The 144179-nt window shown below is 41.6% G+C and overlaps 1 protein-coding gene and 1 long non-coding RNA gene across 3 annotated transcripts; one reads left to right on the forward strand and one right to left on the reverse strand.

Moving 5' to 3' along the window:
- Positions 1 to 21932: 21932 nt before the first annotated feature.
- KLF3 (KLF transcription factor 3) lies at positions 21933 to 58398 on the reverse strand. The gene is made up of 6 exons (XM_025997590.2): positions 58259 to 58398; positions 43043 to 43138; positions 34410 to 34896; positions 33313 to 33463; positions 28166 to 28326; positions 21933 to 25899 (listed from the first exon to the last, which is right to left on the reverse strand). The coding sequence occupies exons 2-6, from the start codon at positions 43097 to 43099 to the stop codon at positions 25718 to 25720; spliced, it is 1038 nt and encodes a 345-aa protein (XP_025853375.2). The 5' UTR covers positions 43100 to 43138; positions 58259 to 58398; the 3' UTR covers positions 21933 to 25717.
- A 10249-nt stretch (positions 58399 to 68647) lies between these two features.
- On the forward strand, positions 68648 to 85513 carry LOC112919240 (uncharacterized). 2 transcript variants are annotated; one of them, XR_011997204.1, is made up of 4 exons: positions 68648 to 69879; positions 70696 to 70914; positions 71248 to 71697; positions 81119 to 85513. It is a non-coding gene; the product is annotated as an uncharacterized lncRNA (long non-coding RNA). The 2 variants fall into 2 exon arrangements; XR_003234849.2 differs by having other exon boundaries at positions 68648 to 70914.
- The last annotated feature ends 58666 nt before the right edge of the window (positions 85514 to 144179 follow it).

Genomic DNA, 144179 nt, shown 5'->3' on the forward strand with positions numbered 1-144179 from the left:
GTGACCTTATTTAATTGGTTGAAACATTCCAATTTGATTTGCTCAGCTCATAAGCGCTTGCAGAGCTCTTCTCATAGGGCACTGAGCTGGGTCCTGGACTCATCTCCATGAGGCAGATGTTGGTCTTGCCACAAGGAGCTCACTGGCCAGTGTGCAAACAGAAAAGCCCATGTTGTGATCAAAGAGCTTGACAAATCTAAAGACTCTTTTGGCTTGCAATTGCATTTGGACAGCTTCTTGGACTTCCTTACCTCTTTTGAGGGCCTTAACTAACTAACTGTGTTAACTAACTAACTAACTATCCTGTGTTGCCTGAAATCCCCACATCTAGGTTGAGGTTTAAAGTAGACTGTTACATGGGACATCTGGGTGGCTCAGTTGGTTAAGAGTTGGTGTCCAACTCTTATTTCAGCTCTGGTCATAATCTCAGGGTCGTGGGATCGAGCTGCGCTTTGGGCTCTGCACTGGGCATGGAGCCTGCTTAAGATTCTCCTTCTCCTTCTGCAACCCCCCCTCTCCCCCTGTGTGCTCTCTCTCTCTCTCTCTCTCTAAAATAAATGAATAAAACTTTGAAATAAAAAAAAATTTCTAAAAAAACTTTTTTCTCATCGTAAGATGAAAGAAAGGAATAAACTGGGGGAGACATTGACCATCCACTTATCAGTTATCAATTAATCCTTGAAGGACTAGAAAGATCTGGTAAGGGTTTGAGGAAAGGAAAGACACCCCTCTGGGCACAGGCCTCGTCTAAGTAGTGGCTTTGGAAAATTGCAACCAGCTTCCAGAAGAGAGGTTGGGTAAATTTTACCAACGAGAAATTAGGGAGAAAGTAGTAGATGAGATTTGCTATCTGCAGGGGTAACTCCCCCCAAGGTGTGTTGTAGATGGCTGCCTAGGGAGACTTGAGACACTATGCAAAACTGTGGGGATTTCACATGAAACTAACCCCAGTCCCTGCCTCACCAGGTGCCTTGGAGTATAACCTGCAACTAAATGTAAACAAAGAGAGGTGTAACCCAATCAATTGAATTAATCTGAGTGTCCAAAGCCTTGAATGTGACAATACAAAGTGTGTGGCCAGCATAGAGTCCTAGGAAGGGAGCATTTGAGCCCATTCCTTTAGGGTTTATCCAGCCCCCAGGAGGTCCCGAGTTCCAATCAGGAGAGGTGTGAGCTAGTCACCTAGGCCAGGGAAAGCTTTCTCGGGCTCTCCACACACAGGTAAATTTGTCACTTACAGACCTGATGTGTTAGTACTGTGCCCAGGGCTATTCTAAGCACCTGACACCTGATGGTCCATTTAATCCTCACAATAACCCTATGGAGTAAGCGTACTGTGCCCCTCAAAACTCCAAAACGTGTGGCTTTGAGAGGTGGGGTGGTTTATTCAAGATGTCTCCTATGGCTAGGTAGATGGCAGAGAAGGGCAGTCTGGCACCGGGGCTAGAATGAATAGCACTAGCAGACCTTCCAGAAGGCACCAAACAGCCTTCTCATGAGGGGCTTGGGGTCCTCGGTCACGTGGTTGTGGGTGGGTAGGGCACAACACAGAAACGCTTCTCCCTGCAACTTAATTATAGGGCATCGGGTCTGTACCACAGTCCTTCTGTAAATGTGGGTCCCATGCCTCAGTTTCCCTGAGCCTGACCTCCTCACGGTGCTCAGGAGAAAATCTAATCCCCCACTAGGATCGAACCCCAGAGCGAATGAATCAGAGTTCCATCAGAAAACAGAAGGTCCAAGATCTTACAGGAGAATCAGGACCAGAAACCTGGTGTTTTGGCCTCGGCAATGGTACTTTATACTTGGAAAGAGTGAGGGGAACCTGGGTGGCTCAGTGGCTGAGCATCTGCCTTTGGCTCAGGTCATGATCCTGGGGTCCTGGGAACCAGTCCTGCATCCGGCTCCCTGCGGGGAGCCTGCTTCTCCCTCTGCCTATGTCTCTGCCCCTCTCTGTGCCTCTCATGTATACTTGGAAAGAGAAAGGAAGGACCTCTTACTGGAATGAAGCTGAGGACATGGAGCCAGCCGCACTCACAAGACACACACGTTCGACGTGAATCCCACAATTGAGTTCAGTGGGTACCACGGGGTGTGTTTTCTATCGACCACCTTCACTCACAGGGCAGGGGCTCCCCGAAGTGCCCACCTCGAGGGGGGGGTGGTGGGCCCAGAGGCCTGGCAGTGGAAAGGAGGTGAGCCAGCCCAGTTTCAGAAACTCGAGGTAAGCACCTGAGAGCCCAGGTAGACCTGAGGAACTCACAGGGCTTGGGAGAGGTTGTGAAATGCTGCTGAGTTAAAGTGAAACTGGATGCTTCACAGGCTCTGAGAGTGGAAGTTCTTAGACTTTTTGGGTTAGAGCCTCAGGACTTTCTGTGGTTAGGCAGAGGAGGGCCCTGGGGCCCTAGGGGTGTGGCCTGGGAGTGGGGGAGAGGAGGGGGTGGGAAGGATCCCAACCCCACCCACTTCCAAGCCCTGGAGCCACTAGAGCAGGACCCAGAGGATGCAGTTCTGGTCCGAAAGGGCTCGGGTTTGACCCTTACTGACGCAGTTTCGGGAGAGTAGGCCCTCCAGGGGGAAAGGGGGCCTCTGGAACCCAGGAAATCCGCCCTTGATCTTAGCCGAAAGGCCGAGAAGTGATGGAGCCCAGGAAATCCGAAAGGGCCCTGAAGCTCTGGCTGCTTCAGTTCAGTTCAGCTTGACCCAACTGAATGCCCCCCACACCCGTTCAGCTGCGTCCACCTGCTGGGGGGCGAGGACACAGCCGTGAGTGACCCAGGCGGAGGGGCCCTTCTGCCTGCCAGAAGTGCAGGGCCCAAAGGTGGACGCAGCTCAAAGCACCATGCATCGGCCCGGGGTTGCGTCCCAATGGCAGGGCTGCCCCCAGACGCTGGGTCAGAGGATGGAGGGGGCCAGCTGCTTTCCACAGACCGGGTCCCCCCCGGGAAGTGGCTTCTCCTCGGCGGCCTGCAGGGCGAGGCCGGGGAGCCCCCAGGGGACAAGTGGCTTCCAGGCAGCAGCTGCCTCCCAGAAGTTGTTCTCTCTCCAGAATCAGCCCTGCCCCATCCCGAGCCCGGTGGCTCCAGCCAGCCCTCCACTGCTTTTGCAAGATTTTTTTCCTGTGGCATCTAGATTTTCCAGTTTTTTCTGGCAGAAGCTTTGGTTTGCTGTAGGCTCCTTTATCCCCTGTAGAAGTGGAGTTCACATCACTTACTTTCACACATTTCTTTCTTTTTTAATCACACAAGTTGTACATACATGCAATATCCTTCTACAAATGAATTTAAAATTATTAACAAGGCCACAGTAAATGGTTGGCAGTTCTCTTTGCCCTTTTTTGGGATTTTCTGCCCATAGGTAACGGATAAAGATAATGGCCTCTTAAACCTGTTGGTGTCTCCTCTCCAAGTGAAGTTGTGTCCTGTCCTCTCTCTTCCCCTCACTTTCTGGCGTGTCTCAGGGAGAAAAGAGGTGGCTGAACTGAGTTGGTGAGTGGGGAGCAGTACGGGAGGTGCTCAGCTCAGGGTTTTGCCCTCCTTGCACCTGGGAGTGAGCTGTCCCTATGAAAGGCAAGTTCTCCTCTGCCCTGAGTGTTATCAGTGATTGCTGCCACCTCAGCTCCCCCAGGAGGGAAGGCCACCACCAGTCTTACCCAGGCAGTGTGTTGGCCTGGTCCTGGGCTTCGATTAACAGGCCATCTGGACCTCACATGAAGTGTGCCCTCCAGCTTAGCCTTTTTCTGTGAAAAAAAAAGGGGGGGGGGAATATTTTAAACCACACCTGACATGCCTTTGGCGGAACCTAATTTTCACCCCCGATCTCAGCTGCAAGACAGTGCAGGAAATGTTATTTTTAGCTTTCCAAGCTCTGTAGTCCAAGAAGGCATGTTGGGAAAAGGTTGCATAAATGCAGAGAGCCAATTCTCTCTTCCCATCATGAGTGTGAGCGGTGCGTGTCACAGTATTTCTCGCAGCTACACTAGGGCAGCTAGTTGGTCTTGGAAGCGCCCTAATCAGATGTCTGGTTCAGGAGATGGTTCAGTATTAACACTGTATCATCTACTTCTACTCACTGGAGTCAACTGACTTTACCAAGAGCAGCTGAAGGATACCACCAAGGATAGTCTTAGTTTAGATGGGTTTGCAACACATTCCTAGAAAATACTTAATTTTGATAAACACTACCAAGTTACCTTCTATTTTTTTAAAAAGATTTTATTTATTTATTCATGAGAGAAAAAGAGGCAGAGACACAGGCAGAGGGAGAAGCAGGCGGGTCCACACAGGAGCCCGATGGGGGATTTGATCTCGGGACTTCAGGATCATGCCCTGGGCCCAAGGCAGGCACCAAACCGCTGAGCCACCCAGGGATCCCCCCGAATTATTTTCTTAAAAAAAAATCTTTATCTTTTACCCAGAGGCACCTGGGTGGCTCAGTCGGTTAAGCATCTGCCTTTGGCTCAGGTCATGATCCTGGGGTCCTGGGATTGAGTCCCACATCGGGCTCCCTGCTCAGCAGGGAGTCTGCTCTTCCCTCTCTCTCTGCGGCTCCCCCTGCTTGTGCTCGCTCTCTCTCAAAGAAATAGATAAAATCTTAAAAAAAAAAAAAAAAAAAAACTTTGTCAATCCTCCCATTAACAGTGGTTGAGAACGTCCTTTTCCTGTCACCTTAGCAGCTCTGGGGTCTCTTTCCTCTTTTTATTAGCATGACTGCCTTATTCATTCTGAGAGCACAAATAGTAATGTAGTGAGTACAATAGCTATGGTTTATGAAGCAAAACTCGACATTGCACTAAGTTAGGACTTTACAAACACAGTTTCATTCCATTCTGACAACCTCATCACATCAATATGAACCACCCTTGCTTTACAGACCAGGCAAGTGAAGTCCTGAGAGGCTAAAGAACTTGCCGGGTGTTCAGAATGGCAGAGAATGCAGCAGGCATGTGAACACAGGCAATCCCCTCTGAAGCCTGTGTGCTTAGGAGAAGTGTAAAAAAAAAAAAAAAGAGAGAGAGAGAGAGAGAGAAGAACTTAATGGCAAGGGTTCTTATCTTTTTCATATTTTTCATACTAGTATTTGGTTGGTATTTATTATTCAAATGGCTTCTCAAAGTCAGAGTTGTGTCTACCTCCAGCAGTGAAGAAATAGTCTTATTTTTTAGAAGGAAGATCATCCTCAGGTTTTAAGCAGCTTTCTATGAACTCTGGTGGTGGGGGTGGGGATCATGTTGATTTAATCGCTCACCTGGACTTGAGATGAGCACAAGTACAATGGCCTCCATTTTAGAACACACAAAGGAATCCAAGGCTTTCCAGTTTGCAAGTGGCCAGTCCAAGATTCCAGTTGATAGATTCAGTCGTTGACTGCATGTTTGCCCTGTGGTGGTAACTTAGAGGAAGCTGCACAGGGTGTGGGTGTGTGCACGTGCGTGTGTGCCTTCTTTAAAAAGGGTCAGAACAAGGAGAAGTGGGATGTGTGTGTTGGTGGCGGAAGGGCAGTGCTAGCAATTTGGAGAAGCTGACCTTGGCCATCACTCCTTGGAATACTGGGAGACTTTAAAGGCTGACCGTAGGTCATAGGTTGGCAGGATGAGCCCTGGAGAGAATGATTTCTTCATTTGTTTAAGATAAGATAATGAGGTCTCAGTAGGTCTCCTCTGTCCTCTCCTCCCTCCCAGGGCCACACCCAGCTTGCCTCACCCCACTGGGCTCCAAAGCACCACTTCCACCACTGAGTCAGTCTCCAGAGGTGAGACCTGAGAGCGTGCATCCTCTGACTGGGTCTGCAGATGAATTTATCAGCCAAGTTTGCAGCCCAACAGTGTCAGACGTGGATTTACTACGAAGCTAATAAAGCTTCCAGGGATTCACTTGCATGAGTCCTTCTAAGTTCTGGGAGGGCACCGGTGTCCTGCTGCTCTCTTGCCATTTCTCTGTCTGAGATTTGCAATAGTACAATATTTTAACTGCATTTGGCCAAGATTCCTGTCTAACTTTTGTTCGTGTCGATGGGACTGAAGCTGCTGCAGGCACTTTTGGGATTCACTTGAAGGAATATCACCTAAGGGATTTCATTTCGTTGGGGGTTAGTAGAATGTATTCAAGTTTTCACATTACTTCCATGCTGAGTTATTGTCAGCGCATCCCAGTGTGGGACTAATATCCAGGAATACTTTTATCACCCACTGGGCTCGCTCAGCGGGCATGCAAACATGCAGCTGCAGCAGCAGAGGTCGTATCACAATAAGAATGTGTCCTGTGGCATCTGGCCAGGTATCCCAGTACAAGAACAACTGGGTCAGAAGCTAATCCATGGAAAATTCTTCCAGCCATCAAGGCACGTAACATCGTAAGCAGGGGACCCATTCTCATCAATACCTGGTCCAAATGGAAGTTCTTTCCTCTCAAGAATCTACCCTTTTGTTTGTTCATTTGTTTTGTTTCTTAAATTCCACATGTAAGTGAAATCACATGGTACAGACAAACAAAACCAGACTGTTTAATACAGAGAGCTGGTGGTTGCCAGAGGGGAGGTAGGTAGGCGATGAGTGAAATAGATAAAAGGGATTAAGAATACACTTATCATGATGAAGCATTGAGTAATGTATAGAATTGCTGGATCGTGATATTTGTACACTGAAACTAATACAGTACTGTGTTAATTACACTTCAATTAAAAAAAGGAATCTACTCAATAATGCAACAAATTACAAGTGAAGCATATATATATGTCTTTCCTTTTTGAAGGAATTGCATGAAATCGATTTTGTTCCCCAGCATTTCTGTATTTATAGGATCCAAATCTGTAGCAGTTCTACAAAGGTGAGCGCTTCGGTGTGTGAAGTCACCAGGTTTATACATCCAATTATTAAAATTAAAAGACAAATTTTAATCAACCACACTAGAGGAAAGAGTGGCTTGTCTTTTTAGTCTCTCTATAAAAAAAATAATGAAATTGTTGCCATAGAAAGAAGCTATTAAAGACTCTGCATCTAAAAAATGCAGAAAATGAGCATTGTGGAGATGGCCAGCCAGTTTGCTAAGAGATACTATGATATTTTTAGAGATTTTATAATGTTTAACATATCTATTGGCTTTTCAATTTTATAGTTCATTTAAATTTCTTTTCTCCTTTGAAATAAATATTCACATTTTCACATAATCATAGTTGATTTTGTGTTTGTATTTTTATAATCACTTTTTAGAGAGTCTTTCCCTTTCCCAAATATATAAGCTTCAGGTTTCATAAAACCTGGATTTAATCCTGACTGAATTATACTGCTTTTTTTTTTTTTTTTTTTTGAGAGAGAGAAAGAGGGAGAGAACTACTGGGTGCCAGGGGTGGGGGTGGGGGTTGGGGGGAGAAAGAGAGAGAGAGAGAGAGAGAGAGAGAGAGAGTCTTAAGCAGGCTTCACACCCAGCATGGAGCCTGCCACAGGGCTTGATCTCACAACCCTGAAATCATGACCAGAGCCCAAATCAAGAGTCAGACGCTTAACCAACTGAGCCACCCAACAGCCCCTACACTGCATTTCTGAGACTCACTTCCCACATGGCTGCCTGCCCATCCTTCTTGTCCTGCCTCCCCTTCCAAAAAGGTTGTATTTCTCCTCGATTTCTTTTGTCATTCTCACTTACCAGGATAATCTCCTATTTAATCCCGGCCAACTTGTCTGCCCATGTATTAAATTCTTGTAAAATCAGCAGCAGAGATTTTTGCAATGCCTGGCAGGCAAAATACTTGTAGGCATATTAAATTTGGTCCAATTAAAAGCTCAAATGAAACCAATTGTTTCACTCCATTCTTTATGAGGGAAGAGAGGCCTTTAAAAGAAGTTAGCCAGAAGACTCTTTCACTTCAAACATTCAGGTCAGCCATTTTCTCACATTTTACTTTTAGTAAAAAGAAAGTTCTGATCAGTAAGGTTGAAAGCTTCTGCTTATTAAAAAAAAAAAAAAAAAAAAAAAAAAAGTACATACAACAAACCCAGGCTGGGTTGCACAGACTTACATGAGTTTTTAAGGAAGTGGTGGAGGAAGGCATCTAACAGCTCTGCAGCAAGTATACGAGGTACTAGGCTAGTCTACTTGTTTTCTGCATACAGTTGAGTTACTCTTGTGTAGACTCATGATGCCCTGAGGCTCTGGGCTGAGGTCTTTTTCTTTCTTTCTTTCTTTCTTTCTTTCTTTCTTTCTTTCTTTCTTTCTTTCTTTCTTTCTTTTTCTTTCCTTCTTTCTTCTTTCTTTTCCTTTCTTTTTTCTTCTTCCTTAGTTCTTTTTTATTTTCCTACCTCCATTGAAACACAAAGTTGTGACTTTAAATATACATGTATTCATTTTTTAAAAAAGCTTTTATTTATTTATATACTTAGAGGTGGGAGGGGCAGAGGGAGATAGAATCTCAAGTAGACTCTGCAGGGAGCACAGAACCCTAAGTAGGACTTGATCTCAGACCCTAAGATCATGACCTGAGCCAAAATCAAGAGTCAGAGGCTTAACTCCTGAGCAACCAGGTGCTCCAAATAGGCATGTACTCTTATAAAACATGTAGTTTTGTTTTGTATGTATGTATGTATGTGTACCTACTTTATATGAATGGCATTTGATATTGTTTCTTACTTTTCTCACTCTGCACTGTTTTTGAGACTATCAGTATTTATTTACATGTGTTCTTTGTATGGTCCTTATAAAGATATTGAAAATATCTCCTTTCATTCTGTTAATTACTGCTAACTTTGCTGGAAAAAACTTTTTTTTTTTTTTTTTTTTTTGTGCAATCCAATCCATCAAAACCTTGCCACATAGTTTATATATTTTCAGTCTTATTGAAGAAATCTCTCCCTACCCAGAGGTCACAGGGATGGTCTCCTACATGTCCTTCAGTTAGCTTTTAGTTTTTTTCTTTATACCAGGTATCTGTCTTTGTAAATGATAAAAGATAGAAAATCCAGCTTATTTTTCTCCAAAGAGTGATTCAGTTCTCTTCAAGCCATTTCCTGAGTGGCTTTTCATCCATTTATTATGGCATGGCCTTTCTTACATCACATGAGGCCATATGTGCAAGGATGCATTTCTGACTTGTCTATTAAGTTTCATTGGTCTGTTTTCCTTTGCTTCTCTAGCATATTACTAAAATGAAATCACAGATATCTAGAAACTGAATAAGACACCACTAAATAACTCTTTGGTTAAAAAAATAAAAATGATACGAACTTCTAGGGCATGCAGGAACCAATGGCGAACTCTGGTAGGAACTTAAAGGCAGCCTTCACTACAAGAGGACTCCAGGAATCCTTCTGCAGTATTCGGTTTGTCCTCTCTTTAAAGGAGACTTTCCACTACGGAAAACATAAACCTTCACCAAGAATGGTAAGTGCAGATCTCTTGATTCTTTGTGTTTACACCTGTTGAGTCCCCAGGTGCCCTCCCATATTTTCTGCATTTTCTTCAAAGGAAGACATAATATCAGTAGCACTTCTTCTACTTTTAAAGATTAAAATTACTGAGTGGCAGAATGTAGAAAAAAAAAAAAAGGTGGGACTTTGGAATACATGTGGATTTATTTATATATAAAACAAGGACTTAAATTTTTAAGGACTTATTTATAATCCTATATGTGTAGTTCTTCCTTAGTTTATTCATTCATATGATATTTTTCATTGAGCCCTTCCCAAAAAGATCACTAGTGAATTTAAGCTAATTCTCTTGGAAGCATTTTTGGAAGATCCTGTACTTTTTCCATAAATAATTTTAAATACTTGCCTTTTTCAACTCTTCCCTATAAATCATTTACTAATGAATAAAAAAAGTGACATTCAGGAAAAAAAAATAAGACAAATAACAAAACACTTGGGGCTGAGCAAGCAACAGGCCCATCTCAGGATTCCCACCACCCTATGTGGCATCTCTGTTTGAATCAGAAAGAGGCATGTGTTTCCAGCAATTCCATTCCTGAGGGGCTATGAGAAGTGAGCTAAAGGTCCCTTTGGGCAAAGAAACAGCATTCCTTCATTTATGCAGGGCCTCTGTACACCCCTTTCCAGGCCTGATGGTAAAGTAGATACACATACATACATACATGCACTGAGCAGAATGCATTACACTATGGGGCTACTTCTCCTGTGTGCCAAAATTTATGGGACCCAATTAAAGCAGAACTTAGAAAGAAATTTGTAAGTTTAAACACATTTTAAAAACAAGCAAATAAGGGAGTTGGAAAACAAATGAGTTAGGCAGTTTTCTCAAGCAGTTAAAAAATAGCAACAATGCAAACCTAGCAAGAAAGAAGGAAATAATAAAGATAAGGAAATTAATAGAATCAGGTACTAATAGAACTAACACAAAACACTCCAGAAGATAAATTAACAGAATATATTTAGCTGTTTTGGAAAAATTGAGATGATAGACTTCTGGGAAAACTGATCGAGAAAAGGAAAGAGAAGATAGAAATATGTAAAAGGTAGACTAAAAAGGAAAATAGCTATAGGCACAGAGATTAAAAGAGTTTTGAAATGCTATTATGACTATTTTCAAATAAATGTTGACTTAGAAGAACCAGATACATTTCTGGAAAAATGTGAAAGGTAAAAATTGGTGAAGAAAGAAATAGAAAGTTTAAATAAAATGATTATTTAAAACCCTAATTACTTGATAGTTATTAAAAACATAGACCTCCACTGTCCAAGATTTAGCCCAAGCAATTATTAGAAGAATTTTACCAAGCTTTCAAGAATTTCTATCTAAGTAATTTCAGAAATTTGAAGGAAAGGGGTTCAATTCCACTGAGAGGCTGAATATATAAACAGATAATGGCCATATCACTGGCAAAAATAGAACTCTGGCCCACAATATGCAATGAGAAGCCCAGGAAATGAAGTCATTATTTATAGTAACCATCCCAGGAAGCCAACATACTAGCTGCAAGTGAGATTTGTAGGAAGTCAGACCACTATCTCTAATAAACAGTCCAGGCAGCCAAACAATACCTTCTATAACAATTGGCCTCAAATAGCCTGGACTTGATTAATAATTGACAGCTTCCCTGATTTTTGCCCTCACTTTCAACTTAGGGCCAACTGGAAAAAGCCAATGTGTAGCCCTAAACAATCACATAGAATGCCCTGCTTGTACTTGGCCTTCCCCTGTCTTCCACATGTCAACAGCCTCCAATCAAGGCATACTTGAAGTCATTTTTTTTTTTAAATCCACCATAAAGCTTTCCCACTTTTCTGCCTGCCTTCAAGTCTCCGCCAAAACCCAAGTGATGGTGATTGACTCTTTTGCTATATTAAGCTCTAAGTAATAGCCTTTGCTTGTTCTCATCTAGTTGGTCTTCATTTGTTTCCACACGGTTTAGGAAGCTAGTGAAACTGTGATCAGGAAACTGTAAGTTCATTTCACTTATTGTCACAAATACAAAATCCTTAATAAAACATCAGCTACACAAATTTTATATTTTATTAAAGTATGCATATTTATATATCCCATGTATAAGCAGACTTTATGTAACAAAAGCAAAACTGGCTTCACATTTAAAAAAATCTATCACTGTAACTTACCATATTAATGATTTGCCCAGATAAAAAAGTCCTATAACAGAAGTCATGCTTATTGGAGGCATTTTGGATACATTTCCATAAAGATCACAATAAGACAAGAATGCCACCAATGCTCAATACAGTGTTTCAGAAATAACCCAACAGCATAAGATAGGAGGAGAGCATAGCAGGTATGAGGATTTTGAAGGGGGGGAAAGTAAATAGTTATTATTGCAGGTATTTTAATTATCCTTACAAAAAAAAAAGACCACATAGCATCAGCAGACTAAGTAATAGAGCTAATAAGATAGTTCAGCCTGTTTGCCAGATACAAGATCATCTTATAAAACCAATAGTATTCGTTTATAACAGAAACTAGAAAATATAACAGAAATAAGAAGGGATGAGTAAGCTCACTCCAAACATTTGTGATACCTGGGGCAGGAATACAAATGAAAACCATATTGTATATTTAAATATCAAAAATTTAAAAATCAAAGCTATTTAAATCAAGCTATAAAATGGGAGTGGATTTAACAATATCTATCAGCAAGCTCACCATTTCCTTATCTCACCACACCACCATGTGAAAGAAGAGACAGAAGGCCAACATTTCTTTCTGCCACTAGGCCAATTGGCACATGGCCAGGCCAGGATCCCTGGAAATAGGCTCCCAGACAGAGATTTGCATGCAGGTGGTTTAATGAGGAGTGACGCCTATGGTATAGAGTGCTCCTTGCATGAGACTGTGGGAAATAGGATTAGGCAGGGGGAGAAGCTGAGACACTTTATTTTTGGAAAAGTTCATGAAATATTATTAAATGTGTTTATAAAAATAAAGCCATCACAATTCTAGTATTTCATATCCATCTAGTTGCCAAGGTAAAAATTCAATATCATGCTTCATGCATGTTATGTCTAACCCTACACTGTTTTGCTTTGTTTTTCATTTTCAGCAGTTTGATTATGATGGGTATGGGGATGGGATTTCTTTGGGTTTATCTCAAGACATTGTTTTGGGATCGAGCCAGTTACTTGAATCTGATGGGTTTTTGCTGTGGTGGTTATTGTTTATTTGTTTGTTTTGGCTTTCAATTATCTGGGGGCGGGGGTTCAGACACTATTTTTTCAAAGATTTCTTCGGGTCTGCACTTTCTTCTCTCTGTTGGCATTCCAGGGATATGAATGTTAGATTTTTTATAATCCTGCTGTGGGTCCCTAAGGATGTGTTCATTTTTTTTTTTTTTTTGATCCATTTTCTCTATGTTGTTCAGATAATTTGTATTGATGGTGAAGTCATTGACTCTGTCTTCTGTGATCTCTGCTATTGAGCTCATCCTCTGAAATTTTTTTTTAAATACCTAAATGCACAGCATGGAACCCAACATAGGCAGGGCTTGAACTCACAGCCCCGAGATTAAGATCTAAACTGAGATCAAGACTCAGATGCTTAACTGACTGAGCCACCCAGGTGCCCTATCCAGTGAATACTTTTTATTTTGGATATTGTATTTTTTATTTTAAAATTTTTCATTTGATTCTTTTTTTGAAAAATATCTTTTATTTCTTTGCTGAGATTTTCTAGTTTTCCATTTGTTTCAAGAGTATTCATAATTGCTTTTGGAGAATTTTTATGATCGTTCCTTTAAAATCTTTGTCAGATAATCCCAACACTCTTTAGGCATAAGTATCTGTTGATTTTTTTTTCTCATGCAAGATGAGATTTTTCCTGATTCTTGATATGCCAAGTAATTTTGGATTGTAGCTTAGAAATTCTGTGTGTTATGTTTGAGACTTTGGTTCCTCTTTAAATCTTCTATTTTAGCAGGCAGTCAACACATTTAGATTTAGGACACACATCCTGGCCCACTTTTGTGGGCTGTGGTTTAAATGTTAATTTAACTTTTGAACCTTTGCAATGCTATTCTGGTCTGCCCCACTGTGCACTGCTGAGAGGCCAGTCTGCAGGCTCGGTGGTACTCTACATGGTACTTAATTCTCCAAGCTTTTGCTGTGTTGATTATGGTCCGTGTAATGCTGGGCTCACTCAGAGAGGAGTGATATATTCTGCTCTTTTCTCTTCTCTTCTCTTCTCTTCTCTTCTCTTCTCTTCTCTTCTCTTCTCTTCTCTTTCTTCTCTTCTCTTCTTTCTCTTCCCTTCTCTTCTCTTCTCTTCTCTTCTCTTCTCTTCTCTTCTCTTCTCTTCTTTCTCTTCTCTTCTCTTCTCTTCTCTTCTCTTCTCTTCTCTTCTCTTCTCTTCTCTTCTCTTCTTCTCTTCTCTTCTCTCTCTTCTTTCTCTCCTCTTCTCTCCTCTCCTCTCCTCTTCTCTTCTTTCTCTTCTCTTCTCTTCTCTCTTCTCTTCTCTTTTCTTCTTTCTCTTCTCTCCTCTTCTCTCCTCTCCTCTTCTCTTCTTTCTCTTCTCTTCTCTTCTCTTCTCTTCTCTTCTCTTCTCTTCTCTTTTCTTCTTTCTCTTCTCTTCTCTTCTCTTCTCTTCTCTTCTCTTCTCTTCTCTTCTCTTCTCTTCTCTTCTCTTCTCTTCTCTTCTCCTCTTCTCTTCTCTCCTCTCCTCTCCTCTCCTCTCCTCTCCTCTCCTCTCCTCTCCTCTTCTCTTCTCTTCTCTTCTCTTCTCTTCTCTTCTCATAATCCTCTCCCAACTCTCTAGTTGAAAGCGGAGGATATGCTGCCTCTTTGCTGCTTAGTCCTGGGTAAGCATTGTGGACAACGCTCCTGCCCACTGTCCCCGCTGCCACTGCACCAGTACACAGAGAAAGGGGAGCCACTTAGTGCAGACTATAGGATGGTGATTTGGCTCCATCCTGTAGACTCTACAGCATGGTGGGCAGTGGGGGAGTGTTGCATCTTTTATGGTTACGGTCATAAAGACTAGGGCAGTTATGATCATAAAGGCTCCATCAGTTACGGTTGCACAGTTATGGTTATAAAGGCTCGATCCTGTAGAGCCATCCTCTTCCTGGTTATTTGTTGAAAGAGAGTGGATTTTACTTGGGTATTTTTTTTTCTCTCTCTCTCTACCTCGCAGTGGTTCTAGGTTGTGAACTGTTCTAGTTCCCACACCAGTCTATATGGCAGAGAACAAACAAACAGAAAACTACCCCAAGGAATTTGCTGCTGGGTTGTCCCTCAAGTCCTAAGTTCTCTAGCTGGTCTCCCATCTTCTCTTCATCCTTTGGAGTGTATTGAGAGTTGCTTTATATGTCTTATTTTAGAGTTTTCTGTAGTAATTAGCAGGAGGAATAGAGTGGAATGCTTTTACTCATATCTTGACTGGAACCAGAGACTCTTTCCTTAAGGCTTTGATTAATTCTGTTACGTCTTTAAATGTACTTATTTTATAGTTGTTTCTGACAGTTCAACCATATAGATTTCTTGTGTTGTGCCATTTGCAGGGACAGCTAACTTCTGGATTAAGTATATGTTTCCTCATGTATTTTGTTAGTTTGACTTTGTAAATCAAAGTAGGGCTTTCTCTGTGTCATGGGTTATGAGTATGTTCTTCTAAAAGTGTTTGGTATTTGCTCATAGCCAGGGATTTATATAGAAAGTCTCAGTTTCAGCTACTGTAATCAATATCATGTGGTGTTGGTGAAAGGAGGGACACATAGAATAGTGAAACATGAAGCCCAGAAACTTGACCTATATGTATATGGTTAGATGATTTTTTGACAAAACTGCAAAGGCAATTTGAAGAAGAGTGACCTTTTCAAAAAGTGGTCAAATGGGGTGCCTCGTTGGCTCAGTCAGTTAAACGTCTGACTCTTGATTTTGGCTTAGGTCATGATCTTGGGGTCTTGAGATCAAGCCCTGCATCAGGCTCTGTGCTCAGCAGGGAATCTGCTTGGGATTCTCTCTCTCCCTCTGCCTCTTCCCCCACTCATGCTTGCATTCTCCTTCTCAAATAAATAAATAAATCTTTTTATAAAAAGTGGTGCTGGATGGGCACCTGGGTGACTCAGTTGGTTAAATGTCTGACTCTTGATTTCAGCTCAGGTCATGATTTCAGGGTTGTGGGATTGAGCCCTGCATTGGGCTCTGTGCTGGTCATAGAACCTGCTTAAGATTCTCTCTCTCTTTCCCTCTGGCTCTCCACCACCACCCACTTCTAAATAAATAAATAAATAAATGAATAAATAAAAATAAATAAATAAATAAATAAATAAAGTTCTGGAACATATTTAAAACAGTGGACCTTGACTCATACATTATATACAAAAATTACCTCCCCATGTGTCAAATGAAAACCTAAAGTAACGAAACCTCTAGAAGAAAAAAATAGAAAATTTTTGTGATCTTGGGCTAGGCAAAAGTTTCTTAGAACACAAAATGTATGATCCAGGAAAGAAAAAAAATTGATAAATTAAATTTCATCAAAATTAAAAACATTTGCTTTTCAAAGATACTGTTGAGAGAAGGAAAAGACAAGTCATATACTAGGAGAAAATGTTAGCACTTACAGAGATTTTTCAAAATTCAATAATAAAAAACCAAAGAACCCAATAAATAAATGAGCAAAAGACTTGAACAGACTCTCCACTAATGAAGATATGTGGATGTCAAATAAGCACATGAAAAGATGCTTATTGTAAGTCATGAGTGAAATACAAATTAAAAGAACACTGAGATACTTTTCCACCCATTAAGATGGATAAAACAAAGAAAAACACAACACTTGACCACACCAAGTGCTGGCAAGGTTGTGGAATATACATTGCTGGTTGAAGTGCAAAATGGTACAGTGACTCTGGAAAATAGCTGAACAGTTTGTTAATGGAACTAAACATTACTGTGGCACCTGGGTGGCTCAGTTGGTTAGGTGTCAGACTCTTATTTTCACCGAGATTGAGGCCTGGGTTGGGCTCTGTGCTCAGAGAGGAGTCTGCTTCTCTCTCTCTCCCACTGCTTCTCCTCCTGCTCATACTTTCTAAAAGAAATAAATCTTTTTTTTAAAAAAAAGAACTAAATATTACCTACCACATTTATCAGTCTTAAGCATCTGCCCAAGAGAAGTGAAAACTTACGTTAATACAAAAACCTTTACCTGAATATTTGTAGCAGTGTTATTTATAATTGCCTCAGACTGGAAACAATCCAAAATCCTTCAGCTGGAGAATGTATAAGCATATTGTGGTATATCCAAATAAATAATGAAAAGGAACAAACTATTGAAACATATAACAACATAGAGGAATCTCAAATACATGCTGCCAAGCAATAGAAATGAAACTCAAAAGGCTATACTCCATTCTGAAAAAGGCAAAAGTACAGGAAAGCAAAATAGGGCTAGAGATACGGATTAATTGCAGAGGGCTATGGGAGATCATTAGGGAGGATGGAATTGTTCTGTTTTTTGAAAAAATTTTAATTTAAGGGGCATCAGGGTAGCTCAGTCAGTTGAGTGTCTGATTCTTTTTTTTTTTTTTAAATATTATTTATTTATTCATGAGAGACAGAGAGAGAGAGGCAGAGACATAGGCAGAGGGAGAAGCGGGCTCCATGCAGGGAGCCTGATGTGGGACTTGATCCTGGGACTCCAGGATCACACTCTGTGCTGAAGGCAGGCACTAAACGCTGAGCCACCCAAGAATGCCAAGTGTTTGACTCTTGACCTCAGCTCAGGTCTTGATCCCAGGGTTGTGAGTTCAAGTCCTACATTGGGCTGTACCCTGGGTGAGGAGCATATTAAAAAAAAATTTAAGTATAATTGGCACACCATGTTACATTAGTTTCAGGTGTACAACATAGTGATTTGACAAGTCTATGTGTCACCACGAGTGTAGCTACCATCTGTTACCATACAATGCTATTATGATACCATGAACTATATTCTCTATGCTGCGTGTTTCATCCCTGTGATTTATTCATTCCATAACTAAGAGCCTAGATCTCCCACTCTCCATCACCCATTTTGCCCATTCTCCCGCCCTGCTCCCCTCTGGCACCTACCAGTTTGTTCTCTTTATTTATGTTCTTTGTCTTAATTGTGTTGACTGCATGACTGTATGTGTTTGACAAAACTCATTGGAATGTGCACTAAAAAGAATAATTTTATTTTATGTAAATGATTCCTCAATATACCTGACGCAAAAAAATGTATTAAGCCTCATTTAAAAAAAAAAAAAAAGGCCTCATTTATGGAAATTAGCAAAATGTTGTCCTCCTGTACCACGTGGAGTGTTGTGGCTGTGCGATTATTGAAGAATTAGTAGTGTTTTTGCAGTTAGACCTGGGATGGTAGGGGCAGGCATCCCAGAAAATGACTCCATATAAGCAAACACAAGCATGTGTGGGTGACACTTTAATAAGAGAAGGCACCAAAATGACCTGGAGGTCACCTAGACCAGAACCAATGTAACAGCTAAGAGAGCAAACTCGAGTTGGACAGTCTGAATTTGAACCTGGCTCTTCCACTGCCTATCTTTGGGACCTTCGGCAAGTTACTTAACTTGACTATGCCTCAATCTCTGTCTGTACAAAGAAAATGATAATAGTCACATGCCTTGGGTGCTAAGAAGTAAACAACTAATACAAAGTGCTTAGACTCAGGCTGAGCATATAGTAAATGCTCAGTTAATGTTAGCTACTATTACCCACTGGCTCCTTCAACCCACCTAAGTACCACTTTGTGCCCTGCCCTGAGACTGGACTTTGGACACTTGGAACAGAATCATCTTTGGATGATTTGAGATCTAGTGAGGGAAGGAGACAGGCAAACAGACAATGCAGAGTGATAAGTGCTAATAATTGACAAAAACACAAGGATTATGGGGACACAAAAGGAATGAAGGAGAAATTGATCTCTGCAGAGAAGAGGAAGTAGAATTCACCCAAAGAAAGCCCAAAGAGAAGGCAACTATTGAGTAGCATTTTGAAAGGTAACTAAGAGTTTGGAAACTATCTTCCTGAATACCTTGTGTACCTTTTAAAGACAGAGCCCAGAGAGTGTTTTGAGGATTTTTTTTGGGGAAAAAAAAAGAATAAGAAAAAGAAAAGTTTAATAACTATAGGTGAGGCTTTAAAGAGAGTAGGACTGAATTCAGAAGAACCAGAATCGCATGATCAGAGTTTTATTTTGGAAGGATGGTCCTGGTGTGGAGGACGATGGTCAGAGTGAGATAGTCAGTGAGGGGACTTCTCTGATAGTCCCGAGGGATGGGCTCAGGCAGGAAACCGGCAATGGACATTCAGGAGAGATTTCAGAGGGGGCCAGCTGGATGTGAAGGGTTCAGAAAGATGTTAGTGCCTGAGCTGGGACCAGAACTCAGATTTACCTAATCTGTCAACCACTGTGTAATGATGTCTGTCTTGTGTGCTGCGGAGGGTACAGAGGTGAACAAGTCTCACCCCAGCCCCTGGGGTTCTCATTCTGGTGGGGAAAGAGTCTTAGACAAATAATCAGAGGGTAATGAGTGATTTCAGGGAGGGTAGGGCCAAGCGGTAGAGCATGAAAGGGGTTCGAGGATGATGTGGGAGAAGTGGATTGAATGTGTAGTGGGATTTTAGTTTGTCGAGGGATTGCATGAGCACAGCCATAGAGGCAAGTAACTGACAGGGAGGCAGCTGGACTTTGCTGTGGGAGATGAGATTTGGAGCAGAGGGGCAAGCCTTGAAGGTCCTCAAAAGCTTCCTCTTGGAGTTCTTTAGAGCTGAATTCTGAGCCTGATGGGTTCCCAAGAGTAATGGTTACTTGTATGTCAACTTGACTGAGCTACAGAGTGCCCAGATTAAACATGATTTCTGGGTGTGTCTGTGAGGGTGTTTCTGGCTGAGATTTACATTTTTGAACCTCTGGACTCAGTCAAGTAGATTGCCTTCCCCATGTGGGTGGGCATCATCCAATCCATTGAAGGCCTGAATAGAACAAAAAGGTGGGGGGCACCTGGGTGGCTCAGTCGGTTAAGCATCTGCCTTCAGCTCAGGTCATGATTCCCAGGGTGCTGGGGTCAAGTCCCATGTTGGGCTCCCTGCTCAGAGGGGAGCCTACTTCTCCCTCCCCCTCTATCCTCCCTGCTCTCTCTCAGATGAATAAATTAAAAAAAAAAAAAAAAAGAACAAAAGTGTGGAGGAAGAAGGAATTTGCCCCTTTTGCTTTCTGCCTTTGTGCTTAAGTTGGACCATTGGTCTTCTCCTGCCCTTGGACTAGGACTTACACCATTGGCTCCCATGGTTTTTAAGTCTTCAGATTAGAATTAGATCACTGTTTTTTCCATGTCTCTGGCTTGCAAATGGCAGGCAGATCATGGGAGTTCCCAGCTTCCATAGTCAAGTGAGCCATTTCCTCACAGTAAATCTCTTTCTGTGCATGCATATTCTACTGGTTCTCTTTCTCTCTGGGGATTCCTGACTGATACACTGGGTCAAGAAGCATGAGAGATATGGTCTAGGAACCTGAAGATCCAGCTTCTGTCTTCTATACTTAACTCACATCACTCAGGATGCCCATAGGAATGCATAACCAGGGACATAATAAGCCGAAGCACTCAAAGCAATAAACACGTCTATATTTAGTAAGAACTGCCATCCGCCAAAGTAATAAATTCAAAAAGAATTCTAATTTATAGCATGTATCACTCTAATTTAGGGGTCGCTGCCTTTACCAAACACCATGATTATGACTGGATCAGAAATAGGAAAAAGTAGCAGGTTCAGTTTACACATTTTAAAATGAAATGTAGGGACGCCCAAGGGGCTCCGCGGTTTAGCACCGCCTTCAGCCCAGGCCGTGATTCTGGAGTCCCGGGATCGAGTCCTACATTGGGGTTCCCTGCATGGAACCTGCTTCTCCCATTGCCTGTGTCTCTGCCTCTCTGTCTTTCATGAATAAATAAAATCTTTAAAAATAAAATAAAATGAAATGTACCGTCGAAGAGCAATTTGTTGTTTTGTGCACATACAGGTTGCTCTGGTCTCTAACAGTTTAACTTATATATCTCTAGGTATGTGTTTTTACTACCATCTCAACTTGTCCTTCCCAGAACAGAGCCACTTCTTTCCTTTTAGGCACACTAGAACTGGTAACTTGTCCCCAGTGAGGCTCCTAATCTCTTCTTCAATCTGACAGCAAATAGTGGACCAATGATTATGTATTTGTGTGTGCATGTGCATACACATGTGTGTGTGCTGAACATCAACCATTCCTCAAAGACTTTGATTTCTCATAAAATTTGCATTTGTCACCGTTCAGATCACTTACCCACCTCTCTCACGTACGTACTATCTCCTTGGAAGAATGGGTCTGCGGGGCACCTGGGTGGTTCAGCGGTTGAGCGTCTGCCTTTGGCTTAGATCCTGATTCTGGGGTCCTGGGATCTCCCGCATCCGTCTCCCCACAGGGAGCCTGCTTCTCCCTCTGCCTGTGTCTCTCATGAATAAATAAAATCTTTAAAAAATAATTTTAAAAGAGGATGGGTCTGCTTTTGAACTCAGCATATGTCATGTCACTCATATAGTGGGAGGATTATAGCCAATCATCTGGACTAATCCAAGCCAGTGTTCCACTGGGATGTAGCAGTGACATATAATACATTTTGAGTTTACAGTCAACTATCTCAGTGTAAAATCAAGGAAGTTTCCTGGAGAAATCTGATGGAGAGTGCTCCAAAGTTTGAGTTCAGCCTTCTCCCCAACTCCTCTTCTCCAAGTTGTGGAGGGGTCATGTAGTAAGTGCCAGCCAGATATTTTTTCATGTTAGGCTAAAATGAAGTCCAGGCTCAAGGTGGCTGTTGTGAGATCTAACAAGCCAGTATCTTAGTCTCAATTACATTTAGGGGCAAGGGGAGAGTAAAGATGTTCTTACATTTTGCTCTAAATAAGAACTCTAAATCCCCATCAGAAACTATTTGTTGTTTCTATGATGCTGAGGATATACCAGTGTCCACGGACATGGCTTGCAGAAGGCTTGAAAAGTTTATTCAGAATCATTTAATGCAGTTACTGTCCTGTTCCCCCACTCCCCAAGTTATGAATCCTAATCTTTTAAAAAAATTAAATATTATATATATTATACATTGTATCCTTTAATACAAGGCACTGTAAATCCTTTTTGGAAGAAGGTGGGTGTCATAAACAAAAAATAAATATTCCAAGAATGTATTAGGGAAGTTTGTGGATTCAGGGTGGGTTGTCTACAAGTTTATAGTTTGTGGCTTAGAAGACTTTGTGCTGCTGTTATCAAAAACCCAGAGACATAACTTCAAGGCTAAGTTAACTCATTCCATGTCAATATCTGACAGTTAGATTTGTTTTTCTTTCTCTCCATCAACAATTGCCTATCAAAGAATGACTCACTTTGAAATTTCTAAGTACTGTCTCTTACATGTTACATTGCTAAGTTTTGCTCCTAGTGATCACTGCATGTATAGTAATCACATGATCACGCTTAATATTCTGATGGTTTTATTAACAAGTATATAATACATATATTGCATACTGTATATAGTATATGAGGACTGTACAGTACAAATTTATGTTCACAGTTTGACATGACAAAATGTCATTACTGAATTCCCATTGGACTACAGAGTAGAAACAGAGAAGGTACATTAAACATTCACATCTTTAGTAAGAAAGATTACCAAAATGTTTCAGTATTTGCAAGTATACTAATGCATGCTAAAAACCTTTACCCATTCAGTCTTATTAGCTTATAAAATATATTACACTTTATTAAAAATTTCTGCATAGTTTATACAAGTATTAAAGTATTGTAAATGTAATAATCCTGCTATACTTGCAGGTATGGTTTAAGAGATGCTAAGCAGAAAGATTATTTTGACCCTCTAACACTAAGTACATAACAGCAAAAAAAAAAAAAAAGTGCTAGTATTTGTAAAACATAGTATTGTTGTAGCCCTCGTTTAATGCATGTAAAATGGCTTTGTAAATGTATTAAGTGAATTTGCGATCATTTAGAACTTGTTAACCTCGACCAAGAAGAGAATAAAGACAACTCTGAGCAACTTCATGTATAACAGCAATTCCTTCAAGATGACTGTGTATTTTCTAACCAAATTATTTTAAAACCTTACATCTTTGAGATTGTCTTTAAAACAATCTAATCAGGAATGACGTGCAGATATATAGTATCAGCAATAAAGTCTTTCAAATTCCACATTAGTGCAACACTGATAGTGCAGATGGGTGTTTAATAAAATATACATTTACATCTATAGTTCCCCTATAAATCTGTTCCAAGGCTCTTGAAACTTCCATGTATTTAGCATTTCCTTAGTTGAACATAGCTATGCTGCTAACATGTTCTCCATACCAGATGATTTAGAATGTTAATGCCCATTTATGAGATTCACATTTTAGAACTCTAAAATATGATGGATCCAGCCTTAATTTTTCTGACTTCCCCAAGATGACACTTGGACAATAAAAAGAAACTCTTTAACAAAATTTATACAACACTAACTTCCTGTTTACAAATCATTCTCATCAATGTAAAATATTGCAATTAAAACCACCATTGATAGTAATATGGCACATCATTAAAACCACATGTTCAAGGGCATCTTATCTTGTATTTGAGGTCTTCCACAATTAACACCTAAAAATGTCTAAGAGACTAAATTTCTCAACTATCATAGTAAAATACAAATATATATAAAAAAGGAAAATTTGGTTAAGAGCCAATTGGTAACTAAAGTATACAGACCAGAATGGGAACAGAGAATGGCCTCTCTGGGTTGCTTTTCTTTCAGTTAAAATGTATCTTTGTTAATGAACTGTTAACATAACCTAAGTAAGCTGAAGAGTAATGTAAGTCTTTGCAGGGTCTTGCTTGCTCTTTTGAACAAAATTTAAATATGCATAACACATCAAATTTCATGAGAACCTACAAAGCTATCAACTGGACTCACACTCAAAGCTAATTATGCAAAGATGATCAATTCTACCCTTTCTTGCCTTTTTTCCTACCTTCTATATGGGTTGGAACACATACACAGGTCATCTCCATCTCCTTGCATTCCAACTCGATTCTTCAGTATGTCATAAAAGAATCACTTCTAGAAATAAACACTTTGGCATGAATGTGACTGAGCATTTGCAGTACGGACAATACCTACTTTATCCCTCAATTCATGTCATAGTTGCAAAAACACAAACAGAAAAAAAAAGCCCAATTAGGAGGTTTTAATATTCTAAACAAATTTCGCAGTGCTTACAAAAAAAAAAAAAAATCAAAACCAAGTGCCAAGAAGATAACAAATCACTTTGCATTTCTCAACTACATTTCCTTTCAGCTGGTTCAGAGGGCTGAGTGGGATCTCTTAGGTGCACAGTCCCTACAACTAACTTTTATTAACATAGCGCCATCAAAGTAAGCTCCCCACATGATACGCAGGCCTCCAGAATCACTCATTCGCTGATGTTTTAAAAACAATTGAACAATGTGCTCCTCCCAGTAAGGTTGTGCTGGATCCTGAGTTGTGGCTGGGATGAATCGTCAGGATTCCATTCTTCTCTCTTCTCTTCCATCCTTTATCGAGGGATGAAGGCGCATTTGGTGATATGCACCCACATTTGACCACCGTCGCCCAGTCTTCAAATTTAGGACCAATGACATTTCTATGCATGAATTATTTTTATTGGCATTTAGACTATGGTGCTCAAAAGCCAGCTTTTGAAAAAAACAACAACAACAAAAAAACTTCCCCCAAATAATGGCGCTATTTATCTTTAACATAAACACGAGTCATTTTCAGCTTCTTCTGATGGGATAATTGAGAGATAAATTTCCAGCTCTTTAGCAGTAGATGTTGGGGAGATTGAGCTATAAATATATGAATCCCTGAACTGTGGTTTTTGTATTTTTCAGAAATCTTTCCCCCAAATGAAGGTATGTGTGCTTCACAACTAGTTGTATTTACAAATAGTGTCACTCAGGTCTTAAATTGAATGCATCTACTAAAGCATTAGCAGATACTTATTTATGGTATGTATCACAGACACAATTGACAGCCAACTTGGCACCTTACAGTTCACTCGGAAGAGTTTCTGTATAAAAGCTGTATGATTAATTTGATATGGGAATACAATCACCACTCAACGTGTCCCCGTTTGCAAAAAAAAAAAAAAAAAAAAAAAAAGCTGTTAAGTAGGTTGGGAAAAAAAGGACCATCCAGATTCTTACCCAAAAGATTTCTTTTTTTTTTTTTTTAAACCATTACTGGGTAAATATTTTTGTGGTGTCCCTACAATCAATGCTTGATGACTCACATTAAGGACATTGGAGGAATGGTGACAGGTGCATGGATAACTGTCAGTTTTCGGCTTTGCTGTATGGTTCTGAACAGTCGGAACACAAGAGCCTGGAGCTCTGGGAATGCACTGCATAGCTAACCAAACAAACTGAAACCTCACCAAAGAGCCCTAGCCCAGGAGGAAGGGCCAGCTTCCTCCTCGGCCCCTGCCGCTTCTCCCCTGTGCAGTGCCCCTTTGTTCTGACTCCGTGCTAGGCAGATAGAGCATCCAGCCCTTAAGTGACACACCTCACCTGCCTGAATCAGCAGCTCTGGCTCAGCTCCAGTAGTGGCTGAGACCTTCTTGTCAGCTGCAGCCACAAAGGAGTGTAAAGGACTTAATTTAGATGATGTGGGAAATCCAAGTTGACGAGCAGGATCTGTGAAGGGCAATGGAAGAGTGGACGGTCCTACCTGAAATCTTGCTGCACCTCTAACTAGGCTGTGAAAGGGTGTCCACCCTTTTTGCTGGCGAGCACAAAATACGATCACTGGGCACAGAGGTATGAACGTCCCTGGCAAGGACTAGCAGGCTGGATACTGTATTTCTAATACATTTACTTTGACATTCTTTTGAGAAATACATGGAGAAACTGACAATTGGTTATTTGAAGTTTACATGTTCCCTTGTTCTCATTACATTAAACGTATCTGTAAGAAGGGTTTGCTTAGCATCCCCGGAAAAAAAAAAAAAAAGTGTTCACATTCTTTAGGTCTGACCCGTGGTAAGGAGAAGAGGATTAGAGAACGTCTACTACTGACCATATGGAAGTTTGAATGATATAAATTCAGAGATTCAGACCAGCTGAATCAAAATTAAAATGTACATGTAAAAAATGAGTTAGATAATGGGTGGGAGGACAGAGAGAGAGCCGGGAAGAGTGGGGAGCCAGGCTGAGGTGGGGGACGGAGGCATTCAAACTAGCATGTGGCGTTTCCTATGCAGGGCGAGGTGGTCAGAACGGGAGAAGCTGCGGTCACAGTCTGGACACTGGAAAGGTTTGATTCCAGTATGTTTTCGGAAATGTCTTGTTAGTTCATCGGACCGAGCAAACTTCCATGTGCATCCTTCCCATGTACATTTGTAGGGTTTTTCTCCTGCAAAAAGAAAAATGGGAGAGCTTATTTTTTTCCCTGAGGGCAAAAGGCGATTCATTAGTTTTTTTTTAAAAAAAAAAAAAGAAAGAAAGAAAAGAAAACATTGGTGAAATTAAGATCTTTGAGCTAAAACACTGGGCAAATATGATTTTCAAGGTAGGTCCATCCATTTGTTTCCCAAAAAACACAGCGCCACAGAAACCATAGCAAGATAAATGAGAAAATGATGGCTTAATTCTTTTAATATTTAACTGGCACTTTGCCAAAGAGAAAAAAAATTTTTAAGAGTTCTTAAAGCATAAAGCCACTGAAATCCATTCGGAGGAGCTAGCAAGTAATTTTGGTTTTGCCCTCAATAGTAGGGATGAAGAACTTAAGAAACAACTCGTGATCTGTGTTTATCTCCAAGTCTTAAAGTTACTGGGGTGCTCAGTTTTATGCATTGCTTTCCACTTAATGAAAAGTCCAAATTGAAAGTCTGTGGGATTCTTATTATTTTAATAGTTTCCTAAAAATGAGAAGTGTGCCAGACACTGGCAAGGATTTCAGCATCTTTTGTTTAGTCAACAGCAATTACGCTTCAGTATAATGCTCTAATTCAGACATACTAAAAATACAGCAATTTCTCCCCACCCTGGCAGAAGCCAGGTCTCTCCAACCCCCTCCGGTGGGATGATGACAGGCAGGAACAGGAGCTCCTTGGGGGAAATCATAGGGAGAGCCAGGATGAAGACCCTTACAAATAAAAAGGCCATCAGTGGCAATCTGAAATGTTTGCATTAGTAATCATGGGCAAATGGGTATCACAAATCAACTCCCGTCTACTATCCCTTGTTTTCTAGAAATTTTAAGGATTGACATTCCTTGGTATTTCAAGGAGATATTCAGACTTGTATTATCTGCTTTGCTTCACAGAACACAAGTGCTAAGGTTATTTTCCCTATACCTCAACTGTTATTCAAATATTTAGTGTCTGGGGCAGTTGGGTGGCTCAGTGATTGTTTGCCTTTGATGGTCGTGATCCTGGGGTCCTGGGATCGAGTCCCACATCAGGCTCCTAATGGGGAGCCTGCTTCTCCCTCTGCCTATGTCTCTGCCTCTCATGAATAAACAAATAAAATCTTTAAAACGAACAAACAAGTATTTACTGTCTTTTTAATCTTAGGCTGAAAGTTGGTAACATCCACCTCTCAGGTTCTATTAATGCCCTTGGTGGTGCTTTTACTAGTTTCCTTGGCATCACCAATTGGATGTTCCTCTAAACACAAGGTGATCACCCTAGTTCCCTCTGTAACAGGGACAGCCCAAGAACTCAGTTGTCCACAAGCTGGTGTCCCCTCTCCCAGGGAGTCACTGAAAAACTTCACTTCCATACCCCCATTTCCCTTCCCTTTTCTCTTCCAAATCCCAGATTTTCCTTTTTGTCAACATCCCTCATTCGAATGAATCATAAAAGCTCAAAAGCAAACAAACAAACTACATTCTGAGTTAAGGAAAAGGTGCACCCAGGACAACTGCTGTTGTACTAGAATTTCACATTGAAGGGGTTTGAGGTCAGGTCAGCTGGGACTTACTGTCAACTGTAACCACCAGTACTGACTGGGATTAATCAGGCCATGGAAAACATTTTTACACCAATTCCTTGAGATATTTTGCACATGAATGTTCAAGAGTAAACGGAACAGTATTCCTCACTGCTGTCATCATTTTTGTAAGATATGGCTGCATGTTCTGTATTCAGTCCTGGGCAGAATAAATACCCCAGGACAAACAGGGCAGGCAATGGCATAGAGGTTCCCTCCGTTTTAGAAGACATGAATCCTCCAAATACCTTTACTTTTCTGTATTTGTTCTACATAGTGAACTGTGGTGGTTTTTTTGTTTTGTTTTGCCATTGTGAATTTGATGATGTACAACACTTATTAAATGAAACAGGCCTATGGCTAGGAGCCCTTCCCCTCCATTCCAGCAGCCTTTCCAACCTTTTCTCTCTCCCTGAAACACAGAATATAGAGAACTCCATGGGACTGGGAGGGACCCTGTCACGGAGATAACCCGGAATCGAACGGAAGTTTAAAAATAACTCTTGAACCAAAAGTTCGTTTTCCAGGACCAGCAGAGAGCTATATAGCCCAACTCGGCTGGCTTGCACAATGTCTGGACCATTTCATTAGAATCACCTTGGAAAGCTAGGATATCTGTTTCTAACATCCCATTTTGCTATTTGTGAAGAAGAAAGCTGGAGGGAGTGTAGTATGTCTGATACCTGTGTGTGTTCTTCTGTGTGCTTTCAGGTGAGAGCTTTTAGTGTACACCTTGTTGCATCCGTCATAGTCACATCTGTGTATCCTTCGTTTCCGCTGGGTGTCCGGGGACTCCACAGGCAAAGGTCTCTTCCCTGGTTGTACTATGACTGATGGATGATTCCTATGAGAAAACCGACGTTAAATATAAGGTATCAGGTCAAAGTCTCTTCCTCTCCTTCAGTCTACCAAAGGCATTAACAACACTAGGCGAAAACAAACGAACAAAAAAACAAACAAAAAAAACCCAACAGAATAAACAAAAAGAAAATTAGCGGATCAACCCAAGAAGCACTGCTATATTCATTCAACAAACATTGAGTGAGCACCTACCATGAGCCAGGCACTGTGCTTGGCACCAGGACACAAAGATGAATAAAAACAGGGTTCCTGCCCTCGAGGAGCTCACACTCTAGGGGGAGACAGACATGTAGATAAGTAATGACAGCAAGAAGGGTTAGGTGCTATGCTAGAGGGAGATGCAGGTGCTAGGAGAGTCTCTTGCCCTCAGTAAAAATTTGCCTGTTCAGAAAATCTCATGGTACTTTATAAAGCCATGCTGAACCCTGTTACCCTGTCTTGTCACTGGCTGCCCTGAGTGTCACTTACTGCTCTTTAGGGAAAAAGGTAAAAGACCAAATTCCTAAATCTCTGGCAACCCCCACTAAGTTATCTACATTTTAGCCTTTACATAATGGGCAATTAATTAGCTTCTCTTCAAGATCACCAATTCACATTGGAGTTTCAAATTTTGGCTCTTCTAAAATCAAGAAAGAAAAAGAAAGAATGGCACTGCTGAGTTCACGACCTCAAATACCTGTTGCTGGTATTCCTGCGTGAGGGCGAATTTTGGTTGGTGCCGAGCTAGCTGTCAGGCAAGGAGGAGTCCCCTCAGCCCCGACAGTGGCTCTCAGGGGCCCCTGGGTCTCCCAGCTTTCCTGGCTGCTCGCCCAGACCCATGCCTGCGTTGGCACACCTTTCCAGGGTGGGTTTGCAATCATGTCAAACACTATTGCTCTGAACTTTCTTTTTCAGAAAGGGATCTGGTGGAAAGAGGAGGCAGATGGGGAAGGGCTGGGGAAAGTCTGCAAGCCTTCCTCGGGCTTCCTCTGCTGATTAATGTCTGTAATTAAAAAATTCTAATCTGTTAATTTGCTTTCCTAACGACTAATTACTTGATACATCACAAGCTTATGGAACTGGCCTCTGACGGTAATGAAAACTTCTTTGTCTTTTAAATTGGAATCTAAAGTTCTTAAAAACGTTCCAAATAACACATGAATTTTCTGTACAAGCATGGATGAAGAGAAAGGGAATCTGATGAAGGCAAATATTCAAGCTTGGGAAATTAAAAAAAAAAAGGATAATAAAATTTAACCATAAAAATCAAAAGGGAGCCCCTGAAATGAAACTTGTTTGGATCTGGGTAAAAATCTCAACATGTCCCTTATCGGTAACTCTTCCAGGTAGGCTAAGAAGTAACTAGGAAAAGAATAAAAGGTGCATTGACTTTAAGTGACTCTACTTATTTCTCACTTCTATTATTAGCAAAGAAAACTGGCAGTTGAGTCTCACTTTACCTTCCTACCTTGATGTTTAGTGGGGGTGATATAGAAGAATAAAATAGCCAAGATGGAAAAGTGAACATGGGTGGGTGTGTGTGTGGGAGGGACAAGGACTTCAATTCTATATATATGTACAAACAGAGAGAAAATAGAAAAGTGACAGATCTATGGACACGTACAGTTTTTAGACAGCTGAATCATTAATTTAAAAAATCCTTCAATAGAAAGAAAAGAGTTATCAGTTTATTTTTAACTTTCCACCTTAATGCCATGGATTGAAAGGTTTCATCTTCATTAAGACATCTTCAAGAAATAAAATGCTGGGGGAGAAACTGAATGGTTAAATACATCTCTTCTGCCTCTGGGATACCGGGGGAGTATCCCAGGTGATTTTAGAAGCCTCTCCCAATTATTAGATTTTATGGGTTGGGAATCTGTCTAATAGTCTCTGTGCAGCAGTTACGATCGCTTTTCCCAGCTCATTTTGCATATAAAGGTATGTTAAAAGGCTGTGTGCTCCAAGGTCAAATCCCAGCTCTGTCACTGATAGTCCTTGTGACCCTGGGCAAAGGATTTACCCTTCTGTGCCTCCGTTTCTCCTGTAAAATAGCGATGATGGGAATAATATGATCTCAGGAGGTTATGAGTAATGTACACAAAGCAGTATAACATCTGTTCCAGATGTAAACCCACTAAACGGTAGCTGTTAATATTTTGAGGTTCAGAAACCCATTTGCAAACTTTGCCCCTTCAGCTGCTTAATTTCATAAGTTTTTTTTGGGGGGGGGGGGAGGGGGAGTCCCAACACTAGAAAAGGAAATCTCTGCTCAAGCCAATGTCTACCTTGACAGGTAGCATCACTGAGAGTGAGTGGCAGCCCCATCTCTAAGAAAGCCAGATGCTGGCAGAAGGTGGAGAGCGGGATCTTGAGATCTCGTCCTTTTTGGATTTTCCACTGCTCACTTTCAAAAAGGCTATTTGGGACCATTACAGCCAAGAAGTTAGAACAGCTTTTAAATATCAGATACCTGGTCATTGTTTTGAGTTAAGCCGGACCCTCTTAAGTTTGTTAAAATTCACACACACAATTAAATGAGGAGATCAGATCCTCAAGCTTTTTGTTCTAAAGACATTGCACATGTGTAAATATTAAAAAAAGGAATCTGATAGACAGTTGAGTGCCTTTAAAAATAATTCTGAAGCTGTAACTCTTACATTCCAGCAAATGGATTTCAAAGCTGTATTTTAAAGTCCGCCTTCGGAAAGGAAGGCCTTCCGGAAGGCAAATATTGGAGCTGCCTCATCGCAATGGTACTAGGCGCTTGGTTTCCATCGATTCTTTCCTGGCTAGCTGGTTTCCTATGTGGGCTGTGACTGGGCACACGCCAAGACATTACTTAATCACATCTGTGAGAGAATTACTTAAAGAGTACATGTCCCAGTTGTGGCTAATCTGTTGAATTTTTTGAGGAGCAAAATGCATTCTTAGGTCAGCATTAAAATAAGCATATTACTCATTAATCATTAAAAGCCATTGAGCTTGAGATCATCAAAAGAACTTAAAGTAAGCAAAAAGCATTTTCTTTTCAGCAGTATTTAGAGCACAGAACATTGCTTTCAAATATTCCTCTTTTATAATGGTTTACATTGTAATTCGTAACCACCTTGGAATAACCCTTTTCGGGTCAATGGATCATCCCTCTCTCTGTGGGCACTTGGCTTTATTTAGTTGTAAGGCATATTCATCACCTGTGCAGGAATAATGACAAGTGCAAGTCATGTTGCCAGTTATCTTGCCAGAGACACCTGGCATCATAAAAAAAAAAAAAAAAAAAAAAAAAAGAGGTAACTTAGCCTACAAGGTGTGTCTATTTTGGCCAGTTCTTCTATGTCTCCTCTCACCTGAGAGTGGGAGCGGGACGCACTGGTTAGACAAGGATGTGGCAAGAAGAGCCCTCACTGGGTGGCAAGAGATCAAGCCCGGACCCCCTCTGCTCTTCATAGTGTGATTATAGGCGAGTTATCTAATGTCTTGGCTCATCAGTCTCCATTTGCTCTGACTCCCACGTGCTTGTTGCGGGGGAATGAAATAATTCCTTTGAAAACATGTGGGAAAGTTTCATGGGGGGGGGGGGGGGAGTGCATTATGCAATTGTGAAAGGTAATAATGTACCAGTTCATCAGACACATCAGACACACTCTCTCCCTGCTGATGTGGCTGGTCATAGGATTCAGTCTCTTCTTCATTTATCAGTGAGGAGGGGACAACTGCCTCCCCCGCAAAATAACTTACTATGATTTGGTGCAATGAGCCATTAACATGACCTACTAAGAAGGTACCTACTTGGGTTGAATGTGGGTAGAATTAGAATGTACTCTAAGTTCCAGAAAACAGCTGTTTGGAAGCCAGAGGATTCACACTCTGTTGCACAATTAATTGGGTAAGGGAGAGGGGAAAAAGTGGAGTAGAAACATGGGCAACACTGTTTCAAGTTGGGAAAAAAGTGCTATGGGAGAATGATGATGGAAGGGACCTGGAGGGAACGAAAACTACCACCTCTGTACTAGGAAGCTGGCCATTACGTCCAACCTTGAAAGTGCCCCAACCCAAGACAATTACAAGAAAAATAATTACAACTGACAAGGAAAATAAAGAGGAAACGGAGGCACCAAGATTAAGTGACTCGGCCAAGGTCATCCATATAGTGGAGAGCAGAGCTGGGATCCAAGATGTCCGATCCAAAGGTCACCTTCTTGGTTCCTACAAACACAGCCTCCAGTGTAATCACTGGTAGAAGGCAAGGCTACCTATTGTAGTGAATCCCATCAGTGATGCTATTTTAGCTTGTGTATGACACGGTCACATTATAGACCTAAAACAGACCACTGTTCAGTGCATGGATGTAGGCCAACACAGAAGCTTTCCTCCTGCATGACAGTTCTAAGGCAAACTGAATATTTTAAGGGCTGATGGGATTAAAAAGACCAGAGAATAACGGGTCATTCCAACACTGAACTTCTCTGAGCTACACGGACAACTTTCTGTGGCCACCACTATTTACAGGTCTTTACTGGAGTGACTTCTTTGGGCTGTGGTTGGCCTGAATATTCTGATTCAAGACACTCCCCATCACAGAAACAGACTACTGGAAGGATGAGGTGTGTCTTAATAACTAAAGTTTTCATGATCCAACCTTAAGTAGAATATCTACAATCCCAAATTCAATCCATATTGGAATTAAGATTATGGGGAAACTATGTATAGCCTGGAAGGATTAAAAAAAAAAAGAAAGAATCCCAAAACACCAGGATAAATCATGAGTGATCCAGATGCTGCAAACTTGGCGTCAAGGTCATAAAGCAGTCCACATAGCAGAACACATTGCCTCTGGAGCGATTTCCCCATTTTTCCCAGTGGCTGCCCCTACTGCAAGGTATTCCTGGCAATCACACCACAACACCACAAGCTGGAAGCCTGTGCTTCCAATCCAGGTCCCAAGATGCACACTGCTACGCAAATGTTGGGTAGACCTGAACATACTTACTCTTGCAACAGTGCTTGCGGGGGGGACACTGAGTTCATTAAAGGGGGTGACATTTCTTCAGGATAATAATCTGTCCTCTGTGGTTCAATCCCAGGTTCTATTTTAATTTTTTTCTGTAATATAGGCTTCTCATATGATTCAATTACAGGTACTAAAAAAATAAAAATAGAAAAGTCACTCCATGTACAATTTACCACTTTCAGCTTTTAAAAGTCTATTGCACAGCTTCTATCTCTAACACCGGATTATTTGTTTGCCTTTGCCAAAATTACAGCAGAAACAAATCTGGGTTTGGGGTGGGGGTCGGGGTGGAGGAGGACGACTCTCATTTTGCCCCCACCACTATCCTACTAGCAAGCAACATGCATAGGAAGCTGGACTTTGAGCACCTCAGTCCTCAAACGGTTCTACTTTAGGATTTTGGGTTAACCTCTTTTTAACCCTTTCATCTCCTGCCTACGGCGGGCCAGTGAAGGAGGCGGCTTTTAGTAACCATTACTCATCACCACCATCAGAGGCGTGTATTAGATGCCGTTTTAACAGAGCCACATCCGCATTCAATAAAGCAACATAGGAAGTCGGGATTTTTAACCGGCCCGAAGTTGCCGATTATGCAGTGAAAGTAATGATTTTATGGCATTAAACAGCTGGACTCCTGGGAGCTCTTCCAGGATCAACACTTAAAAAAAAAAAAAAAAGCCACCACCACGGAAAGGAAAGGATGCCTGGGGCAGGGGTCCCTGGAGGGCCCGAGGCGGGGCAGGTGGCGGGGACAGTTGGCGGGGACAGTTGGCGGGGACAGGTGGCGGGGCAGGTGGCGGGGACAGGTGGCGGGGCAGGTGGCGGGACAGGTGGCGGGGCAGGTGGCGGGGCAGGTGGCGGGACAGGTGGCGGGGCAGGTGGCGGGGACAGGTGGCGGGGCAGGTGGCGGGAGAGGTGGCGGGGCAGGTGGCGGGGCAGGTGGCGGGGACAGGTGGCGGGGCAGGTGGCGGGGACAGGTGGCGGGGCAGGTGGCGGGGCAGGTGGCGGGGCAGGTGGCGGGGACAGGTGGCGGGGACAGGTGGCGGGGGCAGGTGGCGGGGCAGGTGGCGGGGTACCTTGCATGCTGCTGTTGGAGTTCTCCATCTCCTCCGACAGGGAGACCATGAGCGGCTGCTGGAGGTGGCTGGTGTACATGAAGGGGACCGGCTGCACCACGACGGGCTGGATGACGGGCAGTATCCCGGGGCTGCGGATGCCGTGCCGGGACAGGGCCGCGGCCATCACCGGGGGCATGGACAGCGGCACCCCGAAGGGCTGCACGCCCGCGGGGGGCGGCGAGTACTTCTTCACGGGCGGGCTGGAGGAGGGCAGGCTCAGGCCGGGCGAGGCCCTCCGGTGCGACGGCTGGAACTTCAGCGACGACGGCGAGTTTCCCGCCGAGGGCGGCGAGCTGCGCTTGTTCACCGTCAGGTCCACCGGCTCCATCTGCATCCCGTGCGACAGGCCCTCGGGCGTCTGGAAGAACTTATCCGGTAGCGGCGTCGAGTAGATGACTCCGTACTTGTTGGGCTTCATCGGCTCCATGTAACTAGACGGGTAGGACTACCGGGAAGGAAGGACAGAGACGTCTCAAGCCACGGGCACGGGTGCGCTGCAGCCCCAGCTACCGACGCCGTCGCTACAGGGCGCTCCCGAGGGCGCGCACCCCGCGAGCGCTGTACCTGGATGTATGCTGAGCCCCCCAAAAACGCTGAAGACGAGCACCCCGCAAGCGCTGCAGGTGGAGATGTATGCTGAGCCCCCCAAAACGCTGAGGACGCGCACCCCACGAGCGCTGTACCTAGAGATGTATGCTGACACCCCCCCCAAAAATGCTAGGAGGATGCGCACCCCGCCAGCGCTGTACGTGGAGATGCTGAGCCCCCCAAAACGCTAGGATGCGCACCTCGCGAGCGCTGTACGTGGAGATGTATGCTGAGACCCCCCAAAACGCTAGGAGGACGCGTACCCCCGAGCGCTGTACCTGGAGATGTATGCTGACCCCTCCCAAAAATTCTAGGACGCGCACCCCGCGAGCGCTGTACGTGATGTATGCTGAGCCTCCCCGAAACGCTAGGAGGACGCGCATTCCGCAAGCGCTGTACGTGGATGTATGCTGAGCCCCCCAAAACGCTAGGAGGCGCACCCACTAGCGCTGTACGTGGAGATGCATGCTGACCTCCCCCCCAAAAAACGCTATGAGGACGTGCACCCCGGGAGGGCTGTACCTGGAGATGTACGCTGACCCCCAAAAAACCGGTAGGATGCACACCCTGTGAACACTGTACGTGAAAATGTATGCTGACCCCCATAAATACTATGAGGGTATAATGAATGTCAGGATTAATGGGGTAACGATGTTACATGAGACATCTCAGGGTTTCTTTTTTTTTTTTTTAAATTCATGAGAGACAGAGGCAGAGACATGGGCAGAGCGAGAAGCAGCAGGTTCCCTGTGGGGACCCTGATGCGGGACTCCATCCCGGGATTCTGGGATCATGCCCAGAGCCGAAGGCAGACGCTCGCTCAACCACTGAGCCACCCCAGGCACCTCGAAATCTCAGATTTAATTCTATGATGATTCCCATCCAAAATATTAAGGTTGAGGTTGATACCTGGCAAAAATTTTAAAACAGGTGATACACAGATTTTTCACGGGCCTTGATCCCTAGGAGTCAGTGGGGCTTCTCAGTGGGGCTTCACACTGCGCAGGAAATGCGGCTTTCCCCCCAGCGGTGCGAAGTGTGCAGTTCTCACCATACGCTTGTGCGTAACACAGAGAAACGGAGCTGCAGTACATTTGGAGGGGCTTCCGCTGCCGACCAATCGATGCCTAGGGTGACCTGAGCAATGGTCCTGTTTGCACTGGACAGTGGTTTCAGCACTAAAAGCCCTACTACATCCCAGAAGACACTCCATCTCAGGCAACTGAGATGGTCAGTCATTCCCACCCACCTATATATCGAGGGCCACCGGCTATCTCGTAATTATGTCCTTGGCCCCAACTCATTCAACGGCCTTATTCATGGTTTGAATGAAACTGTAGGTGGTGACTTGATGTCCAAATTTGTGCATGACACAGAAGTCTAAGAAATAGCTATATGACTCAAATAAGGACACATGGTGCTTGAAGTGACTACTTACACACAAATTGAAGCGTAGTGTTTCCTTCAAATCTAAGATCTGACGATTGACCTGACTGATCTTCAAATACCTTTCTCTCATAGAGAGAAAACAGTCATAATCATTGCATGCTATGGGTGTAGTCCTCGGCCATGGAATTCACTAGAATTACTTCTATTCCTTAACTAAAATTGAAAAAAAATTCTTTGCTGTAAGATGCTTTTAAAAAAATTAAACTCAACATAAACTATTTTCTTTACTCGTAGGTATTTTAGGGAAACTGAAACTTTTAGTAGTGATAACATGTCTGCTAAAACTACTTGCATTTAAAAACTTTATAGTCAAATTGATAAGCAACATACTATGCCTTGCTTTCAGTTCTAAAATCATTTTGAAGCAATACTAGCTCATGGGACAACAACGAAAACTTACCAATGGGGTCTTATCATTGAAGAGTTTACATGCATGAGAAATTTCCGGGCTGTCTCCAGTGCCCCAGTAGCCACTACTGTGAGTTATAAATGACGGTGGGACAGCAATAGTTTTTATTGGGATTACAACTGAGATCATACCCCTTCTTCTCTGGGCCTGCACTAGGTGCATCTTCACCTGGCTATGCATCCCCGGTGTGGTTTCTAAAAGTCCCTTCTCTGGACCTACCAGGCAGAAGTATCGGGCCGATATGGGACCAGGCAGTATTTATCTTTATCTGCTTCTGAAGTCAGTTTCTCATCGTTAGGATTGTGTGTTTTGTTCTTCTGCCTTTCTTTATCCCTGTCAATGCAATCTCTATCATCTAGAGCAGTGATTCCTGCAACACGGTGCACATCTCTCTCTAGGGGTACCGGAGACACTTATAGGTAGTACACAAAGAATACAGTGCTTTAAAAGAGTTAGATGTTTATTTAAATGCATAAGAAAAAAACTTTTTACAGTGTTGATACAAACTTCCTTTTCAGAATAAATTCGTTAAAAAAGCAATTCTACAGAAGAAGGTAGGAAAGCTTACTAATATTTAGGGAGAAGTGCAGGTGCCATGAGTATAAGGCAAAACTTGTCAAGGTGATATTGAAAACCCACATTTTAGGAGGTTGTGAGGCTAAAATTAAAATTGGATTCAGTGAGATAAGCCATGTAATGAGCTTAACACACACTGTAGTGCTAGAAGTCTCTTTTCTTTCTAGACAAGAAGTGGCGCTGTAATGGGTCTGATCCTCTCAATCAGGGCTTCTCAAACTTTATTGTGCACAAATGTACCTGACCATCTTGTCAAAATGCAGATTCTGGATTTCTGGAGTGGCCGGCCCTAGGTGCACAGACCTCTTTTGAACAGCGTAGCTCTCAATGACAAAGAGAGAATAGAATAAAAATACTAATTTTTAGTATTAAAATTTGATAAACCATTCAAAAACAATTTAAAAGTGCAGGAAGAATTTTTCACTAACAATACTGCTTAAAAACAATGATGTGAAGGATATAAAACCAGGAAAATATTTATTTATTTATTTATTTATTTATTTATTTATTTATTATTTTTTAGATTTTATTTATTTGAGAGAGAGCCCATGTGCACACATGAGCAGAGGGAGGGGCCGAAGGGAAGGAAGAGGGCGAGAACCTCTAGCAGACTCCACAGAGTGTAGAGCCTGACATGGGGCTTGATCCCAGGACCCTGAGATCATGACCTGAGCTGAAACCAAGAGCTGAACGCTTAACTGAACGCTTAACAGTTTTAAAAAACTGTTGTTTTTTAAAAACAACAATTGTTTTGAGTTATGTATCAAGAATCAAAGGAGGAAAAAGAATCTTCCTTTAGAACCAGGCACATATAAGTACACCACAGGGTAAGAGGCCCAAAACATACAGCCATACTAATATTAAATATATTTACACTTAAATATGAAAACAGGTAATGTTAAGAGGCACCAATCTGCTAACAAAACAAAAAACATTCTAGTATGTTCAACAAAGGTTTAAAGAAATAATTAAATATGGGGAGAGAAAGATTTCTCCTAGTTCTAAAGGTTAACTCACTTTATAGAATTTTCAAAAGGGCAAAAAGTTCTTGTATTAGAAACAAAAAGTTAGGAGATGGGAGGCAGCATTAATTGTTTCTACTCACCAAATGTAGCTTCTCCCTTATTTTCAGCCTTATTCTTCAAAGACCTCCCTATGACCTAGATTTTAATGCCAAGTTATTGGCAGCTAAATAGAAAGCAGAATGAGGACACATTTTTATTGCTGTCATTGCTGGATTTTTCTAACTGTGGGGTGAGTTTAAGGAAAGTAGGAATTTAGAACCTGGGAGATTTGCAAATTTAATAATATTCTCAGGTTTCTGAAGCCATAAAGAAAGAGAAAGCCACACATAAAGCCAAGTTTTATAAACATTATGCACTTTTCTGCTGACTTTGCTCCCCAATGAATGCCCCCCGGCCCCCCATACCCAACCGTGCAGTTTTTGCAAGGCTTTGGGGCTAAAAGTAGGGAGACACATTTGGATACACATCACAGTAAACAATTAACTATTTCCAGTCTGACGGCCTTGTAAAAGGGTGAAGAAATGTGGTTCCTCATACCATCTCACTAGAAATTTCCATAGTGATGTTGATCAGAACCTTCTGTAAGATGTGTTTGCTTTAATTATTTGGATGGAGCACATGAGCTACTACAATCAGCTTGCAAACAATCTGGTTCTCCACAGTGTAAGGACCAATACAGGGTTTGCTCTGGGCATGTGCCTTAGGTGAGTATACCCTGGTAAGAGTAGCTTCTCCTCTGTTCCAGACTTTTCCTATCTTCTAGCAAAGCAGTGCAAATAAGGGCCACATTAGTCCCAAATCCCAATCGGAGGCAAGTGTTGAAGAGGCAGCAAAAGCTCCTCTGGCCACAGATGGCTATCTAATCCCCCGGTGCACACAGCTTACCCGAGGAGGCCTCATATCCTGGAACAGAGCAGCCTGAAGACAAGGCTCCAGCAAGGGTCTCTCCCATCTTCCGGCCCTCACTGGGGGTGGTCATGAGTTGTGCTTTTCAAAAAGTTCTCTCCTGTTGTAATATACATTCATGTGTTCAACCTCCACACCATGTGTAATTTCTTTGCTGGCGGCCTCCTCTTATGTGATGAATGAATGAAGTGAATCAATGCACACTCTGAGCAAGTTTTTACAACACTATGGATAGCATCAATTCTTTTAATTCTCAAAACAAGGACTTTAATTGTGACAGGGAAAAAGGCACAGGGCTTGGACGATTTTTCCAAAGCTACCACTTTGGACTTAAGTGAGCACTTTAATCGTCTCTTGTTTTACTGGGAATCGTTTTGCTGAGTTTTCCATCACAAGACAGTTGAAGTGGATGGACTGACTGCATGAAACATGGGCAGAGCCTCTATTTCACTGCTTATTAATATGAAAACCGAGCGAACATCCGTGACAGGGCAATGGCAAGTCACAGGCATCTTCATACCAAGGGTGGGGTTCCCACTGCAGAAAGGCGTGGTGCATTTATAAACACACACTCTGGAAACAGCAAATGTCATACTCTTCTACGCAAACTAAAGTAGAAAGCTCTCTTTCTACCAGGCTCAGAAAAGTCATGAAAGTTTCTGTTAAAACAGAACAGAGGTACTACTGATTTTAAGTAAAATCTCAACCTGTAAAGAGTCTGTCAGAGGATAGTTTTCATTACAAGAAAGGAAGGGGAAAAAAATACACTTTTATCCAAAAGTAATCTTCCTAAAGGAATAAAATATGAATACTTTTAAAAAACGTTTTCTTTCTCACTTCCTGATTTAAATTCTTTCATTTCCGACCTTCTTTGAAAATATATTGGTAAAAGCAATTCTTTGATATGTGCATTGTATATTCACGTCTCATATTTTGCATATTATCATTTCCAATTTTGCAAAAAAAAAAGAAAGGCTCAGGGAACTGCTGGTGGTTTGCCAATATCACACTGATAGTAAGTAGAAGAGATCCACAGCACGGGGAGGGGGGTGGTGGTCTATGCTGTTCCACATTAGGGCCATCCAAAGCCTTACTGTTTGCCTCAAAGCACAAGGGTTAGCAGAGGAGGGTACCGAAAGCTTACATTTCAGTAAGAGAAATGACACTTCCTTATTTTTTCTAAACTTTAGCAAAATACCATCAAATAGGTACTCAGCCTTCAGGTCAAAGGTGGAATTAAAAAAGAAAAAAAGAGGAACAAGGGAATAATAAATTAGGCTTAATGTACTATAGAGACAGGAAGGATAAAATCTAAAGATTCAAGAGTGGAAACAAAAGCTTTTTATTTAGTTTTGTAAAGTAATCACAACACCCCACACTACCCAAATGTTCCAGTTAACTGAGGTTTTGCAGAATTAAGAAAAAGAAGTGTAATTGTAAGGACTGTCACTAACTTTTGATGAAATGATCTCATCAAATTCTTTAAGTGTTAGCTCGAAGTTGAAAACTAGAGCATGAAGGAGAAAAAAAACATTAATTGCAAAAATACTTCTATATATTTTAACTTCACATATTTATGTAAGGTAACAGCATTATAAGTATATCTGTTACTTCAAATTCATTTTATTTCCTTTTTTTTCCAGTCAAGTGCATTTCCTTGCACTTAATTATATCACACCAACTTAGCAACGCGGATCTTCATTTGAGCTTTAAATTGGCTCTTCAGCCATATTTTCATGCTTGATTAAAAGCATTGGAAGTATACTGAATATTAAAACGCATCAAAGATGGTTCTGCATCATTTATAAAATTAATCATATTCTCCAGTACTAAAAACCTATTCATATTTCAAGGATATAATTAATAGGGAAATTTTATAGCTCAATTTTCCTCCAACGTGATCACGCGATAGTTTGGAGTAAGGGGGCTGATGAATATGGTGACAGCACCAAATAACATCAGAAGTCAATTTAGTTTTTGATTAATGAAGTTCTTATTGCTCAGTTATTATCACCTTTAGACACTTGGGTTATCCAGCTCGCACGCTGGAATGTAAATGTTATTTCCTCCAAGCCACTTGGACCTCACTTTTCATTGTACCCAGTGGTAAACACTCCGCTGGTTCAGTCATGCCCATGGCGACTCAGCTCCAAGGGCCTCCGGGTGACCCCTGTGTCTTGTATAAACATTTTTGGCAGGAGCCTCAGCGGCCGATGCATAAGGATGATCTAATTTTGCAAGCGTGTCATTACCAACCTTCAGATACACAACTCGGCCAAGTTTTTCCCCTTGTGACTATTTTCCAAGCCCATGGAAGAAACGAGCAAGGCAGAGTGGGAGCCTTGCCCTGTTATTTCCTATTGGCCCATCCGATCGCCAGGAGTCCAAACCACTCCCTGCCTGGAAGTCCCTGGACCCCTCTCTGTCACCGCCCCTGTCCCACTTCCATAGCACAGCACCAGTGCTGGCCCTCTATAAACCCCTGGACTAACTCCTAGCCGCCTGTGGCCCAGAAGCTTCCCGAGGGGTTGGCTTTGCACGAAGGTGTTGAAAAAGACAACAAGATTCCCTCCCAGCCACAGACTCTTCCATAGTGGAAAGGAATCCCATCCTCATGGCTACGTCCTCTCTCGTTAGCTTCTCCTCAACCATCTCACTCAGGCATAGCTCAGGATAAGCTGTTGTTATCGGCTTTATTCTGAATGTTTGTATTTTATTTATTTAAAGATTTTATTTACTTAAAAAAAAAAAGATTTTATTTACTTATTCATGAGAGACACAGAGAGAGAGGCAGAGACGTAGGCAGAGGGAGAAGTAGGCTCCCCACGGGGAGCCTGATGTAGGGCTCAATCCCAGGACCCCGGGATCACAATCTGAGCCAAAGGCAAACACTCAACCACTGAGCCACCCAGGTGTCCCCCGAATACGTTTTTAGATGCAGGGCTGAGAATTTTTTTCTTTCCCAGGTTTCATCTTTTATTTAATCAGCTCCAGGAAGGACATGCTGAATACCACAGGACACAAAATGGAATATTTTTTTTCTTCCAGTATTGAAAAAGAAAAGGACATTCACAAACATTTTTAAGAAACTATTCTATATAATTGGGTTGGTGATCTTGAGTAAAGAACACCTCATAGAAACACATTCTTGATGCAGATTTCTTGTAAAAGTACAGCTGAAAGCTTCTTAACCATGATAAACACTGAGTATGGGATTTTTTTTTTAATATCCTGGATGCACATTAATTTTTAAAAATCAGTCTGGTCAGGCTTTTTTTTGGGGGGGGGGGGCAAACCAATAATCCCAAGAGCCCCAGCAAAAAAGCTGGTAACTGAGTTTTTATAAACCTCCTTCTGTCATGACTAGATTCACCTGTGACCCAAGTTCTATGCTGATCACATCTTGGAGGGCCTGGGGTACTGGTCTTGAGGAGACATGGATCCCATCTATTGAAGGGTATATGGTATTAAAGGTGTTAGGAGGGTGTTTAGCCCAGTTACCAACCGTGGCTTTGAGAAAAGTGTGTTTACCAAATGCCTGTCAAGTGATGAGTAACTTTAAGGAATAACACAACACACAATAATGTTATTGCCACTTGCAGTAAATAGGAAGAGGTGTTCAATTTTGGAAAACTTACCACCGACACGGAGTCCATGACCTCTTGCTTGACAGGGACCGGGTCAAACATGAGCATTCTTTTAGTTAAGCTTTCTAGGGTGCTCTGAGGTTTAGCCTAGAAAACAAAACAAGGTGTCCAAATAAGTCCCAAGGTCACTTTAAACATAAGTGAGTAAAAATAAAACCTAATATTCCTCAAACCCTTTCTCTGCTCCTTCCTCTCCCCTGGCCCCAGAATGGCTGGAATTTATTTTCCTTACCTATGAAAGATGCCATTTTATATAATTAAAACCAGATTCCACGGTCATAAGTAGATGAGAGCCAACTGGCATTTCTAACTCCAATACATAAACCCTGACATTTTCTGGAACAATATGTACAGCCCCTCCTGAGCAGCAAAGCTTGCATAACATTGCTGTGCAATTCACCATCAGTTCACATGATATATGAATGTTAAACATTTTTCCTTATGTTCATTACAGACAAATCAAGAAAAAAACAAGACAGGCAAAAAGAAAACCTAGAACCAACCACCATTCATAACTTTGTTTTTATCCTTCCAAACTCTCTTTTAAAATGGATTATAGTATACATACGATTTAGTACCCATAATTTCACTTGACAACGGATTGTAAAAATGTTTCTTTTTCAGTAAGTATGGTTCCATACTGTGGAATTCACTATGCCACTGTGTGAACACAGCTTTTTTTTTTTTTTTTAAAGTATCCCTTTTTACTGGGCACTTAGATTGCTTCTAAATGTTCATCATTATGGATGGCAGTGAGCATCTTTATACTTATGCCTTCCTGCACACCCTTAATTTATTGTTAAATAGCATTAAGGGTAAATCTCACATGGAGGAATTCTTGGGTGAGAAGCATGTACATTTTCCAAAGTAGCTGATCTATCATCCAGCAAAAATGCTCTATTATTTCCATGAATAAAACAGAACCCATTTCTCAACATGCCCACCTGCAATGTGCATTACCACTTAAAAAAAAAAAAAAAAAAAAACTTGGTTAGTTTGTCGGTTTCAAACTGGCAAACTATTTTTATTCTAAATTGATTTTGTTAAAGTCGAATTTTTTCAATTTTTATTTTCCATTTGCATGTCTCCTTTAGAGAAATGCCTATATTCAGGTCTTGACTCTTTCCCCATCCCCAGGCTGCCCGTTGTTTCCTAACCCACTTTTTACACATGAAGACTTATTTTTTGGTATTCACTCCCAATTCTTCATTAGGAAATAAGCTAATCTACAGCCTAATGTAAAGGAAATGTCCATCTTAATCCCATTTGGCCTTTCTCTTCTCTTCTTCTGTTGTTATGCTCATGTTATCCCTCCCTTTTCTTCTGTGTTTCTGTACTAATTCACTGCTGGCACTAATCTACATCAAGCCAACTGCTTCCTCACAAAACAGAATATTCACTTTGCTCAACATCCAACTGCATCTCATAGGTTTGGGAATCACTGCCCAGCTACTACCCACATCTTCGACAACCTGCTTTAGGCACCTACTATTCAAATTTGGTTTCAGGCTTCAGAGCTTTGGTTGAAGGCAAGGTCTTTACTGGACCACTTTGGTTTGTGTGGGAGAGTGAACAAGTTCTGGACTGCAGTCTACCTGAAAAAGCTACAGAAGTCTCTGGTTCTAGGTTACCTCCTGTATTTCAGGATTAAAACTCCCCAGCCCCAGCCCCACCTCCACAATAGCAGTTGCATCCACGCTCTGTGGGTTTTACTACGAAATCTTCACATACAATTATAAAAGTAATACTGTGTCGTTCTTGTGCTCCCTTGCTCAGTTGAAGAAAGACTGTTCTGGGTCTCATGACAACACGTGAGTATCGTCATTAACTCAACATAAGGCTCTGACTTCGAATTTTATTTTCTTACACCACAGTATGTATTATAATCTGTGAACACAATTTGATACCAGGCTGCTCAAATCAATGGTGCTAATACCCTCTTATGTATGCCAGCAAAAACAAACCCCAACAGCCAGTGAAAAATGGATGATTTCATAATGAAGGATGAAAACCCCTTTTGTGTCTTAGGATCTATTATTAACCAGTTCCCAGCCTAGCAGCTGCAGAGATGGATATGGTTCTAAAAAATACTGTCCAGTGCCTCACAGCAGACTATAAACAAAAGATGTGAGATCTTCTGCTCACACCAATGAGGTCAGGTAATTCAGCAGCCCTGACCTTTGGCTGGCCACCCTTCCCCCAAGCCTTTTAAATTTAATTTAATGGCTACCCTTCCCCCAAGCCTTTTAAATTGAATTTACTCTTAGATTCATCCACTTGACTGAAGGGTATCTTGATGCAAATCCTTCTAAATATAAGCAGTCCTATTCTCAGGTGCATAACAAAAAGAGCTCTGGTCTTGGTCTCTCTCTTTTTTTTAAGATTTTATTTATTTATTCATGAAAGACACAGAGAGAGGCAGAGACACAGGCAGAGGGAGAAGCAGGCTCCCTGCAGGAAGCTGACGTGGGACTCCAGGACTCCAGGATCATACCCTGAGCCAAAGGCAGAAGCTCAACAACTGAGCCACCCACGTGCCCCTGGTCATGGTCCTGAGACTCAAACAGGAGAGCTGCATCCTAGCTATGAAATTTAAAGCAAAACAGAACCCTTTGCCCTGTAAAGAGTTTGTATCAATAAACACATACGCAATTTCTGGATATACATAGGTGTGTACACGGCACTAACACTGTTGGTTCCAACTTCAGGAGCAAAGTCAAGCATTTGTCTCTTTGCTAACGTAGGTAGGCTTTAGAGGTCGGTCCCCTCTGCCCTTTAAAAGACTCAGACTGAGTTCAGTTTAAAAGTGACTAGCAGCCTACATCCTGCCTGAGAGCTCACAGAGGGGCTTACCACTTCCCAGCTGCACCACTGCAATAGCTTCCCAGCAAGTGTATGCCTCAGGGTACCTTACAGCCTTCACTACCAGTAAGAGCACACAGTGGAATTAGGACGGGCTCTGGTTCAAATTCAAACTCCACCATTTAGCTCATAAAGCCATTAACAACTTTTCCTAATGCCCAGAGCCGTGGCTATTAAATCCATTTAGAAATGAAGGACACATTAACCTACTCTATCTCTTATCATTTAAAGACGTTATTTAAATCGCTTGCATTAATGTTTATGTTTCATCTGAATTTAAGGAAATGAATGCTCCACAACTTGAAATCATAAATGAAAAAGGTAAAGTCTAATATAGAGCATCTGCCCTAATAAAAATTTTTTTCCTAATACATTTTTTATTAAAAAATAATTGTGAAGGTATGTTTACCTGTATATGTTCAAAACTGTACCTCAAGAGTAACACAATCCCTGGTGAAGTGATAGTTCTCATTATAGAAGTATTTCAGCTAGTGAATGAAAAGGGAGTGGTACAATTAGAAGATCTCATTTTGAAAGACTTAAACAAGGTTAACGCTGGACAAAGTCTGCAACATTCAAATATCATTATGAATAGAATCAAACCCACTCACTGTCCATTTGCACGTCGAACAGTATTCCGTTCCCGACCTGGCTGCCTCTAAAAGGACTGATCATACTTTCAGCGGTAGTCACAGGATATGGAACAAGAGGTGAAGGACATGCAAGGAAGACTGTACACTCTTAAACTGTCAACCAGACGGCCCTTCTTGGGGGGGGGGGGGGGTGTCACGGGGCGGGAGATCTTCAAACACCCATCTGTGTGCCAATGTTTAAATGTATCAATTCTAGAATTAAAACTCAATCAAAGCACAGGAGGGAAGCTAAGCCAGAAAGAAACCAAATTTAGGAAGAGAATGGAACACAGGAACACAAATCAGGCATTTGTTTGTTTATGTGCAGAAAAATTCTATAGCCTGTAACTAACTCCTGTGCCTGTCTATCTCTGGTCCTGACCGTGTCTTTGGGTTCTGGTGTAGGATAGGAGGAGTGACTGCAAAGTCTCCAAGGTGCCTTGCATACGACTGAGAAGTAACTTATGCACTGAAAGAACTAGAACGCAGTGGATCTTGTTACATGTGGACAGCTCAGGCTCGGGGGACACTAACACCCTCGGTAAAGTACACGAAATAAAACACAACCGCGCAGGAAAGCTCTTACGCAACACGGACCGCAGTCTTGAGCGGAACCAGGAGGTGGCGCGCTACAACAGGTATTAGGGGCTAAGGACACGCGGGAAATGGGAGTCTGCTGACCTCACGGTCCTTAAACCCAGTGGGTTTTAAGCGGGCCCAGGAATTCTGTTAACCACTTTCTGTGGGTGCCACGGAGATGAGAAGTCCCCAAACGTGGTTCTGTTTTTTCTTTTTTCCAAACTGCTATTTTCCAATCATTAATGCATTTACATCGTAGCCCTACTGAACTTGCCAGAATGATTTTCCATAACCGGAACAAATGTCATCCCTCCTTAACTGGGTTATTTTGCTGGGGAGAGCCATCCGACTGAATTTTTCTCCAAAGAGAAGAAACACATTTCCCTTCACTCTCTCTACTTACACTTCTGACTTTTCCCAAGTTAAGACATGGGTCAGATTTTTTTGTCAAAATGCAAAAACGTGTGATTTAGGTATTTAAAAGCTCTGGTGAATCATTTACATAAAGTTTCAGAAGGAATGCAGTTTCATCTCACACTCTTATCCAGTCCACCAGGAGGCCTACTCAACAGCTGATTTAAGAGGATACAAATGAGCTGCAGAGCTCAGAAATAAGCACAACTCTTGATGTAAGAGGAGCCTATGATGTCACCAAACCTCCTTTGAAAGAAGCTTGTCTTGAAGCAGGAGCAAGTTTTATTATAGAAACAATCTTACCATTGTCCCTTCCTTAGAAGCATCACACACATACACACACACACACACACACACACACACACAACGTGTGTGTCTGAAGCTTAAGTTTCTTGTGATGCAGCAGGATTTGCTCCTGACCTTCTCCCTTCTTGGGTACATTCCAAATCTCATTCCTCAGATCCTCAAAGGGTCCCTGCATTATCCTCCCCCAACCCAGCCTGACCCTTAGACTCCAAATGACCTGCCAGCCTCGGAGCAATCTTTGTCTCCTGCTGACCTCAGCAAGGTGTAAGGAGAAAAACAGTAGGAACAAAGCATGACGTCATCTGCAAGCGCCCTTAATTTTCCCAAGGGTTTGGATGTTAAAAGAGAAAGTGTACTGCCCCCCCGCCCCACCATTTACTCCCCAAAGAAACCAGGGAAAAAGAAAACACTAAAAAAAAAAAAAAAAAAAAAAAAAAAAATTTGTGTGTGTGTGTGTGTGTGTGTGTGTGTGTGTGTGTGAGACTCCTGGTCAGGAGAAGGGCCAGGCCAGGCAAGAAGGGCCAGGCCAGGCAAGCTACATCCCTGCAGCTGAACTTCCTTTCAAAAGAAACACTTCTTTCTTCACTTCTGTACCCAAATGCTTTTAAGAGCTCCTGAGGAGTCACATTTTTATGGCAGTTGCCTTGGCCAGAGACAGGGCGGTTGGGGTGGGGTGGGAGCAGGCAACAAATGTGGGAGGGCATTTTTAGGTTGCAGGCTGCTTTCAGAACAGCCAGATGCTGGCCCCTACCTGGAAATGTGCATTTTCCTAGGGCTGGATGATTTTCACCTATCTTAGTCTTCTATTGTTGGTTTGAAAGGGGAAAAAAAAAAAAACGCCATGGAGCATTTCTAAATCTTTGCCCCTCACAAACTGGGTTGGCCATTTTGCATCAAAATGTTTTGTAAATGGAAAGAAGTTAATTATTTAGTTTTAGATTAAATATAATGATCCAGTGAGCAAACAATCCGCCCTCTCTCCTCTCTCTGCTAACAAGCCACCCAATTTTACTTTCCTGCCTCCACCCATCTGCTCCACCCTATGGAGAGTTGCCAAGGCGAGTCCAACTTGTCCAAACAGGACATGGCTTCAGATAAGATTCTGTCCACACCCTGTACCTCGGAAAAGACCAAGTGAAGCAATTGATTTTGCATGTAAATAGGGACAGGTGCAAAGGTAACAACCAAGCAAAATCCCTACACGTTTGCAGACTGAGGCCCAGCTAGAGCAGGGCTGGGGGGTGGGGGGGTGGGGAAACCCAAACCCATACTCTTTATAGGTAAACTCTCAAGTTCAACGCTGCCACCTGGCTAGTAGCATTCCACACCTTTCTGAAAGACATTTTCGCAAATGCAAATCATTTCGCCTACTAAGGTTACACGCTTGTTTTCCTTCTTCAGGCTCTCTGGCAATTTTGTGTTTTAGTTTGAAGGGCACAGAACCCAAGATCAATTGAAAAAACGCCCATACTGTGTAATAATCCTGCTGTGTACATATCTTACAAGGCCGGCCGCAGCCCTCACAATTCTCTTCCGTGAAGCGTTATATAATCAAATCCAGAAGGGCTGCGTGAGGCCACACGGCCTCTCATCTGCCTCTGCGCTGGTGCCCTATCACTGGAGACCCACCCCGCTCTCCCCCAAGGGGCCTCCACCCATGGGGCCCCACCCAGCAGGGAGTGGGAGGCAGGGAGGGACCAACTGGCTCGGGTCAGCAGCCAGTTCCTGGAAATTCCGGCCTGAGCAGGGATGGCTGGGACCTTACAAATAACCAGAAAGAGGGACGCCTGGGTGGCTCAGTGCGGGTCGTGATCCAGGGGTCCTGGGATCGGGTCCCGCATGGGGCTCTCCGCAGGGACCCTGCTTCTCCCTCTGCCTATGTCTCTGTCTCTCTGTTGTCTCTCATGGATAAATAAATAAAATCTTAAAAAGAATATTAGGGTGGTGGCAATTCCTGGGCTCCCAAGGAGTCTCCATTAAAAGCTGACCTCACAGGGCCACCAGACCTTTGGATATGAAACCATGAGCTAATACTGCCCCCTCCCTTCAAAAGTACACGAAAAAGAAAGAGAAAAGCATTTTGAGCCACTGCCATGGGAGAGAATTAACTCAACATGTCCCCAGCACAATCCTCCCTCTCCGGCTCCTGCCCTGAAAAGCCTGCCTGCTGCCCCCCACCTCCCTGGTGCCTTATTTTCTGGTCATTCGCCATGGAAACCAACCTAGAGGTCATCTTTCAAGTCTTCCTCACCAACTTTTCTTTCCATTCCTGCTACTGCCACTGGGGGCCAGGCCCCCGGTGTCCCGGTGTTAAGACTGTGTCACTGGGTTCCCTCCGCCACGCTCCCCACGGCGTCCCTGGGTCCCTCCAACTCATCCTGACCCCCTTGCCGCCCACATTTCTCAAAGCCCAGCCCTCACCGGTCTGGCCCAAGCTCGCAAACCTTCCTCCAAAGGGTCCCCGGGGCTTGCAGAGTGGGTTCAAGCGCCCATGCTCCCTCCCCGCACCCTGTCTCTAACCGGCTGCCCCTTGCTCCAAGGGCCCTTCACGCTGGCCGCCCCGTCCATCCACCCCCACCTCCCACCCCCATGTCTTTGTTCATTTTTGGCTCCGATGCTGGGCAACCAGCATGGAATGCCCCATCCCCTTCCGGCTTATCTAAATCCTCCTAATTCTTCAAAGACCTGCTCAAGGCCTCTCCACTCTGTGCAGCCAGCTGATTGCGCCCCAGTAGAGCTGAGGCCACCCCTTCTTACCTAGAAGGGCGGGGCCTGTTAAATGGTTTGTGGCAGACCACCACCTGGATGGGGAGCATCGCCTTCCATTTCCTTAAGGGAGCAGAGGGGACCCCCTCCCATCTTCCCCAAGGGGGGGTCAGGCTTGCTCACTAGAGGGAAGTTTTCTGGCAGGCATGAGGGGTGCTTCCAAGAGCATTCAGCCCACAGTAGGACTTCTACAGCCTTCCCTTTCCCCTTTGCCTTTGAAGACACTTGGAACTCTCTCCTAAAGTAAGTTAATAGGGGAGAGGGGCCCTAACTTTAAAGCAAACTTGTTAAACCAAACTTCCTTTTTAAAAAGTTACTGCTCCTAACCTTAACCTCCTTGCCTGTTATGGGTCCTCCAGAGACTTTATTAAAATCATCCTCCCAGAATTTTTTATTAGCTACCCAGAGAGATCTTCTAAACAAATCTCATGTCAATGTCTCTTCTCTGTTGTAAAACCTAAAATAGAAGAGGAAAAAAAGAAAGAGGAAAAAAAGAGACGGGGCAATTTTCCATGAGGAGAGAAGAGAGTGAGAAAGAGTGTGTGTTTGGAGGGTTTTCTTTGTTTTGTTTTGCTTTTTCAGGATACTTCTATTGACCAAGGAAAGCAAGGGGCTACGTGATGTCACAGGTTTCCTGCAAATCATCACCACCTTCATGACTGGAGGTCTCCAGGTGCTGTTCTTTACATGGATGCCTATCACTGATGCCTATCGGGTGGGTGGGTACCAGTTTCCTATCACTTAGGAGAACTACGGAACAGAGAGGTAAAGCAATCTGCCCCAGGATCACACAGCTGTTAAGTTGTACAGCCAGGTTTTGAACCCAAAGCAGCCTGACTGCAAAGCCGGTGGCCCCGGCACCCTACTCTACCTCCCCCCCCCTCCCCCGGCAGAGGACCACATTACACCACGGACAGCAATAGCAGGCCAGCACGTCTGCAAACACATCTGTCCACGGGGGATGTGGAAGGCAGGGACAGAGACCTCCAGTAGCGGCAATTCCACCTCCTTCCAACTGGCCCCTGCTGCCTACCCTGACTCTGAGTGTGCACACTTGGACGCAAGATCAAAAGACGCATTCTGAAGGCCCCAAATTAGGCCATTATTCTTCCTAGCCAATGCACCTGCAATTGGTCCATAAAACTGCTCAGAAAAAAACTGGCAGCTCTACCCAAGTAAATACGGAAATCCTCATAATAACTGTACAAAGGTGGAAGGGTCAGGTCCTCATCCCCATTTTAGAAATGAGGAAATGGAGGAACAGAGGTGAAATGACTTGCCCAAATTCACAGAGCTGGTTGGAGCTGCAGCCAAGAACAGAAATGTGTTTGCCGGCAGACCCAGGGCTCTTTCTGTTCTGCTTCAGGGGCCTGTGCGGTGGGACTGACTTATAAGCAAAATCCTCTCAAACTGGGATCACTCTGGATACAGAGGGTATGCGACGTGTACAGTACCTGCTGGCCCATGTTGGGCCGTGCCCTGGGGAGGTTCCAGAGGGTAATTAAGATTTCAAAACGCCTTTTCAGGTTGGATCACTCGGGACCTCCTCCATCCTTGTGGCATAATAATGACTGCACATAATTTGAGATTAGCTCTAATGAGTAGGTGCTCAATAAATACTTGTGAGATGAATAAATGAATGGATGTCAAACTACCCTTCTTACACGTGAGGAGAAAAAGAAGGGCAAGGGCCTCTATAATGATTGTACACCAGGTGGCACACAAGGAAAACTTGCCCAGGGGCCAGCGAAGCTAGCTTGAAAATCATCTTCTAAAACCTAAAACGCAGCCAGTGCGAAAACTTCAGGAGGCTTGGCAGAGAAAACCTCCCTCGTTTGGAGAATGGAGCGGAACAGGGGCTTGAACTCGCTAAGGAGAGTAGTTTTGGGGTGCAAAGCTTGGGAAGGAACCACAGATATAAAGGAGTGGATGTCAGTGATTAGACTCAAAGCCCAGTAGTTAGTAGACAGAAGGTGTACAGGCCAGGGGGGAAAAACCCAGTTTGTTCACAGGTCGCTCTCCAGGGTAGAATGCACTGACCTCAACGTCCATTTGATCTCTTCTGTCTAGATTTGGCCAAACTCCACTGAACCGGATTGAGAACTAGCCACAGGCCATCCCTGGAGATCCCCAGGCCTTCCAGAGACTGGAACCACCTTACCCATGTCCCATTCTAAGCTGAGCTTTCTTCAGTGTCCTCTGGTCAGGGGGCTGCCTCGGGAAGCACCCACTTCCTAAACGTCAGGGAAGGAGCTAGACCCCAGGTTTGCTCAGAATGCATGAGATGAAGGGCAACTTCACTTGCTACATTTGGTCTCCAGCTCCCCTTAATAATTGGATGGAGGAAATGATAATGAATTCAGCCTGCCAACACAATGGAGTGAGTTTCAAAAAGCTCCAGGAACCTGTTTTGCTAGAAAATGAACTTGACTATTAAAAACCCTGACCAAGGGATACAAAATATATGGATTTAAAAAAATCTTTTTTTTAATGTTCCATTGAACTATGGTGACATTCCAGAAAAAGCATAGATCCAATTAAAAAGATATTTTTGCTTTGGGAGAAAACAGTCCTAGTTCTGGGGTAGAACCGTGTCTATAGCATTGTGTCTCTTTTTCATTACTACCAAATTTCAAGGAAGGAGAGTTTGGGGGGGGGGGGGGGGGAAGCAGGGCTACCTCCTTTAGACAATGCTCTCCCTTATCAGGGTAGACTGCTGTCTGGTTTCCTGTCTCGAGCTCTGGCATTACTGCCTCAGATGAGAACAGGGGTCTAATAAAGGGGACAGATCAGGCTTGAAAATGAGAAAGCTAAAAACCACCATGATCCTCTTGCAACTTACTCTGAGATGTATTTTGACTAGAACATTACACATTAGCAAAGCAGGTATCAATGGTTTTATGACTCTAGGGATTTTTTTTTTTAAAGCTAGAACCAATGAGTATGAAGCACTTCAGAAAGAAACCCAATTTCCAGAATAATGTAATTCCTAGGATTTCAAGGATGAGGTTGCTTATATATTTTTTTTTTGCTTATATTTTTTTCTTAAATACAACCGGTGTGAAAAAAAAAGTTAAGAAATACTTCCTAAGGAAGCTGTTCATTATAGCAAAAATGTTGACTTGGAAATAAATAATGATTTACATCATCAAGAGATGAAACCATTATTCCCATTTTTTTTCCTTTTGTAATTCTAGTAACTATCAGACAGATACAATCTTTCCAAATTGTTCAGCTTGGTATTTAAAAGCTTGCAAAGTGTATTTAATAAAATATATTAGACCCTAATAATCACATCTATTAGCCAACCACCTCCCTCTCCCCCAATGCAAAGAAAATAATTACCTGACGTAAGCTAAATAAAGATTCTGTCTACCAAATCCAGTTGGATTGTTAACAGCCTTGGAACTAAATTGGAAAAGTTGCTTTGATTTGGGTTACTCACAAATTTTAGTTTTAAGGCCCCTTGCACTACAAGTCAGCTTTATATTTCAAGTTTGCTTCTCCCAAAGGAGAAAGAACAGCTCTTACTAAAAGCTTCCCAAACACCCATTTTTTTTAAAGGAAGGTTATCAGTAAACTTCTATTTGATTCTAATAGTTTTCTTAATATCATATTATATATCTCCCTTCACCCATTAAGAAAGAATGTAGTAGAATGTGAAGTTAAAAACCCAACTACTATTATCATCAATTTAGGGGAGGACAGGGTCTGATTTGCTGCCTTAGCAACTCTAAATTAATTCCATTAGAGAACATAGATAATCCCTTTGGATCTTAAAGAAAATCCAAAAATAAGTTTAGAAAGAAACTTGCCGGAGTTTTCTTATCCAACTATCTAAAACTTAGTTTCTGAAGATCCAAGAGAAAAAGGTAGTAGGTTTTAAATAGTTAACCCAGAAGTGTTAGCCCACAACTAACAGAATTTACAAAAAAAAAAAAAAAAGAGGGGGATTATGAAAAAGTTGGTGTTGTAAAACAATGAAAACAAGAGGTCTCCTTCTGTTTTCAAAATACAAGATTAAAATTTCCAGACTCTCATTAAAATGAATTTATTTCCAGTTCTTTTTCTTTGAGCTTTTTATTCTTAAAACAGGTCGGAAATCAGATGTAGAATAAATACATCTTTGTCCTTAGGAAAATTATCCTAGCACTTACATCTTTGTCTTTAAGAAATGATCCTGGGATTTTCTCCATATATTTTATGCCTCAATACTTTTCCTCAAGATTTCGTCCTTAAAACCTAAGCAAGATTTCCAAATCAGCCCAGTCTGCCAAGACTGCTTAAAACTCTCCATCCGGTAGAATCTCTTCTGCCTTGAGCTCCAGTGTTACTTGGGAACAAGGGTGGGCCAGAGCCTTCAGGTAACGCCAGGTCTTCTAAACTGTAAGGTGGCAATCCCCCCAACTCCAGAATTGACAGCTTCAGGGCAAAATGCCTACCTCTAAACAAACACCCTACCCACCTCCAAACAGGAATGGAAAACAAACAAATGCAACCTCCTTTAGACTTCTAGCCAATCTGCACACAAATTTCTCAAAGTCACAATTTGGCAATGATGAATTTAAAAAGGTACCAGTATTTATTCACTCACAGAAACACACTGGAGCAAAGGGTATATGTAAAAAGGTTAACTGACTCCTCATTATGACATAACACAGGCATCTTAAGCAATTGCAAGTGTGTAGAGACATGATAACTCCCTGGGTGGGGATCGGGAGTTTAGGGGCAGGGACCACGGCCTGGTCTGGGCTACTGATCTACCAGAAAACAGCCTGAAACAGGAAAGAGCACACATATGCCACTTGGAATGTATGACGCAAACCCCAGCCTTGAAACAAAGAACAGGAAACAGCTCTGCTGGCTGTGCTGGAGAGCAAGCACAGAGAAACATTTAGCCGGCCCTCCCTGACCCTATATTCATGAGCAGCTGGAGTTTTTTAAGACAACAACAGGGGGGTGGAGGTGTTTGTTCTATGGGTGTGAATAATAACACCAGCTTTATTCAGGGGACCTGCCCTATTTACAAATAGGAGCTTCCACATACAGTAAACATCATAAGTGAACATGTGATTTTATCATATTCAGGCAGCAGAGACCTTCCTAATTAACACCAGCCTCCTTTCCAATTTCTTTTGTCTCTTTCTCCCCCATCCCAATGGCTGGTCTCGAGCCATCATCAAATTCTGGGTTGGGGTAATGAGTATTGTTCAGCCTCAGCATCATGACGAAAATGAAAAGGGCGCACTCTTAAGAATTCAGATGACAACTGGGTTATCCCACAGAACTGAAAACCGGACCAGTTCTAAGCGTCTCTTAGCTACACAACTACATTCCTAGACACAGAGTCTGGGATATCTAGAGTCACCCCAAATTTCACCATCTTTTTCAACCGCATAGTTAGAAACCTATCTGCACACAGCTGGCACATCTGTTCTCCATGTACACACACCTAAAGAAATTCACCTTTTGAGAACGTGAATCTCTCTTCCTGACATTTCATTTAACCCAGAAGTGTTACACGATCTGTTGAACAGAGTATCAATTTTTATAAGACGCCCGAAAATGTCTATCTTACTTTAGGTATATTTAAGGTAGTAAAATCCATTCAGTCTTTTCCCCATTATGTCTCTTTATTTTGTTATAGTGAGCCTGGACTGCTCAACTCAGGTTTCCATGATCAGAGATTTAACAATCTGTGTGTAGACAAAACTACAGGTAAAAAAAAAAAAAAGGCATCACTGTGTCCATAGCAACCAAAAGATTGGGTTTTAATTTAGAAGTTTGCAGTGAAAAAACAATAGCGTTTTATAATTGACAAGGTTTTGTGGTCTTAGCAGCTACTTTTCTTTGTTATTCTCACACTAAGATTTTTAGACTTGCATTCTCCTTCATGAAAGCCAAATGTTCTTTGCAGTGTATCTTTATTGAACTTACAAGAGTACATTAGGCTTTTTTCTTCTAATACTTCTGCTGCAAACCCCACTGACTGTAGAACTGGAGACAAGTTTCTCTAGGGAGTTTAAATTCATCAGACATCTCATTTTAGGTTTCTGTTAACAGGCTGAGGTCAACATACTCCATGCTTCCAGCCAGAAGAAACTCATTTGTCCATTCCTTAAAAAACACTTAACTTGCAAAATTTTGGAGATGTTAATGTTATCAGATTGTTTTCTTTTTCCCTAAAAGCAAGTCTTCCCTCCCGTTAGGCAGATTATCATCCAGATGGATTTCTTATAAAAATGCTGCTCAAATGCACTTAAAAAAAGTACAAAATTGCTCAGTGGAAAAACCTGTAATGAACCACTGCCCTATTCGCCTACTCCATTTTGCTAATAATTATATGCTCCATGTAAATGAAGTCAGAATACCACTACACACTGCTCCGCAAATCCAGGCTCTCGTGAGAAGAATATGATCAACACATTTAAAGTATCTTAGGTGATATTCGTGGAGAAATACATTCTGAGCTAGCAAAAATTCGGTGTCAAATGTTTATTTTAGTGCAATACAAGAAGGCGAGCGATTTCCAATTTCCGTTTAACCTGACTTAACAACAACAAAAAGAGTCCAGTTCACACGTTCTCCGTCTATTATTATTGCATATTGCTGTAAACTTTAGAGCAGAAGATGCGCCCTGGTATCTCCCAGAGAAGCGGACGGGAGGACAATTCCAAGTATTATCTGCCATCTCCAAGAAAGCCACTCTGAAAGGTTAGGTCGGTCCCCAGGGTCCAGGTCCAGGGATCAGTCCCTCGGTCCCCACTCGGCTGAGTCCCTAACGCTGCAGGCAGTTGCCTAAGGCGCTCTCCGCCTCCAGCCTCCAGCCTCCAGCCTCGCTGCAATCCTTGCTCCAGGCACTGCGGCAGGTTCCCTCCGCGCCCCCGAGGAGGGCTCTCCAAGCCCGGCCGGCTCTTTCCTCCTGCCCCCGAGGATCCAGACGCCCCGGCAGCTCCTGGGCTCCAGGACCGAGAACGGGATGCTGCCTTCGCTCCCAACGGCCCCAAGTTTCTTCCCAGAGGGCCCGGGAGGCTGCTCCAAGTTTGCTCCGGCGGGCGAGCGGTCGCGCGCGCCCCGTCCGAAGAGGGGGGCGGCGGGGGGCGGGGAGGGGAGGGCGCGGGCGCGGGCGCGGGGGGTGGGGGACCCGGAGGGGGAGGAGCAGGAGTGCGCGGCCTCCGCGCTACCTTTCTCCAAACAACGTTGCCACACGCGGAGAGCACTGAGGTTTCTGGGGCTTTGGAGGGAATCGCGAGCGAGCGAGGGAGGGAGGGAGCGGGCGGGCGGGGGGACCACACAGGTGAGCCCCCGCCCGCGCCCCCGCCCGCGCCCCCGCCCGCGCCCTCGCCCTCGCCCTCGCGGGCGCCGCGGTCCCGCTCCCCGCACCAGGCTCTCTGCACGGCGGCTGCCCCGAATCCCACACTCTCGACCGCCGAGCCCGAGGTCTGCCCCCGGCCTCCCCCAGCCCCGGCCTCGAGCAGCTGTGGGGCTGTTGCACTTTCCCGAGCCCGCAGGCGCCCCCACCCCGCGCGGCGCCCCAGCCCATCCACTGCGCGCGCCCCCGGCCCGGGCGGGGGGCCGAGGCGTCCGCAGCAGCCGGGGAGGGCGACAGCGGGAGCCGGGCCGGGGAAGGTGAGGGAGGGGCACTTACTTTCGGAGGCGCGGTGCTGCGCGCTGCGGACGAGGAATAAAGGCCCGGATCCGAGGCGCCTTGGACCCCGCGGATGCAGCAGTGTCAGCGCGCCAGCCCGGGCGGCGGCGGCGGCGGCAGGGCACGGGCACGGGGGCCGGGCCGGGAGGGCACGGGGACGGGGACGGGGACCGGGACGGCCGCGCGTGCGGCGGGCGCTCGCGCTGCGCTCCGGCTCGGGCTCGGGCTCGGGCTCGGGCCCCGGCTCCGCGCGGCTCCGCTCCTGGCTCCCCTCTGGCTCCTGGCACCAACTCCGGGCAGTCACATGACGCCGGCGCCGCTCGCTCTGCGAGCCTCCCGGGGCTGGCGGGGTAAGTAGAGGCTGGGACCCGGGGTGGGAGGGTCAGGGAGGGGAGAGGGAGCCGCCGCGGCCGCCCGGGCTGGGCGGGTCCCCACCCACTTGGGTGGAGGCTGCCGCCGGAGGGGTCGGCGAGTCACTCGCGCAAACACGCACCCCGCCCTGCGCCCTTCCCCCCGCCCCCGCCTCCCGCGCCGCCTCCGCCCCGCCCCGCCCAGTCACCCGGGCCCGGCCTCACAGACACTCATTATTCCCCGGAGCCGGGCGCCGCCCCGCCGGCCCAACCTGTCCGGCGAGGCGCGGCGCGGCCGAGGGGCTGGGCGTGCGCGGCGCGGCCCCCGCCCTGGAGCCCGCGCCCCGCGCCCCCGAGCCCCCGCCCCGGAGCCCCCGCCCCGCCCCGCGCCCCCGCGCCCCCCGCCCCCGCCCTGGAGCCCCCGCCCCGCCCCCGCCCTGGAGCCCCCGCCCCGCGCCCCCGCCCCGCCCCGCCCGCGCGGGACCCGCCGCCGCGCCGCCGCCCAGCCCGGGGGGAAGGAAGGGCGGCGCTGCCCGCTCCGGGCGTCACGGGGCTGCAGCCCGCTGCGCCGCTTCCAAAACACACAGCCGGGCGCGGGCGCGGGCGCGGGGCGGGGGCGGGGGCCGGGCCATCCATCAGCCGGCTCCGGCGGGAAGGGCGGCCCCGGGCGCGGCGGGAAGGGCCGGGCCCCGCGGCCGGCGCGGCCCCTCCCGGGCCGAGTGCGTGCAACTCCCTTAAAGAAAAAGCAGGGGAAGGCGCCGCCGGTGGGGGAGCGGGGACCCGGGGCGGGGACCGGGAGGCGGGCGGGACGGCAGCCCTGGGACGGCCCCGAGTGCCCGAGGTCGTCCGACGCGCGGCCCGGGCGCCCCTGCCTGTGCCTGTCCCCGGCGGCCGCGGCATCCGCCCGGCCGGGCCTCCTGCAAACTTGGCCAAACTTCGGAGCGTCCCTCCCCGGCGGGAGGCAGAGCTCGGGGCCAGCGGGGGCGCGGCGGGGACCGAGCGCGGGCGGGCTGCGTGCGGGGCGGCGGACACGCGCCCGCCGGGCCCCCGCAGGACTCGCTGGGGCTCAGCCCCGAGTTGCGTGCTTTCTGAATCCCTCTTAAACAGTATTAATGTCATAAAGGATGCAATAAAAAGAACAAAGGACAAATTGGTTCAATTGTCTTAGTCCTGTGTGATGTTTCAGAACGCCCCGCTTCAGCGTATGGCTTGTTATTGCTTCAAGATGTCTTAAAGGCCCTTTCGGTTCACCCCTCTCACTTTGATGCTTCATCCAGGCATGGTGCTGCTTGAAACGTAGAGGTACGTAGAGGTACGTAGAGGTAGAGGTGCGGTCTATACCGAGCCCCGTCCGGGAGCTGCGCGGTATTGCAGAATTAGTACCCCGTAACCCCAAGTAGTGGAATTGCACGGTATAAAAAATGCACGTAACATAAAAGACCACACGGAGAACACCCAGAACTGACACTGGCTCTTGTGCCATCGGGCTGTTCCCCAAGATGACTCTTTAAAGGGATGAGAAGTTTATTCTATTTTTTGAAGATTTTATTTATTTATTCATGAGAGAGAGAGTCAGAGGCGCAGGCAGAGGGAGAAGCAGGCTCCCTGCAGGGAGCCCTGTTGCAGGACTCCATCCCAGGGCCCCTGCATCACCACCTGAGCCACCTAGATGCCCCGAGAAGTTTCTATTAATGAGTAAAGGACAGATCCTGGAAAATAAGTCGGATTCGTGTCAATTACTAATTGCAGTTCATTGATCACTGACATCAAATGTCTGATTGGATGGCTTAGCTTTGTATTAGCTGAAAGACCATAGAATTAGTGATGACTGATGCAATCATTTTTGCATTTGGATGTGTGGCTCGCAGCAGCTGCTCCAAAACTCCAGGCTTTGCTCAGAGGCCACAGTGGTGAAAACCTGAAGTACATTAACCGTGTTCTTTACCTTGTTCATGTGGGTGTGGACCCAAAGGAGAAACGTGAAATAGGTCTGAGAAAAGTGTGATCCAAGATAAGTAGGGAGTGGCTTCAATATCAAAGGTGGGGGAAGGAGGAGAAAAGTCATAAAAAAGCTTAATTAATGAACACACTGCATTCACTGCCCTGTGGAGGACAGCTGAAACACAACTTGTACAAGAATGAAGGATCAGTGAAGGAGACCAACAGCCATCTGTCCAGGTACCCAGAGCAGAAATGCCTGAGGTCATCCTTGACTCCTCCCTTCCCCTAGCAGGTCGGAGCCCTGTCCTTCACAGAATCTTGGACCTCCTCATCCCCACCCACTCCTTGACCACTCTCCTGGTCCAGCCCATAGCCACAGGGGCTTGTTGGTCATCCTGCTTGTAGCAGCGTTGAAGTGTGGGAAAGGGATTGGAGCAAAGGAATAAGAATATTTCTTCTAAAATACAAGCCTAAAATAAAATAAAATAAAATAAAATAAAATAAAATAAAATAAATACAAGCCTAAAATGTGTCAGTGTCCTCATTACATTCCCTCCAGAAGAAGACCAAGAGTTTACCACCTGTGCTGACCTGGCCTCCATCTATCTTTATAGACTCATCTCTTCCTGTTACCCCCCACCTCACTCTTCCCTGCAGCAACAATGAACTTTTTCCCCTCCAGCTCATTCTCCCCACCTCTGGCCCTTTGCATATGCTAATTTTCTTAAATGGGCTTAGTTAGCATCCTTGCCTTCTCCCCCAACTCCTCACCTCCATTCTCATTTCTGTATATTTTATCCGTCCTTTAATTATTGACTTAAGTGACGTCTTCAACAAAATGTATCTTGTCTTACCACCACCCCTCACCCCTCCTTTGGATGAGTGGAGGCACTCCTTCTTGGTGCTCTGATAACACCCATGCTTCACCTCTTGTAACTCTTTCTTATGGTAGATTATGTAACTCTCTTTCAGTGGCACTGAAATAGAAACTCTGTGAGGGCACAGACATTGTCCTTTTCAAAGCAAAATTGTATCCTCGTGGCCCAGATGTTCAATGAATATGTGTAAAATGAATAAATGTCAGCAATGAATTGGGAAGAAGTCATTCAGAACTAAAGAGATGAGAGAAGAGTGGGGAGCTTCCGGGTGGCAGTGGCCACGAACTGCATGTACCTTTGAGATAGTGAAGGGGAGGGAGGAGGGAGTTCTTCCCGAATGTCTTTGAGCAGTAGAGTGAGATGGTAAAAGTGGTGCCCGGGTCTCCTTTTTATCCTTAACGTTTTAGCACAGGGACCACATATACTCAGGTGTTCAAGACATCCCGCACAAATGAAGTATCTCAAGCCTGGTCCTTGTGGTGGCAGCTTTACTCTTGTTCTTTAAGGACCGTAGGCCAGTGTGGTTTAGGTTTGGGGCAGCACATACTGGGGGAAGGATACCTCTCCCTGGCCCCAGCCTTGTTGCTCCCAACCAGTCGTGGCAGCCCCAGTCTCTTTTGCCAGATATATGACCTAGTTCTGGCCAGCAGGACATGAAGGGAAGTGTGCTGAAGCTTGTTTTTCCTAATTAAAGGAAACTCTTGCAAGGATAAATCCCCAGACCTGCTGTGGAAGTTATGTGAGGACATGATTGTTGAAGCTGTGGCAGCCATCTTGTAATCATGAGAGGAAGGCAAGGTTTCAGAGTTCCATACGGAATAGCTCTTTTTTTCATCATTAGTTTCCAGTTCAAATAGTACATCTTCTGGGATGACTTCCTTGACCACACAACCTAAAATATCCCTCCCTTCTCCAATCTCTGTCTAGTTGTTCTTGTTAATTTTTTGGATACCTCTTTCCCCACTGGGCTCCATGAGAGCAGGGACATTCTATCCTTCGCTTGTATTTCCCACCAAGTTCCTACAACAGTGCCCAATAAACAGAAAGTGTTCCAAACGTATTTGTTGATTAATGGCTGACAACTAAATAGTAACTATGTTGAAACTGCGTCAGAGCTCAGTGGACACAAGCCACCACAAACCTCCATTTTCCCTTCCGTGGCTTGTATCATAGATAGTTCCATTTCAGGAGGTCTCTTTTGGCATGTTCTTGAGATTCCTTCTTCTGATCCCACTCTCTTCCAGAGCTTTTCCATTCCTTCCCTCAGGGAAGTTTCTCCTTTTCATTTGAGGACACAATGTCATGAAGGCAGAAAAGTGTCATGTGCTTAAGAAATTAATGAGCCAACACAGATAACATCTACCTTAAAGGGTAACAAAACCATAGGGTTTCTTCTTTTTCTTTTTTTCCTGCTAGCTTTATTGCGATATGATTGGCTATCATATATGTATGTTCGAGGTCTACGACATGATGGTTAGACATACCTATATTACAAACTAACCACAATAAGGTCAGTTAACATTTCCATCCCCTCACATAATTAGTATTTTGTATGTGTATGTATGTGTATGTGGTGACAACATATAAAACTACCCTCTTACCTCTCAAGTATATAATATAATATTGTTAATTATATTTATCTTGTTGTACATTGGATCCCTAGACCTTATTCATTTTTATAGCTGCAAGTTTGTGCCCTTTGACTGATACCTTCCCACTTCCCTCTTTGCCCCCCCAAACCACCATTCTATGGCCTGTTTCTATGATTTTGGCTTTTTAGATTCCACATATAAGTGAGATCACAACAGTATTCGTCTTTGTCTGAATTATTTCACTTAGCATGATGACCTCAAAGTCCATCTGTGTTGTTGCAAAAGGTAGGATTTCCTTTTTCCTTCTTTTAATGAGTGGAAAATACATAGCAAGAGAGAGTAGATGTATGTACACACACACACATATATACAGTGAGACAGAGTGAGAGAGAGACATTTTCTTTATCCATTTATCCATCAGTGGACACTTTGGTTGTTTCAATATCTTGGCTATGGTAAATAATGCTGCAGCGAACATGGGACTGCAGATATCTCTTTGAGATAGTGATTTCATTTCCTTCGGATACATACCTAGAAGTGAGGTTGCGGATCATATGGTAGTTCCACTGTAAACTTTTTGAGGAACTGCCATACCGTTTCCCATAGTGGTTATACCAGTTTCCATTCCCACCAACAGTGCAAAAGAGTTCCCTTTTCTTCACACCCTCACCACCCTCACCCTCTCTCCTTTCTTTTACAAAAGCCATTCTAACAAGTGTGAGGTGCTATCTCATTGTGGTTTTGATTTGCATTTCCTGATGATGAGTGCTGTTGAGCACCTTTCCATATATCTCTTGGCCATTTGGATGTCTTCTTTGGAGATGTTTATTCCTGTCAAGTCCTTTGTCCACATTTTAATCAGATGGTTGGTTGGTCGGTTGGTTTTTTTAATGGTTTTTTTAATATGAGTTCCTAATACATTTTGGGTATTAACCCTTCATTAGTAGGTGGTTTGCAAATAGGTTCTCCCATTGTGTAGATTGCCTTTTCATTCTGCTGATGGTTTCTTTTGCTGTGTGAAGAAGCTTTCTAGTTTGATGTAGCCCCATTTGATGATTTTTGCTTTTGTTGCTTGTGCTATTGGTGTCATATCCAAAAAACTGTTGCCAAGACATGGTCAAGGAGGTTTTCTCCCATGTTTTTTTCTAGTCATTTAACAGTTTTTGGTCTTATGTTTAAGTTTTTAATCCATTTTGAGTTAATTTTTGTGAGTGGTGTTAAAATAGGGGTCCAATTTCATTCTTTTGCATGTGAATATCCAGTTTTCTTAATATTGTTTTTATTCAAGAGACTATCTTTTCCCCACTCAGTACTCTTAGTTTTTTTTTTTTTTTGTCAAATATTAGTTGACCATATATGTGTGGATTTATTTCTGGGCTCTTAATTCTGTTCTATTGCTCTATGTGTCTCTTCTTATGCCAAAACCATACTATTTTGTTTGTTATAACTGTAATATAGTTTGAACTCAGGAATTCTGATGCCTCCAGCTTTTTCTTTCTCAGAATTGCAAAGCCATATGTTTTGAGATAAAATTAGAAACGCTAGACTAAGGGTTGTCTATCTCAAAAGCATTACAAAGAGTCCAGTGATTCTCTTTTGCTTTTCTACAAGTTCTACCAATATTACCCATCGATCCATCAATCTGTCCATTCATTCAATTAAAGTTTGCCAGGAAGTACTGAGGTAGAGGTAGGTGACCAAGAGTTATAATAATAAATATGAAACCAAATGTATGATCTCCCTCCCCCATCCCACCCCTCTGGGAGCTCTCAACATTTCCAATACAGGTGGGCAAAGAAAACAGTTCTGGATTATGTTTGGCAAGACAAGGCAATTGTAGGACAGTGGTGCAAAAATAATTGAAATTGTTGGATCTTGGAATCTAAGTTGAAGAGCTAAAATAGAAGGAGGCTCTAAAGAGATAGCCAAAGGATCAGTGACCAGGACATTTCAAGTAGGTTGTAGAGAGGGCATATTGGGAATAACATAATGAACGACCTGAAAGGTTAGGAGATGAGCAGTCAGAAAGTGGGGACATGTGGCCTTAACATTTCAAGGTGTCACAGTGCCAGAGATGACAAGGCTCAGTACCTGTGGGAGTGGGAGACTAGAGGAGGTGGTAAGACCAACAGAAAAAGTGACTAGGGTACTGCGCAGGTTCTTGGAGCCTAAAATTATTCAAATTGTAGCTGGACTCAGGGTCAAGAGCAAGACCTAGGCCCTCAGGCCACATCTTCAGTCCATGAGAAGAAGACTTCAAGAAACTGGTGAACGATAGCAACCAGTAGAGATACAGCCTCCTTTTCTATGGTTAAATTTGCTTTCCTTGCATCATGATTATTTGAGTTAAAAATAACCATTCAATATGGGGTTGCTTATTGGTTATTTTACTAAAATAAATATGTCAGTAGCTTTATTTTCTACTTGTTATTGCAAATGTATTATTTCTGCTTCATTGAGAGTTCGAAACCCCCTTTGGGTGGGGGGTCTTGTCAAGGATCATAAATATTATTATACCATTTCAAAGGGAATATATTATTATATTATTTTAAAGGGAAATAAATGTAATTTCCAAATCAATGACCTACGCATATAAAGATGTAAATTGTAACTAATTTCTAAGTTGGGGGCTATCTAGATTTCCCCTGGGCTGGGAAGCAGAGGTAGTAAAGAATGAGGGAGCCCACAAAATGAGATAAACTACTTGCCATCTTTCAGCTGGTTTTGGAATAAGCCTGGCTCTTTATGTTTCCAGCCCTCACCTCTCTTGGAAAAATTATCAGCATTTAAGTCTTGGATTTAAGTTAGAACGGTACGGTAAATGTTTACCGTAAGTCTGGGGTGGGTACAGCAGTAATGAAGCAAGCAAAGAGAGGGTGTGTGAATTATGTTCTAGAGAAGTGGCCTTGCCACCTTTCTTCTGCTCATTCCAAGTATGCTGGATGCCTGTACTCCAAACCGCAAAGACTAAAGTGCCCAAGACTTCAGCCTTTAGTTCCTTAGCCTCTCAAGCCGGCAAGCCAGTAGTCAGTCCACACTTACGAATGCTTTAGAAGTTTTGCTGATACATTGCAAGATGGTGGTAGGATCATACGAACAGTAGAGAGTTCTTTATTACCCTTGTAATTCAAAAAGATTTGCTAACTGGAGACAACATTAAAATGATATTTTATTTTAATCAAATCGTATCAAAGTGATAGGAGTAGGGTGATATTTTTTTTCTCTGCCTTTGAATACTTTTTTGTTCTTTTCTTTAATGAGCATATATTACTTTTGTGGGGGGAAAATGTGCTTTTAAAAGTAGCCAAGAAAGAAACATGCACATTGTGTATGATTACATGTGAGCCCTCAAGCACAATTTTGCTGGAGGGGTCCTTGAAGGCGCCCTGACCTCAGAGGTGTGGTTGTTGCTTGCGAATTTTGAAGCCGGGTGGGCTAAGAAGGCACAGGCTCTAGGAGGTGAGGGCCCTGGGAGAGAGTGAACATCTCCTTTCATCGCCTCTAGCTTTTTAACTGCTGCCTGAATAGCTGGACCTGTGCAGGTTCTTGGAACTGGAATTCTTCCTCAGAATAATATGTATTTACTTTAAAAACCACTCCAAAGAGTAAACGCTAAAAAACAAAAATAGAAAATCCAGCAAATTGGACTGAGTAGAGCCCAAGTTCCCATTTCTCAAAAGATAGAAACATACTTCCTGGAGCCCAAGGTCCACTCACCCTCTCCCCCTGGTCTTTCGCCAGGATCTGTTGATTCAGCAGGGGAAATGGGAGTTGTCAGCAGTTGTGCTGGACGAGAACATGTGTGAGGCTACCTTCAGGTCCCCAAAGTACCATTAATTCAGGGGAGACTGTGTCGTCTCAGCTATTGGGGTTCTAGCTTCTCTGGGATTTCTTTCTAAGCTACGTTTGTTTGTCTGTTATTGTTCTTAGGGTTTTCTGGGTAACTATAAGCAACAGACTTTGTTAGTTCCTCTTGAGATTGGCCACTACTCCCCACCCTTATTTCTCACCTCCCAGCATCCTGTTTGTCTCCCTGACTCTGTCCCCCGCCCCATCCCCACCCCCGCTCAGCTTTTAGCCATGTTTTTCTCCCCTCACTTAGTTAATTTTAAATTTCTGTTTTTATAAGTGTTCTCAACACCAAAAGAGGCATGCCACATATTCACTTTTTATTCGCTGATTTATGATTTCTTCTCCTGTGGATACCTTTAAAATACAAGTCATGCATGTTCCAATGTGTGTCTCCCCCTACCTTACCGGAGGACACTGTATTTCCAGAAAATTGGAAAGAGTAGAGAGGATTAAAGGAAACACGGGAAACTTTGAATTTATGGATGGGATCTTTTTTGTTGAGCTTTGCCTATTTAGAATTAGTCTGTTATGATAAGAGCAACAACAACAAAAATCTACAATGTGTACTGTGTTTATACTCACATTGGTACAATCTTTAGCTTATTAAATTTTATTTTATTTGTTTAAAAGATTTTATTTATTTATTCATGAGAGACACACAGAGAGAGGCAGAGACAGGCAGAGGGAGAAACAGGCTCCACGCAGGGAGCCCGATGTGGGACTCGATCCCGGGACTCCAGGATCATGCCCTGAGCCAAAGGCAGACGCTCAACCACTGAGCCACCCAGGCACCCCATAATAAATTTAATAGCTTATTAAATTTAAAGGACATTTCAACCTGTCCATGATTTTATATGAATTACTTAGACTTATATTTCCATTTTGCTCAGTATTGTTGCAAATGTCTCTCTAGCTATGAAACACTATGGAATCCAGCATCTCTTAAGTCTTACAGGTTTAGAGAAACACAAAAATTTTTTTAGAATACCACCATAAAAAGTCACCAGTACCACGAATATATAGTTCTGCCTAGTAATAGCATCTTCACAAAAGAGAAACTTCATTTTCTTAAAAAAGGAGGAAAACACTTTCGAACTCATTGAATACAACTCTTGCTACACAATAATTTATCTAATCAGTTTCTTTTTCCATATTGAAGTCAAGGAAAATAGAGACTCAAAAGAAGATATGGAAGATGGCATATTCCTATTCTCCTTTCTCTGAATACTTTGTAGTGTCAGAAAAGTTAAGATTCACCCCAGATGCACACAAATTTCTCTCCTTCCCATGTTATTTGGCAAATTTCTCAAATACAATTTGCTTTCTTTTTTCTTTCACTTAGTGCTGAGAAGACCAGTGCATCTTAAAGAAGATCCCAAGAAGATTCAGGAGGAGGCAGGAAAGGTCTCCATCAGGATTTATTACCATGTCCCAGGAGAGATGATTTAGGTAGAATCTTACTTATTTTGCTTCCCCTGCGTCCTCTTCCCCTTCAGATATCTCAAGATGTTCCTGTTCTGGTGCCTTTGAAAGTACTTTGCCCAAAATTCAGTCTTCGGGACTTGGTTTTGATTAGATGGTAGTGCTAGCAAATGAGTAGCGCCATTTGGATGAGAATGTTTGGCACATTTCTGAATGTATTTTCCTTTACTCTCTTCTGTACTTCAAGCAACTCTTAGAGCCAGAAAGAAAGAAAGAAAGAAAGAAGAAAAGAAAGAAAAGAAAAGAAAAGAAAAGAAAAGAAAAGAAAAGAAAAAAGAAAAAGCCCAGGTAATTTAATCTAGACCATTTGGTACAGATGACCTGACGAAGATGCATTATCTAATTCAGACACAGTGATTGCTATGTCTGATGCCCTCCTAATAACACTGTTGATTATGTTGTTTTAAGTCTAGATAACAGCCTTCCTGTTGCATAGTCTCTAAAAACTAGAGAAGGAAAGCACAGTTTGTTTACCTTATTTTAAAGAAAATATTTCTTGTATTACTGTTTTTTTAAATGAGTATAATTCAGATTTTCCTTTTGAATCCAAAAAAGAAACATTCCAAAAAAAGTTTTAAAAATTGTTTTTATCCTCAAGAATTCTCCCCCTTCAGCTTCCCTGTGAAATTTATGTTTCTAGATAGCTTGAACTCCAATAAGTTGTTTGTAAGCTAATTAGGGTAGGGGCTTTATCTTTTTACAGCTCCTGTTACAACTCTTTATATTTAACAGACAGTTGTATATTATTCCAACAATGAATTGCCTTGACCATATAAATAATGTTTTTCTCATTGGAACTTATTTATCTACATAAGAATGCCAATACTCTGATTTATAGAGTATTGATTTGCATTTTTATATTTTATACCTCATTCATATTATTTTGCTTTAGTATCTCTGAATTGTATTCCTGAAAATGCAAGCTTTGCTCAAGATAGTGTTTGTTATTAGAGCCTAATTTTTCAGGGAAAAGATTATAATTAAATATTATATTTAAAATATTGTAATTAAAAGCTCCATTCAGATATATCCTCTTTATATCACATAAAAATGGAAAGAAAATTAGACTGGAGGGTTAAATAAGAAATGTCCACAAAAATAGTCAAAGATGATGATATCCGTGATTATGTGCAATGTTAGGTCCCTCCTTCTCCAGTTATCTTTATTTATCATTATTGCTTGGATCCAATTCAATGAAAAGAAACATAGTAAGATTTTTAAAGGTCATTTGAAGATGGGATCACATGGCCAGAAAGCAATGTGAGGAATATCACACTCATTTTTCCTAAAGGCTTTGCCTTAGAGCAAGAAAAAAGGCTTCCTTACACTGACTGGCTCATGTTTCGTATCAAGGGAATCCAAAAAAATCACTGACTGTAAACAATGACAACAACAACACAAAAAGTAATTAATTTTGTACAGTATTTCTTTTCCGTGTGGTTGGACATACTCTAGCTGTTTGCCGAGCCCACAGAGGCAGGGATCAAAAGAATTTCTGCATCCTGCTGCTGATTTGGTTATCTGAGGTAAGTGGCTATTCGATCAGAAAAACTCCCAGAGGAAAGAAGAGTAAGAATTCTTGGAAAAGAAACTCCTAGCATTAATTAAATAGGCATTATTCAAAAATAGGGCATGGTGGATATTTATTACCCTGATGGGCAATGGTGATGCTATACTCTTTGGGGGCCATGCACCATACTAATGACATCATTACTATTCTCTATTTCCCACTTGTGGGAGGATTTGTACCCAAGTTGTCAAAAGAGATTTAGATTTGTCAGTGCCTTCCCTGGCTCTTCATACCGTCAGGGCTGTGGCTGGGCACGAATGCTCATTTGCTGTTTTCCAGTGATTTAATTAAAAATCTATTTACAATATGTGCCGGACCCCTACTTAGATAGGGGTAGGATTAAGTACTTTTCAAGGTTCCTGTCCTCAGAGACCTTAGCCCGAAATGGAAACCAGACACATATCTTCATACAAAGATAACTAACGGTATGGGAAGTAAAGGATATATTTTTTGAAAGGTAGTCCAAAATGAGCGTGGTATCACTTTGGCTTCAAAGGGTCAGGAAAGGCTTCCTGTGAGGGCAGCTGAGCCTAGAAGGATGATGCACCCAGAAGTGATGCACAGGCCACTCTGGTTCATGCACAGGGGGTCCTGTGGACTCAGAGAACAGGTTGGAAAGATCAGTGAGAGGCACATGGGACAGTGCTTAAATTTAGGCCAAGGAAGAGAGATGTCAAACAATTAACACTTTACCAAAGTTGGATTTTCCAAGACCAGTGTGAAAATCATGACATTTTGCCCTTTTCTTTTTCTTCTTTTTTTTTTTTTTTAGAGATTTTTATTTATTTATTCATGAGAGACACAGAGAGAGAGAGGCACAGACACTGGCAGAGGGAGAAGCAGGCTCCATGCAGGGAGCCTGACGTGGGACTCGATCCCGGGTCTCCAGGATCACGCCCTGGGCTGAAAGTGGCGCTAAACCGCTGAGCCACCAGGGATCCCCAACGGCTGAGCCACCTGGAGATCCCCCATTTTGCCCTTTTCAATTCAGGTATTTGCCAAGTGCAATTTAATATTTAAAGTTTTACACGCTTACATAAATACATTTACATAACTTGTTTTACTCAGATAATATCCTGATTTGGTATTTGGAAAATAAAATAAATTATTCTGTCTTAAAATATTTGCTGAATATCTTGTGCCAGGTACAAGAATTGAATAGTTATGTACTATTTCAACAATTGTTTATTAGGGGGGCACTCAGGGTACAAAATAGAACAAAAAGAAAAGTCTCTGCCTTCACAGAGCTTATATTCTAGTGGTATATTAGTTTGCTAGGACTGCCACAGACTATCTTAAACAACAGAAGTTTATTTTCTCACAGATGTGAAGACTAGAAATCTGAGATCAAGGCTCCGCCAAACTGGTTCCTTGTTAGGACCCTGAGGGAAGGATCTGTTCCCGGACCTGTCTCCTTGGTTGGTGGATGTCCGTCTCTCCTTGTGCCTTCACGTTATCTTCTCTCTACACTTGTAGGCATTCCAGATTTCCTCTTATAATGATATCGGTCATGCTGGATTGGGGCCCATCCTCATTCTAACTTCATTACTTTGTGAAGACCCTATCTGAACCTATAGTCCCATTCTGAGGTACTAGGGGGTTAGGATTTGAACAGATGCATCTTGGGAAGGACACAATTCAGCCCATAACAAGTGGACATTGATGACAGAGCAATGAATAAAGTCTAGAACTGGGGTGGTCCTGGTTGCTGTGTGCCAGGCACTGTGCCAGGTCACGGGCCTCACTGCACTGAATGCTGTAACCAGCCCACGAGGTAAGTATTGTTATCCAGACTTTACAATGAGGAAAATGAGGGGGTTTGCTTTAGTGGCACTGTGCTTAATGTTTTCATTAGTCAAAGCTTTGGAAATGAAAATTAAGCCATGGCTGAATGTGTAGGGTGTGTATTTGTGGCTAATTCAGATTCAGAAGCAATTTCTGAATGTAAAGAGGGAAGGTCTTTTTTTTCTTTTTACATTAGATTCTAAGAAAAAAGCCCAAGATAAAAGTAATATTTGATAATTAAGTATCTTTTTTTCTCTGTAAACAATCCAATATATTATTTTATGAATTAACACTATTATACATAATAACACATTATTATATATAACCATAACTATTTATAGTAAATATACAACTATCTATTAAGTAAATCCTACATTTTTTATAGCAATGATCACTTCCTTTGGATTTGCTAGGTTTAAATAAGGTTCCAGGTCACTTCTGGAACTTTTTGATTCATCTTCAGACCAGAAGCTTGCCTCAGCACTGCTCCTATGGAAAGAATTCTCATATTACCTGTTTTGCCTGTCTCAATCATGATGTTCCTCTGGTGGACAGATTCAGATTCAGCAAACTTTTATGGAGTTTTCAGATTCAGATTCAGCAAACTTTTATGTCGTGTGGCAGGCAATTTCACAGTAATCCATGCGTTTCATAAATATGGAAAACCAAAGGATAATATGGTGCATTTATGAGCATCAATTTTTTTCAATTATTTCATGGGAAAAAAGTATTTAACTTTTTTTTCTTACTTAAGGTAACCAGTAGATAATTTAAAACATAATTTAAATATCGAAACAATACAGGTATATATTATAGTGTAAAATGCAACATTTGCATGAACTTTCCAGATGAAACTTATTTCAAACAAGTTGCTTTTGTTTTAAGTTGTGCCTTTGTTCAACAGAGATGCGAACCTGCCCTTCTCCTTCAGAGGCCTGGGATTGGGGGGGTGTCTGGAGAGAAAACCTTTGCAAAGTTCTGAAATGTTCTTCATTCAGTCTTTGTAAGAACCATGTGAGGTATATTATGCTCATTTAAGAGATCAGAAAACAGAAGTTTGGATAAATTATCTTGCCCTAGTTAACACGGCGAGTAAATAGCAGAGGCAGATGTTAAATTCAGACTTTCTGACTCTAATTCCGGGGCATTTTATATTGCACTACACCCACTAGTTGGATGAAAAGGCTTCAGTCTTCCCGAGGCCACATAGACCTCACAGTTCTGCATGTCCCCATGGTCCAACCTCATTGACTCATGGATTCATGCACTTATTTGTGCATTTAATAAATAAATAAATCAGTAACTTTTGAGAGCTTACTGTGTAACTAGGCTTTATGATGGGTCCTGAGGACACAATGGTTAGCAACAAAGGCATAACATAGTTTTTTCCCTCATGGGGCGTACAGAGTCGTGGAAACACAGATGTCACACAAATACCATAAGACACTTGTTTATAAACTTGATTGGTATTATAGAGGGAAAACATAGGGTGCCATGAGAGGGAAAAAAACCAGATGTGTTAATTTAGTGATCAGAGAAGACTTCTTTAAGGAAATGAGTGACCTTTGATCTGAGGTTTTGAGCACGAGTTAGCTAGAAGAAAACTTATTTGCATGTAAAGTAGTTATAAATTTCCATCCTACAAAACCCATCACTAGAATTCCCTCTATCATCGTTAGATTCCTTCTTTGTCCACAGCAAGATCAAATTCTTGCCCTCGACCATCACATTTATTCTTTTCTATTATATCTATCCATCCATCCATTCATCATGGAGCATCAGCTATGAGCCTGGCACTATTGTGCCCTGAATCCTTTTCTTTTTCATCTTCACTCTCTTCTTTTTTCTCCTTTGACTGCTTTAACCTTCTGATTCTTTTTCTAAGCTTTATTTATTTATTTGAAGGGGGGTGGGGCAAAGGGAGAAGGAGAGAGAATCTCAAGTGGACTCCCCATTGAGCCCATAGCCAGAAGCAGGGCTCAATCTCATGACCCCAGATCATGACCTGAACCAAAATCAAGAGTTGGATGCTTAACAGAGTGAACCACCCAGGCACCCCTAACTTTCTCATTCTTGAAGCTATTTTTGATTCACATATTCAGTGTTATGCCTTTCCCAGACCAATCACTTCCCTTCCCGTGGGCTAAGCTATCATTTCTCATCCTGTTTTCAACAAATGCATTCTTTCATCACATTTTTCTGAAATTTTTATATTCAAGTGTAAGAAAATTAATTAGGTTTCATTTGTTTGTTTATTTTGTCAACTACTTGGTGTTTCCATCCCTTAACACAGAAATACCGCTAATATAAAAAACAAACATTTTTTGGAATCTCTTCCTTTCCCTTCTTCTCTCCCTCCCTACCTTTATCTATAATCTGTCTATATTTGGGATAATTTCTTCCCTTTAACTATAACCTCCTAGAGATGAATAGATCTTAATATAGCATCTGGAACTAATAGTAATCACTTCTTAAACTTTTCATATGCTTTTAAGAGGCAAGGCACATACTTTATAGGCCTGCTAATATGTTTGATGTACCTCTGATATAAATCACAAACGAATTCAGAAATGCACAGCCCAGGATTAGCCTGCTTTCAGCTTCTTCTATAAAGTCATTTCTGTCCTTTCTGTCAAAACCAGGACATAAAAAAATCCAACTCAGCAATAATATAGTGTATCATCAACTATTTAGGCAAACATACACTTACCTTTCTATCTCCACACAAGTCAGTCAAATCCAACAAACCTTCTTTGGGAAGTCTGAAGACTCAGAGTGCACTATCTAGAAAGTTCCACCTATCAAAAGATAAATAGAGGGGATTTCTGTTTCAAGGCACGATGGAGTAACAAGGACCAGACTTAAATGCCCACCATAAATAATTAGAAAGCTGGATAAAATATGAAACAATGGTTTTCAGACATTGGACAATAGTCTGCCTAGGACTATGATTACTGAAAGAAGAGAAACAAACAAGTGAGTTCGGTAATTCCCCTGGCTTTCTGCCTGGAAGTAATTTCTAGACTGTGGACTCAGGAAAGAGGGACCCAAACAGATTCTGGCAGCCTTATTGAGTTGGTAAGATGGAGGCTAGAGTTTGAGGAGGCTGAGATGGCTAAAAGTAGTGGGAAAATTCTGGGAAGGAGGGGGCTATATGGAAAAATTGCTCTAGAAATATGTATAGGAATCCCTTGAGTCTTGTCCTGAATACCAGGACACAAATATATAGAATGACACTCCACAAGTTTGACCAGAAAAGACACTCCACAAAGTTGTAAGCTGAATAAATCTCAGGGCACACATGAACTGGGAGAACATTTGGTTAGCCAAAGGGGAGAGTCCTTGTTCATTCTTGGAACATTCAGTGGAGTCTCTAAAGTATCATATGTTAGTAATACATCTGAACTATCCTTTGAGTGAGATCCTCTGGGCCAATGGTTGGAAATTTTTCTTAAATTTACAAATCATAATTATTTTTGGCTTGTGGGTCATATGGTCTTCACCACGACTAATCAGTTCTGCCATTGTAGTGTGAAAGCAGCCATAGAAAATACATAAGTGAATGGGTATGGCTGTGTTTAAATAAAACTTTATTAACAAAAACCAAGTGGTCAGCCTGTGAGCTGTAGTTTGTTGACCTCTGCTCTAGACCAGCACTGTCCAATAGAAATATAATGCAAGCCACATATGTAGTTTTAAATGTCTGGTAACCACAGTAAAAAGGAAAAAGGAGTAGGCAAAATTAGTAACATACTTTATTTAACCCTACATATCCAAAGTATTATCAATTTGACAATATTCAATATTAAATTGTTAATGAGGAAGTTTGTGTTCTTTTTCTCACACTAAGTCTTCAAAAATCTGTTGTGTTTTTATACTTATAGCACATCTTAATTCAGATTAGTCACATTTTAATAGCCACGTATAGCCAGTGACTAACTACCATATTGGATAGCACAGGTCTCACCGGTCTCTAGTAAAGCTTAAAAACAGATCTTGAAGGAATCAACCTGATGGGACAATGAACTTCACTGCCTGCCAAAACAAAGCCCAATGCTCTTGAAAGGAGGACAACAAAATACAGACACTTAATAGTGGAACAATAGCAATGTCACCAGCAAGTAAAAATAAATAAATAAATAAATAAGTAACTGAACATGCTTAAAGGCAAGAAAAAAATACAAGAAGAAGAATAAGTTAAGAGAAACAGACCTAGAAATGACAAAATAATGGAATTAGCAGACACAATGTTAAGACAGATTTTATTATGTATAATCATTTAAAGGAAAACAAAACAATAATCAGAAGAAAAATAAAGGATATAAAAAAGAACCAACTCAGACTTCTAGAGATAAAAAAAACCCCTGCAATATCTGAACTAAAGATTTAAGTGGATAAGATTAATATTGTATTAGGTACTGCAGAAGAAAATATTAGTGAACCTGTGAGCATAGCAATTAAATTAATCCAAGATGAACCACACAGAGAAAAAAGACTGAAAAAAAAAATGGTTGAAAAGAGGCTTAGGAGCACCTATGGCCTATCCGTTGAGTGTCTGACTCTTGGTTTCAGCTCAGGTCATGATCCTCAGAATCATGAGATCGAGCCCCAGTCCCACTCTGCACTCAGCAAGCTCTCCCTCTCTCTGTGCCCTTCCCCTGCTCACATGTGCACATGCTCTCTCTCTCTAAAATAAATAAATCTTAAAAACAAAGTAGAACAACAATAAAAAAGAAAAAAACCAAAGGTTAAATAAAAACATTATCAGACAAACAAAACTTGAGGAACTTTGTTGCCAGCATATATATATACTAAAAGAAATGTTAAACAAAATTATTCAGGCAAAAGCAAAAATGACAGCAAGTAGCAACTTGGAATATCAGGAATGATAAGTATGTGGACAAATAGAAAAGATTTGTCTCACCATTTTAAATTTTCTTTAAAAGTTAATCGACTATATAAAGCAAAAAGAATAACAATGTATTTTTAAGATTTATCGAATGCATAGAAGCAATATATATGACAATAGCTTGAAGGACAAAATGGAGCAGTGGAAATCTATAGGGTTAAGGATTTTATGTTATAGGTGAAGTGGTATAATACTATTTGAGTGCAAATTATGAGTTAAGATAGGTATTGTGAAGTGTAGAGGAATCACTAAAATAAAAAAATAAATTAAAATATATCTCATCAATAGATAAAATGGAAAACTAAGCAGTACCAATTAACTCAAAAGAAGCAGGAAAAGAAGAAAAAATAACAAAAAAAGATGAGACAAAATGAAAACTAATAATAAATGGTAGACTTAAACTCAACTATATTGATAATTATATTAAATGTAAATGATCTAAAGACTCCAGTTGGAGTCAGAGATTGCCAGACAAGATAAAAAAGTAAAATTCTCTTATATAATGTGTAGGAGCAAACCACTTTAAATATATAGGCAGGATAAAATAAAACTAAAAGGAGGGAAAAAATATAATTTATGCAAACATAAATTATAAGAAAACTGGAGTGGCTATATTAATATCAGATAAAGCATACACCATAAAAAGGAATATACTAGGAATAATGATAAAGAATTCAATTTATTGGGGAGACATGACAATCCTAAATGTAATAGAGCTTCAAAATACATGAAGCAAAACTTGACAGAATGAGTCAGGATTCTGGGACTCACTTAAATTCTCTGAAGTGAATTAGTTGTATGGAATTGGGGAAATCATTTAATCTATGAGTGAAAGTTTCCTCCCTTGTAAAATAAAAATAATCACACATATATCATGAGTATTTTGTGAGGGTTAGATAAAAGTATATGTGAAATTAAAAGAACAAACCCAACCTGACAGAACTGAAAGGAAATTTTAAAATCTGCAGTTACAGTTGGAGTATTCAACACTTTTCACTTACAATCAATAAAGAAAAGACAAAATCAGCAAGGAATGTTGAAGACTTGAATGATACCATCAATCAACTGTACCTAATGGGTATTCATAGAATAACCAACAATAGCAAAATATAAATTTTTTAAAGTTCACCTAGAACATTAATCAAGAAAGGCCATATGCTGGTCATAAACAAGTTCTAACAAATGTAAAAGTATTGAAATCATAGGGTTTGTCGTCTGACCATAGTGAAGTTAAATTAGAAATCAATAACAGCTATTTGGGAAACCTCCAAATATTTAGGAATTATATAACACATTTCTAAACACACATGAGCCAAGGAAGAAATCATAAGGGAATTTAAAAAATATTTTGAACTGAATGAAAATGAAAACACAAATCAAAATTTATGAGGTGCAGTTAAAACAATGTCTTAAAGGCAATGTATAGCATTAAATGTTAATATTAGAAAGCCAGAAAGATCTAAAATCAATGACTTCATATTCTACCTTAAAAAGCAAGAAAAGAATGAATTAAATCTAAAAATAATAGAAGGGAGAAAATAACAAAGAAAAGTAGAAATCAGTGACACAAAACAAAAATAATAGAGAAAATAATTGAAACCAAAAGGTAGTTGGGGAATTTCAACAAAATTTATAAACCCCTAGCTAGATGCATTAAGAGAAAAAAGAGAGAAGACACAAATAATATCAGTGACACACTACTAACTGATACTACCATTACAAGGATAATAAATGAATATTATTATTATCCTATATTATGAATATTTTGTTGTCAATAAATGCAACAACTTAGATAAATAGGGCTAATTACTTAGAAGATACAAATTTGCTAAATATGACTAAAGAAGTAGAAACCCTGAATAAGCCCTATATCTCGTAAATAAATTAAATATGTAAATTTAAAAATTTCTCACAAAGAGAACTTTAGGTCCAGAAGATTTCACTTGTGAATTCTATCAAATATTTAAGAAACATATCAATGTTTCAGAAACTCTTTCAGGAAATGGGAGGATAGAATACTTTCTAATTCATTTCATGAGGCCATGTTACAAGAGAGAAAAAAAGAGAAATAATGTGAGACCAGTATGACCCATGAACATAGACACAGAAATCCTTAGCCAAATACTAGCAAATCAAGTCTAGCAATCTCTAAAAGAAACAGTATATCATGGTGGCAGGTTATTTCAGAAATGTCAGGAAATCTAGAAGAAGGCCTTTGAAGGTGGGGGTGTATGCCAATGGGAAGTAAAAAGTAAAAAGGGAGCATTATTAGCTTCAATAGTCTTGATTTTTATCCTTATAGCAGCTGATATTTCTGATCATTTACCACATTCCAGGAAGCATGTTCAGAGCTATATGTGGATTCTCTTGTTTAATCTGTACGAGAATTCTATGAGGTAGGTACTATTGTAGCATTTTATAAATGAGTAAACTGAAGCAGAGAGAAACAACCTATCCACAGTCCCATAGCTATGAAGATCTGGACCTTTATTATCTGTCTCCAGGTCCTGCATTCTTTGCTAATGCACCACTCTACAAAGAACTGCTTATTTTCTGTGCTTTTGCCTATAAGGCTTATTTCATTACTCCTAAACATTTATTCACTTTTTCAGTCCATGATTAAGAACTTTCATCTGAGTCAAAATATTAAGTAGTTCCAAATGCAAAATACTTCTAAAAGTATGTGTATTAAATTATAAAACTTACAATACTAGCATGGAAGATGTACTCTATCATTCCTTCCTAAATTTTTATGTGGTTACACATGTTGTGGTCTGCAAGAAGTGGGAAAAAAACAAAAACAAAAACATCCCCAACTTTCTCTTTCCTATGTGTAGAACAAAATTCCTTTTATTTTTTTACCCCCCCAACCCCCCCCCCCCCCCCCCCCCGCATGTGTTGACCTAGAATTCAACGCTGGCATTAAGACTTGATGGCATATGAACTTTGGCAGGGTATTTGAGCCCTGGGAGCTTTAGTTCTCAGTTTTGCAAAATGAAATGGTTCTGCCTCTGACGACGCATGATCCTGTGAGGATGAGGAAGGTATCAAGGTGAACTTCAGTATTCTTTTCTTCCTTCTGCTTCTCCCTCACCTTCTCTTGTTTGTGATGCGTCTTTAGAGTCTCAGAGGTTCGAACCTCTCCAGAAAAGGCTTTTTGGATCTTTTTTGATCAGCGTCCACAGGAATCACAAACCAGTAGGACCATTATACATACATATGTATAGTGAAAGTGATCACCTAATTTATTGTAAAAATTAGGAAAACTATTGCTTTTGAAAATAATAACTGCTGATCCATCAAGAATAAACTGGGCCTGTCCTGGGGAAACAGCCACATGTGACAAAACTACTTAACCTTGATGCATTCTTTTTTTTTTAATATCATCTATTCTAGTTAATGGTAAAGATGCTTTCCAGGATCTATTAAATCAATTTTGTGACCCACTAATGAAACCCTATGCAAGTATTTTAATTCCTTCTAAAGAATGTCTTGTCTGGCCATTACAACATTCCTGGGATCCAGAAGTGTGAAGATAAGCATACATAAGTATGAAGTTTTGGAGAACTGAAGAGGTTCTAATTCCCATAGGTACACTTATTCTGTTTCTCTTCATTCATTCATTCATTCATTCATTCATTCATTATCTATTCTTTTATCCACTCCTTCATCAAATACTTTGAGCATTTCCTATATTACCACATGCTGGAAATGATCAAATCCTGGATGCTGGGACCTGGTCCCTGCCCTTGAGGAATTCCTGTGTTCTGGTGGCCAGAGGCACCTGAAGATAGATTGTTTCAGGACAGGGAGATGAGTGATAAAGTACAGAGATGAAAGATCATAGGAACCTGGAAGAATTATCCACCAAGTTTGCAAAAGAAATAGGGAGGGTTCTATGGAAAAGACTAACACTGAAGTGTATGAAGTTCTTGAGGAAGACGTCGAAGCATCAGGGCACCAGAGGAGCTACTGCAAACCAGCCTCCAGGCTGCACCACGTGGCTCTCTCACAAGGCGGATGCAGTTCGGGAGCTGATGTGCAGCCCCATCTGCTTCCTTGGTGTTTCCCAAATTTATTTTAAACTTCTTGAGAGTACTCACACCCTCTCTATTTTGGTCTCCCCAACCTAACTGTCCTATCCATCTTACCCTGCTTGAATTTTCTCACAGCACCTTATAGTTTCTAAATATGCTGTATCATGTACTTATCTGGTATGTGTTACTACCTGCTTGGTCCTCCTATAATGTAAGCTAAAGGCAGGATTCATTTATTTTGTTCACTGTGGTGTCCCCTCCCCCCTCAACCCCCCAACTCCTGGAAAAGTGCTTAGTCCATTCACAGTAAGTTCCTGGTAAATAATGGGAATGACTTGAAAGAGCAAATTTCTGTATCCAGACATAATTTGTAAGTGCTCATACCTGAAAGAAAATGTAGAGGAAAATAAAAGCCTACAAGGCACCATTTCTAATCGCATCCTTTTCTTTCCTCCCTCCAACAGCGTGTATCGATCACCTGCTCCCCTCCAGCCCTGTTTTGAGCACTTGGATTTCAGAGAACAAAACAGATCCTCTTTTCTATCTTCGTAGTGCTGACCTGCCAGCGTGGAAGAGACATGAAATGAGCTATGTGATTGCAAATCTGGGATAACTTCTAAGGAAAAAAAAGTGCAAGATGCTTTGAAAGCCTGAAATCATAGCACATGACTTGGGCTGGGAGGTCAGGGAAGTGATTTTTAAGCTGTAGAAGTGAACTCAGTGAAAGAGGGGTGGGAGAAGGAGCATTCAAGTAGAAGAAACAGTTGCAAAGGTTGCTGAGTGGGAGAGAGAATACCTGAGTGTCACTGGCTGAGCCAGTGGGGAGGAGAAGCTTAGCTGAACAGAAGAGGTGGGCGGGGTCTGGCCAGGTAGCTCCAGGTGAGCACAGGTGTTAAGGGGTTTGACCTTTAGCCCAAGAGCAAAGGGGAACCCTGAGAGGGGCATCAACTGGGGGATGTTGAAATGAAAAGATAGCTCAGGCTTCAGTGCAGATATGGGATTAAGGAGTCTCACAGAGCAGCTATGGGGGTGTCAGATAGGAGGGTGTGCAGAGCTCAAAGCTCTGGGTAGGTTAGAGAAATCATGAGGACAGGACATAAAATTGAGGTGAATGCTTTTCTTTAGTTTCGGATAAATCGGTGACAGCTTGTATGTATAAAGTTTTTTTAAAAGATTTTATTTTTATTTAAAAGAGAGAGAGAGTACTGGGAGAGGCAGAAAGGGAGAGAGAATTTCTAGCAGACTCCCCACTCAAAGCAGAGCCCGTCACTGGTCTCAATCTCACCACCCAAGATCATGATCTAAGCTGAAATCAAGAGTCAAATGCTCAACCAACTGAGCCACCCAGGTGCCCCTGTATGTATGAGGTTTTTGTATGTTCCTATGAACCAAAATATAACAAAGATGCATCTTGAATTGTCAGAATTCTTTGTGATATGTATATGAATATTAGTAAGAAGTGAACTGCCCAATCCATGATGATCTAGTAGCCCCTGGATGGCTGCTGGGTCTTCAGGGGATGCAAATAAGGGAATGCTACCTGGAAGGCCTGGTACAGATCACAGGAAGATAATAAAAGCAGCACATGTGGTTGTGTGTACATGCACGTACCCAATCACAGAACCCGGCCCTCACTCCTTTCTTATCTTTCCTTCTAGCCCTGCTTCTTTCTTTCCACATCCTCCTCTTAGCCTGCAGTTTAAGATCAGTAGTTCTTGGGATGCCTGGGTGGCTCAGTGGTTGAGCGTCTGCCTTTGGCTCAGGGCATGATCCTGGGGGCCTGGGATCGAGTCCCACATCAGGCTCCCTACTGTGAGCCTGCTTCTCTCTCTGCCTATGTCTCTGCCTCTCTCTGTGTCTCTCATGAATAAATTAATAAAATCTTAAAAAGAAAAAAGATCAGTGATTCTTAATGTTCGTTGGGCCTTCTCCTGAGAATAGCGTGCAGCCAATACACACAGAAAATGCCATATCATGTATCTGGAGCCCTGGGACCCCAGACTAAGAATCTTTGACCTACAGAGTTTGTAAAATGGTAATTTGTAGACAAAAATAAATATATTTAGCCAATAAATATATGAAAGATGGTCAAACTCACTAAAAATCCATTGAGCCAATGCAAAGATAACATCTTTTTATTTTTTATTTTTTAAGTAAGGCTCCATGCCCAGTGTGGAACCCAATGCGGGACTTGAGCTCAGGACACTGAGATCAACACATGGGCTGAATCAAGAGTCTGATATGTAACCCACTGAGACACCCAGGTGCCCCATGAGATAACATCTTTTATTGATCAGATTGGTAATGATTCAAAAACTTGATAATACCCAGCTTGAACTGAACAGAAAACCAACAGCTTGGCTGTTGTGGGAGGAAATGAGCACTCTTGTATACTCAGGATGTGCACAAAACAGCTTTTGAGAGAGCAACAAGGCAGTACCTTTCAAAATTGTTAAGTGCCTAGATCCTGCAACCTAGTAATTCCATCCTAAGAAACTATCTTTTAGGAAAACACGCATACCTGTGGAAATAATCAAGGATGTTCACCGCAACAATGACTAGAAAATTGGGAACTACCTAAATGATCACTGTGAGGGCAATGGCTAAATACCTTTGGGACATACCCAGACCACACAGTGGAATACTATGCAGTCCAAAAGAATGAGCTCGATCTGCACTGACAATATAGTAAGCAATAAAGGTATATTGCAGCCCAATAGATGTAGCACAATACATTCTCTATTAAAGAACTTACAAAAATATCTGTTATTTATAAACACTTTTTTACATATTTAGAAAATAAATACATGGATGTACCTGAAATTCAAAATAGTGATTTAACCCTGGGGAGTAGGATTTGATTGAGGGGATGAGGGAGGGAAGTCTTGAAATTTTCCTCTTTTATTTTGTGTACTTCTATACTGTTTGAATTTGTTTTAACAAGCCTATACTATCTCATCTTCATTCTTTAAAAAAAAAAAAAAAAAAGGTAGCATAAGAATTCTCCCCCCAAGGTTCTTTTCAACTGTATAGCTCTAATTTTAGAATTTGAGATGGGAGAAAAAGCAAAGTGGAGATGTGCCCCAGTGTCCTCCCCTGTTTAAAATATTTCAGTGATGTCCCATGTGTTGGGGATCAAGTCTAACCTCGTTGGGGTGCCTGGGTGGCTCAGTTGGTTAAGTGTCTGCCTTGGCTCAGGTCATGATCCTAGGGTCCTGAGATCGAGCCCTGTATGGAGCCCAGCACCTGGCTCTGCACTCAGTGGGGAGTCGGCTTGTCCCTCTGCCCCTTCCTCACTCATGCTTGCTCTCTCTCAAATAAATGATTTTAAAATGTTGAAACAAACAAAGTCTAAACTCTTTAATGTAGCACTGCAGATTTTCCTAAATCGGGCCACTTGCCTTCCCCTACAGTGTCTTCAGTGATCCTCCAACTGGCTGCCTCTGCCCTCACTAGAACCCTCTAGGATGTGGATTCCGAGGATTCTCTGTGATTATTGTTGCACATTAATTGTGCCCAGATTGCTCACTTGCCTCTAAAGACATCCTCATCTGCCTAACATTCATTCTATTCTTTGAGACTCAGTTTACTCATCACCTCCTCCAGAAGATCTAGCCCACTAGCCAGCTGCACCCCGGTCTGGGTAGGGTGCTGCTCCTAAACGCTCCATGTCCCCTGTATTATGTCATTTATTGTACCCTACTGCCTCTTTGTTTTAGTATCCTGTTTCCCTCTAGGCAAGAACCTTCCTGAAGGCAGAAGCTGTGTTTTGTGTCACTATATGTCCATTGCATATCCCAATGGCTGGCTACTGGAGACCCTTACCAAGTGCCTATTGGATCGTCCAATGTTCGCATCCCCTTTCTGGAATCCACTCATTGGCAGCCTCAAAGAAATATGGGAGATCAAATTTTAAAATTCCTCACAGATTACTTTTTTACATAGAGCATAATTTAAAATTTAAATCCACAAAATCACAGCACTTTAGAACTGGAAAAGACTTAAGAGTTATCTAGAGGAGTTATCTTCGATCAAAAATCTGTGAACTAGGGGCGCCTGGGTGGTACAGTTGGTTAAGTGTCTGACTCTTGGTTTTGGCTCAGGTGGTTCCCTCAGGGCCCTGAGATCCAGTCCCGAATAGGGCTCTGTGCTAAGTGCAGAATCGGCTTGAGATTCTCTCTCCCTCTCCCTGCCCCTCCTATTTGTGCTCTCTCTGTCTCTCTAAAATAAATAAATTAACTAAGAAAAAAGAGTCTGTGAACTAGTACAACTTGTCATACTCCAAGGCAAAATGAGAAAAATATGAGCAATAGAGCAGATTTTTTAAAAAATCAGGTTAGATACATTTGGTTTAAATGATGCTTTCTTATTCAGAGATATGTCTCCCTCCATTTTAAGGTTATTTATGAATTATGTGCTTGTAGGGTTTTTTTTTTTTTAGTTTAATTGGTCTACTAAATAAAAAAATCTGGAAATCCTGGCTCTTGTGTATTTCACCTCAGAACTAAGACCCAGGGAGATTATCACTTTGTGCATAGCCAACAAAGAAACAAATGTTTCCGTCCAGAATCCTTCTGCTGTTGTGTGTAATGCAATTGCGTATGTATACAAATATTATATATGTTTGGTGTGATTGGTTTTCTGTTCAGTATTTTAAATCCAGAAATGCAACAGTCAGTTAACATATTTGTTGTATTACAATGGGAAACAGCCTTGCTCTTTGACAAGTGTCTATAACCATATGGTATTGCTGTCTGTTAGTATTTGGTGAGGTTTTAAGAAATGTCAGAGTCTTGAAATGGTATATATGCAATATTATTATTGACTTTGATATGGAAATAAAGACTGTTTACTATCAATTTTTGGATGCTTTCTAAGTTTGAAAGTGTTGTAAGCATCTTAAAAAAAGAATTTAAAGTGACTTTGAATTTGGCTATTGCTTCAATTCTGATTTTAAACATCTGAATACTGTCCAACTGAGAAATCCCACTTCCAAGAGTTTTTCATGAGAAAATAATGAGAGATGTGTGCACAGCAATACATATAGAGGTGTACATTAAAGCATTTGTGTTAAAGAATAGAAAAAACACAAATGCCCAATAATAGAGAATTGATTGAATGCATTTTGACGTGATCCTATATGGCTGTATTTTTACTTTCTTTTGTATACTCGTTTCAATTTTCTAACTTTTATCTGTCCACATTATACTTATATAAGTAAAAAGTTTAAAAATCTGCCTAGCTTGGGACACCTGGGTGGCTCACTGGTTGAGCATCTGCCTTTGACTCAGGGCATGATCCCGGGGTTCCAGGATCTAGTCCTGCATAGGGCTCCCCACTAGAAGCCTGCTTCTCCCTCTGCCTGTGTCTCTGACTCTCTCTCTCTCTCTGTCTCTCATAAATAAATAAATAAATAAATAAATAAATAAATAAATAAAACCTTAAAAAAAATCCGTCTAGCTTAACGTTTTGTCCAAAATAACATTTCTTACCTGTTCTTATGTTTTTCCCCCTAATTTGACATTATTGATGAATATAATTTGATAGCCCACCAAAATTCAGTATATATAGACTCTAAATTTTATTTTTTCAAATTTAGCTTTTACATCTTCCGTGTTTATGTAGTTTAGCTTGGCTTCATATCTGCCACTGAGCTGCTATCGATCAGCACACAATCCAAAGGAAAGCTGTCATTCTCGTTTTGAACACTATACTCTCTAGCAAGTTCGTGTTTTAGGCTTGTACATTCTAATTAGTAAGGACATAAACTCAAAGATCCAAGGACATTTGAAAGTATAATTGGTCTAAGTATTTATTTTTCCTCTAGATCTAGCTGCATCTTAGCTCAGAGTCAGACTGTTGGCCGTGGGATTTACCAGGGTTGCAGCCTGCTGGCCTATAAACCAGAAGAAGTAACATTCTTAGCACTTCCAGCCCCCAAAAAGCCTCTTTGAAAGAGGAAGACAAGAGAGGCTTTCTCACATCGTATCATGCATACCTGTGTGTGTACCAGTGTGTGCATCAGTGTGTGCATGTGTTTGTGTGTATGGCTGAGAGATAAGAGAGAGGGGGGATGGGAGGTAGAGGGGAGGTGGGGAGGGAGAGAAACGGTGAGTGGTTTCTGGAATCTCTGGCGCTGGGTTAATTCTTCTGCTGTTACAGCTTCCAATAGTTCTTCCCACTAGCTGTTCTACTGTGAATTAATTAATTAATTAGTTATTCAATATCTGGCTCTTTCTAGAATGTAAGGCAAGAACCCTGTCTTTGCCTCCCACCCCCTTCCCCATCCCAGTATGGTGCTTTTTACATATGTGGTGAGGATTTAATAAATATTGGTTGAAACCCTTGCTTAGTTCTGTTTGTACCTTGTCTAACAGTTTCTATGGCTGCTATAGCTTTTCTTCTTCCAGCTGCTTCTCAAAGCCATTTCTGGAAGAGGACCATTCCATCAGACGGTGGGAGGGGCTTGTTGACTATTTCTCTAGCAGGAGGGGAGGCCCACCCTTTTATCCATTGTGAACTTTAGAAAGTGGGACCCAGGCCTCAGCCCCTTTCCATGTCAGGCTCCTCCCTGTCCTAGCTGCTCAAACACTCTAGATAGTTTTGTGACAAAAGCCAAGCATCTGTTTCAAGGTTCTCAGTAACACAGGGCTGCAGCTTTTTTAGGACACCTGATTTGGATTACCATATGGCCATGGGAACTCCAGCCCTCTCATAAACAATGTATGCCTCCATCTTTAATTTGTGCAACATACCGTTTGCCTCCAGAGAGCTTGGCGAAGGCAGTGATTCTTGCCTGATTTGTTCATTGCTCTGTCTCCATCTCTAAGGACAGTGCATAAATGCCTGGTCCGTGGGCACTCAGTAACTACTTGCCGAATGAGTGAACAAATGATGAAATGTCCCCATGGCCTTTGAATACCATCCTGTGTTTGATGTGCTCTTTTGCTTCTAGTTTGCCCAGTTAAACCCCTGAAATGTGTGCTGTTGATGAAGAAGGCCATCCTTTACGGACCCTCCTTCCCAAATTACAGTTCTGATGCTCTGCTACCCAAACCTTCTCAGCTGGACTCTACTTCTTCAACTTCCCCTTACAGAACATGTCAGACCATTAATATCACATGCTGGTCTGTAGATTATAAATTTCTAAATTTTCTGACCAACCACAGATTTTATAAATGTAAGACATCAGCCTTTCTTTGTGCATTGTGGGGAGGGTAAAATGCTGTACCTTGGAATCAATATTTTCCATAAGAATACCATTTTTTACTATGTGATTCAGAAGTTAGACAAGTGGAGATAATATATACTAAACTTAAAATCCGTCTGCCTCCTTTTATAAACAACAAAAGCCTTGTCACTTCCAATTTGTCTCATCTTGCAGGAAGCTCAGAGCTAAGATTTGTGCCCCTTTGTGCTATCTATTTTTACACTCAACTTTCTGAGACAGTGATTTCACCTCTGTTTCCCTTCATCACCGTGTACTTTTAAACTTAAAAAAAAAATAAATGGCATTGTACTTTGTGGAAAGTGGCCTCAAATTCTTTTCCAGCAGATGGAAAATTATAATTAATGAGAAGAAAAATATTTCTCTAACCATTGACAGGTGCTTTTTCAAAGCCTGCATTCCAAGATGCTATCAATGCCCCCTTCTAACTCACTGGCTATCAACTCTCTTAATGAGCTTGATTTTTCTAGCATCACAGGTGCTGGAAAACCATGTTAAGCTAGAACGTCGGAGCACAGCAGAAAGAGCCCTAGGTTTTCAGACAGCAGAACTGGACTCTTATTACAATTCCACTTACTAGTGGAATAATCTTGGACCAGTCATGTAACCTCTCTGTGCCTCAATTTCTCTTCTGTACATTGGGCATACAATCACGTGCTGTACCTACTGCATTGAGTTCTCAAGGTATATATCTCTCTCACAGATATAAATGAGATAACACATGTCTACATGTTTTATAAACATTACCGTTGTCTGCATTTCTGTGTCCTCCACAAATCTGTATGTGCTTCAAGATCAGAGACTACACCTGATTCATATTTGTGTTCCCAGGGCCTGGTTTGTCAGCCCAAAGATACATTTTAAGAGAGGGCACTAGATGTGGGTGACATGCAGCTACCCACATCTTTTTTATTTCAGAAATGCTCCACTGGTGTCTCGTTATTTATTTTTTAAAGATTTTTTTACTTACTCAGTTGAGACAGAGAGATACAGAGAGAGAGAGAGAGAAAGAGAGAGAGAGAGAGAGCATGAGCAGGGGGAGAGGCAGATGCAGGGGGAGAAGTAGACTCCCTGCTGAGCTGGGAGCCCAATGTGGGCTCCGTCTCAGGACCAGGAGATCATGACCTGAGCCAAAGGTAGACGCTCAACCATCTGAGCCACCCAGGTGCCTCTGGTGTCTCATTACTAACAAACCTTCATTGGTTAGCTGGACTTAATTGAATACCTTCTGCATGTTTTCTACTGCTGTTAGGGTATTGAATTGAGGAAGAAGTATCAAAAAGAAACAGAAAAATGGAAGTGCAGGAAACTCATATACACTCGTACCATTATAGATTCATAAACGTCAGGGGCCACAAAATGGTGAGTTAAGGGCTAAATTGGCCTCCACACATGCTTTCTTTGGCTCAAACATTAATTTTTAAAATGTAACCCAATAAGGGGTACCTGGCTGTCTCAGTCAGTGGAGCACACAATTCTTGATCTCCTGGTTGTGAGTTTGAGTCCCACATTGGGTGTAGGGGTATAGAGATTACTTAAAAATAAAATCTTAAAAAAAAAAGTCACCCAATAATCAGAAATCCAAAAAATGTGGATTTTCCCTTCTCTTGAAATTGTGAACAGTTGGTCCCCCTAGGCCAGGTCCCTCCAAGGGGGACCGATGCAGCTGTGGCCTTTTCAGGCACGTCCTTGAGAGTCCACCACAGAGGACTGTCACTGACCATCATTTCCTGTTGTCTCCTGAACACCGAGGCAGATAGGAGCTGCTGCTTGTCATCACATTTTTTCTGCTTGCACTTAAAGGGCATCCACTGCACACCAGGTGCTACCGTAAGCTCTCTGGTTCCCTACCTATCATAGGTTAGGAAACTGAGGCACAGTCAGTGAGTGGTGGATCCAGGATTCCAACCCAGGTCATCGGGCTTCCAAGTTCTCACTATCCATCACTCAGCTATGGCCCATCTCAGTGGGGACTCGGGGGAGGCTATCAAAAATCATCCCTAACCACAGCACAAAGTTGTGCTAGAGCCTCTTGTCTGAACTCTGGATTCTAATTGGAGCAAGATTCACAAGGGAAGTGTGCAGAGTTGGAGGGTTTCAAAGATAAAAAGAATCATTAGCCCAGGCATGTTAAACGTACTGTGCATAGGCTTGTTTGAGACCTGAGAGCTGGCATCTGGAGGGCAAGCAGGGCTAACGCAGCTGCGTGAGGTGCAGACAGAAGGCAGACAGGGCTGAGGTGTGGCTGCTGAGCCCCACAGCGCTGGGAGCTGGGATCTGATACCCAAGGAAAGCAGCCTGACCTGGGCGGGAGAGGGAGGGAGGGAATCGATAAGGTCCAAGTCCTGTTCGACCAACGTGATATGGGATGAATCGGCATTCTTACAGGAGTCCTGCTGAACTTCATTCATTGCTTTCACAACCTAAGAAAGTCAGTTTTGTAACACAGGTGTCCCTACAATACTGGCCTGACTGTTTACTTCTGCTTCAGTCCCTGAGCTTATGAGCACATACTCCAGGCATAGAACGAGCAGAAACTTGAGACAGAGCTTATCTTGTAATGCTGGGTTTTGCATCATATCCAGGGTGTGGTGTTACTTTAGAAGGCAAGTTCAATAATTACGTGTTTACAGATTGAGCAAACAGTGCATGTGCCCTGAGATGGCTCAGAATTTATACTTTGAGAGCCCGGTGAACTAACTTACTCAGCTGGACAGCAGGCTCAGTACCTGAATGTGTCAAGTGGTCACAGTATATTCAATATATATATATGAGTATGTACATGCACGTGTACATATTCACTATATATGTGTGTTTGTGTATGTACACGTATAGACTCATACACATAAGTACTTTCATTGGACACTTGTGCACACCTTGTCTTTAATCATACTTATTTACAAAATAGCCCAGGAAAGCTTGAAGAGGCTACGTGAAACAATTAAAGCTAATTCAGGCCAGCCCAGGTCATTGACCCACCCAGCGTGTCCTCTCTTTTTTATGTGTGATCTATTAACCATAGGACTCTGTTTGGTGTTCCCTAATAACATAATGAAGTGACCAAAATTAAGGTTAAAAGCATTAGGGTCGTTTAAATAGCCTTTTTTTTTTTTTTTTTTTTTTTTAAGAAAAATGCTGATTAACCAGTTATATTCTTTTTTTCTTGCTCCATTATTATTTCTCTCTCCTGGAGGGAGATTGGGACCATGTTGACTTCTCTGCTCTTAATAGAGCTTGTCAACGACTGTCATACAGCAAGTGTTTATAAGCATCAGTACTAATGACCTGTGGCTCACACCTCCACCTAATCTGTTTCCCTGGTCTATTTCTCTTAGATAATTTCTTCCTTTTCTATTTTTGCATTTTCAGGGACAATGCAAGTCGTAATAGTTATCTGATTCAGGGCATTCTAAACACATTTGAACGATGGCAATCACTTGTTATTCTCACTCGATAATAAACCTAAAGGCAAGCTTGCAAGCACTGACTTGTCCTTTCCCTCCTCATTCCAGCTACTACTCACTTGAAGTTCAGGGCTTTGAAATTATCTGCTTAATTGGGCTACATGTCACTGCTGTCTGTAGAAGTGGCTTTAAGATGCAGGTGTTGGCTTTTTGGGCCTCCTTTGCTGTGATTTTACATGTCTTGTTTGCACTGCTACACTAGCTCCCAGGACCAGGCAACATCCTTAGCTTCCCCTGGGGCAAGTAGGAAGGGGCACACCCTAGATTGTTCTACTCCCTTTGAAGTAGATGCCATCTGAGTGTGGCCCTTCCTTGCTCTGGGTATTCAGATGTTCTGGACTTAAGTTTCTACTACTCTTGGCATGGTCATCAGATGTCCATATGGAGACTTTGGGTTTACTTAGAGCTATGCTAGGAGAAGCATGAAATTACTTCCCAAAGGGTGTGGTCCTGCCCCCTCAGAACCAGAAAAAGGAGGCCATGTTTGGACCAGTAACCCATCCTGGAGTGTGTCAGTTTCCTTATTTGTACAGTGGTAAGCATCAGACAAGACTGCCTCTAACAAAATTTCCTTTTTTTTTTTTTTTTTTTAAGATTTATTTGTTTAAGTAATGTCTATCTCCAACGTGGGGCTTGAACTCACGACCCTGAGACCAAGAGTTGCACATTCTTCTGACTGAGCCAGACAGGAGCCCCGAGGATTGCTATTTCTGATCAAATATTCTATGAGCCACAGAAGGCTAGGAATACATATAAACTGAGAATTCTGAAATCTTAAGAATCATAGAGAGAGAGAGAGAGAGAGAGACTCTGGCACCATCCAATAGGACAGAGAGCTCGCAGGCAAAGGAAATTAAGGTTGAAGCCAGTTTCTGCCCATTCCTTGCTCTGTGACCCTTAGGAAATTACTTCTCTCTAGGTCTTAGGTGTCTCCCCCTTAAATTGGAAATGCTGCTATCGACACTGTGGAGTTGTTTTAAGGATTTAATAAATGCACATAGTACATTTTAAGTACTACATGCTTGACTGACACATTGCAGCCACTGTGTAAATGGTGAAAGTTACTACGATAACAGCCCATCTTCTGAGCATATGGTTTTTGGAATAGCTGAGGCTCCAGAATAGATCTGACCTAAGGAAGATGGCTTATGAAGTCTTTGAAGTTGGGGAAGGACTAAGAATGCCTTTGAGGATAGAGTAGCCAGCTACTGGAGGATATGATGCAAAGGATGTGATAAGAAACGGAGGTGAAGGGTACTGATGGACGAGACCTTCTATTCACTTACTTGTTCCCCTGTTCCCGGTGTAGATATTTCTGAGGGGAAAAGCTCCTCATTATCAGTATAGTCTTGCATCTTGTCCAGCATTTTCCAGACACAGAGTCAACCTTTGTATTCAAAGACGATGGTGTACTGATGACACATTGTGACTCTTGTTATCCATAATAGATAAGGCGGTGTCTGAAAAGGCCCACTGGGGCTCAGCATTTCTTTCTCCAATATCCCGGTATGAAGATGGGTGGTATTTTGCTGCTATCAGTGCTTGTGATGCCCAACGCGTTCAGTGTTTCCGCAGACAGCTGGATCCTCTACAATCTTGTCTTACTGCAGATCTTAACCTAGGCTCCTGTAGGTCTCAGGGAACATTTGAAGTCCTTGAAATTCTTTGCATAATTGCATGTATAGAAGCAGCATGTGTGCATGGGGCGGGGGTGGGGTGGGGTGGGGTGGGGGGGGAGGGGGGAAGGGCCAGGGGATCTTGGCCAGAGCAAAGGGAGCTGACCTAAGAAAGATGAACACTGTTGCTGAAGGTGTCTTATAATAGGAAAGAATGTGGGGCCCCTACATAGCTCAGGTGGTTAAGCGGCTGACTCTTGGTTTTGGCTCAGGTCATCATCTCATGGGTCCTGGGATTGAGCCTGGTGTTGGACTCCGCATTCAGCGGAGGGTCTGCTTGAGGATTCTCTCTCTCTCCTTCTGCCTCTCTGCCTCTTCCCAACTCCCACATGCATATGCATGCCCTCTCTCTCATAAACAAACAAATAAATAAATAAATAAATCTAAAAAAAATAGGAAAGAATGAAAGTGACATCATGAGATGAAAAAAAAGGTTAAATGCAGACACAGAGAGTTCCCCCAATATCTGTTGGCTTTAATACCCCCAACACCTTCTTCTTTCCTCTAACAAAACAATGGTGTCTCTTTGATAAGGTGTGTCACCATTTTTGGCCAGCTCTTTAAGACAAAAATCAGGGTCTCGCTGAATGGTCTGGAGGATATCTGGTGAGTGGCTATGGAGACTTTGCACTTTCTTCATTATTCCTAGAGAGGGCTTTTTTTTTTTTTTTTTTTTTTTTGAGATGGAGTGGACCTCAAGAGTCTGAGAAAGTTCCCAGGGAAAGAAATGAAAACTGATTTTGACACCACCAACCTAAAAGTGTTAAAATAAACGTTGACAGGATGAGTTTTTTTTCTTTTCCTTTTTTTTTTTTTAAGAAAAGAAGGAAAAGTGCTTGTTTTCCAGATTTTATTGCAAACACAATCAGTTCTTTGTGCTGGCTTTGCCTCCAGGCCAGCAAGAACCACAGGGCCACACCCCAAGGCAGCTTCGATCCTTTCCTTTTCTTCCTCTTCCTCCCCTTCCTCCTCCTCCTCCCCTTCACCCTCCTCTCATTCTTCCTCCCCTTCCCCCTCTTCCTTCTCCTCTTTTTCTCTTTCTGTCTCTGGGTCTCTCTCTCTCTCTCTCTCTCTCTCTCTCTCTCGCTCTCTGTTTCTCAGTCTCTGTTTCCCTCTCCGTTCTCAACCTTACACACACACACACACACACACACACACACACACACACACACACACACATTCATCTTTAAAAGGTACAGTCTTCATTATATCACCAATGTCAAGATTTGGAGCATCTTAAGGAGGTGCTGACCATTATAAACCTAGCTTGGGGAAGGAACTGAATTTCAGTTGAATCTGATTAGAAAATACAAAACTTGTCTTTTAGGAAAGGGGAGGAAATCAATTAATAGAATTTGTTGAGCCTCTGTGAGTCCAGAGCTTCTGTTAATATTCTTTCTGAGGGAGTCAAAAGCCCACAGCTCATCATTTACCATATACAACAGAATGCATATCATACCTGGTTGTAGAGGTTGCTCTCTAGAAGTTTATCGACTAGTGTGGGAGACAAGTCTCACATCCCTGAATCAACCAAGGAGAATAAAGTACAGTCAGACTTCTAAGAAGGAAAACATTAAGCAGGCTGAAAGAACACATCAGATCATCAAATACTGAATGGCCTTCAGGAGGGGAATGGCTAAAAGTCGTGGTTCCAAATGAGGGAGTACTATTCAGCCAAAAGTATGGAAATAAATCTAAATGTAGCTGCCTGGGTAAGCCTCAAAATAGTTTTGAATGAATAAAGCAGTTTGGGGGGATCTGCATAGCATTATAGCAAATATGTAAAAAAAAACAACCCACATAAATAACATCATTTATTTTGTGTGTATATATGTATATGCGTGTGTATTTCTTTTTAAAGATCTGGAAGGAGACACACTGAACTCAGAATCACAATTACTTTTTGAGGATGGCAAGATCAGGGTAAGGGTGCTAGTCAAATATATATTTAGTTTCATCTGTTTCATGCTAGTTTTGTAGTTGGTAACTTTGGTGACTAGGACTCTTTTTTTTTTTTTTTTTTTTTGAGATTTTGTTTATTTATTCATGACAGACACAGAGAGAGAGAGAGCAAGAGACACAGGCAGAGGGAGAAGCAGTCTCCCTGCGGGGAGCCTGATGTGGGACTCAATCCCAGGACTCTGGGATTATGACCTGAGCCAAAGGCAGACACTCAACCACTGAGCCACCCAGGCGCCTGGGTCTTGAGGCCCAGCTCTCTTCTGCAGAAAGCAGTCAAAGGTTCTGCAAATATCTTGTCTTCTCCAGATGTCCCACATTGAGTTCCTGAGAGCCAGAGCCTTTCTGAGGTCCCAAGAGTGAGGTCTCTTCCGCTTTTCTTTGAGATTTCCAGCCCAGTACTGAATGAAAACGTACCAGAAGAACATTACAACCAGCACGGTGCATTTAAATGTTTGTGTTTAGCTATGGGAGTTTAGTGATGAATCCTTTCTCTCCAGTCCTGTCTATGTAGCTCTCTAATACCATCAGATGTCTGTATTTTAAGTCTTGAGCCAGCCAACGGTTCTCCTGCTGTACTCCTCCAAGTGGCCCCAGGGAACGAGAAAAAGGTCCTGCAAGAAACAAGCTAATGCACGGATGATGGGAGGGCCCATGAAGGCTAGTTCTAGTGCCTTCCATCCTTCTCCAGGCCAAGCATTTGGATATCAAGCATCTTACCTACAAAGTGGTTCCATTTCAGCACTATGCAGTTGTCCTAGCATATCAAATAGAGAAAATTTTACCTTTTCAATCATCCTCCCTTTCCCCCAGTCAAGGCATTTAAGGCCAAACAGCTTTCAGTACACAGCCCATGCCAGCCCAAACCAAACCTGCTTCTCCCCTCTCCCCACGCTCAAGGAGGGAACCGGGTCAAATCTATCATGACTGTTTCACGGGCCTGTAAAAGGTCCAGCCATTTTATTTTTTACGTAGGAAATGTTCACCCTAGGAAAAAGTTGCAAAGGGGCATAATATATTAAAATGGCATCTCTTTCACTTTATACAAGGGAAATGGATTTCGTTTTAAAGTCTTTACTTTTGCATTTGGTGAACTACTTGCATAAATATCTGGAGAAGTTAATAGCCTCAGCCAATTATGAACACACTCTTAAAATGTTTTGAAGAGCTTTGTTCCTCCTGTCTCCCTCCTTTTAATATTATATTGAGAGTTTATATATAATCTAAAGTGTTCTCATTATGACAGCACTACTAGTCATTTGAAGAATACATTCATCTAAATAAACACACTCCAAAGTGAACCAAATGCTAATGCACATTTTATTGGATGAAAAGACAAACAATATAATTATACTTGAATTTTAGAAAATCAAAGGTAGTAAAACAAGTTTACACCAGAGCCCAGGGCAGGGTTTATAAGTTAGCCATACACACATTCTCTCCAAGCCACACAAGCCTGGAAAGTTTGCTAAAATGAGCTGAGGGTTACTTCACCAGACTAACAAAAAGGAAAATGTCTATCAGTTTTTCTTTTGTTCTTTCCAGATCCTGCTCAAGTGCACACTGAGCCAGCAGGTTCACCAGAAAGCTATTGAGCATTGGCTGGAACACATTATGCAGGGTGAATTTCTTCTGGAATGTTGCCAAGGGTTTTTTTATGCTTCTGTGGTAAGCATTTCTTGAACATTGTCATTTAGCCAAGCAAAGAGCATTTGCTTAAAGGATAGAAAATGTTTAAAAAATCCTGTTTGTTTAAAAGCAGGTTAAATAGCAATATGATCTTAGGGAAGAGAAAAGCACTTATTTCTCTAAGTGACCTGATTAGGTTAGTTTAACTTTTTTGCATTAACCAGATTCTAGTTTTTCCTAAAATAGTTATACATATATTAATACTGTCTTCTAGATAGTATCTTCCAGTGCCTGCTTTTCTTTAATGTGATTAGCTGTTTTTCAAAACTAAAATTTCACTTTAGAGAGTTCACACATGTTTGTGTATATAGGAGCTACTAGTAATAGCTAAGAGAATTTGGAAGTGCAGAGAACATACTAAAATAGAATTTCTTTTTTTCACTTTCAATTCTAGAACTATGCCATAAAAAATTAAAAAGGAAAGCATAAAAATGACTTTAAATTAGAGCAGATAATATTTTAAAAGGATTGCAAATCTGACTATAAATTCCAGTTCAAATTTTTGACATGTAAAAAAATATAATACAGGGGACACCTGGCTGGCTTAGTTGGTTAAGCGTCTGTTTTTGGCTCCAGTCATGATCCTGGGGTCCTGGGATCGAGCCCCGCATCAAGCCTCACATCAAGCTCCCTGCTCAGGGAAACTGCTTTCCCTCTCCCTCTACCTGCTGCCCTACCCCCCTCCCACCACTTGCACTCTCTCTCTTTTTCTGTCAAATAAAAAAAAAAAAATCTTTATTAAGTAGTACAATACATAAGCATGTCCCCAGAATTTATTCTCTAGTGAATAGTAAAATCTGAGACCTAACCACCTCACTTTAACAAAGCTTTAATTTGTACCAAAGTTCTCATCATACTGTCTGTAATATCCAGTAATATATAAGGGCTCTCTCTAAATTTGTCAGAGAGATCCTAAATATAAGAATTTGAATATTGTCTCTGCCATTCACTAGTTGTATGATCTTGCTTAAATTACTTGACTTATGCAAAATAGGAATGATGACATTTATCATGGGGCTGCTGTGAAGATGGAAGATGTCTGTAAGGAGTCTCAAGTGTTTGGTAAGGCTTAAAAAACTATTAGTTTCTTTCTTGTCTTCCTCAATCCATTCCACTACTACAAATCAATCTGGAGGCTTAAATAGACAAAACTGCGATGTTTGGATTGCGTTGTTTTAGTGTTAGGATATTTCTAGCTCTTGCATTTTATACTTGGATGTGAAATATACAAGTTTCTGTAAACACTCTTCAACCAAATTAATCTTTTTTGTTTGTTTGTTTTGATGAAGGTGGGACTGATTCTGATATGGGGGAACTCAATGATAATGTAAAAGAACTTTTTTCTCAAGAGCTAACTCTCTCACAAAAATGCACTCAGTGAAAAGTAAATAGAACACCTCCTCCCTCTTAGTGTATACGTTAACTCATAAGGAAAAACCTGGCAATTCTCCTTTTATACCTAAATCCTGTGGAACTTGGTGCCTCCTGTATTTAAGTTTGAGCTATGATCCTAAACTTGGCTCCCTTCAGTTGAGGTCTGTCAGGTACTTGGTGTGTTCCCGCAACTGAACCTCCCATATGTAACCTGCACCTGCAGTTTGCGGTGTACAGCCCAGATAGCTCTGTTCTTCTGGGCCTCCTGGGTCCCCGGCAGCACCGGCCCTCACCTTTCATACCCCGTTTCTCAGCTAGTTTAGACCCTTACAAACATTTGGGTGTTCTAGTTTCTGTGACTTTGTTTTGGTTCTTTAAAAACAGCTCTTCCCCCACCCCTGGCACATCACCATTTCTCCAAGGCACTCATTGTGAGATGGGAAGGCCGGTGCCTGTCATTTGCATTCCAGATTGAAACGAACAGAATCTAGACTTTTTTCTTTCTTTCCTCTCTCCTTCTCTCTCTTTCTCTCTTGGTGTCATGACAAACAAAAGAGGATATGAGATGTTTTAATTCTTTTGTCAAATGCGCAAGTGTCAACTCCAGGAGATGTTGAATTTTCCTCACTTACTTTGAGTTGTTTATGTAAACTGTAATTCCTACTTTGAACATTACTTTGATATTGAGGGAAGCATGAATTTGGTGGAGACGTTGGGAAGGAAAGCAGGGATGTGGAAAAGCGACAACTTTCTCATTTGCCCAGAGGTGTTTAATTTCTGGAAAGAACATACATAATAGCAAGTAAAATGTCCCGGTCTCTGGGGCCAAGAAATTGTGTTGTGTGTGTGTGTGTTGTGTGTCTTGAAGCCGTTATGGTAGAGGCTGATGGTACAGACATCCTACCCCTGTGTCTGCTTCATGGCTGCTTCTCCTTACAGTACGCTCTCCCAAGGTGGAGTCGCTTGCTGATGGATCCAGGGTCTTTGGATAAAGAAGAATAAATCTGATAAATAAATTCATAGCGGTTGATTTAATTGCTTTAAGAAATCATTCAAAAAGAGAATGTCAGGAAAAGGTGTGAGCAAAATAGCACCCTCCCTCAAATTCTGGCTCAGGGATGGAGTTGGAGGCAGAAGTGATGTAAAATAATGTAAAAGGGAATTCTTAAATATTTAAAAATATTTCTTGAGAGGATAGTGCTGAGAATCTATGGGTCAATATAATGCTTCTTAACATAAGTTTTTTTTTTTAAAGGTTTCATTTTTTAAATTAATTAATTAATTAATTTTTAAAGATTTATTTATTTGAGAGAGAGAGACAGAGCCAGCCAGACAGAGAGAGGGGCAGAGGCACAGAATCTCAAGTGGATTCCCCACTGAGTACAGAGCTCCCACGTGGGGCTTGATCTCACTACCCTGCGACATTGACTTAAACCAAAACCAAGAGTCCGACACTTAACTGACTGAGCCACCCAGGTGCTCCAAGGTTTTTTTTTTTTTAAGCAGCTACTATCATTATAAGTTTTGGTTAAGGTTAAACATTAAGGTTTAGAGAGTTCACAGCTCAGACATCAGCATTTCTTCCTACTTTCATTCTTCTCCCCACTGCCTTTTTCCTCTCTTCCCCTCTTCTCTTTTGCAATTGGCAGGAGACTTGTCTTCTTCAAGATGCTCATGATATAGTAATGAAGGCCTCCAGGCAAACATGCATGCAGGTAGCCCAGACTGGAAAGAGTACGTACTGGCCAAAGAGAACACAGAAGCAGTCAGTCCTGAAGGGCTTCATGGAGGAAGTTGTCTTGCAGATGACAAGACAGACAGGAAGTGAGACTGAGTGCTGGTGATGTGATCCTGTGAAACTGGTTTGGGCAAAGGAAAAAGCCTAGGAACACTACTGCAATATGAATGCTGGGCAGTTGTTGAGAGTTTATTATGTGCAGCCACCTGCTAAGTATTTTACATGGATTGTCTCATTTAATTGTCACATGAAACCTTTGGGGCAGATTTTCTTCCTATTTTAATCAAGGGAAAAATTGAGGCAGAGCAATGTTATGCTACTTGCCCACAGTTGCACAGCTAGTGAGTGGTAGGCCAGGATTTCAATTTCCTGAGTCTGGGCTTTTAACATCTTTGTAGAAACGATCTGTTTTTGTGTGTGTGTGTGTGTGTGGTGGGGGAAAAGGGCAGGTGGGATTTCAGTGTTTTTGTTTTTTTAAAAAATTCCTTTGCTTATATTTACATGGAAGTGAAATTTTTCTTAAATTTTTCTTCTCGGGGTGTGTGTGTGTATAAGAAAGGTAATTTGTAGATGGTTTGGACAATGGGGAGGGATGTGCTTAGAGGTGGAACAGTTAAGATACCCACCGCTATCTCAGGTAAAAGATATTGATGATGATGGTAATGATGCTGGTTATTATTTTATCGAGCACTTACTATGCACCACATATCTTCACTTAATCCTTACAATGGCCCCATGAGATAGATAATTATCTTTTCAACTTACAAATGAAGAGACTGAGACTCTCAGAGGCTAAGAAACTTGTTCAAGGTCACACTGCAGGTAAGAGGTAAAACCAGGATAGGGGTACAGGTCTGTCTGATTTCAGACTCAACCCTTTTTTTTTTTCAGACTCAACCCTTAAGCTTAGGCAGCATGCAATATTAAGTGGCATAGACATTCTCACGGGGGTGTGAGGCTCCTGAGGTGTTATCCAACTCTGGAGATGTCTAGGAAAAAATAGAAATATATACACTTGGAAGCATGAAAGTTGACAGATGAATGAAACCAAGGGAATAAATATGTGGAGGAAAAGCTGTGTGGAAAAGGTGTCCTGGGGACCATTTCACAGAAGACAAGACTGAATGAAAGACCCTTAGAAGGTGGGGAATCAAGATCCTGCCCCTCAGTTCTATAGCTTGCCTACTGAGTAGTGATAGATAAGCTCCTCACCTAGCATTTTATCCTCTGACTCTATAAAAGTGAAGAAAGGAACCCACATTCCTTTTTTTCTTAATATTTTTTATTTTTTAAGTAATCTCTACACCCATCATGGGGCTCAAATTACAACCCCAAGATCCACAGTCACATGCTCTACTGACTGTGCCAGCCAGGTACCCCAGAACCCACATTCCTAGATGGCTTTACACGATTTTTTTTTTGTGATCATTAGTGAGGTGTGGACATACACACCCTTTAAGAACTCCAAAGTTCTTTACAATCTAATGTGTATGGAGATAAGAAGGGAGCAGTGGAGGGGTCTGAACAACAAGTGGGCTGAGGATACTGGGAGAATGGAGCTGTGAGGTTTTTAAATGTAGCAAGAAGGAAGTTACCTAGATATGCTTGTGGGTTGGGTCCAGATGGAAACCCTGGAAGAAATACCACACTAAGATTTAAAAGTAGGATAAGAGAGAGGAACAGGAAGAGAAAAACTCAGGAATGTAAGTGAAGAGGTTGGTGCCATGGGAGGAGCCCCAGCCTGGATCTATAAGTCAGAGACTCCTGCCCTACCCTTGACCCTAAAAGGTTCTTTGCCTGAGAGTACATAGCTTCCACTTTCTGGGCCTCAGGCTTCACCTTTGTAAAAATGATAGTATAGTTGGTTGTCACGGCTGATGAACCCACAGCCCAAATGGAATGACAAGTATTACTATGCATCACGCCAGTCCGTGGTTGTGTGGAATGTTGTACTGAGAAGGGGAGTGAGGCCAGGAAAACAGATGTCAGGGTGGATAAGTGAAATCTGCTGGTGGTGTGCGGCAGGGGAGGTGCTTCATTCAGGCCTCACATTTATCCCCTCTAGCCCTGGCCTCCCAAAACAGGAGACTCCGAATCCAGAAAACTGAAGTGTCTGAGGAAAGTCCTTTCTGGAACTCTGGGGACAAGGCAATCATTGCTTATGAGATGTCAGCCATGTGGCCTTACCTGTGGGGGCAGACCTGGGCTCTTGGGAAAATCTCTGCTTTGTGAGGAGGCTAAAAGAGAGCACACTAGGAGTGGCCAGATTCTTCTGATAGGTGACTCCTGGGGTCTGGGCCAAGAAAGGGTTTTGGACAGGAAGGGGATTCACAACAGGGCATGCTTGAGAGGAATTGTTTAAGACTTTAAACCCTTGCCAAGACGGAGAGCATGAGACTGGACCTATAAGTTCCTTTAGCTATATATAGTGTGTAACCTGAAAACGCCTCCCTGGGCAGCATTTGTGTTTTTGACCCCACAGTGTGTGCCTCATGTGGAGGATGGAGTGGGGGAAGGGATTCTGCTGGGGGCAGACAAAAGTGGGGAGGCACTGGCTTTGAAGACCACATTTCCTCCCTTTTTATGCCTGGGGTGTAACCAGAGACCAGAGTCAACAAGGAATCTGGCTCAGGACTGCTTTTGTTTGCAGCTCTCCATGGGGCGTGACTTGCTTTTTTCAGAGGTCAGTGAATTGTAAATTGTGTAATTTTGGGTTCTGCTGAACCACCATAGGGGAGACATTTGAGGGGGTTGGCAAGAGAGGGGTGGATGGTGTCACTCAGGCATCTAGGAAACGTTTACTGTCTCTAAGACCAGACCCGGGCACATGGAATTCTCTCATTTATAGACAAGCAGAAAATACATGTGGATTTGAGTGCTAACACCTGAATTTACTTTGGTAAATGGATCTATGTCAAATATTCGAAATAAGGTAATATCCTGAGTTCAGGAGGAGCAAAACAGTAAAATCAATTATTTTGTATGTTTGATTGCACTTTTCTGGTTACAACTATTTGTGGTCTCTGAAGCTATATACATATATATAGCTGGGAAGGGTACATGCTGGGAACTGCTAAAGGTCTCAGTCATTTTCCATATACATTTTCCTTCCCCTCCTCCACTCCCCCCTGCTTAGCACAAGACCTGATATTTATTGATGCACTCAACAGATATCTGTTGAGCATTTATCTTACTCCAGTCACTGTTCTAAGGCCGGGGGTAAAGAAATCAAGCAAGCTCTTGCTCTCTTAGAACTTAGAATCTATTGGGTTGGGGCAGACAAAAAGATTAATATATTATACAATATATCAAGTAGCAAGGCATCCACTGAGGAAACACAAAGGAAAGGTGCAGAAGATAGAGAGGGGGCGTGGAGAGGAGTGGTGTCTCTAGGGAAGTGGAGTTGGAGAAGAGTGAGGGGGTGACCCCTGAGGCTCCATGGAAAGTAGCATGTCCAAGACCAAGATAGAGAGTGTGTTCCAGGGAGGGTGCAAGGGAATTGGTGGGAGGTCAGGTCAGGACGGATTCAGAGGCAAAGGCAGACCTTGTAGCACTGTGAAAACTTTATGAGTTTTATGAGTTTTATGCTGAAGGAGACAGGAAGCTTATGGAGGATTTTCAGCAGAAGAGAGACAGGATCATTCTGGCTACAATTTAAAAAATAAGTTGAAGAGGGCAAAGATGGAAGCAAGGGGACAGGGTAAAATAATCTAAGCAAGAAATGACAGTAGCTTAGACTGAGGATTTAACAGATTCTAAATATTTTAAAGGAATAGTTGGCAGGATCTTGAGATGAGTGGAATGTGAAAGTAGAAGGAGAGAAGTAAAGATGAGTCAAAGACTTGGATCTGAGCAGTTGGAGGAATAGAGCTGTTGCTTACTGAGATAGGGAGGAAGAGGTTGGAAATAAGGGATCCAGCGTTTGGTTTTAGAATTGCTAAGTTTTGGGGATCCCTGGGTGGCTCAGTGGTTTAGCGCCTGTCTTCAGCCCAAGGCATGATCCTGGAGCCCTAGGATCGAGTCCCACATCGGGCTCCCTGTGTGGAACCTGCTTCTCCCTCTGTCTGTGTCTCTGCCTCTCTCTCATGAATAAATAAATAAAATCTTAAAAAAAAAAATTGTTAAGTTTAAGATACCGGACAAACAACTAGTAGAGATACATGAATCTGGAGTCCACAGGAGAGGATGGGGCTACAGGCATAAATTTGGAAGTGGAAAGCACGCAGAAAATTAAAGCTATAGGTGGGTGGAGGCCACCTAAGAAGAGGGAATATAGGTGAAGAGGAAGAGCAATCCAGGAGTGATCCTCAGGGATTCCAGAACTAGTAGTTGGAGATATGAGAAGAACCAGCTAAGGTGATGAGGAGGAACCAGTGAGACAGGAAGAGAGAGTGATCTCCCAGGAAACAAGGCGAGAGGCTGTTTCAAGAAGGGAGTGTCCAACTGGGTCAGATGTTGCTGATAGATCAAGTATGAAGAAGACTCAAGTTAGTCATTGGATTTGGAACATGGAAGTCATTGGTAAGTTTCACAAAAGCAAGTTTAAGTGGAACTGTGGGGATGAAAGCCTGATCTGGAGTGGCTGCGTAACAGTACAGAAAAAAAATAAGGGGAGATAATGAATATGTAGACAATTCTTTCAAGAGATTTTATTATGAAGAGAAGTCAACAACAACAACAACAACAACAAAAATTGAGGCAGTTGCTGGAAGAAGAAATGTCCGTCTCTAGTATGGCCCAATAGCATGCCAGGAACTGGTTTTTCTTTTCTGAAGAAGGCAGTTCCAGAAGAACCCTAGAAATCTATCTTATGACTCTCCTATTGGGGCTGGCTAAAGACTCTATGCAGTTTCCCTATCTGTTACAGGGAGCTCTGGCATCACTGGGTCTGCTGGATGGTAGGAGTCAAGGGCACTCTATAGGGCAGCCTAGATCTGCTGCAAAGCCTTCTCTTGCTCTGGGTCCCACTCAAAACTACAACCATCTTGAATCACCCAATACATTTGTTAGGAGCAGTATCCCCTATTGCAAGTTATGTTTCTCCAAAACCCAAAGGGGTTCACAAAGCATTAGATTCTTTAGCAGTAGCAAGACCAAGGTGTAATAACTTGTCCGTTACCTCTCGGGGATGTCTTTTTTTTTTTTTTTTTTTAAAGATTTTATTTTATTTATTCATAGACACACAGAGAGAGAGGCAGAGACACAGGCAGAGGGAGAAGCAGGCTCCACACAGGGAGCCCGATGTGGGACTCGATCCCAGGTCTCCGGGATCACACCCCAGGCTGCAGGCGGCGCCAAACCCCTGCACCACGGGGGCTGCCCCTTTTGGGGATGTCTTGATGTGCCTTGGATCATCAAAAATCCTAAACAATTTGCTAGTATGGGAAGTACTGCAGGATCCATTTTCAAGGGAACCCAGGCTTTGGGTCTGAAATCTGGCTCAGATTGGGTTATTGTGGGCACCTCAGCCTTCTCCTTAAAAGCTCTTAATTTTTATTTTTTTGGCTTATTCTACAAGTCATGCAGCACTCTATTGGCTGCTCATCTAACTCACTCCTAAGAACACCACGATCTATTAACCATCATCAAAACCTCTGTGGGTGGAGGCACCCTGGTCGTGCCTCTGGCCTTGCTGCCTGTTATGGTTTATGTCTGTTTGTAGTTAAGCACTGGCATCTGGCCTTTGTTATTCTGGGATCTCATCATTCCCATTGACACGAGGGAGCCCACTTATATGGCTGAGTCACCTATACTCAGTCAGACCCACAGCAGAAAGTCATCACTAGGCTTCTCAAAGACGATGGCCCTCACCGAGATATTCTTTACTGCCTAGCAAAGATAATGTTCTTTGAACCCTTTCAAGAAGCATAAGTCTCACATGACAGATTTGTTCTGCTATTCCTGTCTCCCTAAGCATTGTGTGCTCTTCTTCAGCTTCCTGCCGGGGCACTCCAGACTCTGCCCGAAATCTGCTGTAAGGTATCATCAGGGCCAAGCCTCGAAGAGCCATTCAGAAACACACTAGTACTAACTGTAGAGGGAGGTTCCCAGTCAACTACCTCTTTCTTGCTTTTGTATTCTGCTCCCCTCCTCGTTCTCCTGTTTATCATCCTCAAGATCACTCCCACCCGTGTCCCCCTAGTTCACGCTGACACATCCCAGCCACGTCCTGCAGCTCTGTCTGAGGATAAGATGTTTTCTGCTGGATCTGGCATTCCATTTCTGCACTCGGGCTGCCTCAAGACTAGTTATTGGTGCAGGAGCAGTGAATGGAGGCAGAAGCAGATCTTCAGGAGAAAAACATAATTTTGCGATAGTCACTGTCAAGAATCTAGTCTCGCCCAGATCTGGAGAAGAAACCAGAAGCAACATTCAGGTTAATATCAGTCAGCCAATGGGATATTTGGGATGGAGTTAGAGAAGCCAAGGAATGTCCCTCAGGCTCTAGGCTTCTCCCTGAAGGATTAGGAGGAAATTGTGGTGGCAAAGTATGTGTGAGGCCAGGAGCACTGTGGGAAGTAGGGTCAGTGGACTCTATCTGGTGAGTTTTCATAGGTGGCTGTACAGTCCCAGAACTCTCATTCCAGTGAGCAGAACTACATCAATCATTCATTCATTTGTCTATCCATTAATTTAACATTTGAAAGCCTCTTATACTAGGTGCTTGGCTTCAAGACAAAAAAAAATCTGTCTTTATTTTTCAGAAATTCAGAGTGTAGTGGGGCATGGACAGAAATGCCATTCGCCACTTACTATTACATGTGATAGAGTAGAGGATGTACAGGGTTTTGTGGGAGTCAAGACAAAATAAGAAAAACACTTGCCTGGTGTGTACGTACACAAAGGAGGAGTTACATAACGTCTTGTTTAGTTTCTTATCCTGACACGCTTCCAGAGCCACTTGACCACAATCACTGGTCATGGATAACATAAAGAATCTCCATTTGGTAGCTGAGAGGAGTGTAAAGTCAACCTTCCTTTTTGTTCTCCACATCCATGCCTAGTTTCTTAATCTGTTTTTGTGACACATCTCCTCTTGTCCCCCAATTTCATTGTCCTAAATCTCTTCTCTACTTTTATACCTGATGTGCTTTCAGAGATCTCCTGAATCCCTCTTGCCCAAAGCCCAGGCTTTTGGGTAAATCCTTACTCCCTGTCTTCTGTACCTGCCCAAAGGGAAGGGAAAAATGTCTTAACATGTGCACCAGTCAGGCATGTTGATTATCTAATTTCAGCCTTCCATTGTTTCCATTCTATAAATGAAGCCAAGGGAAGTTAAGGAATTTGCCCATATTCACATAGACAAGAAGAGAGCAGGATTTTCTTTCTTTTCTTTCCTTCTTTTTTTATTCAGGAGAGACACAAGACAGAGGCAGAGGCAGAGGGAGAAGCAGGCTCCTTGCAAGAAGCCCGATGTGGGACTCCATCCCAGGACCTGGGATCACGACCTGAGCCAAAGGTCAAGTGGTTGAGCCAATGTTCAACCAGTGAGCCACCCAGGCGCCCAGAAAACAGGATTTTCAATGAAGATCCAGTATTCAGAATACTGACCCATATCTTAAATACTCCCAGATGATTAAGTACCTGGAAAACATTCTGTCACAAAGATTTTCTGTTCAGTCTCCCAAAAGAAGAGAAGAAGAACTAAAAGGCTGCTTTGTAATTTTAAAACCTCTTCATATTTCCTATCAAAAATTTGGTCCCCTCCAGGTACACCCAGACTCATAAGGCACTTACATCTCTCCTCCAGGGTGTAAAAGTATATGAATTTCTCATGACTATAAATGTAGTAGTGGAATTCCTGGGTCACATAATGTGAGTATGTGTATATATATATATATATATATGCATATATATACTTACTGAGTAAATATCACCTAACACTTTTTCAAAGTGGTTGCACCAACTTACATTTCCACCAACAGTATATGTGCTGATTATTCTCATCAGCATTTGGTATGGTCGGTCGGTCATTTGAATTTTAGCCATACCGGTGAGTTTGTAGTGAATCTCATTGGGGTATTAATTGTATTTACCTGATTATCGATGAAGTTGAGCACATGATGTAATAAGTAGAATATTTGAAATAGACTTTTCTTTAAAGTATCTGAAGATACTTTCTTTCAGATTAAGTAAGTCCAAAGCTGTACAGTTTCCTTTTACCACAGCTTTAGCTGCATTAAAACAATTTGATTTGTCATGTTTTCATAATTACTCTGTTCAAAGTATTTTCTAGCTTCTGTTTGAAACTGTAGGTTTGTTTAGAAGTGTATTTTAAAATTTCCAAACATGATTTTCTGAATATCGTTTTGTTATTGATTTCTAGCTTAATTCTGTGGTAAGATAACATATTCTGCATGTTTTCAGTCCTTTGACATTTGTTGGGGCTTACTTTAAGGCCCCAATTTTTAAATTTTGGTACATAAATGAGTATTCTTTAGACGTTGGGAGTGGTGTCCTTACAGTCCCACTAAGTCAATTTTATAAATATGTATATCCTCCTGTGAATATGAACTAACTTTTGTCTAATCTATCAGATATAGATAAATAAAATTTGAGGCTATGCATTTAGTTCCATACAACTCTTATATCTTCTTGATGAGTTTAATTTTTATCAGTTTGAAATCAATCTCTTTGTCTTTAGTAATGCTTTTAGCCTTAATATATAGTTTTTTAAAAAAAAATTTTTATTTTTATTTATTTATTTATGATAGTCACACAGAGAGAGATGAGAGAGAGGCAGAGACACAGGCAGAGGGAGAAGCAGGCTCCATGCACCGGGAGCCCGACGTGGGATTCGATCCCGGGTCTCCAGGATCGCGCCCTGGGCCAAAGGCAGGCGCTAAACTGCTGCGCCACCCAGGGATCCCAATATATAGTTTTCTAATACTGATATCATATCTTTGAGAAATCTTAAGCTTTAGACTTGTCTTTTGTAAATAGCACATACAATTCAGTGTAATTCTGTGAGATAATCTTTGGCTGTTAAACAGGGAATTTAAACATTTATATGTAATCTAATTTCTGATTTTGAAAATTTAAATCTGCTATCTTGCTCAGCTCTTCAATTTGTAGCGCTTGTTCTCTATTCCATTTCTTTCAGTTCTTGCTTTCATTGCATTGATGGAGGACTTTAAAGTTTTATTTGAATCCTATAAAATCTTGTAGTGGTTGTACTAGATATTGCAATATGCAACCTTAACTTATAATAAATTCAGTATTAATTGGTTCCTTTCTCTTTTCTTGGACAATGTATGGACCTTAACACACCATAACCCTATTATTTCACTCCTGACTTAATTTTCTGGCAATGCATTATAATTCTTTATATAATTCTCCACAAGATATTTTTTGTATTGTTTTATATTTTTCATTCCTTTCTGCATTTTTGACCTTTTATCTGGAACCATTTCCTCTTGTCTGAAGGCTATATATATTAGTTCAGATCTTTGGGGATGAATCAAAAATCATCCCCCCCAAAACTGGAGAAGTTTTGGTTTGTTGGAACAGTTCTCTTTTCAATTTATATACTCTGGGAATAGAATTCAGAGTTGGCAGTTAATTTCGTTTATTATTCTTATTATCTTATTATTTTGAAGCTATTTTCCCATTGTCTTTTGGCTTCCAGTGTTGTTGTTGAGAAATTAGCTGTTGGTCTAATTACCACTCCTTTAATGGCAATCTGTCTTTTTTCTCTGGCTGCTTTTAAAATATTTTCTTTGTGTATGATATTTAACAGTTTTCCTATAAAGTACCATGGTTTTCCTTTGTTTAACTAGTTTGGGATTTCTCGGATCTGTCGACTGATGTGTTTAATTTGTTTTGGAAAAGTCCCAGCTCTTAATTCTTCAAGTTGTATTTCTGTTCCATAATCTCTGTCCTCACCCTCTGGGACTTCAACTAAACATACATTAAGACTTTTCATGGATCTTTTATGTCAGTGCCATAGTCTAAGAAAAGGCATATACTAAGATTTGAGCACAACCATTTTTGATGCTTTTATAACAACTGGCAGACTGATTTTATGCCATGAATCTAATAAAAATGTGGGCTTATATTAAAATGTCTTTTTATTTCATTGTTCTACTGATTTATTCAACTGCATTTTATAGAAGTATCAGTTTGTGACATTTGGATATTTTAAAAAATTCACTTAGGAAGTGCTTTTCTAGGTCTCTTACCCTCTCTTCTAATTTTTCTTTTATTTTTTCTCTCTATGCTTCATTCTGGATAATTTTTTCCATATTACAAAATCTCTATCTGTATGTAACTGACTATTAAGTCTATTCACATGCAGATTTAATATATTCCATATGTATCTTAATTATTTTTTACTTTTTAGTTCTAGCATTTTCAGTGTATCTTTTAAAAAATAGTTTTCAGTTCTCTGCTAAAAATTTCAAGGTTGAATTTTCTTTTCTTCAATAAATTAAGTGTAGTTTTATTTATTTTTTTTAAGTATGTGAAAATTCTAAAATCTGAGTCTCTGCACTCTATGGCTGTATTTTCTTGTTTTCATTTATGTGGTTTTTGTCTCCTTGAATTTCGGGGTTTTTTTTTTGCCATGCTTTTTTGTTTTGTTTTGTTTTGCTATGTGTGTATGTATGTTCAGATATTTTCAGTGTAAAGGGAAGGGGTCTTCACTCTTTCCTGCTCCTGTGGGATATCTACATCCTTGATTTCCTCATAAGAAGAAAATGTGTAGGGTAATAAATACTTGCTATTTGTTTGCTTGTTTGTTTGCTTTAAAAGCTTCCTATTTTAAGTTGCTTAGTTTGGAGTCATTTGTTTCTAATAGATAGCTAACTAATATACTTCGGTTTGAATACCAGCATTACCCTTTACTAGATTGGCATCCTTGGACATAAGACTTCACCTTTTGAAGCCTATTTACTTTTTTTTTTTTTTTAATGGTAATAATAGCTACTTACAGTGCTGTTGAAGCCCAGTCTCTGTTATATAGTAAATTCTTAATAAATAACTATTTTAATTTTTATTACATTTATTATTAAGTAAAGTGAATGCTTAAGAACAAAGAAAGCTATAGAGCCATTATAAAAAGCAAACACAAAAACTTACAAAGAATAGCCACCTTGGGTCATTAAGTTTAGGGCCAAGAAGCTTTATCTGCTTTCTAGACCCTAAGAACATAGTTGTGTCAGAGTCTACATAATGAGGATCATGAATTGTCCATAAAAGGTCAAACAGAATCTATGTACTATCATTTCCTTTTTTTTTTTTAAGACAGGAAACACACTAAATATGTCATATACATTTACTTTTCTTCTTTAACAATGTGTTTGTACTTAAGGAAGTTCCAGCAATCTAGAAAGTTCTTTTCTCTGGAGCAGTGGTTCTCAAACTATCATGCATCAGAATCACTTAAAGGGCTTACTGAACATAAAATGTTGGACTCCACTCCCAAAGATTTTGATTTTATAGGTTTGCTTATGGCCTAAGACTTTGCATATATAACAGATTCCTAGGATGATGCCAATATTGTTGGTTTGTAGCCACATTTTGAGGACTTCTGCTTTGGAACATCTTTGTCTCTGATAAATGAAGCATTATAAATGTGTTAAAGAAGAAGCAGTTCTAATAGGCAAAATATAGAGTAAAAGAAAATTCAATTGCTTTACAAGGATGTACAAGACCCTGATGTACAAGACTTTATTTTGCACTGTTTCTTATTTCCACTTGGCCTTCATTCTGTTCCTAAAAACAACAAGCCCATTTCTGTCTCAAGGCTGCACTTGTTCCCTCTGCCTGAGGCTCTTCTCTCCCAGATTATGGCCTCTCTGTATATCATCATTGAAGGCCTAGCTCCAAATGTCACCTTTTCAGAGAGGCATTCTCTATCTAAAGGAACCATCTTCTCTCAACATTTCCCACTCTCCTAATTTATTCCTTTCATGTCATGTATTATGATCTGAAATTGCCTTTTTGTTTCCTTATTGGAAATCTTCAATGTAACAGACACCTTGTCTCTTAAGTTCTTTGCTATCTCCAGCATGGAATGGGCCCTAGTATGTAGCAGGTGCCCAAGAGATATCTGTTGGTTGGAAACAGCAATGTTTTTATAACCTAGTTTCTGAAAGGAGGTGAAGAATGCTAATAATCTGGGAAATATGGAATATGGTCCCTCCCTAACCTGCTCCCTACATGTTACAGATGCCAGGATTCTCTGCAGTTTATAATGTGAAGGTAAGGGGTTTGTGCTTTTCCCTCCCCAGGGGTGTCTTCTACACTCTTGATTGCCTCATAAGAAGACAAGATGGTGACTTGGGCAATGCTTGTCACTCTCAGAGACTCCAGAGAGTTGCTAAATGGGTCAATTTTTCATCCATCCAGAATACTCCTTTTATAAGTGATTCTCTTCAGGATGGCTGGCATCTGCTAAGTTGTCCCTAGCAATAATGAGGGAAGGAGAGCTGTTCCTTACTTTTGTTGGGTTCCAGATGGGCTCTGACTATAGTTGTTCCCCCTTAGGTAGTTCCAGTTGTTTGGGATCCCATGTTAGAAATGGAATTGATCTATCCCATTGACAAGGAAATGGGCCACTAAGATGAACAAAGAAGCAAATCTGCTTACTCAGATATTTTTTAAATTGTATTTATTTCCTCCCAATGGTTTGCTCATTAAAAATTGAGTGCCTGTGCAAATTCTGGCTGTAGACAAGGCCTGGACATTATCTCTACAGACAATTGTTTGTTGAGCTGACTCACTCCCATACCCTCTCCTCCCCAGGTCTCTACCGCTGGCACCTGGTTTTGCAGTAATCTCAGGCTGCTGACATGAGCCTGGGGAAAAACAACAGAGCTTTTTCTAGGGAATTAAGGAGTGAATCTTATGATCTAGCCACTGACTTTTACCATTGTTTGCATGAGGTTTGGGGGAGAGTTTTTCCCAAATAAAACAAATTGAGAACTCTCCTGGTTGGAGATACTCTGGATCCCCAAAGCACTAGAGTTAGAAATGTTTACACAGATACATCTCATATTCTTTCTGTCCTTTAGATAGGCATGTAGAGCATTCCAATTATACTAACTTCTTTCACTTCTCACCTTTATCCATGCTAAGGCCAGCTAGAGACACTGATTAGTGTCACTTGATTAGTGACTTTGGCATTGCTTGCACACCTTGTTGTGCCAGGAATGAACTGAAGATGGATTTGACAAGAAGCAGAGGCTGTGTGTGGGAGGCTTTGGCAGCTCCTCTTCTGAGCTGCCTTGAGGGTTTTGTTAGGTTAACTCAACCTCCCCTAGAGCTTTTCTGTGTTTGTGTGGGAGTTTAGTGCAGCAACAACTTGCTAAGTGCCTACTTTATATCAACCACTCTTCCCAAGTAGATGTTGGGGATACCAAGACTAAAAGAATTTTCTCCTTGCCTTCAAGGAGCTCACAATCTTATTAGGAGAGGGACCTATGGTGATGACTTGAAGATGGCTACAAAGTCTTTCAATTCCTTTTCCTGAATTTGAGCTTTTCCTATCACTAGTTTTGACCAGTAGAATGTAGTGGAAGTAATATTGTATAACTTCCAAGGTTAGGACTTAAAAGATCTACAGCTTCACTTTTGCCATTCTTAGAATGCTTCTTCTTTGAAGCCAGTCACCATGTAAGGAGTCTGATTACCTAAGACCACCATGCTGTGAAGAAGCCCAGACTAGTCACATGGAGCAAGAGTATGAGAGGAGCACTAAGGTATTACCCATGTGACTAAAACCTTCTTGGGCTTTATGTTTAGTTCAAAAGCTAGCTGAATACAGCTAAGCAAATGACATCAGCTAACGCCACATGAACAGAAGAACCAACAACCAAGACTTGCCTAAATTCTTTTTTTTTTTTTAAGGTTTTATTTGTTTATTCATGAGAGACACACACAGAGAGAGAGAGAGAGAGAGGTAGAGACACAGGCAGAGGGAGAATCAGACTCCATGCAGGGAGCCTGACATGGGACTTGATCCTGGGACTCCGGGATCATGCCCTGAGTCGAAGGCAGGTGCTAAACCGCTGAGCCACCCAGGCGTCCCACTAAATTCTTGACCCATAGAATTGTGAGCAAATGAAATGGCTGTTAATTTTAAACCATTTAGCTTTTGAGTAGGTTGTTATTCAGCTATAGATAATTGAAACACAATTATTCTTAATGATGGAGGGATGCATAGGATGTTAATAGGAACACAGAAGAAAGTACCTGAGCCAGCTTGAGACAATGGTCGTGGAATGCTTTCCAATGCAGGTTTGCTTGAGTAGAATCTTCTCCAATGACCTAAATGTCAGCCAGGCTTGTGGGAGGGTAAAGTCTGTCTAGATACAGAAGAATAGAACAAAATAGCATGGAGGTGATTAAAAGCTTGGTACATATGTGAGGGATCGTCAAACAAGTGTAAGGCAGAGAGGATTGGGTAAAGTTGCAGAAGTGTTCATAATAATAAAGAGTAGTAATAGATAATCTTTACTGAATACTTACTATGTGCCAGATCCTGATCTAAAGGTTCTATACGTATTAACTCATTTAATTCTCACAACAACCCTATATTATTGTTCCTCTTTTACATTTGAAAAATATGAAGCTTTGCAACAATGTGGATAAAACTAGAGGGTATTATGCTAAGGGAAGTAAGTCAATCAGAGAAAGACAATTGTATGATTTCACTCCTATGTGGAATTTAAGAAACAAAACAGAGGAGCAAAAGAAAGGGAAAGAAAAATAAAACAAAGACATAATCAGAAAGGGAGACAAACCATAAAAGACTCTTAAACAGAGGAAACAAACAAGGTTACTGGAAGGGAGGGAGGTGGGGTGATGGGGTAAAGTGATGGACATTAAGAAGGGCATATAATGTAATATAATGTAATGAGCACTGGGTGCTATATAACTGACTAATCTGAACTCTACCTCTGAAACTAATAATGCACTATATGTTAATTAATTGAACTTAAATCTAAAAAAGAAGAAAATGAGGCACAAAGAAATAATAACTTGCTCCAGGGCACATAGTTGGCAAGTGCAGTGTAGGGATTTGAACCGAAGCAAGATCTTGGAGGATTTTATGTGTTTCTTTAAAGAGCTTGGACTATGTTCTGTAGCTGATGTGAAGTGACCCAAAGGTTTTAAGGAAGGGAGTGACATGGCCACACCAAAAGATTCTATCCTCTTTATAATTTTCCCTACACTGGTCATTTTCTTTGCCTGTTGTCTATTTCCTCATTGTGACTAGCAGTGAACTCTTAATAACAAGCAGGGCCTGTGGGCTTATCGTTGAAGGATATAAGCAAAGAGGAAAATATGGGGACATGTGCTACTCCACAGCTGGTCTTGGGGGCGGAGGGGAGGACAGAATGCCCAGGGAGAGAATGGGTGTGGCCGCCACCAAGAGAGGAAAGTGGGCTGCATCTTTTATCCCATGGAAAGATGAGAACAGCAGCATATGGGAGCCAGCCTGTTCTGAGAAGATCTTTTAGGCTAAGGCACAGATAGGCTCATGGGCTTTGCAGACAATTTGCCTCTCTCTCTTTCCTCCACCCCATGGGCTTTCAGGTGATTAGCATCAAAATATTAAAAATAGCTGTTGGGTTCCCAACAGCAATTCACAAAGAAGAGAGCATTTCACATCTGTTTAGAAATGTTCATCTGGCTGTGGCCATTGCTTTTCTGAAGGGGTCCTTATGGGTAAGCCATCAAAAAGCTTCTGCATGCACCACACCCACTTCCTCTCTTTCCCCTGTTCTGTCAACCAAGGGCAGTAGAGCAGATTTAGTAGAGTCTTAATCTGCGTGAAGAGTTGTCATATCCAAATTTTGACAGATTTTGTGCAAAGAGGGAAAAGACAAATATGAGTGTATAAGAAGAAAGAAGTCTGACTTAGGTTCCAGTAGAAGCTAGGAGATCTGTCCCTCAGACTTAGGTTAACCTACTCTTACTTTGTATGATATGGACAAATGTCTGAATTTCTCTAGATCCCAGGATCCTCATCTGTAATATGAGGGTATCAGGTGAAATTCTCTGAAGCCATTCCTGACCATCCTATCTAAAGCTCCCTATATTCATTATCTGTTGCTGTGTAACAACTTACTTGAACTTGTAGTTACTTCAAACCACAATAAAAATTTGGTCTCATAGTTTTTGTGGGTCAGATTTCCAGAGAAGCTTGACAGACTGATTATGACTTGGTGTCTTTTATGAATTTGCTGGGTCTGCAGTCATCATTTTCAACATAGATGGTAGGCACTGGCTATTGCCACCTCCTTGCACCCTAGGATGTCCATGAGACTATTGGAATGTTCTCACAACATGGCAGCTGGCTTCCCCCAGGATGAGTGATCCAAGAAAGAGCAATGTGGAAGCTGCAATATCTTTTATGACCTACTCTTGGAAGCCACATACCACAGCAACCTAGTGGTTACCTTGGTCAGTTCTATTCATTGTGGCGAGGACTACAAAGAGCAGGAATGCCAAGAAGTGAAGATCATCAATAGTCATATTTGAGGCTGGCTATTATCTTCCTCCTAAATTTCTATCACATTACCGTGTTTTATCTTTAATAACACTTACCTGAAATTTGTTATTTGCTTGATGTCCATTTCCTCCCCACTAGAATGTAAGCCTTTCCAAGAGCAGGGATTTTACCTTTTTTATGACTGTATCTTCAGCACCTGGAACAATGTCTGGTGAAATGTTGATGCTCAATATTGACCATGAGCTAGGTACTATTATTATGCCAGTTTCTGATGCAGAAATAGAGGCTCAGAGACGTTAACTGATTTGACTGACGTCATATAGATAGTAAGTGTTAGAGCTGGGACACCATCTTATGGATAGAGACTGATACCAATAGTCTAAGTGGATAGCATTCAGTGATTCCAGGGGTGTCATTACACAAATGGAATTACATGTGGAAGTGGAGAATAGGACAGCGTATGGGAGGAGGGCTGACAGAATTCAATGGGCAGCTAGGAAATACTAGGAGGAAGTAGTAAGTGTCTATATAAGTGGATGTGTGTGTATGGTTGAGATGGTTAAAAGGGAGGTTGAGAGAGAGGCAGGGAGACAGAGAGAGAATGTGTGGGTATGGTAGCTGGATCATTAAAGGGGAAATAATGTGCTCTGAACAGCTGTTATGACATAGGCCTAGAGATAATACTTTGACCTTAGTCTTATTTGCCTCAAAATTCTTAAAAAAATTGGTCTCCAAGGAACATCCTTATTAAAATAACTAAGTAAATGTTCCTTTAAAAATCCCACAAGCAATTTAAGTCACTATTTGATTAGCAAGCATATTGCCAAATTACACATGAATTGCTAACTTAATTATGTTTGTGGGAATTATCCATTTTCTGGACTATTTGCCAGTAAAAGAAAAGTACAGTCTTTTGGCCACCCACTCTCCATTCTCCTTCCCAACCTCCTGAGGGAGGGGCCCTGGTATTCATCAAACATACAATGGGATCCTCTTAGAACAATGCCTCCCCCACCCTCTCCTTTGGCCTGGGAGGTGGAAATTTGCGAGGAGTGGAGGGAAATGATAATAAAAGGCCCTCACTTACTCTTTCTTCTCTGAAGCCCTCTGGGTTAGGGGTGTTGTCTTGTCTGTATGGAGGAGTCTTTGGTCTTTGAGTGAGACCAGGGTGAGATACAAGAGAAAGGCGATAGAAGTTGGCTGTTGAGATGGCTCAAATCTAGTCTTGAAGCAAAGATAGTGATGGTTCCTGAGTTTCTTCAAGGCCCAGCCTTGTTGACCAGAGTAGGAAAGCAGAGAGAGATTCTTTGTAGGTCTACTCAGGAAAAATGAGAGTTTTCATTTAGCTTGAAAGTATCCTTAGGCAGCTGTGGGTTGTTATGGTTAACTGGACCAAAACCAGACCTGACTGAAAGATTAAAATAATTTCCCCCTCAAATTAGTGAGATTGTCTCACTAATAGCACCCAGACAGAGACTGATTAGCTATGTGTCAAGGAGAATGGCATTTTCCATGTGTTTACCACTCAGGCTTACCTCTTAGTTTATTCAAGGCAGACTCTAGAAGAGCCCCACTTTCCTTTTCCATGACTCTCTTATGAGGCGGCCGTAGCACACTGGTTTGAACAGAGGTCTTAGAGGTTGCTTCATTTTGTGTCCTTGGCACTTACTATGTGACCAAGGTCAAGTTACTTAGCTTCTCTGTGCCTCTATTTTATCAAATGTAAAAATGGAACTAATAATTGTTCTTATTTCATAGGCTATTTGTGAAGACAAAATTAGGATAATACATCTACATGTATTAGAACAGTATGTTGCATTCAAGAATTCATTTAACAAACATTTATACAATATATGTTGTTATGTGCCAGGTATAGGAGAAAGATGAAGGAGATCTGGTTCTGGCCCTAATGAAACTCACATTCAATTGTATTTATGGAGGGTGGTAGGCAGAATAATGCCCCCCCCCCCCCAAAGATGTTCATGCTCTAATCCCTGGAGCCGGTAAATATATTAGGTTACATGGCAGCAGGAATTAAGGTTGCAGATAAAATTAAGATTGATAATAAACTGGCTTCTAAATAGCAAAATTATTCTGGATTATCCAGGTGGGCCTACCGTAATCACAAGGGCCATTAAAACATGGAAGAAGGAGGCAAAGGAGTGAACATCAAAATGATGCCATGTGAGAAAGACTTGACCTGGTGTTCCTGGCTTTGAATATAGAAAAGGGGCAAACACCAAGGAGCACAGGTGGCTGCTACAGGATGAAAAAGACAAGGAAATGAGTTCTCCAAATGGAATACAGCCCTATTGATACCTTGATTTTAGCCCAGCGAGACCTATTTCAGACTTCTGACCTCTGGAACTTAAGATAATATATTCATGTTGTTTAAACCACCAAGTCCGTGGTCATTTATCACAACAGTGATAGGAAACTGATATTAATACAGGTAAGAAATAAGTCAACGCATGAATATATACTGTAATTTCAGGGAATAAGTACTAGGAAGAAAATGAAGCAGGTTAAAGGGATAATTAGTAGAGGTCAGACCCTAAAAAGCCCTTGGAGTTTGGTTTTTAGGGCAAGGAGTTTGGATTTTATTCTTAGTGTGACAGGAAACCACAGGAGGGTAACCACTGGAGAAGGTGGTATGAATGGATTTACATTTTACAAAGCTCATTTAGGCTGCTGTGCAGGGAATAGACTGGAAAGAGTTGATGAGTGGAGGTAACAGGCCAAATTAGGAGAATACTATGGAAAAAGCTAGACTTAGGTGGCAGTGATAGAGGTGGTGAGAAAGAGTCGGATTCTGCACATATCTTGGTTGTTAGAGCTGACTGGACTTGATTCTGGCTTGGATATGGGGTTTGAGGGAAGGAAACAAATCAAAGACACCTCCTAGACTTGGGCTGGAGCAGCTGGGTGAATGGAAATGCTATTTAATTAAAGGTTGGTTGTCCCCAACACTCAGGAAGTTTGTAAGTTTTCTAGTTCTGCACTTGATTAGGGAATGCATGGACAATGCAATCTACTTTCAATCCCAGCCCAAGGAACACTTTAATTAGGAAGGAAATATTGGGATTGTAGATGCATACAAATATGGTTTTCTGATGCCAAAAATAAATGGTTTCAAATTGTATGTGGTTTTATACTACCCATCCTTTCTTTCTACTCACTCTCATTGCCAATTAATAGGGACAACCTCATAACAGATAAAAAATAGGAAATGATGGTAGGATGCCAGTATTGTCTTCAATTATTCCATTTCCAAAACTGCAAAAATCTCACTTGTACTATTTAATAACTTAATTTTGGCAGCATTTGCATGTATCCATTTCCAATGCCAAGATTGATATGCAGTTGACCTTTGATCCAACAACGGTTCAAATTGCACAGGTTCACTTATATGTGGATTTTTTGGGATAAATATAGTCCAATACTACAGATATTTTCTCTTATGATTTTCTTAATACCATTTGTTTTTCTCTAGCTCAATTTATTTTAAGAATATAGTATGCATACAAAATATGTGTTAATCAGCTGCTTATGTTATCAGTAAGACTTGTGGTCAATAGTAGGCTGTTAGTAGTTAATTTGAGGGGAAGTCAAAGTTATACATAGATTTTCAACTCCATAGGGAGTCAGCACCTCTCACTCTTCAGATCTTTCAAGGGTCAACTGTATATTTAAAGATTGCTTGATGAAACATGCAGTTAAGAGAAGTTGTTGTTCTTAGCAACAATCTCTATTTTTTACTTTTTTCCATATATCAATTACCTTTGGCTATGATCCCACACATAGTAGCTTAAAAGAATAAGTTTTAACTTAATTCTTAATTCTGTAGTTTGGTAATTTGATTGGGAAGCTGGGAAGGTCTGGTATGGGCTGGCTTGGCTGATCTTGGCTGAGTCATTTATGTATCTGTGATCAACTGGTGGGTTAGTTGGGGCTGGATGGTTTGATGGCTCCAAAGAGGTGGCTGGGAACAAGGAGTCACTCTTTACAGGGTTTCTTCTATTCCATAGGCTAGCCTGGGCTTCTTTATATGTAACAGTAGCAGGATTCCACAAGTGAAAAAAAAAAAGTAGCAAAGCCTCTTGAAGCCCAGGCTCTGAACTTTTCAGTATTGCTTCTGCCATATTCTATTGCCCAAAGCAAGTCACAAGCCCAGCTCAGATTTAAGAGGTAAAGAAATTGCCTCCTCCAACAGGATTGCATTATATAGGCTGTAGATATGGGGACAGGTTGAAGAATTATGGCCAGTTTTGTAATCTGTCACAATCATTTAGAATGCTTTTGTTTTAAATAACAGAAAATCCAACTCTAAGTTATTTAAACAATAAAGGCCCATATATCTCACAAAATATGAAGTTTGGAGGAAAAATGATTATAGGTTTAATAGCTTAACAATGCCATCATAGTCCTAGATTTTCTTTTATCCAAATTTCCACTCTGTCATTTCCAGCATCTTTGTTTCTGTCCACATTTTAACAAGATGTCTACAACAGTTTCAGGATTTACTTATAAATGATCAAAGTCTAGAAGAGAAAAATGAAATGTCTCTGTCTTGTATTTCTCTTTAGAAATGAGGAAAATCTACCCAGAAGCCCTTTACAGTCTTTCCATTGGGTCCCATTATATCATAAGACTGTAACTGAGGATAAATAGATTGAGAAGCTCTGCCTGTCAACTTTCTACTGCTAGCTTTTGGGGTAAGAAGATGGGAATTAAAGGTGGTGAGCTACGCATACATTTCCCTCAAGAAATACAGCAGCTTAGGAATGGTGAATGTAGGGCAAGTAGTTCCATGAAGAAAGTAGCTTTGGGTTTATCCTTCTGGATATCCCTACCATTTGCAATGAATTCTTTAATAGTAATGATAACAACAATGACAACAATAGATGGTAAAATGAAGTCAACTGGTAGGAGGTGATGTCCCTGACTCAAGGGATTTCAAGTAAATTAGGACAAATAATTTAAAAAATCTCATTGCATGATTCTTGTTTTGAATATTTACATCTGCTTCTTGAACCATGTAAGAAAATTTATTTCTTTAAATCTTTCAGGCCACTAATGAGGTCTGAGTTTCATAGTCTTAAACAACCGAATAAAGAGTGAAGAGATGAAAATATAGCCACCAGCTAGGAAACTTTAAAGCATTTGTTTACAGAGTACATTTGTCCTTAATTTAATTAAGTTTCACAACATCTATTAGTTCTCCTGTCTTTAAAATTTGGCCCAGAGTGACATATATGGCAAACCCAAGTATCATTTTCTAGGAATTCTCAAGTAAAATGTGCCTCTCCTTTAGCTATTCTCCATAAATAAAATGTCTTGTAAAAAGACCATCACCTTAGCAACTGTCAACTGAATCAGCTTTATGAAGGCAGAGTAAAACTGCAAGTAAACTTGCAGAGAGGACTTGAGTGATTTTTTTTTTAACCATTAAAGAAAGTGAAATTAAAAAAAAAAAAAAGACTTCTGACCAGGCTTTGAGAAAGATTAAACTATGTAAATTTAAAGTAAATACAGTTTAATTTTAAGAAAAGAAGTTACCCTGAAAGGCAAAATTGAAAATCATAATGTTCTACAATTTCCTTCCATTTAAGATTTGTTTGAATATCTATTTTTTTCCCTCCTTGTTAAGCTGTTTACACTTCAAAAAACTTTTCCTCTTTCTATAAGTATCACCGTTAAAGTAAAAGCAGCCAGTGCACTTAGTGAATTCCATACTTTGGGATTTTGGGGGTCTTTTTGGTAGTATTTTGATTCTTTGATAGGACTTTGTCATTGACACACTTGTTTTGTATGGGGGGGTTTGGGATTGCCAATCCTCTTACTTACTACAATTTAAATATCTATGACAGGACTTTCAAAGACAAACTACAATGATTTTAGAAAAGAATTAACAATGTGGGTCATTGGCCAATGATCAGATATTCGTAATAAAGGTATAAATCTAACATATGATTGATTAAAAATAAACCGTTGTTTTTTGTTTTGTTATTGAGTCACATATGACAGAGGTAATGTAGTTCAGATATCAGGGTATGACAATGGTTAGGAGAAAATGTGGAGTAAATTGCAACTTAGAATATTGGATATTTTCTAAGAACAAAAAAACTATGGTAAGAAACATAAAATCATTTTTTGTATCCACCCTCAAGATATATACGCAGGGAAGAAAATCTGAAGGAACTGCTCCCAAACCGTGTTAACTGTGGTCATCTCTGAGTGGTTCCTATTTGGGGGCAATTCTCCACTGTGTTCAGTTTTGGTAGAGTCCCTTGCCCTAGCTGCCTGTGGAAACTGAAAGGGGAGTCCTTTTCCTGCTCACTGCATAGCCACTAGGGTGTGGTCATATGACCTAGGCTTGGACACCAAAGGCTTCCAGGCTTCCACCTAAAATATCAAAACTTGGGTGTGTGACCCAGAATCTGGAGTAAGGTAAGCTAGCGAGGCATCTAGGGTGTTTAGGTGTACAATTTAAGGAGGCACTCATTCTCAGGTGCCAATCTGTATATCTATGATCCTTAAATGTTGTGCCCTAGCCCCTGACTTGCCTTCTCAAGTTGCAGTGATGGTATGACACTTGGACAGTCAGAAAGCAGATCATCACAGTGCGGGTGGAGATGACAGTGAAAGGATGAGAGTGATGGCAGACACAGTGATGGTGGCAGTGTCTGTGGTGCTGTTGATGCTAACGGTGGCATCACATAGATTGGGATGAGCGTGGCTCCCCTGGGAGCTTTCCCCTTGGTTTTCCCTTGGGAAAAACTCCTGGTTCTCCTGCCTCTAGGCATTGCCATTTCTTCATATACTCCTTGGAATTGCTACAGCCCAGGCTGCCACTAACCTGAGGATAAAGCCTCAACAATCCCTCCAATACACTCTTTTTCTACTTAAGTGAACCAGAGTTGGTCTCTATTGCTTGCAACCAAGGACCCTGAGCAATACGGTGAAATTGTGAGCTATTTATTTTTTGTTCTTTTTTACCCTTTTCTCTGTTTTCAGCTTTCATGTAGTTATAACCAGATTACATTTTCATGGAAGGCCAAATATTTTTATAAACTTGTTCTGTCATCAAGTAGACCAGAGTATATAGGGTAGACTCTGAACTCAGTTAATTCAGCAACTCATCAATGATGTTAATGCCAAGCACCTAGATTCTTTCCATCTCTCCACTTCTTCATGGTTAATGTTGGCTTGATCCTCAGGTTAGTGGCAGCCTGGCTGTAGCAATTCCAAGAATTATATGAAGAAATGACAACGTCTAGAGGAAGAAGAGAAAGGATTTCTTCCTATGATGCTTTTGTAAGAATTAGGAATAATTTTTCAGGAGCCCCACTACTAAGTTCACTTTTGTTTTATTAGCCAAAATTGAGTCATTTGCCTGAGCACCGCCTAACTCCTGACAAGGACAATACTTTCCTTAGACCAATCAAATGCCTTCCTAGAGCTGGGGTTAGTTTCCACTGAGGCACATGCCACTGTGGAGAAGAGGAGAGCAACTGAATATAATTGGAATTCTGTTAGGAAAGATCGAAAGGTTGAATGGAGACTATATAGTCAACCTGCAGTACCTGTAACTTATTTTCACTACTTGTTGAGTGCTTTGCTCACTTTGGCATGTGTGGTTATAGGCTGAATATTAACGTATATGTATTTTGTTAATCTTCTCTTCTGCTACCAGTTTTAAAATGCTGACTAGAGCATAGTGCAATTGTGCAGCCACTGTGGAAATTAGTATGATGGTTCCTAAAAAAATTAAATAGAATTATCATGATCAAGTGACTCCTCTTTTAGGTATTCAAAAGAATTGAATGCAGGATCTTGGAAAGATATTTGTACACTCATGTTCATAACAGCATAATTCATAATACCCAAGAGGCAGTAGGAATGCAAGTGGCCATTGACAGATGAACGGAGAAACAAAATGTAGTTTATACATACAGTGGAACATTATTCAGCCCTAATGAAGGACATTCTGATACAAGCTAAAACGTGGGTGAACCTTGAAGACATATGGAAGTAAAATGAGCTAATGACAAAAGGAAAAATTCTGTATGAATCCACTCATATGTGATACTTGGAGTAGTCAAATTCATAGAGACACAGAGTAGAATGGAGGTTGCCAAAGGCTGGAGAAAAGGGAAAATGGGGAGTTATTGTTTAATGGATCCAGAGTTTCAGTTTGGCAAGAAGAAAAGAGTTCTGCACCACAATGTGATTGTACTTAATGTCACTGACCTTGTACACTTAAAAATGGTTAAAATGGGAAATTTTATGTCATGTATCTTACCACAATTTAAAAAAATGCATAAATTAAGCACAAAAATCCCATTGTGAGGGTTAATTTTATGGGTCAATTTGGTAAGGCTATGTATGGTACCAGCTGGTCAAACACAAGTCTAGATGTTGCTGTGAAGATATTTTTAGATCTGACGAACATTTACATCACTAACTTTTGGTTTTGTTTCTCTGGGGAACCCTGACTAATATAGCTCTATTTTTTCATAAACATTATATAATATTTACATAAATTTTATAATTAAACACCTTCCTATCTTTATGACTAGAGGATGTGAGAAACTCAAAGACTCAAAGTTGTAAATCACAGGAGCCCTGGACCAAATGTCTGTGGGTTGGATGGAAGTTGTATAGGAATAGATGAGGAAGTGTGTGGGTCGGGGAAACCCCACGGAGCTTTCCCCTTAGCCTGGAATTCCCTTTCCTTACATAGTCCCTTATTGTATTCTTTCTGAAACCACTTGAAACAAGAGCTGGTACAACTAGCACTCAAAAATTATTAGAGGCATTTATTATTATTTTAGAGGGAAGATATGCTTCCCCCATTCATACTATTTCCTTTTATGTAGAGGCAACTCTACTAGGGGAATTATCTGCCCCCCCGCCCCCCTACTCACAGACAGCCGAGTTTATTTTTTTTTTTTATTTTTTTTTTATTTTTATTTTTTTCAGACAGCCGAGTTTAGAAGAAGAAACAGAATGTATTAGTCTTTTATGGCTACAGTAACAAATTGGCACAAATTGAATGGCTTGAAACAGTAGAAATATATTCTTTTGCAGTCCTGGAGGCCAGAAGTCTAAAATCAAGGTGTGGACAGGATTGGTCCCTTTCTGGGGCTTTGAGGAAGTTTCTGTGCTATTCCTCTTTCACAGCTTCTGATAGTTGCCTGTAATCTTTGGTGTTCCTTGGCTTGCAGATGCACCACTCCCGGCTCTGCCTCCATCTTCACATGGCCTTTCTGTCCATCTCTTCTAAGGACCCCTGCCATTTGATTTAGGTCCCATCCAAACTCAGGATGATCTCATCCTAAAATCCTTCACTTAGTTACATCCACAAAGAAGGTTTTTTACAAATCACAGATTCTGGGTGAGCAAAACTTCTAGGGGGCCATCATTCAACCCACTACATCAAACTCATGTATTCCAGTCTCTTTCCTTCTTGGGGCGAGTCTGACTTCTGAAGATATGTGTTCTGCACTGATTCACCTGTTGTAAGTTTTAGAGGAGTCTTGCCCTCCATCAGGAAGTCTGTCTCCGCCATGCCATCCTGCGACTGTGTGGATAAATCTGTGTAATTCTGGGTTCAGAATTGGAAACCCACTTACCTGCAACCATAAAGCCTTATTCTTCAATATCAACTATATCAAATAAAGGTGATAGTTTGGTTTCCCATCTGCCTAATCCCTCTGTATTATTTCTCTATTAGTTTAGAATTCAGGAAGGGAAGAAAGGTGCCCTTTTCCTGGATCCCTTGACAATTCAATAACTATTACTTAAGGCTCAGCTCAAATGTCACTCACTTTTTAAATTCTTCCCTCACTTTCACAAGCAGAATTAGCCATCTCTTCTGGGCCTCCATGCTCCTTTGTATTATCTTGTTAGTACTTTTTTCCATTGGGTTTCAGTTGCTTGCAGGCTGTCTCCCATTTTGCACCTCCTGAATCCCATTCCCTTGTGTTCCATTAGTACATGACTTGAATGAGCAAGGACTATATTTTGACAACCCAGACAACCTTCTAAGAATATAAAACACAGGGTGCATGATTAGCCATCATGCCTCCTGTTATTCTGTTGTACTTTTGATTTCATTGTCATCTTTGTTTTCTTTGCTGTTAGGCATCTTTAAATAAGAAAGAAAACCTCACTTTCTTTAATGAAAGTGGGATCCAAAATATCTCGTATTTTTTGTCAAGTCAATTTATGGGTTTTGCCCCCTTAAGAAAGGGTGGTCATTTATATTGCTTTATATATCTTAAAATGGAGAATATTTCCTTTACCTTTGAAAGGTTGAGAAATAAAAAAAAATGCATAAGAGAAAAAACATAAAACTTATACATCACCTCACTATCCCAAGTCCCTGCCACTTTGTCTTTCCAGTTTATTCTCTCTCAATTCCATACGTGAGCGTAAAATTAACTCATTAATAATACTATATAACTTGGTGCATCCTGATTTTTATTTAACATTATATCAATAAGCATTTTCTCTTGTTATGATACATCCTCCAAACTATGATTCTTTAGGAGGGCTGTATAATATTCCTTCTTATAAATATAATTTACTCAACTATTTTCTTCCTATGGGGCATTGTTTTTAATTTTTAGCTGTTTAAAATAACTTTTGAAGTCTATTTCAGGGCACCTTGGTGGCTCTGTCCATTGAGCCTCTGATTCTTGGTTTCTGCTCAGATCATATCAGGGTCTGAGATGGAGCCCCAAGTTGGATGCCTGCTGGGTGAGGAGCCTGCTTAAGATTCTCTCTCCCTCTGCCCTTCTTCCCCTGCTCATCTTCTCTCGCTCTCGCTCTCTCTAAAATAAATAAATAAATATTTTTTAAAACTCTATTTCAAAAATCAATTGTAACTCTGACATTATACGTAGCAAAGCCCAACAGTTGCCACAAACTTGAGATGGCAAGCAATGCTGTGGAACGCTGTACTGAAGAAAAGTCAATTGATAAGATTGCCAGCCTCACCTACAACCCTCTTGTGATGCATATAAACCTGAGCCCTGCTTCCCTGGCTACAGCAGATTGAACTGAGAATTGATGACTGACCCAAAGACAGTCATACATGGAGTGTCCAGTGGCCACTGAAACGGGCTAAGGCATGAGTGCCAACTCATGTGGCCACTGTTTCCTAGGTGATGACTGGCCAATCAAACAAAGGCTCTTTCAAATTCAGTTTGAATTTGAAATCTATTGGGTGTGGAGGCGGAAGAGAGCTCAACCAAAATGTTGGCTAGAAAGGGGCAGACACCCTGACAGCAGTCAGAGAGCCCTGTCCCCATGGAGGTGGGAGCCATGACAAAACAGGAACAATGGAGTAGAGGAAAAGAAGTGTGGGGAGGATTAGGCAGCATGAGGAGAGAAAAGCAGAGGCAGAGTGTAGCTGAGTCACCATACTGGCAGAGCATTAGAGAAGGAGCAACAGATGCCTACTGCTGAAGCAATGTCAAGAAAAACAGGTGGCTGGAGGTATACTGTGTCCTGAATGATATTCCCAGCTCTGCCAGGCAGCTGCTGTAACTGCTTCCTGCTCTTCTCCACTTCCTCCGGTATCCTCACAATGAACCACATTAACCCAAGTCACCAGAGCACGTCTGTCTTCCTGGCAACCTAAAAAAGCCTGATCGACTCCATGTAATATTAGTCTCTCTATTATGGCCCATATCAGGTGGCTTTATGATGATTTGTTATGTTTCTCCCTGACTACAGTCTTTGAGGTCAAGGACTATGTTCAAAGCCTTCTTAAAACGTCCTCAGCAACCAGGACAGTACACGAACACATAGTAGGTGCTCACCACTTGTTTGAAGAATGAATGGCTGGTGAAAAGTGTGAGCTGCACGTGGCCAGAAGAGCCCTCAGAACACAGAGAGCAGTCAGCATTTCGCTAAGGAGGTAAGGTGTTGGTTTTTGATTTTGTCTACCACCGATTTGGGGTACAAAACTGTTTAATCGCAGGAATTTTATTTGACACAATGGTTAGGCAAAAATCCCCCTTCAACTTTGTGGTAAATGTGCCACATTAATTTTTTTTAAATGCATTTCTTTTCTGAGCATTAACTGAGCCCTGCCTCCTATTAGACCTTAGGCTAAGCTCTTAGTATACATTATGCTGTGCTGTATGAGGAGGGAGCATGAGGGGAGACAGAGTCCCAGCTTTATGGACGTTTTCAGTCTAGGAAAGAAAGCATGCCATCCACACCAGGAAAAATAAAATAATGTAGAACGACTATAGTGGTGCAAAGTGTTGCTGAAATGTGATTTTATTTATTTTAAAGATTTTATTTATTTTTATTAGAGAGAGATAGAGAGAACATGAGCTGGAGGGAGGGGCAGAAGGAGAAGCAGACTCCCCTGCTGAGCAGGGAGCCTGATGGGGGGCTGGATCCTAGGACCCCGGGATCATGACCTCAGCCAAAGTCAGATGCTTAACTACTGAGCCACCCAGGTGCCTCTGAAACCTGATTTTAGAAAAGACACTTGAAAGTTGCCTAGAGGGATCCCTGGTTGGCGCAGCGGTTTGGCGCCTGCCTTTGGCCCAGGGCGCGATCCTGGAGACCCGGGATCGAATCCCACGTCAGGCTCCCGGTGCATGGAGCCTGCTTCTCCCTCTGCTTATGTCTCTGCCTCTCCCTCTCTCTCTGTGTGTGTGACTATCGTAGATAAATAAAAAATTAAAAAAAAAAAGTTGCCTAGAAAGGGCTTCCTATTAAGGAGGTAGCAGCATCTTTTAAAACCGTGGTTGATAATACTCTATATTGTCAGTTTAATAGGGCATGGTCAGCAAACCAGGCTTTTCAAAGTTATTTTGAATGTATAAGGCTGTGAGCTCCTGAATTTGCTATTTTCAGGTAATATTTATCCACAGTCTCAAAAGAAGCTATTATTATTACTATTTCAATTGAGATGAGAAATCACTATTTTCTCCAAAAGGAAACTTTGCAAAATAGGACAGATATAAGAGTTACATCACTGGTTGATGTTTTTTAGTAAGCTGAATGCGTTTGATTTGGCAACATGGGGTTATAATATCATGATGCCTACTTGCTGATAACATGTCAGCACTTCAGTTGAAACTTCAAATTGTGACTCAAATAGCAAGACATTTATTTTACTGTATTCAGGCTTTGAACCATAGTCGCTGAGATATCGGAGTTTTTTTTTTTAAATGATGTTGCTGAATTTATCATTATATATTACAGATATATTTGAGAAGCATTTTCCCAGTGAACACTGAAATCAGCAAAGGAGCCTCATCATGGTTTCTGTAATTAAACTTTGAAATAGAATTTCCTGTTACTCAACCTTTGGTCTACTTTCAAACTTAGGCACAAATTTAACTGAAGGATATCCTGAATGTTCCAGGTATGCTGTTTAAAAAAACAGTTACTATTGGAGGTGCCTGGATGGCTCAGTTGGTTGAACGTCCAACTCTTGATTTTGGCCCAGGTCATGGTCTCAGGGTCGTGAGATTAAGCCCTGTATCAGGCACCCTGCTCAGTGTGGAGTCTGCTTGGGTTCTCTCCCTCTCCCTCTGCTCCTTCCCCTACTTGCCTCTCTGCATACTTACACACTCTCTAAATAAATAAAATCCTTTTAAAAAACCCAAACAATTACTATTTGTAACTACTCCCTATGTGAATCAACATTTTTCTCAATACTGTGCAACTACAATAAAATACAGAAAGAGACTGGGTGTTAAGACTGATAAAAACGTATAATTGTCATTCCTTACCCCCAGTTTAAAATCTTCACATTATATAGGCACGGCAGAGTAGACTGTGTGGTTATTACTTGCCCAGCATCCTTCCTGGGATGCACCTCAGTTTCCCTCTGAGACAACATCTGCTTCCATACTCAGTCCATGGAGACTCTGGGTGTCCTGGGGACCCACTCTGGCCACTCAGTAGGCACCATTATCAGGCCACAGTGACAGGTTTAGGGAGAGGTGTGTGAGCCAGGCCCAACCACTGAGGCTTAGTTGTGGGACTGTGTTGGGTTCTCTTGGGGGAGGAGATTGCAACTGATAAAGATGGTTATAAGCTCAGAGCTGCTGGAGCCACCACAGGGAGGAAGCCCTTCTTGAGAGCAGAGCAGCCAGTGGAGAGGGATGCAGAGCTGTATTAAAATGGGCAAAAAGCTTTGATCATACTCTTTTAGCTTCTCCTGAATCGCAGAACCACTTCTGAATTTACAGAAATAAATAAATCCTTCTCATCCCTCACTTTTTGTTTCTTCTCTGAGTTAGTTGAGATTGGAGTTTCTATCATTCACACTGGGAAAAAAAATCTTGACTAACATGCCAACGATTATAATTTTTTCCCTTTGGTTAATTTAAGAAAAGACAAATGGAATAATAAAGGTGAAAGTATAAAAGTCAGTTTGCATTGATAAAGCATCATTCCTCTTAGGTATATATACATTCAAGTTTCAAGTAGGAATCACTTGACAAAAGTTCTGCTGGAATACAAAAATTTAAAAACAAATATAAAGTACAAAAATATATAATGTCTACAACCCTTGGCCTACAAAAATAAGGTCAGGTGCAGGTGTAGTGAAGTCATTCCAGACCACTTGCAGCCTGTCCTGACCGACCTTTCCAGCCTCAGGCCTTGCACTCCCTCCTTGTCAGAATTCTAGCACTCTCTCTAGCTGCCTTTGTCCCTCAGTTCTTCAAAGACTTGCTTAGCTTGTGTCTGCTCAGAGTACCACCTTTTCTAACTGTTGGTTTTTTCATTCCTTCTTTATGGTTCAGCTAAATAGCACCTTCTTTGTAAAGCCTTTCAGAATTTCCCCCATGTAGAATGGATTGCTCTTCCTTCTGCTTGGCCACCATCATGATCTGAGCTGTGTTATTGTTGGGGATACATAAAGTCTGGAGTCTCATGGGCAGGGCTTACTTCTCATTCATCTCTGTATACTTCCTGTTTAAACTCTGGCATCTAGTAGATGCTCAATGTATACTTGTCAAATGAATTTTCTATGCTGGGACTTCAAGTAGTTTATGCTCCAGTTTACTCTCCTGGGTGCTCCTAGCCCTTCTCATGTAGGGTGCAGAGGGACCTGTATATACATAGCAGCAGTACCTGTCAGCATTCACAGTCACCAAACACCACAAATGACCTGTGTTCCATCCATTCAAAGAGTCCCAGTCCGAGGATAACTTTTATTAGCTCTATTTATTGGCCCAAACATACACTGCTTGGTTTTAATGCGGCCTTGAGCCAAATATAGTAATGCACAGATCAAAGAGCCTCCAAGGCTATTCAGTATTGTGGACGCCACCATTCTCCATCAATTTGTATTCTGGCTTAGTGGTCTAGTGCTTTTTTTCCTTGGTAGTTTCTATTTATCACAAGAATGGGAGATGTTTATCCAAGGAGTTTACAAGTATTTCACAACGCATTCAGGTATCAGGAAGCTTGCTTCGTACCCAGCCATGCTGGGTGTGTCACCATCTTTGGGCATCACTCATGCCTGGTGTCACCTTCATTGGGCTGCTTAATTGACTTGTGTGCTTTGGGCCATCTGAGATGATAGTAACTTCCCATGCTGCTTTCCTGAATAACTAATGATAGGCATTATACCTGCAAGTATTAACCACTCCCGACTTAAGTTGGACTAGTTGGACAACCTTAAATGTTCTGAAACTGTCCTTCTTTTCCTGATGGATTTTTTTGGGGATGAAGCACCCCACCCCACTACCTGTTGAGAAAGGATGTGATGGTGGACACTTTACCCTGTATCACGATCAAGCCATCCTCATGCTTGGAAGGGAATGCTCGTCTAATAGAACTCATTCTTCTAACTGGTGAGTAATTAGTTGTGATGACCCAGTTCCTGTTGAATGATTAGGAATGTCCTCTTTGTGAAAACAACCATGCTGAGAGAAGTGACAGTAGAACTGCTAGAGTTGTTGGGATGGCCCAGGGCCAATCCAGACATATCAAGAATCCTGCTGGATTATCAGTAGGAGTAGCAAAGAAGGTGACAAGGTCCTATTCCCTTGGGCATTCCTGCTTTGTTGGACAATGCAAGCAATTTGCAGGCTGGAGAATAGTATTTAGGACATGCGTGCTGACATGTGAAAAAGAGATGGCTACCCTGATTTTTCCAGAAGTCAACCCATCTTAAACCATTTTATTTTCAATTGATCTTTTCCGTTGATTTGGCTATCTGTTGATAACCCTCTCTGGGTTTACCCCATTATCGCTTCCTAGCAGTGGGGGCCAGAGAAACATTACAGGAATCATAAAATCAAAGAGAGAAAGAGGTGCTTAGAGTAGATGTGTTGCTTTTTGTGACTAAAACCTAAAAAACTCAGAAAAAAATTTCCCCTCCCATTCTCTTTAGATGTCTTGGTGTTGTTTTCCTGAAAATATATAATTACACATATTTTAGAATGTGGAATGAAATAATTAAGAAGAAATTATCATAAATGGCTACTCTGTGATCTTGGGAATCCATTCAGATCAGTCTGTTGTTAAGAAAACAGCAGGAGTTGGGAGTGCCTGGCTGGCTCAACCATGGAGTGTACAACTCTTGATCTTGGGGTTGTGAGTTCAAACCCCACACTGGGTGTAGAGCTTACTTTAAAAAAATAAAAGAAAAAAGAAGGGAGTGCCTGTGTGGCTCAATTGGTTAAGCATCTGACTTTTGATATTGGCTTAGGTCATGATCTCAGGGTCTTGAGTTCGAGTTCCTAGTCTGGCTTCAGTCTCAGCGAGGAGTCTACTTGAGATTCTCTCTCTCCCTCTCCTTCTGTCCTTCCTCCCTGTTCCTACTCTCTCTTTCTCTCAAAAGAAAGGAAATAAAGAAAGAAAAGGGCCAAAGTGTTGGAGCCTGCTGGACACAAGCTCCAATCCTATCACTATGAAGTTCAGAAGGAGAACATTCAAAGTATTCAGTTCCTAACAATGTTGTTTATTGTACTATAAGAACATTTTAAAAAGTGAAACTAAATAGAGAATATTATTCTTGAACCCTTGCTAAGTATATGCAGTAGGCAAGAGTAAGCTGCTTACTATGCCCAGAGATTCTATCATTTTTGTAAGAGAAGGCAGTGGTGGGCAGCCCCTCCTTTCCTTGCTAACTTCCCCTTGTTGCGTTTTGATCTTGAGATTGGTGGATGTCTTCCTGTATCCTCAAAGGACTTATGGTTTAGTGGACACTGAGAGTAGCATCCACTTGTTCCTGCAGAGATTGGAAACAAGGGGCTTATTGGCCATCTCACTCAAAAGGCCCTAGACAGAGAGAAGGAGAAGGAGGAAGTCAAGAGATTTGGGAGTTGGAAGGAGATGAGTACTCTCTGTATCTGCCTGGCAGAGGAAAAGCTCCTAAGTGCAGAAAACATAATGACTGCCTTTGTTTGCTGGAAGGTTGCTGGTGTCTTTGGTTTTCAAGTTTTAGCTTGCTTCATAGAAGCAGGCAGAAAGCAAGAGATGCTGGATTCCCTTGAGTCCAGCAATTTGTAATGCCATGATATTAAAAAATTATTTTAATTTGTTGGAATGCAAATTCAAGAGGAAAATGTGGGATTGTTGCGTAAATGGGTGGTATTTTTAAGCCTAATAAGTCAAAAGCATTGTAACTTTGTAAGAAAACCACAAAATGTGAAACATTCTCATGCTATTAACCTAGCAAAGTCATCTTAATCATGTAACGTGCACTCAAAATATTGCAAACATTTATCCTCCTCCATTTTGCCTTTATAAGTGGGGGAGGGTAAATAAAAAGATTTTTCCTCCTCTTTTGCATTAAAAAATTTTAGGAGCTACCTTTGTGTAATTGATTATCATATGGGGGTAAATGCTTGGATTCTGCTTTGGTTGGGATGCCATCTCTACCTTTTATTAGCAAGCCCCTCCTCCTCACAAGGATGTGGTTTCTTATAAAATGAGGGTTCTTGTGAAGATTAAGTGAGTGGATATGTGAAGTCCTTGGCAATGGGAACATTCTATAATTATAATCCATTTTTCTTCTTACATGCCTTCAGTTTATCATCACCAACATTTTATGAGGAAGATAGAGCAGGAGTCATTAATGTCCTTGCAAGGAATAGAAAACTCACAATGACAGAGCCCGTCGGCTGGGATCACATATTTAGTTAAGTGCGATTCAGATTTAAGTGTTCTGGTTTTCCACTGCATCTCCCGTGATATCAGGAAATTATACGTTTCTTATCTTCTCTTTAATGCTCCGGGAGTGAATTAAACTCACCTGTTGACTGAATAGACCTACTTCAAATATGTATTTATTGATTGAATAGAATAACTAAGAAGCAGGTATTATCTACAGTAGTGTTTGGTCAACATTCCCTGATATGATATCACAGACACTCAAGCATTTTATAAGAATATTTTTCCTTTTGAGAGCAACCAAGTGTTTTATTATTTTTCAGGTTAGATTAAACAAAGACAATTGGTGCGTGAACCCCTACTATTGCCAAATTCACCAACTAAGTGCTAACAGGTTCACATGCCCGATGCTAGAACACAAAGCCACATTGCAAATGATGCAGTCATTGAAAATGAAGCATTTGCACAATCTGAAAGTATGATTAATCTTACAAGAGATTGATTTCCATATCTTTTGTCCATAACATGGCTATCCTGCCTTTTCATCAAAACACTAAAGCCTGAATCAGCCTTCCTTCCGGGGCCTGAACAACAGCATCTATGGCAGGAAAGAAAATCTAGAAAGACATCTCTTCACTTTGTGGAAGTGTCTGCTTGGAAGCCCCAGAGCTGAGAGGAGGAGGAGGTGATGGTGAATCTGGAGGGAGAGAGGGAGGTAGGTGGAGCTGGCAGCAGCATGGAAGGGTGAAGCTGAGGAGCAAGCGCTGCTTAGGGCACAGTGCTTGTTAGGAATAGATGAAGTTGCTATAAGGACAGTTTGCTCTATTTCTTTTAAGTTTGTTTGTTTATAAGTAGGCTTCATGCCCAACGTGGAGCCCAACACAGCACCTGAATTCACGACCCTGAGATCAAGACCTGAGCTGAGCTAGAGAGTCTAACGCTTAAACAACTGAACCACCCTCGTTCCCCTTTTTTCCTTTAAGTTTTAAGAAAATATTTCTAAGTTGATTTCACAGAATTTTATCACTGGGGGAGAAAGTTTAGAACTTAGTTGCCATTTCCCCCCACCTTTTATGGTGGATCAAAACCCAGAAGGATCAGCAGTTCCCCGGATGTCACAGTGCAAATTCCACATAACCAAGTCAAGACTAGGTCTTTGGACTCCCTTCTGGATACAGCAGTAGCTTACTGCTGAGTCCTGCACCTGATACATTGTTAATATTCCACAAATATTGGAAGGAGAGAAGAGCAGGAGGGAAGAAAGGAAGAAAGGAAGGAAGAAGAGAGGGAGGGAGGGAAGAAGGGAGGCTCCATCTGCCATACTTTCCATTTGTGAACCCCATTTTTGTACCCCGGAATAAAGAAAAAGGCAAAAGAGATTGTGGTGGGCTTTGTAGTTGGGCACAAAGATTTAGAAAGCCAAGATTTTAGTTATGGTACAGATTGAGAAACATAAGAAAAATGACTCCACTTCTTTTTTTATTTTTCCGTTTACTTGAGGGGCCATCTTTCGGCATTGATGTGTCTGATCGGAGGGTTAGGTTCTGAGGCCAGCCACAAGATGAAGGCCACAGATAAGCAAAACTACCCTTGAAACTCTCCTAGGGAGGTGCCATGCCAGAGGCTGTGTACTGCTTCTTAGCCAGTACCCGCCCCCACACGTACACCGCCATACCCCAACCATCTCTCTCTATTTCTTGTATAATCAAACTTACCAAAGTTAAATGCATGTAAAATTCGACTCCACTGTCCTACCTAGTCCACAGGGAAGACTGAACTAAGTATTAATAAAATATTCTAGAATCAAGATCTATATGAAATGTATTTCTTTAATTTGGTAGAGCTTCTTAGTTAAGAGATGGCTCAACTCTAGAATCAGATTTAGTTTTTTATTTTTTATTTTTTTGCTGTGTAGGCTACAAGAAAAGGAAGCTTTTGTATGAATATTCCCTGGGAAAAGGAGAATGAATTTGATGACAATTGAATTTAGAGAAATTTAAATGCAAAAGGAAATCAGTCTCCACCACCCTTGCCCTCCTCTCCCCCTCCCTTAAAAAACAAAAACAAAATTCCTGGTTTTCTCATACTTCCTCTTGAAGATTTGATTTAGGCATCAAAGCCTTCTATGGCCACCAGTTTCCTCAATGGGCTGCTCGTTGCTCTTTCTGCATCCTCTCTGTCTCCCTTCCTTTTCCTCCTCCCCACCTCTACCTCAAAATCACCTTCCCACTTTTGTTTATGTTGCCACCTCACAGTGGACACAGACTACGGTCTTATGGAGGCCTTCTTGAAAATTTATTAAAAATGAATCAACTCCTGGAGACGTTACAGAGGACTTTGGACAGGGACCCAGCTGATTTCCTGGAGGAATACCTGGGGAATAATTGTTTTGGCTCCAAAAGGATGATATTTTAAGTTGTTATATATTTGCTGATCTTGGGGAGATTGTTGGAACCATCCAGCATGCACAGGAAGCTTGGGCTCTTGGCCCAGTCAGCTCAGAGTCTAAATATTTGGAGGATGAATACTTGGAAGTGCATTTAAACATTTAAAGCATTTTATTTGTTTTTCCAGTAAGTCTCATTGTTAGTGTGATATCATTCTGCAGTAAGACTCTATCTGCTGAAGGCCTAGCTAGGCCTCCTGACAAGTCCAGACCTAAGATCCACCTCAAGTCTTGGCTCAAAGTCACAGGGTTAGGTCTACTGGCTAACATCCACACCACTGAAGTGGGTTGTTATTACAGTCATTCACCGTTGATGCCCATGTTCTAAAGTCATGCTAAGGGTCTGACCCAACTCTTCAGTGCAACCCAAGAATGGAACTTGCACACACATGAGCTCGTGGGCACGCACACGCGCACCATTTTCCAAACCAAACTCTGCAGTGCTTCCTTTCTTTTGTCAGTACTGGATCTTTACTGTTATTGCCAACCTTCAGCTCGACGCTGATGATGACTTGTGGTCAGTTTTCTTCCCCAGCTTCCTGGGCAACATACCTTTGGGCTGGTATATGCCTAGAGAAGACAAATTAATATGAACACATTAGATTATGTAAAACATAATTAGAAAAGTAAATTTGCTATAAAAGCAGACTGTGTGTTTATAGAACTCTGAATCAATTATAAGCAATTGGAGGATTTTCCATGTTTTTTAGACCCACAGGTATACTCTAGAACCTGAATTATATGAATTGTTTGCCTATCCCAATTGAACTATCTAGATAGTTGCTAAATATCTACTTTGCTACACCACAGAGTCACAAGTACTTGTCTCAACAGAATGGGAATGAGCATCGAGTTCATTTCTGAAATTCGTAGTAGAAAGGGGTGTGGTGGGGTGAGTATGGGTGTGCACCTGGCCTGGTAATTGCCATGGTAAAGTGTCCTAGACAACATGATCATAACCCTCTTGATAGAATTGGGGATGTGATAGCAACAGTAAAAATTATATTAAACTTAGCTTGATGCCAGACTATCAGCCTCCAAAAAACAAAGGACAAGAGAAACATCTCTAAAGAGACTAACTTGTGAATCAAGCAAACAAAACAGGCCAGAGAGGTGCTTGCTTGAAGAGACGATGCTTTCACTTCTTTGCAAAAGCTTTGCCTGACCTAATTAAAATGCCCAATGTAATTAAAAATCTAACCATAATCCCTCTGGAAGCCTCTTGCTCTCCCTCTTTCCATTGTTAAGATGCTCAGTTGGCACCCCCCTCTAGCTGAAAACTTATTGAACTAGAGTCCGTTTGAGCACACACACATAATGCCTAGCCTGCTGAGTTGGAGCAAGGACACTAGTGATTTGTCCAGTGGATGATGGTGTCTCGCTCAGCATTGATGTATGACATGGATTAGTACGGAGTGGCCATCTGCTGTTGGGGAAGGCGGTAGACCGAATCTGTTTCACTGTGGCAGATGATTCCCCAGTGCTGGCCAGCTGGCTTAGAGGGGACAAAGTTGGACAGGGCAAGTGATGCCCCAGCAACCCTCTGGGGATATAATTCAAGGGCCTTTCCCTTATGTGCCTGTATTTATTTCTGTCTTTTTGACTCATACACATACACTGTAGAGCTGACATGAAACAACATAGTTTGGAACATGGAGAAGAGAGAAGTAGCCCATGTCCACTGTGAAGGCTAAAATTTGTTGGTCTTAGTATGAGAGATAACTTTGAGTTTCCTGGTAGCCTGGGCAAAAAGAGGAGAACTGATAAGTCATAGATCACGTTCTTTGAGAAAAGAAGCAAATCAGTTTCTTGGAAGAAATAAAGCTGCTTACCCCAGTTGTCAAATCTATGTTTTCATGTTTGACTTGATAGAGAGGAGAAACTGAGTTTTTTAGGGCATATATAACAAAATGGCAAACTGCTAAAATGCTTGGCCTTTCGACAGGGAGAGGACTGGAACATTGACCCCCCTCACTCAGCAGTTCTCTGAGACTGGCAGATTTAACTCTGCCTCTTGACACTTGCCTCTTAAACACTATGTCAAAGAAATATCTGCACCCCCATGTTCATTGCAGCCTAATTTTTTAAAATGTGTTTTTCAAAAACAAATTTAACACAGCAGTTAAAACCAATTCTGGAATGTCTTCATATTCGAAACACAGGGCAGTTACTTTTCTCTGCATTGTTAGGCAAAAACAAAAAAATAAAAACATTCGTTTCTACTTAGGATGGAGGACAATCAATAGAAATAGTTTCTTTTTGTAAAATAGAAATATTTTCTAATTTATTCTTCACTGAATACATACGTATATACTTACTTGCACAAACTCATGTTCACCAAAAAAATGCTCCCCCCTCAATAAAAACAAAATAATAACAAAATAACCCTTTAAGTCACACTACATTTTGTATTTAAGCAAACAAAGATCCTGGAAGTAAGTGCAAAATGTAAAATTAATTGAGGGACACCTGGATGGCTCAGTTGGTTAAGTGGCCCCCTTCGGCCCAGGTCATGATCTTGGGGTCACAGGATCATCGAGCTCCCTGCTCAGTGGGAACTCTGCTTCTCCCCTCTGCCCTTAGCCCCACTCGTGCTGTCTCTCTCTCTCTCCAGTACACAAAATATTTTAAAAAAGTAAAGTTAATGGAGAGAAAAATGGTGAACAAACAGCATTATTAATATACAAAATATTCCTATTACATAGTGTTAATAGATGATATTCTCTGCTTCTCTAGCACTTTTTGGAATCATATTTAGTGGCAGCATTATTTATAGTTGCCAAGACATGGAAACAATATAAGTGCCCATCAATGGATGAATGGATGAAGAAGATATGGTGTCTATACACGATGGAATATTATTCTGCCATGAGAAAGAAGGAAATCCTGCTATTTGTGACAACATGGATGAGATCTTGAGGGCATCATGCTAAGTGAGATAAGTCAGACAGAGAAAGACAAATACTGCTTCATCTTACTTATATGTGAATCAAAAGGAAAGGGAGGAAGGATAAAAGACAGGAAGGAAGGGAGGGAGGGAGGCAGGGAAGGAGATAAAAGAGAAAGAAAAAAACCTCAACTTATAGTAAAAGAGATCAGATTTGTGGTTACTAAAAGCAGAGGATGATGAGTGGGGGGATTGGAGGAAGGTGGTCAAAAGATAGAAACTTTTAGTTATAAGATAAATAAGTACTAGGGATGGGGTGTACTACATGATGACTACAGTTATCATCGCTCTATGGTAGATAGGGAAGTAGTTAATAGAGTCAATCCTGAGAGTTGTCATCTCAAGGGAAAAAATGTGTTCTTTCTTTCTTTCTTTCTTTCTTTCTTTCTTTCTTTCTTTCTTTCTTTCTTCTTTCTTTTTTTTTTTTTGTATCTGTATGAGATGATCAATGTTAACTAAACTTATTGTGGTTATCACTTCACAATATATGTCAGGCAATCATGCCGTACACCTTGATCTTATACAGTGCTGTATGTCTAGTATGTATCAATAAAACTGGGGGAAAAAAACCCTCGTAAAATCATAATTTTTCCCTTTTTGTCTCTGTATCTATCTGTATTTTCTAATATTTTACCACAATGAACATGGATGGTATTGTCACGCAAGCATGCTTGTTCTGGGTGTCTCGGACCTGAGATCCTTTCCTTGCTCTTTCTCTGCTGGCTCTGTATGCAGGGCACCTGACCCTCCAGACCCCTTGTCAGTGGGCTCCTAACTGGGTCTGGCCAGTGGTGGGAGTGTGGAGAGCAGGAGAAAGGGGGACTCAGTATGTTTCTCCCTCTCCCTCTGCACTGGGTTGGCATCTCTGGCAGCTGCTGCCTCCCTTCTTTGGCTCCAGCTCTCACCGGAAGCCTGCCATAGTTCTGGCTTCCTCTGGGCCATCCCGGGCTCTGGGCTTGGGTAGCATCACCTCCTCCCTTTGTCCCTCCAGCTTAGGAGTGGCAGCAACTTCCTGCTGTGGCTAGTCTCTGGATTGCCTCACAATCCCTTGTTTGGCTTCTAACTTTCTTTCATTTTATTGCATTAGATTTCCTCTGTTTTAAATATTCAAGGTGGTTTCTGTCTTCCTAGCTGGTCCCTGACATAAAGAAACAAAAATGTGTTTGAAGCACAAATGAATCAGGCAAAAGAAGGTAGGAGAATGTGAGTTGGAGAAGGAGCCCAAGAAGCCAAAGACTCCACAGATAGTGACAGCACATGGAGAGGAATGTCCAATCTTGATGTGTACCAGTTGGAAAGGACTTCTGGTCACCTAAGGACCTGTTTCCAGGCACATTCACACGCACAAAAATAGCAGTTTTACTTAGAGTTGTCTGCTCCAGGAGTGAAGGATAACAGTACACAAGATCCAGAAAAAGACCCCAAAGCCCAAAAGCAAGCAAACCCAAAGGATTCAGAGTTCTAAGTCATGAATTCAAGTCCTGACATGTCACAGATACTGTGGTTGACTCTGTAGCATGAGTCCCTCCCACATGACAGAGCAGCCGTGGAGTTTGAAGGAGACTGACCCAATCCCAAGCTTCTAGACAGTGGCCTCCATTGACATGGTCACTGGTTCATGCAGGGATCTCCCAGTCCTGAGCTAATCAGTACTTGACATTCCTTTGGCCCCTGGTGATAACAATGAAGCCTGGTACTCATATTTGGTGGTAGGAGAAAGAAGTCCTTTCTCTCTCTTAGTGTGAAGAGAGACTAAACTCTCTTAGTTTAGTCCTGAAACTGCTTCAACAAGTGCTATGAAATGAAAAAAGAGCCTGAGAATAAAGCTGACACACACACAAAAAGTATAAATCCAAGACACAATAAAACAGGGCTGGATTTCTTTTTTCTTTTCTTTTTTTTTTTTTTTTTTTTAAAGATTTTATTTATTTATTCATGAGAGACACAGAGAGAGAGGCAGAGACACAGGCAGAGGGAGAAGCAGGCTCCCTCAGGAAGTCCGATGGGGGACTTGATCCTGGGACCCTTGGATCACACCCTGGGCCGTAGGCCGACCCTCAACTGCTGAGCCACCCAGGCATCCCAGGGCTGGATTTCGGACCAAACTGTGCCTGAAGCCCTCTGCCCCCCTAGACTTTTTCTGTTACAGGAGTTCCTACATTTCCTTTATTTACTGTTTCATACATTTTAATTTGAGTTTTCTGTTACTTGCAGCCCAAAGCATGCTAGTTGATAAATGTTATCTTGTTGTCCGTGTGTCCTTAGACTAGTCGTTTGATCTTTCTGGTTCTCAGTTTTCTTGTTTATAAAATGGAGCTATTAAGACAATTTACCATAAGGAATTTTTGTGAGGATCAAATGAGATAATAAATGAGAAAGTGCTTTGTAAATTGTAAGCAGTTATTTCAATCTTTTTATTATCACACATATAATTTATTTCAATTGTTAATGCACATTTATACCTCTGTAACATACACAGAACTTATTTTATCAAGCCTATAGTTCTATAATACCTGCTTTATTGCTGTATCATGAGTGTTCATCGGGGTTAATCAGCAATAACCATTATTTCACTCGGTACAGCTCTAATATTTTACTTTTGAAGTCCTGGGTGACCTAGGTAAGCTTGAAAGGGTTTACCTCCAAACTCTCAGCCAAGTGGATATAAATTGAGTAACCCTCTGTGTGACCACTCATAACTCATAAAATGCATGTTCTGGAGCAGCCTGTGCAAGTGGGCGTGTGACATTCCTCTCACTGAGTGAAAGTTTGGGTGCATCCAGGTGGTCAGTTCTTGCCCTTGCATATTCTTGAAGTTGTTGCCCTGAGGGTGTTTGGGAACCTGAAAGGGTAGTCTGGGCATGAACCTTTAAAAGAGCTATAAAACTAAGAACTCCCAGAGAAGCATCACATAGTATTTAGATTTTTATAAGAACAAAATATGAAGGGCAATTCATTGATCAAGACTAATTAGATAAGGTCTCTAACAGTTAGGGCAATGAAAATAAAAGTATAAGAGAGGTATGTTTATGTATGATTTTCCTCCAGTAACTGGCATATTTTAGGACAGGACCTGGTATGGCCTTGAGAACCGTGGCAGGTCAGGGCAGGTAGGAAGCAATGGGGACTGAGAACTTGACCTTCCCACAGGGCTGGGGCAAGCCCAGGGTACAGGAGCTACAAGTCCGACCCTGGTCCTTGTCACCTAGTGAGGCTGGTGCACCTCCCAAACCGACTTCCAGCTCTCCCTTCTCTGTCTGCCCTGCCACTGAGCTGACTCAGGTCCCCATCATGTTTCACTTTCTACTAGTCTCTCCACCCCCGGGCTCACCCCCTCACTGCCCCCAGCTCACCTCTGTTCATCCTCCTTCCTGCTAGAATGTTAAGTCATTTTTAAAAAGCATACTGTGCTGACCCCACTCCCTCTCTCTTTCCCTTAAAATTTTCACTGGCTCCCTATAGCTCATCCTATGAAGCCCAAGCTCCTTAGCATGGCAAGACATTTGTGGGGTGTGATTCCTCTTAACAACCAACCCAGCTGCTGTCCCACCACCCTTTCTCTCACTCCCCAGCTTTCCTCCAAACTGAGTCAGAGATCTCAGACAGCTCTTCGAGGCCAGAGGTTATCCTGTTTTTATAGTCCTGCAATACTTGAGTTTGTTAAAAAATACAGTTTCCTGGGCTACATCCTTACTGGATTATGATCTAGAGGACTGCCAGGTTGGAGAATCTGAAATTTTGCAAGAACTTTGGCCAAGTCAAGTTCAGGTGGCTCAGGCTGCCTTAGGAGAACCACAATATGATAACCCGTATCCCACGGTAGTCCACTCCTTCCCTCTCATGTCTGCCTCTGACTAGAAGTTGCTGGAGGAGCAAGCTTCAGGTCTTTTCAGCTGTGTCTCCCTAGGACCTGGCATGGTACTCAGCATGCACTAATCTCTTGTGTGTTAAGTGAATAAATGAATCCCAACAGAGCCAGTATCTTGAAAATAAGGCAGGGATAGGAGTCAGGCATCAGGGCCCTCAGCACGGGGGCCTGGAGAGCAGTAAGTAGTTTAGGGCTGAGAAATGTTGGAGATGCAAGGGAGCATTGGAGGAGTTGTCAATAAAGACACTTGTCACTGGGCACCAGGTGGAAGGAGGATCCTGCTCAGTGGGGGTCACAGGGAGAGGGTTAACAGTGGGAAGGAGACGGGGACTCAGCCTGAGAGGAGCCTGGGACAACTGGGCTATACAACCAGGCTGGGAGAGCATGGTTGTGAGGATCAAATGCTCTGAACCATGGTTCAGTTCAGAGTTCCAAGTTATGGCTCTAGAAAGCAGCTGTTGCCAATTTTATCTGCAAATTACTTTTACCTGGAGCAGTGTTTTTGGAACCACACAAACAAACAAAAGTCCGATTTTCGCGTTCCAACCCAGAGTCCCTGA

Source organism: Vulpes vulpes, chromosome 14, assembly GCF_048418805.1.
Source record: "Vulpes vulpes isolate BD-2025 chromosome 14, VulVul3, whole genome shotgun sequence".
In the NCBI taxonomy this organism is placed as follows: domain Eukaryota; kingdom Metazoa; phylum Chordata; class Mammalia; order Carnivora; family Canidae; genus Vulpes; species Vulpes vulpes.

Excerpts from the sequence above, each read along its gene's own strand:
- KLF3 (XM_025997590.2), bottom strand. The coding sequence starts at position 43,099 with ATGCTCATGTTTGACCCGGTCCCTGTCAAGCAAGAGGTCATGGACTCC. Across the intron at positions 34,897-43,042 it reads TCATGGACTCCGTGTCGGTG|TCCTACCCGTCTAGTTACAT; the intron begins GTAAGTTTTCCA and ends CCTTCCCGGTAG. Across the intron at positions 28,327-33,312 it reads CCGCAAGCACTGTTGCAAGA|GAATCATCCATCAGTCATAG; the intron begins GTAAGTATGTTC and ends GTTTTCTCATAG.